The sequence below is a fragment of the Silurus aristotelis genome (assembly GCF_946808225.1).
Source record: "Silurus aristotelis genome assembly, chromosome: 21".
NCBI classification, from domain to species: Eukaryota; Metazoa; Chordata; class Actinopteri; order Siluriformes; family Siluridae; genus Silurus; species Silurus aristotelis.
This window is the reverse complement of record NC_139594.1, coordinates 21,355,118-21,499,296: the sequence shown is the minus strand read 5'-3', so window position 1 is coordinate 21,499,296 and position 144,179 is coordinate 21,355,118. Positions and strand designations below refer to the sequence as shown.

Genomic DNA, 144,179 nt, shown 5'->3' with positions numbered 1-144,179 from the left:
GGAAGTGCGTTGCACAGCTTTGGTCCCTGTATGGCAAATGACCGTTATCATGTCCATGTAGTCGATTATTTTCAGTCTTTTATAGTTGTACCATCATTTTTGACCAGTCCAGTTTCATTTAAATAATCTTTGTATAAATGCTTCTATTGAACCAAAATTCAAATGCAAAGTCTGATTTTTATTAGTTAATTTTCAGTAAATTTTTATTTGATTTATTACTTTTGTCAGTTTGAAATTATTTTAGCCACATTTGTGTGTTTCTCTGTTTTTTAAATGGAAGGGTAAAAACTATTTTGTCTTCATCTGTACATATACATGCACACTGATCAGGGATAACATTGTGACCGTAGAACATTATGAGTGGTGATGTGAATAACACTATCTTTGTATTATTAGGATATTATTAGGATTAGAATATTATTAGGCAGCAAGTAAACATTTTGTACTCAAAGTTGATGTACTAAAATAAAACAAACAAGTGCAAGGTTTTAATTGAGTTTGACTGTTCATACTAGTTTTAAAAAGGATCTTATGATTATGATAATTTACATTATTATTTAATTTTTTTCCAGATGACAATTTGTTTTACATTAGACACAAGGGTTTCAGCAACATTAAAAAATGTCGAGTTGTTTGTAGTGCAGAAGATGCTGACAGGCTGTTTCAGGAGTTCCATAGCAGCAACATAGGTGCACATTTTGGCCAGCTTCAAACTAGAGATGCCATTTCTCAACGGTACTACTGACCTGGCAGGTCAGCGGAGAAATGGGTAGGCTTATGCACTGTATTAACATTTCTCATTGACTTCATAAATGCAATACCTTTTTAATTGTATAATAATAACAAATTCATATAATTAAAATGTCCAGGTATCACAGTGTACAGTGTGCCAGAAAAATAAAAAAGATATAAAGCTGAAGACAGACCTCAAACCTATCAAGGTAACAAGAGCAAATTTATATAATAAATTATATTATAATAATATAATTTTTACACTTTATTTCTCGATAATACATATTTACAAAATATGTTAAATATAATTTTTTTTTATCATTATAAATGCTTTCTATTCATGTCTGTTTTTGCAGGTCAAGACTCCATTTGAACTGGTTGGAACGGATTGGTGGAGAGGCTCAATGGCACTTTATAGAGGTGAAGAATGCATCCATAACAGTTAATAAACATAATTACAGAAGAACTTTTCAATCAATGCATTTTCCTTTTGTTTAAATACAACAAAATAGGTGAACGACACAAAAACTAAATAATTTCCCAGTGAATCGCTGAAGCATGTTCTGTTGACAGAATAGTCCAAATGTGAGCTTTTGGTCTCTAACAGATGTATGTTATTTACGACCGAGAACAGGAGATATAATAATAATGGACTGTCTCAATTCCATAGCCAAACATTGAGATGTAAGCTTAATGGGTTGGGGTTTTGGAGCATGGAAGGTTGGGGATATCAAGCTACATTTTCATCATGCAATTCCATCTGGAATGCGGCTCATTAGTACCGACTTCACCGTGCAACAAGATGATAAGCCAAAGCGTACGGCCAAGCTCTGTACACATTTTTTAGAGAGCAAAAAGTTGGCTGAAATTTTATCTATCAAGACCAGTTACCGCAATTTGTGACAAACAACACTTTGGCAAGTTTTACAGGAGGCATGGCAAACTATTTAAGCAGAGTGTTTGGAGAAATGAACTATTCAGATGCAGAATCCAGGGTTGTGATGTCAAAGAATGTCATTATGCCTGCAGAAACAAAGTCAGTCCTTTCCAGGAAGTCACAGCCAAAACAGAATTTTTATACAGTCTAAATAACAGTTTGTCAACTGTTACCTCATCTGCCACCCTTCTTTTTTTATTATCAATAATAACATGAATTAACCAGATTCAGCATGGGCCAGGACCTGGCACCTGCAGTGGTAGAGTCTAATGCTAGAAATGAATGCTTTACACATTTGCACCCAATCACTTATTATTAATATACCGATTATAATTTATCACTTTCTTTGGTAATGATGATTAATAATTAATTAGCAAAAGGTATCAAAAGTATTAACAGTAACAAAAATAAACAAAATAAATGACAATGTGATATGAAGGCTATAAAAACATTTTATATCTGTAAATTTTTGTTGTTGTTTGGACAAAGTAAATGTTCATAACGTTATATTATCTTGTCTGTTGTATAGAAACAAAAGGAAACATGCACATGTTTGCCAAAAAAGTGTTTCCAAACTTTTGACACATGAATATTTGTTCCTGTCATACTTTTAACACATTTTTTTAGAGCCCTTGCAAAATTGGTTGAGGACAAACCCAATACCTGGGACCAATATTTGGAAGCAGTCATGTTTGGGCTGTGGACAAAGAAACAGCTCACAACCCAGTTCTCTGTATTTTATATTATGTTTGGTAGAGAAGCACGATACCCGTCCGAGGTTCCAGAACATTATGAGGTGAAACAAAAATTTTTTTTTATGCCTACTATTTCTTGTAAATATTTAGGTACACTGACCAGGCATAACAATATGACAATCTGAGCGGTGAAGTGAATAACACTGATTATCTCTTCATCATGGCTAATAGACAGGAGGTTGAACTGGAGGTAGCAAAGTAAAAGATGTTGAGGTTTTCGTTGGAAGTGACGAGGATGGACAGAATTAGAAACACGTTTATTAGAGGGACAGCGCATGCAGGACGTTTGGGAGACAAGGTGAGGGAGGCGAGATTGAGATGGTTTGGACATGTGCAGAGGAGGGACATGGGGTATATCAGTAGGAGAAAATTGAGAATGGAGCCACCAGGAAGGAAGAGGAAGAGGAAGACCAAGGAGGAGGTTTATGGTTGTGGTGAAGGAAGACATGCAGGTAGTTGATTTGAAAGAGACAGATGTAGAGGACAGGGGGGTGTGGAGACAGATGATCCGCTGTGGCGACCCCTAATGGGAGAAGCCAAAAGCAGAAGATCTCTTCATCGTGGCACCTGTTAGTGTGTGGGATATTATTAGGCAGCAAGTGAACATTTTGTCCTCAAAGTTGATGTGTTAGAAGCAGGGAAAATCAGCAAGCGTAAGGATTTGACAACAGCCATAGTGGGGTGTTCTGCAATGGTCAGTATTATCAAAGGTGGTACAAGGAAGGAACAGTGGTGAACCAGCATCTTTGTCATAGGCGGCCAATGCTCGTTGATGCACGTGGGGGAGCGAAGGCTGGCCTGTGTGGTCTGATCCAACAGACGAGCTCATATAGCTCAAACTGCTGAAGAATTTAATGCTGTTATTGCTCGACAGGTCAGAAGTGTTTGGGCAGAAAAAAAGGGACCATCACAATATTCGGCAGTATAATATATTAATCATACAAAATGATGCCTGGTCAGTGTAAATTATTTAAAAAAGAATATAGAATATTGTATGGAATTTAGATAAAATAGTTATCATTATTAACATGTTTCCAAAGGTTTATGGTTCCTTCAATAATGACTGAACAGGAAACAGTTGCAACTGATATTGAACGCCATAGCAAAATGATGGACATTGTTGATATTAATGTTTAAAAAACACACAACAGAAGAAAAAGAAGGCTATCAGATAAAACCCAGCAAAGCCTTCAGGTGGGAGACATGGTGTGGCGACGTAATGTGCGCAGTGAAAAGCGCAAAGGAAAAAGCTCGACCCTGATTATTTTGGCCTATTTATGGTCACCAAAATAGAGGGGAAAAGTGTTGATCTTGTGGATTCAGATGGCCGGTCAACATGCAAGGTCAGCATTAACCATCTCAAACACCATCATGAGGAGACTCCATGGATACCTCACAAGTTGAGGAGGCATCAACAATTTGCCCCCTCTCAGCAATCTAATAAAACCTCATCTCCTCCTCCAGCTGCCGACTCCTCTCCTCCTCCAGCTGCCGACTCCACTGCTCCTGCAACTGCTGACCCCTCTCCTCCTCCAGCTGCTCACTGCTCTCCTCATGCATCTGCTAAAACATATCCTCATGCCGCACAGCAATCATCTTCTGATGTTACCTCTTTTCATGAAAATTGTAAGTATCTTAAAGGTAGGCATGGTTATTTCTCTTGTAAAGCTTTTTTAAGTGTATGTATTAAATTGACTTGTAATTTTAGTTTTTTAGTGTGATCCAACAAAGTACAATATTATTTTGGGAGCTGTCCATGAGCCCGGGCACTGGACATTGGCTGTAAGATCACTGCTCTTTTTTTTTTGCTAACTTTTGTTAAGAATTTTAATATAACCAATAGATGTGAAAGAATATATGAGTAATAAAAATTTCTAAAGGCAATCTTTCCTTCTGAAAGAAGAAGCCTTGTATTGGATCCCCTGGGAAATGATAAAAAAAAACTTCAACAGTGTTTGCAGTCCACAAGGTAACCACTGAATTTACACAGACCAGACTTAACAATGACATTGTAACATTGTCATCAGTGAATGAACTGCATTGAATAGCTCTTCATCATGGCACTTTTTTGTGGGTGGGATATACTTTATTAGGCAGCAATTGGACATTTTGTCTACAAAGATGTTGTGTTAGAAGGGGCAAATTGTGATGGTTAGACAACTGGGCCAGAGCATCTCTGAAACTACAGCTCTTGTGGGGTTTCCTAGTCTGCAGTGGTCAGTATCTATCAAAAGTGGTCCAACGAAGGAACAGTGGTGAACTTGCGTCTCATTGGCTGCTTGATTAAAGACTGGCCCGTGTGGTCCGATCCAACAGACGAGCTACTGTAGCTCAAATTGCTGAAGAAGTTTATGCTGTTTATGGCAGCAAAAGGGGCACCAATATGTGTAAACATGTAATTGGCATATTTTTACTTGTCTTATACCTTTTAGGGCCTTCATCAGAAAACAAGGCTGCCATGTATCCAGGTGGGCATCCAGCACAGATGCACACTGTTGTCAGAAAGATGCCACCTCATGTGGGATATTTGTCCTGAAAGTAAGTTTATGTTTTTGTCATTTCATTTGTAATTTCAGTCATTCTATGTCCACCGTATTATTATTTAAACAATGTTTTGATGTCACACATTCTTTGGTTTCTATTGTATTAACAGTTTGGTGGTCTATATTTTAATTATCTTCTAAACACTGATAAATCAGTTATAAATTTGCCATATTAGTATGCAGAGAAACTACTGTCAGAGGAGCCTCTGACATTTGCTAACAACACTGAAGCAGTAAATCTGTATCGAAGACAGATTGCAATGACCCTGCTAAATGAGACTGGTACTTTTCTTTAATTCTATGGTTTTAACTTATGTAATACATTATTTAAACGATTAACACATGCATGCAATTATTGACAAGTTGTATTGTTTTTAATGGTGACCAGATGACCTAACTGAGCTGTGCCACAACTGTGGGGAGAAGAGCAATGGGCAAAAAAAGACAGTGAGGGAAAAAAAATGAACAACTGCCATCATCTACTTGGGTAAAATGCTGTTAAAATAAGGCAGTTCATGACAGTGTTCTGACCATTTTTAACCCCTTGTACATAGCATCTGTCTTAAAATAGAATATGGTGTATGTGGATCCCAGCTCAGATGATTCAGATATTTACCTTGAAATGTTTCCTTTGTTGTTACAGATTCAGTGTGACGTGTGTGACCGGTGGTTTCATACGCAGTGTGTTCAGGCCCGATCCCATCAAGTCCTACAGCTGTGCGGCGTGCACATTTTAAAATTCTCCTCCCTTCCTTGTTATTATTTGCTATTAAAGTTACCATTGAAACAAATAAGTCGTAAAAATTTGTCATTGTTATGATTATCATTCTTCCCGTGGGCCCACCACCTGCAGGAGGGACCGTAAGGGACCGGTGCTGAGAGGATTGGGCAGCAGTCGAATGCGGGGGCCTTGACAGCCCGATCCCTGGACACGGAGAAGTGTCTGGGGAATCTGCTTAGACTGCTGCCCCCGTGACCCGAATTACGGATAAGCGGGAGAAGATGAATGAATGAATGATTGATTATCATTTTTAGCACAAGAGTATTAAAGTACACAGAGTACACACTATACAAGAGTATTAAATGGGATGTATGTTTTACATTTGTGGTTAAAATTAGTGGTTACATTCATGAGACAATTGAGGACACTTAATCAGATTTAAACAATCATACTGGTGTGTTATACATTATCGAACACAAAACAATATGGTATTATTATGGCTTTGTGGAGAACATTCAAGTCATTGCATGTAAAATAGAGGGAGGTAACGGATTTTGATAACCTGTATTAATGCCTTATCAAATTTGGTGACCCTCACATGTAAGTTTGTTACTGTTGACTTAAGAGCCAAATATTTTTCAGGATATAATACAGAGAGTGTTAGGCATCACCAGAGTAAATATGGAGAACATTCAAGTCATTGCATGTGAGATAGAGGGAGGTAACGGATTTTGATAACCTGTATTAATGCCTTATCAAATTTGGTGACCCTGCTGTAAGTTTGTTACTGTTGACATGAGACACAAATTTTTTTCAGGATATAATTCAAAGAGTGTTAGGCATCACCAGAATGAATATGGACAACATTTGAATTATTGCATGTAGAATAGAGGGAGGTAACGTATTTTGATAACCTGTATTAATGCCTTATCAAATTTGGTTACCCTGCTGTGAGTTTGTTACTGTTCACTTTTCTCGATATAAGAGCGAGAGAGAGGGTTCGGCATCACTAGAATGAATATAGACAAATTTCAGTATTTTATTTAGCACTTTATTATCGAATAACAATTATTCGACAATAATCTAATCATATATATATATATATATATATATATATATATATATATATATATATATATATATATATATATATACATATACACACACACACACACACACACACACACACACAATTAACAGTCTAAAGCATCCACATCTCAATACATTTTATTATTATCTTTAGTTCGTGGCGCATGCAACTGTTTCTTTGCAGCACGACAGCACTGTTCTGCACACGCTTTCAAGACAACATTTAATGGCCAGTAGACACCGATGTTTGCATTTACGCTGTTTGCATAGTGAACTTGTCTAGACGATTTATTTTAAGCTGCATTTTAGCATCAGCGCCCTCTATGGTCACAACATACGATGGTCACAGATTCTGGTGTAACACCGGCACTAAGAGTGCACTGGCTTGTGCAAGCCTAATGGCTGGGTTAAATATCGCCCACTCCTATCCACCCTAATTCCTGAATTAACTGGAACCTGTCTCTTTCATATGCAGGACACTTATAAAGAATGTGTCTCACTGTTTCCAATTCCCAACACTTCTCACATTCACCTGATTCATGCTTTCCTATTCTAAAGAGGCTATGGTTTAATGCAGTATGTCCAATATTAATCCAATCTTTTCCTCACTTCCAACATTCTCCTGTATCTGGAAGAGATGTCTTCCTTTAGTCCCACTATTCCAGATTTCCTGCCATCTTTTACATACTTCAGATGAAATCACTGTCTTGAATTAAGCTCTACTTGAAGCTACCTTAATGTCTATCTGGGAATGATTCAATGCTTTCTTTGCTAGCAGGTCCACCGTTTCATTTCCATCAACACCAACATGAGCAGGTACCCAAAGAAAATTTACCTCTACCCTCAGCTGCCTAGTTCTAAACAGACTCTGAAAGATTTCTAATATTAAGTCTTGCCTTGATTCGGATTTTTCCACTTCTTAAATTAGTGAGGGCTGCCATTGAATCACTACAAATCACTGTTCTTTCTGGTTGGACTTCTTCTATCCATTGTAGGGCTAGTATGATCGCTAAAAGTTCGGAGGCAAAAACTGACACTTGATCTGAAAGTCTTTTTGCAATCTTTGTTTCAAGAGCAGGAAAAAAAAAATACTGCTCCTGCAGTCCTTTCAGATTCTGGATCTTTAGAACCGTCTGTAAATACATGTAGTGCATCGTAATACTCTCATGTAATGTGCTGCCATACTATTAATTCAATTGGCATATTCATCCCCGGATTACTCAATATTTTCTTAACTTGTAAGTCTATCCTTCCTTACTATTCAACCAAAGCTTGTTATTTCCCTGTACTCATATTCCCAACATTCTCTCAAAATCAATGTAACTGGATGATTTTCCAGATGACCCTTTACACCATACCAGTACCTTAGTCTGAGCTAAAGCCTGCACAGTTCTAGGAGCAATTTTCCCATTTCCACTTGTAATGAGGCTATCAGGGACGATCTAAATGCACCGCAGCAAATACGCAACGCCTGATTTTGAATTACCTCAGTCTTTTTAAGTAATGTTTTGCTTGCAGAACCGTATATTAAACATCCATAATCAATGTTTGACCTAATCACAGCACAATACATTCTTTTCAAAGACTGACACGTTGCCCCCCCATTCTACTCCTGACAAGCACCTCAATACATTTATTCCTTTTTTACATTTTTCTATCAGTTTCTGAATATGTGTTCTAAAGTTTATTTCAGAATTCATCCACATTTCCAAAAACCTTACTACCTTTACTTGTAAGGGCAACTTATGCCCTTACATTTCAATATTCAAGCTTGGAGTATCCTTCTTCTTCGAAAAACACACCACAGAAAAATTGAAAGCCCCAATTATTCTCCCAATTCTCCAGCTCGTTTACTGCTTTGTGAATTTTATTTTCTACAGATAGAACATTTCAGGCCCTTTTCCATAGTGCTCCATCGTCAGCATATAATGACCTTCCTATTCCATTATCTACAGTATGATAGAGGTCATCAATCATTAAATTAAAACAATAGGGCTCACACTTCCCTGGGGAGTTCCATTCTCAATTGGAAGGATCTAAGATTAAAATCTAAAGATTTTCAAGCTTTCCAGTTTCATCAGGAGCCCTTCTTTCCACAGCATATCATAGGCTTTTCCTACGTCAAAAAAACACGCAGAGCTAATTCGGCAGCAATTTCAAATTTGTGTCAGTATGCGCACGTGCAGAGCCTAACCTAAATCTTCTTATTTTTCTTTTATGGCGGGTTGCGAACCTACTAGGAGGATGATCTGAGCAGTGTTGGTGACTAGGAGAACCCGAATCCAAAAAGTGTTTTGTTGGTTGGCACTATTGATGTGCAGGTTGTTTTTTATTTTATTTTGTTGCTTTCATTTATTTGATGATTTTTTTTTTTTTAAGAAGCTAATTATTTAAAATTACTGTTTAAAAAGGTTAACATGTAAGGTTTTTTAATAAAAAAAGTAAGTTTGTAGTATTTCAGATTTGATTTCTGTGTATTTTTTTAAACATTATATTGTATTATATTTGATTAGATTTTTGGATATTGTAGGAATTGTTATTAAAAAAATCTAAACCACAAAAACCTAAATTATTAACTTTTTGTTTACTGGGACATGGGCAAACACCACATTTTAATTTATAATAATTTAGGGTGAAAAACAGACATGTTATTATTTGACATTAATAACTTCGCTTTAATCTTCATATGATTCACTCTCTTCAATGATAATAAAAACTCTGACAATGATTACAAGAATAATTCAATTCATTTTTATTTGTATAGCGCTTTTAACAATGAACATTGTCTCAGAGCAGCTTTACACAGATAATGCGGTGATTAAAAATGAAGATGTTCTTTATGAGTAAGTTTGTCCCTGATGAGCAAGCCGGTGGCGACTGTGGCAAGGAAAAACTCCCCGAGACGGCATAAGGAAGAAACCTTGAGAGTAACCAGACTCAAGAGGGAACCCATCCTCATCTGGGTTACACCGAATGTCCATTTGTAGCAGGTATACAATGTTGCGGGGTGCAGTGATGATGATCAGAAGCAAAATGTATTCCTGAGTCAGTGTAGGAGACTGTTGACATCAACTACAGTCCAATCCATCCTCAAAGCTCCCGTTCTTACTTCGGAACCACCCAAGGCGTTGATGACAAACCGTCCCAAGCTGCACAGAGTGGCCTCCAGTCAAAGAGAACACTATCCAGAGGCAGGCCTGGACGAAGTGGGGAGATCCACGGAGGGGAGAGGGGCAGGAACAGTGGTCACTGGAGCCTCAGGAGCATGTTTAACTCGACCGAGAGAGAGAGAGAGAGAGAGAGAGAGAGACAGGAAGAGAAGGATATTGATTATTAAGTGTACCTATTGTTGCATGAGAGTTAAAGTCAGTGTGCAGTTTGGACTCCGGCAAGACTCGCTATGGCAGCATAACTAAAAGGGAGAAACAGAAGGAAACACAGACATGAGGGATCTCTGGGATAAGGGACGACCCACCACACCACCGTCAACAAACCTGAGTGAACGCGTGAATGTGAGGGGACAACAGCGTACAAATATCCCAGTTCACCAAACACTATATCAATGTTCCCTCCAGATCTGAGCCTTTACCTGAGAAAAAATCTACTGATTTAAGGCTTGACTGAATAAATATGTTTTCAACATTCACTTGAACACTGAGACTGTGTCTGAGTCCCGAACACTGGTTGGAAGGTTGTTCCATAACTGCGGGGCTTTATAAGAGAAAGATCTGCCCCCTGCTGTAATCTTCATTATTGGAGGAACCAACAGATAGCCTGCACCTTTTGATCTAAGTAGGCGTGGAGGATCATCCTGGTACAGAAGTTCACTCAGATACGGCGGTGCGAGACCATTAAGTGCTTTATATGTCAGTAGTAGAATTTTATAATCAATGCGAGATTTGATTGGGAGCCAGTGTAGACTGATTAATACAGGGGTGATGTGGTCATATTTCCTAGATCTAGTGAGGACTCTTGCTGCTGCATTCTGAACTAACTGAAGCTTATTTATGCACCTACTCGCACACCCAGACAGTAAAGCGTTACAGTAGTCTAATCTAGAAGTAACAAAAGCATGAACTAGTTTTTCTGCATCCTGTAAAATAATCTGTAAATATTAGATATCATTCTATGTAAAAATACAAATTAGTCTGTGAAAACACAGCTAATTTCTTTCAAAAAACAGAAAATATCAAAATACAATGAGGGAACGTAAAATACAGAAAATATATGTAAAACAACAGGCATTTTGTTGTAAATTGAAAAAAGGTACATTTCTATAAAAAAAGACATTTAATTGTAAAAAAAAACCTTTTTTTTTAACAATGCATTCGCTTCCTCTTTGTTCTAACACCTCGAACAGTTTACTGTGGAATATTTAGCAGTGAGGAAATTTCACGACTGAACTTATTGCACAGGTGGCATCCTGTCACGGTACCACGCTGGAATTTGTTGAAAAAAGCAACCCCTAAACATACATGTAACGGTTTCATTATTCTTTAGATGAATGCCAACGTAAATAAAATAATCTCTCTGTATGATCACAACAAGCACACAAATGGCAACTCAATGTAGACAGTTCCAGTAACTCCTGAGAGGTTTTTTAGGATGGACTCTACTCAAATGAATGTGTAAAGTATTCCATGTCTTAAAGGAACACAGAGAATTTGTGCGAAGGGAAGGGTAGCGTCGCCTGTGACGGTGCTCTAATCTAATATGTTTTAGTAGCTCATATCTACTAGATACGGCTACACTACATGCCTTACACTTCCATGATCCTGAGGAATAATTCTTCCTCCTGGCCCCATACTAAAATCTCGTGCACATTAGTTGTTTTAAAAATCAAATAAAAAGAAACATTTCAATTATAAATGTAAATGTAGTAAATGATGTTATAACCTGTAATGACTGATGCAGATGGACTTCAGACAGGTGCAGGCTGAAGGCACACTTGCAGCTGGACAGTTATTATTAGTAATAATACATTATTATTAGTAGTAATAATACATTATTATTTTTTTTTTCATTGTTACAATTATACAACCAATATAATTTTAATATGGAAGTGGCTGATTAAGCGCAGCCCTACATAAACCCCTCGCCTTCTCTCATTCACCATCAGTTCTACTATTTCACTAAGGAGAACACTATTGACCCAGCGTTCTACGTCCCAGTGGATACTGCCGCGATCTCCATCACTCCAGAGACCGCTCAGGTCTTCCTCAACACACAACTCTTTGCTTTTCATTCAGCTTTTCAGTTTATTTTCCGTTGTATCGCCACTTCAATAAAACCTGCTTTCTTACAAACTCCGGGTTTTACTTCAGTCACTCCGCAACCGTGACAATTTCCCCCCTTCCCTTATTTTTATCATGTAAATCATTATGGCTATCATACTCTGGCTTTACAGCTGGTGAACTTTTAATACTGTGTTATTTCAGAATCGTTCCATTTTCAATACGGTTCTTTCTTTCTTAACAAGCAGACTCATCTGTGCAAAGTCTCTCCCTCTCCTGTTGAGCTGAGTGTGAAAGATTCACTTATACCACACGTGTAGTTTAGACAAGTGACAGTTAATGCTAATCTGACTACTGCCCTGTTATTGGCAAAACAACGAAGAGCTTCATTTAAAACATGTGGAAATTAAAAAGGGTTGGTTAATTAAATGAGTGTATTTGTTTAACGAGTAAACGCATTATGTTACGAAAGTGAACTGCTAATGTCATTACCTACAGTAAAGTCCACCATGCTAATCGTTAACTGTACAGTAATGCGCTAGCTTTCTCCTAACCTGAATGAACATTACATCCCTTCGATTGACGAAAAACCTTACATTCTGTGTATTATCAACAAAAAAGAATAAGACGTTGAGTTAAATGTGATTTAGTTTACATTTTAATTCATTTTAAAAGTGCATAACAAAGGATTTGCTCTTATCTGCTCAAAAGCGTGTGATAAACAGTTGAATTCACGAAGCCAGGCTTTGCTTAAATCTCGTGATATCAGCTGTGATTTTCTCGGAAGCGTGTGAGAGTTTGATTGTGTTGTTATTTTGACACGAGGGGAATCTATTAAAAGCTAAGTAGTTGACCTTATAGAAAATCCTACATAAATTATTCGCGTTCATTTAGTAAACATAAAATGATATTGTACAGAATCTATGTTACATTTAAATTTAACAAGCAGCAGAATAAATGTTTTTTAGTGTACTGTTTCATCAGGCGGGTCAATGCCACTGATTTTTTTTTTTTTAGATCTTTGACGAGGGAGACCATGACTAAATCTTGACCAAAATATTTGAAATCCTGTTCTTTACAAAGAAGAACAAGCTGCATATGATCAGTGTTTGACCTGTTTTGAGACAAAATGTCTGCAAGTGTAAGATACACTGCAAGCATCTTGTGTTTTCTCTTGTCAGTGCCAAGAGGATTTACTACTTTAAATGCATTCTGATATAAAATGAAACCAAGTGATGAGACCTCTGTCTTGAACACAACATTCTCCCTAATATTTGTGCCATCTTGAAGAAAATCCTCAGATAGAACATTACAGTGTACATGCTTGTACTGCTCCCTCACTCACTGACACTGGAAGAGAGATTCTATTGTTTGTCTGGTTGGGACATACTGAGCAAAATACTCTGCCTGCCTCATTTTGTCCCAAGCAAATGGGAACTGGTTCAACATGATTAAAGCCATTTCATCAACACAAAAATGTTTTGTTTTCAAAAATACTTCACAAATGTCTTCCACACATTCCTTCTATGATTGCAAGTGGCATGTGTTTAAAGAGAGGTGCGAGAGGCACCAGCTCATTTTATATCTGTGCTCAGTTGTTGAAATTTTGGGCTTCTTGGAGGACCTTATAGATTGTGGAAGATCCTTTTCTATGAATAAAGTCTATATAGCGGCTGTCGCTGCATGTCATGCCGGGTTTGGTGGCACTCTGGTGGGGTAAGACCCCCTTATCCATAGATTTATGAAGGTTGCTCACCGCTCCTTACCAGTCACCAGAAGTGTAATCCCAGAATGGTACCTCTCCATTGTGCAGGAGGTGCTGGCTCAACGGCCTTTTGAGCCCCTTGGGGATATCTCCCTTAAACTCCCATCCTTAAAGACAGCTCTGCTTCTGGTCTTAGCTTCTGCCAAACGTGTCAGTGATTTGCATGCACTCTCTGTTCATTCCTTATGCACCAAATTCTCGCTCAATGGGGATAAGGTTTTGCTCAGGTCTAACCTGGTCTTTATGCCTAAATGCTTTTCACCCTCCTCCTTTTTCCCCTGCGGAGGACCAGAGGCTAAAGGCTTTATGCCCTGTGGGGGTTACATTGACACGACTAGCCCCTTTAGAAGGAGCGACCAGCTCTTCATTTCTTGGGCCCTCTCGAAAACAGGGAATCCCATCTCTAAGCAACGCCTCTCTCATTGGCTTGTGGAAGCTATCTTCTTGGCATATGAATCTAAGGGAGTGCAGCCTGGTAAAAAAAATAAACATGGCTGGTAAAATATAGTGTTACAAAACAAATGAGACCACACACCAAGAAAACAATTCATTCAATTTAAAATATAAACTCATGAGTCATGTGGCTTTTAACCCATAACTTTTTTGGCTTGCTTGCAGTTGCTGTCAAACTAGATCAAATTCACATCACAGGTCTGGTTCCACACAATGAGTTGAATTATTGGCCATTTGAAGCTCTAATGGAATTTATCAAAGATGGTGCTTCACAAGTCAGCCAGCAATTCCTAAGCAGAAAACTGAAGAGCTTTAAAAATTTTAGTACAGACATGCAAATCCCACACTTTTAATTAAACTTAACAAGAATAGTAATTACATGTAAACTTTATTACGATCATAGTTGTCCTTATGATTTTTACTTTGAGCCACCCAGCGAGGGATTTCCGAAAAAAAAAAAAAAAATTTTTCCTTCATCACCACATCTACACATCACCACCAAATAAACATCAAACTTGGCATCACGAACTCCGGACGTGCTGTGACCTGCGGCTTCGCCATCTGCTTCAGTGTGCCTGCTCCCGCATCAAGCCGGCAGAGATGATGAGCATTGTCCGTTGGGGCTGTTATGTATCTGTGCTGTTGGGTCACACCGTAAAGAACATGTGTGTGGTTTGTGTGTCATGCGGTGTAGATTTTGTTGGGAATACTCAGTTCTAAATTTCGTTTTCTTGCGTTGCAGGCAGCGCAATAAGGGGGGAATACGATAGTGAAAAAGAAAATAAAACGTTGGAATACAATAGTTAATTAAGTAATAAGAGTTGAAGTTGAAGTAATAAAATAAACAGGAATAGAAGTTGCAGTAAAAAGTATAAAGGTGATTGGTTTTGAGGAATAGTGGAATATGGTAAAAAGGGAAAGTAAGAATAAGATTTAAAGAGAAGAAGCCGCAAGATTTGGATGAAAACCAAAGGTGATCTTAGGTGGGAAGAAAAATTCAATTGAAGTTCCCACTTGAACATTAGTTGACAAACTGTGTCTGAAGCAGCCTCTCATTGAATTTCTAAATCTCATAAGATAGCATAAATTTAAAAGGAAGAAAAAATGAAGAGAAAAAAGGAGCGGCAGAAAAGCATGCTATAGGAAGTGTCAATGAGTCAATTTAGTGAATTTGAGATTAAATGTTGTGTGAATTTGCTGTGAGGGGATTATAAGGGGATCGGACTCTCTGTATGTGTGCGTTTCTGTGTGAGAGAGAGGTGGTCCCTGTCGGTGTGTGCGCTCTCTGTGTGTGTGTGTGTGTGTGTGTGTGTGTGTGTGTGTGTGTGTGTGTGCTCAGCTGTGGGCGGAGCCCCTCCTCCCTCTGTGTCCCTGAGCGTGTGTGAATAGCTGCAGTATGAGTTGGTGTGTGTGATAAATAATATATATACAGTGGTACCTCAACATACGAGTTTAATTCGTTCCGTAACCTGGCTCGTATGTCAAATTGCTCGTATTTCAAAGCAAATTTCCCCATTGAAATTAATTGAAATGCCATTAATCCGTTCCAGACCCCAAAATGCCACCTCAGTTCTTTTTGAATAAGAAAATTTATAAATGACAAATATTGTATAAAAACCTAATAAAAGAGAATGTAAAGATATAATAAGTTTTTATTCAGTGTATTTTCCTTGGAGATGAGACGACGTGAGCTAACAAAAACGCCGGTGGAAGGTGTGTGTGTGAGAGAGAGTGTGTGAAGGGGGGGGATGTTAGAGGCGATAAGCGGAGGCGGAGGAAAATCTCGTTTTTTTTACTATCACTCCTGCACACTACGTATACCTAAACTTTAAAATTTTTACTTTTTCTTCTTTGCTTATCTTAATTTTCGTCACAATCTTCCCTTTCTGGCTTCGATTCACCATCTAGCAGCGGTGTCTCGAGCTCGTACCTCAAGTTTTTGCTCGTGTATCAAAAAAAAATCGACAGAGTGACTGCTCATATCTCAAAAAACTAGTATGTTAGGGCACTCGTATGTCGAGGTACCACTGTGTGTGTGTGTGTGTGTGTGTGTGTGTGTGTATATATATATATATATATATACACACACACACACACACACACACACACACACACACACACACAAATATACATGAAAAAGTACATACATAGGTTATGGTCGACAACAGGAGGTAGTTTATTTTAAGTGGTTATAAGGGAAATATTTTGTCTTCTATTAGTATATTTCAGATTGAATCAGACTGAATCTGCTAAAATCTATGAGCTTCCCTCGGGAGGACCTTGTTCTGTTAATAACAAAAGAAAAAGATAAAAAACAATGAGCCTTTTTGGGAAATATTTTAACATGGTCCAATACCTTATGAGCCTCTGTTGAGGACGCATTAACACCGAGTTAACACACCCCAACACCGAGTAAAAAGTATGAATTCCCAAGAAGGACATTTTCGAGTTTGAAGACAAATAGAGAAATTAATGAGGGTGGTTAGTGTGTACATGCATGAGCAACTGTTATAATAAGTGATAAAAGAAGTAGAGGAAAAGTATTATTATATATTGTTTGTGAGTAATAATAATTAATAAAAGATTTAAGGTGATTATTAAAGTAAAATAAATTGAAGTTTATTTAATTATGATGTTATGAGTTCAAGGGAGATAAGCAATCTGTAGAAGATGAAATCTTAGGTGTTGCAATGGACTGACCAGTTGTGGTATTTAACTAGTTAATGAAGTACAATCGTTTGATTTGAACTCGGGTAAGAGTTGTAGATGCAAGTTTTATGGTTTGTTTATGGGTTTTGCTGAAGTCAGTTTCAAGTAATCTTTAATTTTAGTAATTAGTTTCAATTGATGCGTACAAGAATACTGAAAGTTATAATAATGTCCAGTAGATGTGGTACAAAAGAATAATCCTCTAATTAAAGACATTGTAAAGATGATGGAAAAATGGCAAAAGCGTGGGCCTGAGATTGAGCAACCATGGCCCAAAGAGGGGATCCTTAACCCAGATGTAATCAAGACAATGCAAGTGCTTGTGGCAACATATAAGGCTGGACAAAAGAAAGGAAAAGAAGGTAAAAAACGTAATGATAAAAGACAGAGAGAGCTTGGTATTCTCAAGCTGTTTGAAAGTGAGGGACAAAAATGGTCAAAAACTGCTAAAGATAAGAGAAATAAAGGTGTAGAAGCTATAGAAAAAAGTGTGAAAGAGACACACTGCCAAGTTGATGGCAGAGATTAATGGAACTTTCTCTGATACAGACTCAGTGAAGAAACCCCCACCGTATGAGAAGGAGGTGAAGTTTGAGGACGTTTATCCTCAGCTTCCAGTAATTAGTCAGGAAGGTGGTTATTGTATCAGAGATGAGGATGATCGAATAATAGAAACCGGGCGAGCAGATACAACTATATAAATTTATCCAAGCTCCAAAAGTAAGAAGAAAACATCTCGGTTGGAAACTAGTGGTCACCTGAGGGTTAGAAGGATGAAAGTTAGAGACGATAATGATCAGAGTGAAGTTGAGGGAATAGGTGGATATGACCCTGCTGTCAGGTGCATATTGGCCAGAGCAGAAAAACAAGGAGGTAGAACAAGTAGGAAAGAGCATGTAAGGGATGATAGCTCTACAGGAGAAAGGTTCTCGGAAAATAAAGAAGCAATATTTATTGCGCTCTAAAGGGATGGAATGTGAAAGTGTGTCCAATTTGGAGTATAAGCCGTGGCAAAATACAGATATGTCTGACATACTTGAAAAGTTGCCTACTCTTCAGAGTGGAGCATATCCTTGGATCTCAAAGTTGGAAGAGATTATGGTGGGAATACAAATTGCCATGGGAGATATCAAGAGGTTGTTGGCTAGTCTTCTTGGGGTTCCAGGTATGGAAGAAATCCTACAGAGAGCAGGACTTAATCGTTATGTGGGCACTGCTGTTAATGATTCGGAGTTGTTTTCTGCAAACAGAGGTCGTGTGTGGAGAGCATTGAAAGACACATTTCCAACAAATGTACATCCTGATAATATATTTATTGAGCCCTGAGTCAGGAAGAAAATCCAAGGGCCTCTGTGTCAAGAGCTCATCAGGTGTGGAGAAGTATCACAGGAAATGATCCGGATTTGAACCAGATGGAGCAGTCAATTTTGAGAGCTAAAATAGAGAAGGGACTGCCCCCACCTGTGAGGAGTAAAAGAAGATTATGGACCTATGGGTGATCATGGAGAAGTAGATGCCAAACTTGCAAACATCCCGAACCATCTACAGATGTACGAGTGCCAATTGGATCCCACTACATGTGTGGCATTGGACCTCCTGGAGTGTTTAAAGGCTCTGGCATGGAGAATCTGATGCTGGATCTATGATGATCACAAATGTTGAGCTCAGTAGCTTCTACTTTTATACCAAAGACTGTAGAAAGAACATTTACTTATAATCTTATACTCCAGTACTCATGTTAGTTCTCTCTCTCCAGTGTTCTGTATTGTTAAAAGATTAATGATCAAACTCTTGATGTCACCCATATGAGGATGGGTTCCCCTTTTGAGTCTGGTTCCTCTCAAGGTTTCTTCCTCATAACATCTAAGGGAGTTTTTCCTTTCGACTGTCGCCACGGCTTGCTCATCAGGGATAAACGCACACCAGTCACCTTGACTGTTGATTTCTGTAAAGCTGCTTTGGGACAATGTCTGTTGTAAAAAGCGCTATACAAATAAACTTGACTTGACTTGACTTGATCAGAAACAGCAGGATCAGGAAGTCCTTAGAAAGCTTAATCAAATACAGCTGGTGGATAGCAAAAAGCTGTTGAAATAAAACGTATACTGGTTCGGGGATGTTTATGGGAGTATCTGATTGTGACAGCTATTTGATGAAATTGGGCAAACATGATAAGAATTTTAGTAAATTGTATGAAGTGAAGTTTCGTGTGCCACATCAGAAATATAGTAAAACTTTGATGGTAAGGAATCTCCTTGAACTGCCACCTTAACGTGGTGGAGGGGTTTGAGTACCCGAATGACCCTAGGAGCTAAGTTGTCCAGGGCTATAGGCCCCTGGTAGGGTCTCCCAAGGCAAACAGATCCTGGGCGACGGGTCAGACTAAGAGCGGTTCAAAACCCCTTATGAGAGATACTAGATCAAGGACCGTGACGTCGCCCGGTATGGCGCAGCCGGGGCCCCACCCTGGAGCCAGGCCCGGGGTTGGGGCTCGTATGCGAGCGCCTGGTGGCCGGGCCTTCCCCAACAGGGTCCGGCCGGGCTCAGCCCGAAGGAGCGACATGGGGCCGCCTTTCAGTGCGTTTACCACCTGCAGGAGGGACCGTAAGGGGCCGGTGCTAAGAGGATCGGGCAGCAGTCGAAGGCGGCGGCTTCGACAACCCGATCCCTGGACATGGAAGCTAGCTCTAGGGACGTGGAATGTCACCTCGCTGGCGGGGAAGGAGCCTGAGATTGTGCGTGAGGTTGAGAGGTTCCGACTAGAGATCACTAGTCAGGATCACCTCTACGCACAGCCTGGGCTCTGGAACCACACTCCTCGAGAGAGGATGGACTCTTTACAACTCTGGAGCTGCCCATGGTGAAAGGCGTCGGGCTGGTGTGGGTTTGCTTATAGCCCCCCAGCTCAGCCGCCATGTGTTGGAGTTTACCCCGGTGAACGAGAGGGTCGTTTCCCTGCACCTACAGGTCGGGGATAGGTCTCTCACTGTCGTGTGTGCCTACGGGCCAAACGGCAGTATAGAGTACCCGGCCTTCTTGGGGTCTCTGGGAGGGGTGCTGGACAGTGCTCCGACTGGGGACTCCGTCGTTCTACTCGGAGACTTCAATGCACACGTGGGCAGCGACAGTGACACCTGGAGGGGCGTGATTAGGAGGAACGGCCCCCCTGATCGGAACCCGAGCGGTGTTCAGTTATTGGACTTCTGTGCTAGTTACAGTTTGTCCATAACGAACACCATGTTCAAGCATAAGGGTGTCCATCAGTGCACGTGGCACCAGGACACCCTAGGCCGTAGGTCGATGATCGACTTTGTGGTCGTTTCATCTGACCAGCGGCCGTATGTCTTGGACACTCGGGTAAAGAGAGGGGCGGAGCTGTCAACTGATCACCACCTGGTGGTGAGTTGGATCCGATGGCGGGGGAGGAAGCTGGACAGACTCGGCAGACCCAAGCGTTCTGTGAGATCGTTTCTGGGAACGTTTGGCCGAGCCTCCTGTCAGAGAGATCTTCAACTCCCGCCTCCGGCGGAGCTTTGACCAGATCCCGAGGGAGGCCGGAGATATTGAGTCCCAGTGGACCATGTTCTCCACCTCCATTGTCGAAGCGGCCGCTCGGAGCTGTGGCAGTAAGGTCTCCGGTGCCTGTCGAGGCGGCAATCCCCGAACCCGGTGGTGGAAACCGGAAGTAAGGGATGCCGTCAAGCTGAAGAAGGAGTCCTATCGGGCCTGGTTGGCTTGTGGGACTCCTGAGGCAGCTGACGGGTACCGGCAGGCCAAGCGAACTGCAGCCCGGGTGGTTATCGAGGCAAAACTCGGGCCTGGGAGGAGTTCGGTGAGGCCATGGAGAAGGACTATCGGCTGGCCTCGAAGAGATTCTGGCAAACCGTCCGGCGCCTCAGGAGGGGAAAGCAGTGCCCCACCAATGCTGTTTACAGTAGAGGTGGGGAGCTGTTGACCTCAACTGGGGATGTAGTTGGACGGTGGAAGGAATACTTCAAGGATCTTCTCAATCCCGCCGTCACGTCTTCCATTGAGGAAGCAGAGGCTGAGGGCTCAGAGGCGGACTCGTCCATCACCCAAGCTGAAGTCACCGAGGTAAGTAAAGAAACTCCTCGGTGGCAAGGCACCGGGGTGGATGAGATCCGCCCTGAGTACCTCAAGTCTCTGGATGTTGTGGGGCTGTCTTGGCTGACACGCCTCTGCAGCATCGCGTGGCGGTCGGGGACAGTGCCTCTGGAATGGCAGACCGGGGTGGTGGTCCCTCTTTTTAAGAAGGGGGACCGGAGGGTGTGTTCCAACTATAGGGGGATCACACTTCTCAGCCTACCTGGGAAAGTCTATGCCAGGGTACTGGAGAGAAGAATACGGCCGTTAGTAGAACCTCGGATTCAGGAGGAACAATGTGGTTTTCGTCCAGGCCGTGGAACACTGGACCAGCTCTGGACCAGGGTTCATGGGAGTTTGCCCAACCAGTCCACATGTGTTTTGTGGATTTGGAAAAGGCATTCGACTGTGTCCCTCGCGGCGGCCTGTGAAGGGTGCTCTGGGAGTATGGGGTCGGGGGCCCTTTACTAAGGGCTGTCCGGTCCCTGTACGACCGAAGCAGGAGCTTGGTTCGCATTGCCGGCAGTAAGTCAGACTTGTTCCCGGTGCATGTTGGACTCCGGCAGGGCTGCCCTTTGTCACCGGTTCTGTTCATAATTTTTATGGACAGAATTTCTAGGCGCAGCCAGGGGTCGGAGGGTGTCCGGTTTGGTGACGACACGATTTCGTCTTTGCTCGTTGCAGATGATGTTGTCGTGTTGGCTTCATCAGACCAGGACCTTCAGCATGCACTGGGACGGTTTGCAGCCGAGTGTGAAGCGGCTGGGATGAGAATCAGCACCTCCAAATCCGAGGCCATGGTCCTCAGTCGGAAAAGGGTGGCTTGCCCACTTCAGGTTGGTGGGGAGTTCCTGCCGCAAGTGGAGGAGTTTAAGTATCTTGGGGTTTTGTTCACAAGTGAGGGAAGGGTGGAATGGGAGATTGACAGACGGATCGGTGCAGCTTCTGCAGTAATGCGGTCGATGTACCGGTCTGTCGTGGTGAAGAAAGAGCTGAGCCGCAAGGCGAAACTCTCGATTTACCGGTCAATCTACGTTCCTACTCTAACCTATGGTCATGAGCTCTGGGTCATGACCGAAAGGACAAGATCCCGGATACAGGCGGCCGAAATGTGCTTTCTCCGCAGGGTGGCTGGGCGATCTTAGAGACCTTAGAGATAGGGTGAGAAGCTCAGTCACTCGGGAGGAGCTCAGAGTAGATCCGCTGCTCCTCCACATCGAGAGGGGTCAGCTGAGGTGGCTCGGGCATCTGTTCCGGATGCCTCCTGGACGCCTTCCTGGGAAGGTGTTCCGGGCGCGTCCCACTGGGAGGAGACCCCGGGGAAGACCTAGGACACGCTGGAGAGACTATGTCTCCCGGCTGGCCTGGGAACGCCTTGGTGTCCCCCCGGAAGAGCTGGAAGAAGTGTCTAGGGAGAGGGAAGTCTGGGCATCTTTGCTTAGACTGCTGCCCCCGCGACCCGGCATCGGATAAGCGGGAGAAGATGGATGGATGGATGGATGGATGGAATCAAAACTTGCCTGGAAATGTGACAATAGGGAATTTTAAAGAGATTTGGTGGGTTTGCGGTGATAAGGCATATATATATTTTTGCCTCATGAATGGATAGGATGTTACATGGCAAGGTTGAAACTTCCATATGAGGTTATTGCTGTACAGAAGGGAGATGGACTTGATAGAAATCAGTCGAATGTTGTTTCTGCAAATAGGATGAAAAGGGAATTGGCACAGTTCCATAATTTGGAGTCCTATCATTGGAGGATAAGTATAGGAGAGAAGTGGGGTATAGGACTGTTCCCATGGTATGGTGTGACATTTTCAGCAGATCATATTGATAACATCACTTATATGCTGCAGGGTTTCGCCAATGAAACCATAAGAGGATTTGATTTTCTGTCATATACTCAAAAGGAGTCATAGATTGACATTGCTAAAACATGACATGGCTCTAGATTATATATTGACCAAAAAAGGTGGCCTGTGTGTGGCTTTGACAAATTAGGACCGATGGGAGCAGTGTTCCCCTCCTTGAACTGCCACCTTAACGTGGTGGATGGGTTTGAGTACCCGAATGACCCTAGGAGCTATGTTGTCCGGGGCTATATGCCCCTGGTAGGGTCTCCCAAGGCAAACAGGTCCTAGGCGACGGGTCAGACTAAGAACAGTACAAAAAACCCTTATGAGAAAAAATAAAATCAAGGACCATGGGCGCCGCCCAAGTGGCAGCCTGTTGCAGCAGCTCCCGTTAAGTTTGTGCTTTTTTAATTTATTTTATAGTGTTCCGGCACTTTGTGTTTTTTTTCTTTGTGTGTGTACGCATGAAAGTTGCAAACTGCACAATGGACATTAACAAAGTCACAGAGTTTGCTCTACTTTTTCTGGTTCTTTGGACTTTGTTCACAGTCGTGTCTGGAAACTCTGTTCACAGCCACGGTCCTATTGTTTACACCAGGGATTAGCTGTTAGCATTCCGCAACACGCCGATGCTACTAGAAGAAAAAACGGATATTCACCGCGAGCTAAGTAGGAGAAGACGGGGGAACCGTGCTGGAGCTATGTGTCGGAATAAAAGGAGACGTTACAGACCAACTCTCCTGTCCCTCGTCATGGGAAATGTAAGGTCTTTACCCAACAAGATGGACAAGCTAGCGGCTCTTACCCGGCATCAGAGGGAATAACGGGAAAGTAGCATCATGCTGTTCACGGAGTCATGGCTAACCAAGCTAACACCGGATACGACCGTGGCTCTGGATGGATTTGACTTACTGCGCACGGACAGAACGATGGAGAGCGGTAAGAGAAAGGGAGGAGGAGTGGCAGTGTTTGTGAATAATAGATGGTGTAAAACTGGACACATCACTATTAAAGAGCAGATCTGCTGTAAGGACATTGAGCTGTTAGCCGCTAGCATGAGGCCATACTATCTGCCCAGGGAATTCTCGCATGTTATCGCAATAGCTGCGTATATTCCTCCCTCTGTAGACGGTGAATCGGCATGCGATGTCCTGCATTCTGTTGTTAACAGACTGTTAACACAGAGCCCAAATGCCCTTCTCATTATCTCTGGAGATTTTAATCATGCCCCTCCATCCTCCACTCTGCCCACATTCACTCAGTATGTTTCATGCCACACCAGAGACAATAAAACACTGGATTTATTTTATGCAAACACAAAGGAGGCTTATACATCAGCAGCCCTCCCCCCCTTGGGAAGATCGGATCACAACCTGGTTCATCTCCTACCTGTGTACAAACCCATTGTATGCAGGCAACCAGCTACCTCCCGCACAGTGACGACATGGTCTGATGAGACCAGTGAGGCTCTGAAAGACTGTTTTGAAACAACTGTATGGGAGAAATTGTGCAGTCCACATGGGGAGGATATTGACAGTTTAACAGACTGTATTACAGACTACGTTAACTTCTGTGTGGAGAATACTGTAGCCACCAGGACTGTACGGTGTTTTCCCAACAACAAACCGTGGATTAACCCTGATATAAAGACTCTCCTTAAAGAGAAGAAGAGGGTGTTTAAAATCAGGAAACAAAGAAGAGCTGAAAACTGTCCAGAGAGAACTGAGAAAGAAGATCAGGGACGGAAAAGCATGCTACAGGAGGAAGATGGAGGATCAGCTGCAGCAGAACAACGTCAGTGGTGTGTGGAAGGGGCTCAAAACCATCACTGGTCATAAGGAGCCCAGCTCTCAGGCTGTGGGTGACCAGAAGTGGGTGAATGATCTCAATCTATTCTTTAACAGATTTGATCAGCTAACCCCCCCTGCCCCCATCCAAAACCCCCTCTCTGCTTTCACAGCAAGCAGGTCCAGCCCCACCTCTCTCTGCACAGCTATCAGCTCACAGACATAACACACCTAACTCACCCCCCCTGCCGATTCCCTCCAGTCAACTCTCCATCCAATACACACTGCCCCTTACAGAAGCCCAGGTGAGAATGGAGCTCAGAAGGATCAAAGCGAGGAAGGCTGCAAGCCCAGACGGCATCAGCTCCAGGCTACTTAAGACCTGTGCAGACCAGCTGTGCGGCATATTGCTGTACATGTTTGACCTGAGCCTGAAGCTGGGGAAGGTGCCACAGCTATGGACACCATCGTGTGTGGTGCCTGTTCCAGGACGTCGCGGCCAAAAGAATTCGAAAACTATCAACCAGTAGCACTGACCTCGCATCTGATAAACATTGGAGAGGCTGGTGCTCAGTCATCTCCGACCTCTGGTGAGCCCATCAATGGATCCACTTCAGTTTGCCTACCAACCTGGCATTGGAGTGGAAGACGCAATCATCTTCCTCCTAAATAGGGCTATTTCACACCTGGAAAAGGCTGGGAGCACTGGGAGAGTCATGTTTTTTTTAGTTCTTTAGTGCTTTTAACACCATTCAACCTGATCCAGAGGGATAGGATGGTGTACATGGGAGTGGACCATCATCTGTCTGCCTGGATACTGGACTACCTCACAGAACGACCACAGTATGTGAGGACTCGTGACTGTGAGTCTGACATGATTGTCTGCAACACTGGAGCCCTGCAGAGAACGGTTCAAGCCCAGTTTCTCTTCATCTACACTGCAGACTTTATGTTCAGCTCAGCAACCTGTCACCTACAGAAGTTCCCCTTCAGGAACTCGAGCTGCGTCGAAACGCTATGGGAACGCCCCTGCGTGACCGCGCTCTGAACCACTTGTATAATCTGACCAATAGGCGTTTGGTACGTGACGTCATCAGTGGGCGACGTCCCGTAAACAGGAAGCTACAAATGGCTGCGAGATGGACCAGACGCTAGCTTTTTGCTCGTTCAGGTAAGCGCTGTTTCGCTGTGTTTCTGATCGAGTGATGGCTGACAGGCAAAGTTTCCGTAGGTGCGTTCATCCGTGTCCGCGATTCATTACCGGCAAGGATTCGCATGATCGGTGCGTTGTTTGCCTGCCATAATAGCGGCGGGGTTGGAGTCGGATGAGTCCGCTCTCCGAGGAGGGTGAGCTGATGGATGCTAGCGAGCCCGTGGAGTCCTCGCAGCCTGTGCTGTACGAGGAACTCCTCGAGGTCGTGACACGAGCCGTTGCTAAGCTGGATTTAGCTTGGCCGGTGGAGCAGCAGAAACAGCGCGCACCCAGTAAGCTGGATGAGCGCTTTCTGTGTCCTGTGTCGCCGGGGCCTGCCGTTCTTTCCCGATCTGCACGCCGAGGTGTCAAGTTCCTGGGAGACCCCGTACTCAGCGCGTTCTTCGTCTCGCCACTCCTCGCTCTATGCGAATGTGGTTTGGGCTAAGGCGTGCGGCTATGATGCGATGCCGCGTGTTGAGACGCTAGCCAGCTATCTCTCTCCTGGCGTGGCTTCGTCGCTAAAGGCTCCGGTGTTCCCTACTAAGCCGCTATGTGGGGAAGGCTTATGCGGCAGCAGGTCAGGCTGCGGGATGTCTCCACACCATGGGTGTGTTGCAGGCATACCAGGCTGACCTGCTACGTGATTTGGATGAGGGACTTAGCTCTGGGGCCTCTGACATTAAGGAGTTGCGTCGCGCTGCCGACTTAACCCTTCGGGCCACGAAGCACACGGCGCGGGCGGTTGGTCGGTCCATGATGGCCCTGGTGGCCACAGAGAGGCATCTGTGGCTCACCTTGTCCGACCTCCCAGACAACGATTGAGCTGTGCTCTTGAACGCACCGATGGCTCCTCCTGGCCTGTTTGGCGACGCGGTGACGGCGGTCGTGAACAGGTTTCAGGAGTCTAAGAAGCAGTCGGCTGCGTTTCAGCAGTACCTCCCTCGCCGATCGCGTGGGGCTGGTCAGCGGCAGCCCCAGCCCCGTCCCTCCGGGCACCGCGAAGCCCAGAAACAGAGCGTTGCCACCCGGTCTCCGCGGGCAGGGCCTAAGGGTCCGAGGCGTCGCTCTGGGCCCAAGAAGGAGCGGGCTGACCCGAGGGTCACCCTCGCCTCCAGCAAATGGGCTGTGGTGCGGAAATCCTGACGATCTTCAGTCGAAAGGACGGTGCACACCTATCGCTACGGTGCCCGTCCCTCCCCCGTACCACCAGGGGGGCGGGCTGTTGACTCTGCCACAGGATGTGCTTCAGAGCATGGCCTCCCTCCAGCGGGCGTCTCCCTCCACTTCCGCCCAGAGTTTCGGTACGGATGGGGGAGACCCGCCGCCTCTCACGAGGTGTCATCAGCTGCAGGGCTCCGCCCCAGCTGCTCTGAGTGGGTCAGAGGCCAGCCCCGAGGGGCTGGTTCCCCTAAGGAACTTTCTGGCGTCATGGGAGGGGCTGCCAGAAATCTCCCGGTGGATCCTGCGGACCATAGAGGGCGGTTACGCGATCCAGTTCGCGTCCTCTCCTCCCCGTTTCAACGGGATGTGTCCCACCCTGGTGGGACCCGAGCAGGCTATGGTCCTGGAACAGGAAGTGCGCACACTCCTGGGGAAAGGGGCCATCGAGGTGGTTCCCCCCTCGGTTCAAGAGTCAGGCTTCTACAGCCCGTACTTTGTCGTTCCGAAGAAGGATGGCGGGTTGCGTCCCATTCTGGATCTTAGCTCCTTGAACCGCTCTCTCAGGAGGCTCAGGTTCAGGATGCTCACCCTCAAGGGGGTCGTGACTCAGATCAGGTCCGGTGACTGGTTCGTCATGATAGATCTAAAGGACGCGTACTTTTACGTCGCCATCCTTCCTGCGCACAGGAGGTTCCTGAGGTTTGCCTTCGGGGGCGTGGCATACCAATATCGGGTCCTCCCGTTCGGCCTGGCACTCTCGCCCCGCACCTTCACGAAGTGCGTCGATGCAGCACTGGCCCCGTTGCAGCTCCAGGGCATCCGCATTTTGAATTACATTGACGATTGGTTGATCCTGGCTCATTCAGAGCGTCAGGCGATTCGCCATCGAGATGTCGTCCTCGCCCACATGAAGGTGCTCGGGTTTTGGCTGAACGCCGGCAAGAGCGTGTTTTCTCCGGCACAGAGAACCACCTTTTTGGGCGTGGTGTGGGATGCGGCCAGGATGCAGGCACGGTTGTTGCCTGCTCGGGTCGAGGTCATCCTCGCCGTCGCCAGGAGAGTGCGGGAAGGCCAGCCACTCACTGTGAGGCAGTTTCAGAGGCTGCTGGGTCTCATGGCGGCGGCATCCAGCATAGTTCCGCTCGGGCTCCTGCACATGAGGCCCCTCCAGTGGTGGCTCCGGGGCAGGGGGTTCTCCATCAGGGGAGACCCGCATCGTGCTATCAAGGTCTCGCGGCGTGCCCTTCGAGCCTTGGATGTCTGGAAAGACCGTCCTTTCCTGTCCCGTGGCCCGGTGCTGGTGGCTGGGGGCTCCGTGCCGTCGTGCCGCTGACAACGGACGCTTTCCTCACGGGGTGGGGAGTGGCCACTCCGCCCAGGGTCTGTGGAGCGGCCCACGTCTCTCGTGGCACATTAATTGCCTGGAGATGATGGCAGTGTTTTTGGGGTTACAGCACTTCCTCCCGGCCCTGAGAGATCGCCATGTGTTGTTTCGGATGGACAATACTGCGGTGGTCTCTTACATCAACCACCTGGGGGGTCGCCGGTCTCGCCCCTTGTACAAGCTGGCACGAGCGGTCCTCTTATGGTCTCAGGACAGGCTCCTGTCTTTGAGGGCCATTTACATCCCGGGTCGGTTGAATGGCAGAGCAGACGCCCTGTCTTTATTATTACCGACCAGGAGTTTAAAATAATGTGTTTGACAGAAACATGGATTAAACTGAATGAATATTTAGCATTAAATGAAGCGAGTCCTCCTGGGTATAGTTACATACACCAACCCCGTCTAAATGGCAGAGGAGGCGGAGTTGCAGCTATTTATAATAATAATCTAAGCGTCACAAAAAAGACTAAACACAAATGTAAAACATTTGAAGTTCTTTACACCAGCATAAAATATTCAGTGTCTGAAAGCAGGTCCAGTCAGACAATTGCACTAATTATTATTTATAGACCCCCAGGGCCCTACTCTGATTTTCTCATAGAATTTGCAGATTTCATCACAAATTTAGCTACTTCTCTAGACAAAGCATTAATTGTTGGTGATTTTAACATTCATTTTGATAATCAGGAAGACTCCTTAAGAGCAGCTGTTGTCCATTCTAGATTCAGTTGGAATTAATCAGAATGTTATAGGACCCACTCATAGTGGTGGACACACTCTCGATTTGTTGTTAACATTTGGATTAAAAATAAAAAACGTAGTCATAATTCCACAGTCTGAAGCTATTTCAGACCATTATCTCATCTCTTTTAAAATTTGCCTCAGTCATTGCATTACTACTTCACCACGTTATCGTGTTAAGCGTACTTTCACGTCAGCTACAGCAGCGCGTTTTATTAACAATCTTCCAGAAATTACGATGTTAGATAGATCTCCGTCTGACCCTGCAGAGCTCGACTGGGCCACTGAACACCTAGAATCAACATTACGTTATACCCTAGATGTAGCTCCCCTTAAGACCAAAATGATCAGGGAGAAAAAATTAGCACAGTGGTATAATGATCATACACGCACCTTAAAACAGACCACTCGAAAATTAGAACGTAAATGGCGTCAAACAAAATTAACAGTATTTCAAATAGCATGGAAGGAGAGCCTCCTAATTTATAGAAAATCTCTTAGTGCTGCTAGATCAGCATATTTCTCCACCCTCATAGAAAATAACAAGCAGAATCCTAGATTTTTATTCAGCACGGTAGCAAAATTAACAGGGAATAAAAGCACTGCACTCACATGCACACCATAATTAGGTACTAATGATTTCATGAACTTTTTTAATAATAAAATTGAAAACATCAGGCAAAAAATCCAGACGGTTAATATAAATCCAAATTATTTTACAAGTAACCCTGTAGACAGCAGTGTAATTATAACGGACAATCAATTACAAAGTTTTACTCCTATTCACGAGAATGACTTAATTTCATTAATTTCCTCATCAAAATCATCAACCTGCATCTCGATCCCTTGCCTACAAGTTTCTTTAAACAGATCATTCCAGAGATAATTGAACCTGTTTTAAAAATAATAAACTCTTCCATTAGCACCTTGACCCATGTCAGCTGTCAAACTACAGACCAATATCAAATCTCCCCTTCATAGCAAAAATTTTGGAAAAGGTTGTAGCACAGCAGTTATGCTCACACCTACTTATGGATAATATTTTTGAAATGTATCAGTCAGGATTTCGGCCTCATCATAGCACAGAGACGGCGCTAGTTAAGGCGGTAAATGACCTGTTATTGGCCTCTGATCAGGGTTTTGTCTCCTTACTTGTTTTGCTCGACCTTAGTGCAGCTTTTGACACCATTGATCACACTATACTACTTGCTAGACTTGAGAATGTTGTTGGAATAAAGGGAACGGCTCTCTCTTGGCTCAGGTCTTATTTGACTGATCGCTATCAGTTTGTTGATGTTAATGGTGAGTTCTCCACACTCTCTGAGGTAAAGTTTGGTATTCCTCAAGGATCTGTCTTAGGCCCTCTGCTTTTCTCTTTATATATGCTGCCTCTTGGAGAAATTATTCATAAACATGGTATTAGATTCCATTGCTATGCTGATGATACACAGCTGTATATTTCAGCAAAGCCAGATGAGAGAGATCAGCTTAACAATGTTGAAAAATGTGTAAAGGACATTAGACAGTGGATGCTCGATATCTTTCTTCTGCTAAACTCAGATAAGACGGAAGTACTTTTACTAGGACCACATGCAGCTAGAAGCAAACTTTCCGATTACCTAACATCTCTGGATGGTGTTTCTGTTTCAGCGTGTACGGCTGTCAAAGACCTTGGTGTGATTATTGACTCGAGTCTTTCCTTTGAGGCTCACGTGAATAATATTACCAGGATCTCCTTCTTTCACCTTAGAAATATTGCTAAAATTAGAAATATGATGTCGTTACAGGATGCAGAAAAACTAGTTCATGCTTTTGTTACTTCTAGATTAGACTACTGTAACGCTTTACTGTCTGGGTGTGCGAGTAGGTGCATAAATAAGCTTCAGTTAGTTCAGAATGCAGCAGCAAGAGTCCTCACTAGATCTAGGAAATATGACCACATCACCCCTGTATTAATCAGTCTACACTGGCTCCCAATCAAATCTCGCATTGATTATAAAATTCTACTACTGACATATAAAGCACTTAATGGTCTCGCACCACCGTATCTGAGTGAACTTCTGTACCAGTATGATCCTCCACGCCTACTTAGATCAAAAGGTGCAAGGCTATCTGTTGGTTCCTCCAATAATGAAGATTACAGCAGGGGGCAGATCTTTCTCTTATAAAGCCCTGCAGTTATGGAACAGCCTTCCAACCAGTGTTCGGGACTCAGACACAGTCTCCGTGTTCAAGTCGAAGTTGAAAACATATTTATTCAGTCAAGCCTTTAATCAGTAGATTTTTTCTCGGGTAAAGGCTCAGATCTGGAGGGAACATTGATATAGAGTGTTTGGTGAACTGGGATATTTGTACGCTGTCGTCCCCTCACATTCACGTGTTCACTCAGGTTTGTTGATGGTGGTGTGGTGGGCCGTCTCTTATCCCAGAGATCCCTCATGTCTGTGTTGCCTTCTGGTTCTCCCTTTTAGTTATGCTGCCATAGCGAGTCTTGCCGGAGTCCAAACTGCACAGTGACTTTAACTCTCATGCAACAATAGGTACACTTAATAATCCATATCCTTCTCTTCCTGTCACCCTCTTCTCTCTCTCTCTCTCTTTCTCTCTCTCTCTCTCTCTCTCTCTCTCTCTCTCTCGGTCGAGTTAAACATGCTCCTGAGGCTCCAGTGACCACTGTTTCTGCCCCTCTCCCCCCCGTGGATCTTCCCACTTCATCCAGGCCTGCCTGGATTGGACTGTAGTTGATGTCAACAGTCTCCTACACTGACTCAGAAATACACTTCGCTTTTGATCATCATCACTGCACCCCGCAACATTGTATACCCGCCACAAATGGACATTCGGTGTAACCCAGATGAGGATGGGTTCCCTCTTGAGTCTGGTTCCTCTCAAGGTTTCTACCTTATGCCATCTCGGGGAGTTTTTCCTTGCCACAGTCGCCAGTCGCCACCGGCTTGCTCATCAGGGACAAACTTACTCATAAAGAACATATTCATTTTTAATCACCGCATTATCTGTGTGAAGCTGCTTTGAGACAATGTTCATTGTTAAAGGCGCTATACAAATAAAAATGAATTGAATTGAATTGAACACTGGTTCACCCCCGCCCGGAGTTGTGGAGGCTATGGCTGTGGCCCCTGAGGGGGCACAGTTCGTAGTGGCTGGTCTCTCTACCAAGGTAGTTGGCACCCTTCTCTACTCCAGGGCTCGCTCTACGAGGAGGTCTTATGCTGCACGGTGGGGAATGTTCGCGTCATGGTGTGTGCACCGTGGTTTGGACTCTGTTAACTGCCCGGTCGGTTCAGTTCTGCAGTTTTTGCAGGAACAGTTTGCCGCAGGGTTGTCCCTTTTGACCCTCAAGGTTTACGTGTCCGCCATCGCGGCTTATGGCACCCCGCCTGCGGGGCAGTCGCTGGGCAGGCACCCACTGGTGACACGTTTCCTCCACGGCACCCGGAGGCTGAGGCCCGGGACACGACCCAGAGTGCCTGTCTGGGATCTGGCTGTTGTGCTGGCGGCTCTGTCTGAGCCCCCCCTTCGAGCCGTTTGCCGATGTGGCCCTTAGGTTTCTGTCGGTTATGACCACCTTCCTCTTGGCGGTTTCCTCCCTGAAGAGGATCGGGGATCTGCAGGCTCTGTCTGTGGCCCAGTCCTGCCTGGTGTTTGCCCCTGGCATGACCAGAGCGTTTCTCTACCCGAAACCTGGGTACGTGCCTTCGGCTCCCTCACGTCCTGCTGTCTTGCAGGCATTCTGCCCTCCTCCATATGCAGCCCCCGAACAGGAGCGACAGCACCGGCTGTGTCCAGTGCGAGCACTGGACACTTACCTCCGCAGGAGGAGTCCGTGGAGGAGGTCGGAGCAGCTGCCAATAAGCAGACTTTAAGCGGATGGGTTGTGGATGCGATTGTGTCGGCTCACGAGTCCCCTGGCCTCCCCACACCACTCGGGGTTCGAGCTCACTCCACCCGGAGTGTGGCGGCCTCTACGGCCTGGTCCGCTGGAGTCCCACTCCGGGACATCTGTGACGCGGCGGGTTGGTCCACCCCGCTGACCTTCCTCAGGTTCTATGACCTTGACCTCAGAGCTACCCCGGGCTCCTCTGTCCTGCGTGCTGGTGCCGAGGCCCTCACTCTCTAGGCAGGGTCTGGTCAGTGTGGCGTGATTGGACACTCGTTCCCATAGCGTTTCGACGCAGCTCGAGTTCCTGAAGGGGAACGTCTCTAGGTTACGACCGTAATTATAGTTTCCAGAGGGAACGAGACGCTGCGTCTCCGTGCCACACTCCCTGCATCCCTGCGGCGCTTACCTTTTCTCACAGTAGCTAGCGTCTGGTCCATCTCGCAGCCATTTGTAGCTTCCTGTTTACGCGACGTCGCCCGCTGATGACGTCACGTACCAAACGCCTATTGGTCAGATTACACACGTGGTTTAGAGCGTGGTCACGCAGGGGCGTTCCCATAGCGTTTCGACGCAGGGGCGTTCCCATAGCGTTTCGACGCAGCGTCTCGTTCCCTCAGGGAACTATGGTTACGGTCGTAACCTAGAGACGTTCTCTATTGACTCTGCCATCGTCGATCTGATCATGGATGATGATGACAGGGAGTACAGAGGACTTTTTCAGAACTTTGTGGACTGGTGCCAACGGAGCTGCCTCCAGATAAATGCGTGGAAAACCAAAGAATTGGTAGTGGATTTCCATAGGCACAAACACACTTCATCACCAGTAAACATTCAGGGAAAGGACATTGTGAGAGTGGACTCTTACAAATACCTGGGTGTTCACCTAAACAACAAACTGGACTGGACAAACAACACTGAGGCAATTTACAAGAAAGGGCAGAGCCGACTCTTTCTGCTGCGGAGATTAAGGTCTTTTGGAGTGCAAGGAGAGCTACTGAAAACCTTTTTTGACTCTGTGGTGGCTTCAGCTATCTTTTATGAAGTGGTCTGCTGGGGCAGTATCTCTACTGCAGACAGGAAGAGACTGGATAAGCTGATCAGGAAGGCCAGCTCAGTTCTGGGGATTCCCCTGTACACTGTACAGGAGGTGGGAGAAAGGAGGATGGTAGCTCAACTATCACCATTACAGCAGAACGCCTCTCACCCCCTGTATGTAACCGTCACATCGTTGAGCAGCTCCTTCAATGACAGACTGCTACACCCTAAGTGTCTAAAGGAGCGTTACAGAAGGTCTTTTCTCCCTGCTGCTATTAGACTTTACAATCAAAGCTGCTCCCACTAAAACCAGTCACCAAAAAATAGAAAACTGTTATCACATTTTAGCTGTATAATAACATTACCTGTGTGCAATATTACAATGCAACATGTGAAATATTACCTGCAATATGTGCAATAATTACCTGCAATACCACCTGTGCGAAATACTACCTGCAATGCATACTTTTTTTCTTCTCTTATTGTATTTATATATTTATACATTGTACTGTGTATATACTGTATATTATAGTTTGTGTATATTCTTATATATATATATATATATATATATATATATATATATATATATATATATATATTTGCATACATTTTTTATTTCTTTCCTTTGCTGCTGTAACAAAAGAAATTCCCCCACTGTGGGACGAATAAAGGTATATCTTATCTTATGACATCGCCCGGTATGGCGCAGCCGGGGCCCCACCCTGTAGTCAGGCCCGGGGTTGGGGCTCGTATGCGAACGCCTGGTGGCCGGGCCTTCCCCCACGGGGTCCGGCAAGGATCGACAACCCGATCCCAGGACAGGGAAGCTAGCTCTAGGGACGTGGAATGTCACCTCGTTGGCGGGGAAAGAGCCTGAGAATGTGCATGAGGTTGAGAGTTTCCAACGAGAGATAGTCGGGATCACCTCTGCGCACGTCTTGGGCTCTAGAACCACACTCCTCTAGAGAGGATGGACTCTTCACCACTCTGGAGCCCATGGTAAAAGGTGGCGGGCTGGTGTGGGTTTGCTTATAGCCCCCCAGCTCAGCTGCCATGTGTTGGAGTTTCCCCCGGTGAATGAGAGGGTCGTTTCCCTGCGCCTACGGGTCAGGGATAGGTCTCTCACTGTCGTGTGTGCCTATGGGCCAAACGGCAGTGTAGAGTACCCGGCCTTCAGGCTCTGACTGGGGACTCCGCTGTTCTACTGGGAGACTTCAATGCCCACGTGGGCAGCGACAGTGACACCTGGAGGGGCGTGATTGGGAGGAACGGCCCCCTGATCTGAACCCGAGCGGTGTTTAGTTATTGGACTTCTGTGCTAGTTACAGTTTGTGCACATGGCACCAGGACACCCTAGGCCGTAGGTCGATGATCGACTTTGTGGTCGTTTCATCTGACCTGCGGCCGTATGTCTTGGACACTTGGGTAAAGAGAGGGGCGAAGCTGTCAACCGATCACCACCTGGTGGTGAGTTGGATCCGATGGCGGGGAGGAAGCTGGACAGACTTGGCAGACCCAAGCGTACTATGAGGGTCTGCTGGGAACGTTTGGCCGAGTCTCCTGTGAGAGAGATTTTTAACTCCCACCTCCGGCAGAGCTTCGACCGGATCCCGAGGAAGGCTGGAGATATTGAGTCCGAGTGGACCATGTTCTCCACCTCCCTTGTCGAAGCGGCTGCTCGGAGCTGCGGCCGTAAGGTCTCCGGTGCCTGTCGAGGCGGCAATCCCCGAACCCAGTGGTGGACACCGGAAGTAAGGGATGCCGTCAAGCTGAAGAAGGAGTCCTATCGGGCCTGGTTGGCTTGTGGGACTCCTGAGGCAGCTGACGGGTACCGGCAGGCCAAGCAAACTGCAGCCCGGGTGGTTGTGGAGGCAAAAACTCGGGCCTGGGAGGAGTTCGGTGAGGCCATGGAGAAGGACTATCAGCTGGCCTCGAAGAGATTCTGGCAAACCGTCCGGCGCCTCAGGAGAGGGAAGCAATGCCCTACCAATGCTGTTTAAAGTAGAGGTTGGGAGCTGTTGACCTCAACTGGGGATGTCGGACGGTGGAAGGAATACTTAGATGATCTCCTCAATCCCGCCGTCACATCTTCCATTGACGAAGCAGAGGCTGAGGCTTCAGAAGGTGGACTTGTCCATCACCCAAGCTGAAGTCACCGAGGTAGTCAAGAAACTCCTCGGTGGCAAGGCACTGGGGGTGGATGAGATCCGCCCTGAGTACCTCAAGTCTCTGGATGTTGTGGGGCTGTCTTGGCTGACACGACTCTGCAGCATCGCGTGGCGGTCGGGACAGTGCCTCTGGGATGGCAGACCGGGGTGGTGGTCCCTTTTTTAAGAAGGGGGACTGGAGGGTGTGTTCCCACTATAGGGGGATCACACTTCTCAGCCTCCCTGGGAAAGTCTATGCAAGGGTACTGGAGAGGAGAATAAGGCTGATAGTAGAACCTCGGATTCAAAAGCAACAGTGTGGTTTTCGTCCAGGCCGTGGAACACTGGACCAGCTCTATACCCTCTACAGGGTGCTGGAGGGTTCATGGCAGTTTGCCCAACCAGTCTTTAGTCAGAAAAGGGTGGCTTGCCCACTTCAGGTTGGTGGAGAGTTCCTGCCTCAAGTGGAGGAGTTTAAGTATCTTGGGGTTTTGTTCACGAGTGAGGGAAGGATGGAACGGAAGATTGACAGACGGATCGGTGCAGCTTCTGCAGTAATGCGATCGATGTACCGGTCTGTCATGGTGAAGAAAGAGCTGAGCCACAAGGCGAAACTCTCGATTTACCGGTCAATCTACGTTCCGACTCTCACCTATGGTCATGAGCTTTGGGTCATGACCAAAAGGACAAGATCCCGGATACAGGCGGATGAAATGAGCCTTCTCCGCAGGGTGGCTGGGCGATCCCTTAGAGATAGGGTGAGAAGCTCGGTCACTCGAGAGGAGCTCAGAGTAGAGCCGCTGCTCCTCCACATTGAGAGGGGTCAGCTAAGGTGGGAAGGTGCACCTCAGGGAAGGTGTTCCGGGCGCGTCCCACTGGGAGGAGACCCCGGGGAAGACCTAGGACACGCTGGAGAGACTATGTCTCCCGGCTGGCCTGGGAATGCCTCGGTGTCCCCCCGGAACAGTTGGAAGAAGTATCTAGGGGGAGGGATGGCTGGGCATCTCTGCTTAGACTGCTGGCCCCGCGACCCAGCCCCAGATAAGCGGGAGAAGATGGATGGGAGCAGTGTTGGTGCAAATTTTTGTGGCGGTTCTTCTATCATTGTGTGTGATGTTTTGTTTCTGTACGCTGTTGTTGACCTTTGCGAAGGCAATGATATTGCGATGGGTTGGATTTGTGATGCCTGGGGATCAAACTCCGTTGTATGCCACTATTGCATACAACTGATGTAGATGAAGTGGTATTAGAAGGTGAATTGGTGGAGAAATATCCATTTTGATATCCAAATCATATTATACTTTTTCATATATTTTGGATATTGTTTACTTTTTAGTAGTTCCTCCTATATCGTGTTATGATGGAATGTGATTAATATGATAGTGATTAATTTGTTTATTTGTGAAGACGATACTGGTTGTTTTTTTTCTTTTCTTTTCTTTTCTCCTAAGAAGCAATATTGGGGAGTTTGCATACATTCAAACATGGACAATAAGAAAGATTGGAAGGCTCTGAACGAGGATGCTGTGATTCAACACATCAGTGACACCATACTTAGAGTCAATGCTGCTTGCTGTTGCGGATGGATACCTTCTTCACATATATATGTTTTCATTAATGGAGTGTATTTGTTATATTATATTTGGTGACATTAATAGAGAATGTTTGTACACTAGCAGTAATCAAAGTAAGTCGTAATAGTTTTTAATTTTCTTCTGTTGCATGACAAATACACATTTTTATTAAATTAATTGTTTGAGTAATGATGGTTTTTGCTACTGAGTAAATATATTGGGACCTCAGATGTTTTCTTTTTCCTCGATGTTTAGGGACATGGGGAATAGGCAGGGAAAGGTCCATTGGAAGGTCCAATGGGTCGACCAGCCCGAATTTGGACATTGTTTTGATTTTATTTTCTGGGGTTTCATATTGTCAGGGATCCACCTGCCATGCCCCCTTTGGTGGCTCTCTATGCCTCCGCTCTCCCTAGCGCTCCAGGTTTAACCACGCACACCTGGGGCTCATCATCAATCATGCCTCCACTCTCTCTGGAGCTCCAGGCTTAATCTCACTCACCTGGGGCTCATCATCACTCCACCCCACTTCTATATAAGCTCTTCACGCACACTCACTCCCCGTTCGTTATTGTATGTGTTGGGCTTTACATGTTGCATGTTTCCGTGTTTCAGACAGGACTCTATGCGTCCCACCCTTTTGGACTTCACAATCCCGTACCGGCTGTGCGTCTCCTTCCCGTGCATCTTGGATCAGCTACGCTTCTCCTTAAGCGCACCTCGGACTTACTTAACCGAATGACTGCCGTGTGTGTGTGTGTGTGTGTGTGCGCGCGCGCGCGCGCGTGCTTGTGTGTATCTCTCTCCCTCACTCGTGTCAATAAAACTGGAGCGAGCTGTACTCGGACTTCCGCCTCCCGTTTCACTAGCACCCTGACACATGTATTTGCTTAAGTCATAAACACAGTATTAAAGTTTTGATTTGGGCTGGAGTACCACATGTGGCCACCTAGGGCAGAGGGGCTGTGAGAGAAGTTTTCCTGTCTTGATTGTTTAAGGAGAAATAGCTGCCTGACAGTTTTTTCACTCACACTCCATAAAATCATTGTATTGTTAAGGTTATGTGACAGGAGGAATTGTTATTTCTGTAAACAATGATTGAAACCTACATGTTTTTGTTTGTCGAGGATAAAAAAAAACCTCGAAGGGGGGAAATGTGGTATCTGAAGTTCAATTTCATTCCTGTGGAGTTGAACGGTTGGCCAAATGTTTCCATTTAAGGTAATGTAAGAGAAGGCCAAGTGTCTTTATTAGTGTCAAATGTGCAAAGCACATATGGTCAAAAACACTCTGACGTGGTCTATTCTTGTAACAATCAACCAAACTTGTCATCCACAGCTATTCACTTCTTAAAGTTTGCAACTGCAACTTGTTCTGTATAACTTGCAATTGTAAACTCATACAAACTGAATCATCACCCGTGGAAATAAACTGAACATTTCTGGAACACTCCTTTAAATGCATATTTGTCAACCTATACACTGCCTCTTGTGCACTAACTTCACGATTATGCGAGTACACACTGCCTAATTTTTTTAAGCTTGTTTGGCATCGACATTACCCTGAGTTGTAGCTTCCCGTTGAGCATTCCCGTTGACCACACTGCTGAAATTCAACCCTGTAAAAATAATCTACAATTTCTCCTATAGGTTGAACAGGAGACATAAGAACTTCTCTCAAAAAACAATGGCACCTAAAATCAAACATGCGAGTTGCAGTAACAGGATTGCAACACAAAAGCTCAAATTTATCAGCCCATTCCAGTTGTTCTAAAGTTTTATGTCTTCCTTGTTGCTTTAAAATGCTTGACAAAGATGTCCATCTCATGTCAGCAGATGAAAATGAAGAAAACCAAGTAGGAATACAAAACTGTCTCACCATTGCAAACAAATGTTTTTGCATGCCTTGCCAAAAAGATGGAGTGCCACGGATTGGCTTCAAAAACCTATATCCTTCATCATAATTTAGTACTTGTCTTAAAGAGTCTGTGTCTTTAAACATTTCACGTCAATTAGGCTTATTAAGTCCTTTCCCTTTTCTCAATGCTATAGATACAGTAGACTTTACTTGTTCTATTTCTGATAAATACTGGGCATAAAATATATATATTCAACATTCTGGGCAAATCTTCCATCTGCATGCATAATCCTATTATTAAAATATCGTGACAGCGTTAACCTTTGGACACGACTGTTACAATAAGTTGAAGAACCATTGGGAAATAAAACAGGAAAACATTTAGCCTCATTTGTTTCATCTGCGATCATTTTAACTGGATAATTCCCTTCAGATCAGAATATTGGTCCAGAACTTCTTGCCCAATATCAACTGGCTTTTAACATGTGTCCATAAACACAGTGTTGTTGTCTATCATGTAACTCCTCTTCAACATTTTCATTTTCTACTTCACTCTCTGCAATGCTGTCATCATCTACATTGTCTTGCTTACTAAACTCATTTATCCAATCCTGATTAAATTCAATATCAGAATAATACTTGCTATAATAATTACATTGTTTTAAGTAACAATGCTTGTTTAATATTTGTAGTATCAACATATTGATACTTATAATGACCTTTATATGTCAACTTGTGTTTTAATTTCACATACTAATGACCCTTCAACCTTCTGTTCTAGGCAAAACATTTGTTGTGTCCCAGCTAATGTTAAAAACAAGTAATAGGGCCATGAACCCCATTCTGACCGCCTTTTGGTAATGCTAACATTTTCATAAATGGAATATGTAATGAAATCAAATGTTGTTCTAGACTATTGAGACAACGCAATTCTTTGGGTATGGGTTGCAATTCCAAATTGTTTACTTTTATTTCTTATAATGACAAGTAAAACAAATCCATAGCTGTCCTTTACTTAATGTTTTCAATCCACATGGAACAGGACATTCATTACTTATGCAAGAACTGCTCTGTTATACACTTGTATTCATTATAATAACTACATATTTAATATTGTGTGAGGTTTGGGGGAAATCTGACTTTTTATGCCCAAGTTATAACTTTTATTCCCATGGCAAGACATCTTTAATAGACAAATTTGTCACGGCACCATGGACACGCCCTTTAACGAAAACTCTAGATCTTTACAATTCACTATCTTGAAGGCCTTTAGATTGGGCAAAAAAAAAAAAAAAAAAAAGTGATTTCTAGGAATAGTTCATTGCACAGTAAAACTTGACACTTCCTGTTGCCAGCAGGTGGTTCTATGACTATTTGACTATGGAAATGTAGATCTGTTCAGATCTGGAGTCTTATCAATCTTGTAAAGATTTATTTATTTATTTTTTTTTTTAATCACCGCATTATCTGTGTAAAGCTGCTTTGAGACAATGTTCATTGTTAAAAGCGCTATACAAATAAAAATGAATTGAATTGAATAGTATAAAGTTTGAGGCAGATTGGACATTGTATGTCAGTTATAGCAACTTCCTTTTTGATGGCAAAACAGCAAGATTTGTCAGACCACCATGGACACGCCCTTCAATGAAAACTCTAGATCTTGGCAATTTAACATCACAAAGGCTTTTAGATTATGCATACTAAATTTGGTGTCGATCTGAACAAATCTCTAGGAGGAGTTCATTAAAATACAACATGTGCATGTTCTCACAGAACAACCTCCATGATCCTAACCAGTCTGGGTTTAAAGAGGCACATTACACAGAGACGGCCTTTTGGCTGTTTCTGAGAAACTGCACGCTGCTCAGTCAGCCAAGCTGTCATCTGTTCCTATCTTACTGGACCTTTCAGCAGCATTTGACACAGTTAACCACAAGACACTTGTCAACCCTCATGAGCCTCGGTATCTGCGGAACAGCATGGGAATGGTTTGCTTCCTACCTGGAAGGTTGCTCATACTAGGTAACATGGAGGGAATCCACATCTGCCCCATGCAGACTCACCACTGGTGTCCCACAAGGCTGATGACTGATGCTTGCCTACAAGGCCAAAAATGGACCAGCACCATCTTACCTCAGTGACCTCATCACATCTCGCACCACGCTGTCCGAGATCCTCTAGCACTGCTCGACTGGTAGCACCTTCTCTCAGAATGAGAGGTAAGTACACTTCAAGGCTCTTCGCTGTTCTGGCACCGAGGTGGTGGAATGAACTTCCCCTAGATGTCCGTACAGCAGAGTCCCTGACTATCTTCAAGCGACGACTGAAGACCTACCTCTTCCGGAAAACACTTAAATTAGCACTTTCCAAGTTTGTAGAATTCCAGGGTTATATTTATATTAAGTGTGTAATCTTGTGTACCAGTGTAGATTTATTCATTACTAGAGACTCAAAGCACTTTTGTACGTCGGTCTGGATAAGAGCTTCTGCTAAATGCCGCAAATGTAAATGTGAAAATGGCCAAAATGACAATTTGCTCATAAAATTAAAAATACCTGACTTCCTGTTGGGTTTCGGATTTCGTACCAATGGACTTTTTTGTAGGTATTAGTGTGTTACATGTGTGTACCGATTTTCATAAAAACATAGCTCGAGCCACACACCGTTGAATGTGTATAGGTGGCGCTGTTGAGCCATTTTGCCACACCTACTTTAGAAGAACGACAGTTTCGACATTTCCGCTGTGTGTGCAAAGTTTTCAGAGTTTGAGCAATTAAAAAAAAATAATTAATGAAGAAACGACAATTACAATAGGGTCCTACGCACCATCGGTGCTCGGGCCCTAAATATTTCCCGACGTATTTATGCTTTGTGTGTGTGTGTGTGTGTATTCTGATGTATTAATGGTTTTGAGTGTGTGTATGACCCTAACTCCGTAATGATCTCGTGCTGTGTTTCACTCACCGGTTGAACTGCGTCACCTCTTATTGTCACCAAGGCTACATCTCCCTATTAGTTTTACTAGATCTTAGTGCTGCGTTTGACACTTTAGATCATGATCTTCTCCTCGATCGCTTACAGAATTACATCGGTATTTAGGGACAGGCATTAAGCTGGTTTAAATCCTACCTGTCCAATCGTTACCATTTCGTAGATTTAAATGGAGAGCTATCCAGGATAATGCTAGTAAATTATGGCGTGCCACAAGGGTCAGTTCTAGGACCCCTGCTTTTTACAATATACATGCTTCCATTTGGAAATATTATTAGAAGGCATGGAATTAGCTTCCATTGTTATGCTGATGATACCCAGCTATATATTTCATCCAAACCAGGCGATACAGCTCAATTAGCTCGCATAACTGAGTGTGTTGAAGAAAGAAGAGATTGGATGACCCATAACTTTCTGCTATTAAATTCTGATAAAACGGAGATTTTTCTCATCGGCCCAAAAAATAGTACACAGAAGTTCCAGCATCTCAGCCTGCATTTAGACGGTTGTTCTGTAAATACTAGTTCAACGGTAAAAGACCTGGAAGTTATTTTAGACAGCAACTTATCTTTTAAAAATCACATCAATCAAGTTACAAAAACAGCCTTCTTTCACCTTAGAAATATTTCTAAGCTAAGAAATATGTTATCTATATCTGATGCAGAGAAGCTCGTCCATGCGTTTATGACCTCGAGAATAGACTACTGTAATGCATTACTAGGTGGATGTCCTGCATCATTAATAAACAAGCTTCAGTTAGTTCAGAATGCGGCAGCAAGAGTTCTTACTAGGTCAAGAAAATACATTGGCTTCCTGTTAAGTTTCGAATAGACTACAAACTACTGCTACTCACTTATAAAGCACTAAATGGTTTGGCTCCCATGTATCTCTTCAGTCTTCTAACACGCTACAATCCGTCACACTCCTTGAGATCTCAAAACTCTGGGCTTCTAGTAGTTCCTAGAATAGCAAAGTCCACTAAAGGCGGTAGAGCATTTTCACATTTAGCTCCTAAACTCTGGAATAGTCTTCCTGACAGTGTTCGGGGTTCAGACACACTCTCCCAGTTTAAGTGTAGATTAAAAACATCTTTTTAGCAAAGCCTACACATAACACACATCACACACATCACATCACAACCTCCAGAACATCTGATCACATGCACATTATCAACTTGTGCTGTTAATATCATGAACAGCAGCTACGCTAATTCCTCTCCACTGCTTCTCTTTCTCTCCCCATCCCGAGGCATCCTGAGGTTTGGCCAGCTCCAGTCACGTCCCACCTCGTGAAGATTATGGACCTATGGATGATCATGGAGAAGTAGATGCCGAGTGTTTAAAGGCCCTGGCATGGAGAAGCTGATGCTGGATCTATGATGATCACAAATGTTGAGCTTTTTATACGAAAGGCTGTAGAAAGAACATTCACTTATAATCTTATACTCCAGTACTCATGTTAGTTCTCGGTCTCCAGTGTTCTGTATTGTTGAAAGATTTATGATCAAACTCTTGATGTCACCCATATGAGGATGGGTTTACCTTTGAGTCTGGGTTCCTCTCAAGGTTTCTTCCTCATATCATCTGAGGGAGTTTTTCCTTGCCACTGTCGCCACGGCTTGCTCATCAGGGACAAACGCACACCATTCACCTTCACTGTTGTTTTCTGTAAAGCTGCTTTGAGACAATGTCTGTTGTGAAAAGCGCTATACAAATAAACTTGACTTGACTTGATTGTCACGAGCTGCTACTAACACGGAACCTCAAACTCCCGCTGATCGCTCCACCAATCACATATAAGCTTTCCTACTACTTCTTGTGGTGTTTTATGGCGGTTTGGCAGACCAACGAAAAGGTGCATTACCGCTACCTACTGATCTGGAGTGTAGTGCAAACACGCAGAGAGGAAAGAAGGAGGAGGGGGGGGGGGGGGTAAAAAAAACCAAAAAGGAAATTCTATATCGTTCCTGTATTTTTTAGGTATTTAAATAACAATTCTTGAGTTCTCGATTGCCCATACATGCTTCCCAGCAGTACCTTTAGAGACATTGTCCACTCCTTCGTCTTCTTCTTTCGGCTGATCCCATTAGGGGTTGCCACAGCGGATCATCCATCTCCATACCCCACCCGTCCTCACGATCTGCCTCGTTCACACCAACTACCTTCATGTCTTCCCTCACCACATCCATAAACCTCCTCCTTGGCCTTCCTCTTTTCCTCCTTCCTGGTGGCTCCATCCTCAGCATTCTCCTACCAATATAATTCATGTCCCTCCTCTGCACATGTCCAAACCATCTCAATCTCACCTCCCTCACCTTGTCACAAAAACATTTCTAATCTTGTCCATCCTCGTCACTCCCAACAAAAACCTCAACATCTTCAACTCTACTACCTCCAGCTCCACCTTCTGTCTTTTACTCAATGCCACTGTCTCTAATCCATACAACATCGCAGGTCTCTAAACTTTCCCTTTCATTCTTGCAGATACCCCACTATCACAAATCACTCCTGTCACTCTTCTCCACCCACTCCACCCTGCCTGCACTTTTTTCTTCACTTCTCTAACACACTCTCCATTACTTTGCACTGTTGACCCCGGGTACCTGAACTCCTCCACCTTCTCCACCGCCCTCAGGTGAGAAGGAAGTGAAGAAATCTGTTTTGTTAAGCAGTTCTGTAGATGGCAACTTCATTAACTTTGCTTCAACACCCAAATCCATGCTGCGTAATGGTTTCAACCGCAGACGGACATCAATCGCATCACAACGCTCACAGTAGAGTCACTGCTAAAGGACAGAGAAGGAGCCAGAGGAGGAGGGTAGATTTGAAGGGACATTGCAGAGACAAGCATAAGAAGCAGCTGCATGTTTTTGGATGCTTCAGTTCAGGGACGAGGAAGGTATGGGCGATTATGAATTAGTAGTGGATCGTAATGGGTTGAGGTACAGAAAACTGAGACACCGATGTGCGTGCACACACACACACACACACCAACCCAACAGTGCAGACAATGAAGTTGAGTTATTGTTTAATTTCTGTTCTATTTTTTATTCTTTGTAAAAACTAAAATAATCGTAAAAATAAAGTAAACGTTCTGCAGAAACTTCAGCATCTTTGGTAATGTTAAATATTTACCTGTAATTGAGTTTTTTTTTATAATCACTACACCATGTTACCCTGCCAGTCTTCTATCAAAAGTGTAGATATGTTTGACTGTCACCTTGTGATTCAATTCACTTTACCTGAAATATTTCAGGTGTTAATACTCAAGTTAATCATGTTAATAGTGTAACTCAGGATAAGGTAAGTTAAAATAAGTTCCTCTTCAGGAACTCGAGCTGTGTCGAAACACTATGGGAACGCCCCTGCATGAACACGCCCGGCTCTGAACCACGTGTGTAATCTGACCAAAAGGCGTTTGGTACGTGACGTCATCAGCGGGCGACGTTGCGTAAACAGGAAGCTACAAATGGCTGCGAGATGGACAAGACGCTAGCTTCTGCTCGTTCAGGTAAGCGCTTTTTCGCTGTGTTTTTTTGTTCGAGTGATAGCTGGCAGACAGATTCGCGTATAAAGACAGTATGCTCAGCTACAGACAGGCGCTAAAATCTGCTAGAGCTGAACACCTGAGCAAACTCAGAAAAACAACAAAAACAATCCCAGGTTCCTTTTCAGTACAGTCGCTAAATTAACAACAAATCAGGGATCTGAAAAATGTGTTCCATCACAGTTTAGTAGTGAAGACTTTATGAATTTCTTCACTGAAAAAATAGATAACATTAGAAAAACAATTGTGGCAGTTCAACCTCTGACAGCATCTCCCGACACAATCGTACTTACAACCCCACAACTACACTGTTTTACATGTATAGGACAGGAAGAGCTGTATGATGCTATTATGAAAGCTAAATCAACAACATGTCAGTTAGATCCAATTCCCACTAAACTTCTGAAGGAAGTGTTATATACAGCTGGTGAGCCTCTTCTCAATATTATTAACTCCTCACTATCGTTAGGTCATGTCCCTAAATCCCTCAAGTTAGCAGTTATTAAGCCCCTCATTAAAAAACCTAATCTGGATCCAAACACGCTATCGAATTACAGACCAATTTCAAATCTCCCATTTATGTCTAAGATTTTAGAAAAGATTGTCGCTGCCCAGTTATGTAACCACTTGCAGGAGAACAATATCTTTGAAGAATTTCAGTCAGGTTTTAGGCCCCATCATAGCACAGAAACTGCTCTAGTTAAAATCACTAACGACCTGTTTTTAGCTTCAGACCAAGGCTACATCTCCCTATTAGTTTTACTAGATCTTAGTGCTGCGTTCGACACTATAGATCATGATCTTCTCCTCGATCGCTTACAGAATTACATCGGTATTCAGGGACAGGCATTAAGCTGGTTTAAATCCTACCTGTCCAATCGTTACCATTTCGTAGATTTAAATGGAGAGCTATCCAGGATAATGCTAGTAAATTATGGCGTGCCACAAGGGTCAGTTCTAGGACCCCTGCTTTTTACAATATACATGCTTCCATTAGGAAATATTATTAGAAGGCATGGAATTAGCTTCCATTGTTATGCTGATACCCAGCTATATATTTCATCCAAACCAGGCGATACAGCTCAATTAGCTCGCATAACTGAGTGTGTTGAAGAAAGAAGAGATTGGATGACCCATAACTTTCTGCTATTAAATTCTGATAAAACTGAGATTTTGCTCATCGGCCCAAAAAATAGTACACAGAAGCTCCAGCATCTCAGCCTGCATTTAGACGGTTGTTCTGTAACTACTAGTTCAACGGTAAAAGACCTGGGAGTTATTTTAGACAGCAACTTATCTTTTAAAAATCACATCAATCAAGTTACAAAAACAGCCTTCTTTCACCTTAGAAATATTTCTAAGCTAAGAAATATGTTATCTATATCTGATGCAGAGAAGCTCGTCCATGCGTTTATGACCTCTAGAATAGACTACTGCAATGCATTACTAAGTGGATGTCCTGCATCATTAATAAACAAGCTTCAGTTAGTTCAGAATGCCGCAGCAAGAGTTCTTACTAGGTCAAGAAAATACGATCATATAACCCCAATCTTATCGTCCCTACATTGGCTTCCTATTAAGTTTCGAATAGACTACAAACTACTGCTACTCACTTATAAAGCACTAAATGGTTTGGCTCCCATGTATCTATCCAGTCTCTTAACACGCTACAATCCGTCACGCTCCCTGAAATCTCAAAACTCTGGGCTTCTAGTAGTTCCTAGAATAGCAAAGTCCACTAAAGGTGGTAGAGCATTTTCACATTTAAAAACATATCTTAAAAACATATCTTTTTAGCAAAGCCTACACATAACACACATCACACACATCACATCACAACCTTGTGCTCCAGAATATATGATCACATGCACATTATCAACTTGTGCTGTTAATATCATGAACAGCAGCTACGCTAATTCCTCTCCACTGCTTCTCTTTCTCTCCCCATCCCGAGGCATCCTGAGGTTTGGCCAGCTCCAGTCACGTCCCACCTCGTGAAGATTATGGACCTATGGATGATCATTAGGAAGTAGATGCCGAGTGTTTAAAGGCCCTGGCATGGAGAAGCTGATGCTGGATCTATGATGATCACAAATTGTTCTGTATTGTTGAAAGATTTATGACCAAACTCTTGATGTCACCCATATGAGGATGGGTTTCCCTTTGAGTCTGGTTCCTCTCAAGGTTTCTTCCTCATATCATCTAAGGGAGTTTTTCCTTGCCACTGTCGCCACGGCTTGCTCATCAGGGACAAACGCACACCATTCACCTTCACTGTTGTTTTCTGTAAAGCTGCTTTGAGACAATGTCTGTTGTGAAAAGCGCTATACAAATAAACTTGACTTGACTTGACTTGACCGTAAGTGCGCTCATCCGTGTCCGCATTTCATTACCAGTAAGAATCCGCATGATCGGTGTGTTTGCCTGGGAGTGGAGCATGCACAATCGGCTCTCGAGGGAGACGACTGCTCGCATTGCAGCCGCATGGCTATGCGCACGCTTCGCTCCCGGAGAGCGCTCCTCGAAAAAGAGCTCTCTCCCTCGCGGCTCCGGTCCCGCTCTTGCTGAGGCACAGCGGCGCCGGTGCTCGTGGGGTTCGCAGGCCGATATAGCAGCGGGGCTGGAGTCGGATTCGTCCGCTTCAGCTTCGTCTGCTGAATCGAGCTCCTGCTCTCTCGGAAAAGCAGGCCCGATGGCTGACCGAGGCACACCGAGGTGTCCAGATCCTGGGAAACCCTGTACTCAGCGTGTACTTCTCACCACTCCTCGCTCTACACGAACGTGGTTGGGGCTAAGGCGTGCGGCTACGGGGCAATGCCCTGGTTGAGATGCTAGCTAGCTATCTCTCTCCTAGCGTAGCATCGTCACTGAAGGTGGTGGAGCTCATATGGCGGAGGTTCTACAGAGCCCAGGTGGATCTTTTTGCGACCCAGGAGAATTCTCTCTCTCTCTCTCTCTCTCTCTCTCTCTCTCTCTCTTTTCCTCTCTTCTCCCCCCCCCCCCCGTTAGGGCTGGATGCCATGGTACAGTCGTGGCCGAGGCTGCGCCTGTACGCCTTTCCCCCGATCACTTTGCTCCCTGGAGTTCTGGAGAGGGTTCGCCGGGATGGAGTCCGTCTCCTCCTGGTGGCGCCTCGATGGCCGGGCAAGCCCTGGATGCGGCGGAAGAGACAAGCCAAGCCCCGGTCGAGGACGTCTCCCCCGCCACCACCGGCCTTCGAGATCTCGACCGAGAACCGCGTCGCCCCTCGCCGCGAGACGGAACGCGATACTGTGATTCTCAGACATTCCATCGTCCGGCATGTCCGCACTACCGGAGCTAAAAGGTAAGGTGCACACTCACTGTTTTCCTGGTGCTCGTGTTCTCGATGTCGCTGTGCAGGTACCCGCGATCCTGAATGAGAACTTCGTAGCTGTTGTTCTCCCTGCTGGAACAAACGACACCAGGCTGAGGCAAACAGAGATCTTAAAGAGGGATTTCAGGATCCTGGTGGAGATGGTACGCAGCACATCACCCACAACGAGGATCATAGTGTCAGGACCTCTTCCCACTTACCAGCGAGGGGCTGAGAAGTTTAGTAGACTTTTAGCTCTAAATGAATGGTCACAGTCATGGTGTCGAGAGCACAAACTTCTCTTTTTATTAATAACTGGAACTGCTTCTGGGCACGTCCTAGGATCTTCCGCCCTGATGGCCTTCACCCCAGCAGAGTTGGAGCAGCAGTGCTATCAGATAACATCTCTAGGATACTTCACACCATCTGACTGGTAAGACATCAAGAAATCTTTAACTTTGAGAACACGCATACAACAGACCAAATAGTTACAAGTACACACACAGCCCAGTTTATAGAAACCGTTTCTATTCCTCGTGTAGTAAAACCAAGAATTAAATACACAAGATCCAGAAATAATCTTATTACAGTTAAAATTAAAAAATGCCAGATAAACAAAACACAACAAAGTTCTAAAGTTTGGTCTTTTAAACATTAGATCACTTGCACCCAAAGCATTGATTGTAAATGAGATGATCACAGATAATAATCTTGATGTACTCTGTCTCACTGAGACCTGGATTAAACCAGGTGATTATATGGGTCTAAACGAGTCTACACCGTCAGGATATGTTTATAAGCATGAGCCCCGTCAGACTGGTCGTGGGGGAGGTGTAGGAACCATTTATATTGCCTCTCTTAATGTTAGTCAGATATTAGGATTCAGCTTTAAATCATTTGAAGTGCTTGTTCTTAAAGTTGTACTTTTAGACATACATAGAAAACTCGCTCTGGTCACCGTGTACAGACCCCCAGGACCCTACGCTGATTTTCTTCAAGAGTTTGCTTGTTTTCTCTCAGACCTCTTGATCAATTTTGATAAAGTGCTGCTTGTAGGAGATTTTAATATTCATGTAGATAATGTATATGATGCTCTAGGATTATCATTTGTCGACTTATTAAACTCTTTTGGGGTTAAACAAAATGTCACCGGACCAACTCACTGTTTTAACCACACACTAGACTTAATAATATCCCACGGAGCAGACGTCACTGATATAGATATTTTACCTCAGAGTGATGACATCACAGACCATTACCTCATACTGTACACACTACCGGTAGAGCAGATTAGCCGTGTTTCACCACGCTATCGACTTGGTAGGACTATTGTTACAACCACTAAGGACAGATTCGTAAATAACCTGCCTGATTTATCTCAGTTTCACACTAAACCCATAACTGCTAATAATCTTGATGAAATGGCTAACAACATAGACCTTATCCTCACTAGCACATTAGACATTGTTGCCCCCATCCGGTTTAAAAAGGTTAGAGAACAAGCACCTGCACCTTGGTATAATAGTCATACGCATGCCCTAAAGAGAACAACACGTAATCTGGAGAGAAAATGGAGGAAAACTAAATTGGAGGTATTTAGAATTGCGTATAAAGACAGTATGCTTAGCTACAGACAGGCGCTAAAAGCTGCTAGAGCTGAACACCTGAGCAAACTCAGAAAAACAACAAAAACAATCCCAGGTTCCTTTTCAGTACAGTAGCTAAATTAAATACAAATCAGGGATCTGAAAAATGTGTTCCATCACAGTTTAGTTGTGAAGACTTTATAAATTTCTTCACTGAAAAAATAGATAACATTAGAAAAACAATTGTGGCAGTTCAACCTCTGACACCATCTCCTGAGACAGTGTCAGGAAGAGCTGTATAATGTTATTATCAAGGCTAAAATCAACAACATGTCAGTAAGATCCCATTCCTACTAAAATACTGAAGGAAGTGTTATATACAGCTGGTGAGCCTCTTCTCAATATTATTAACTCCTCACTATCTTTAGGTCATGTCCCTAAATCCCTCAAGTTAGCAGTTATTAAGCCCCTCATTAAACACCCTAATCTGGATCCAAACACGTTATTGAATTACAGACCCATTTCAAATCTCCCATTTATGTCTAAGATTTTAGAAAAGATTGTCACTGCCCAGTTATGTTCCCACTTGCAAGAGAACAATATCTTTGAAGAATTTCAGTCAGGTTTTGGGCCCCATCATAACACAGAAACTGCCCTAGTTAAAATCACTAATGACCTGTTTTTAGCTTCAGACCAAGGCCACATCTCCCTATTAGTTTTACTAGATCTTAGTGCTGCGTTCGACACTATAGATGATTATCTCCTCCTCGATCGCCTACAGAAGTACATCGGCATTCAGGGACAGGCATTAAACTGGTTTAAATCCTACCTGTCCGATCGTTACCATTTTGTATATTTAAATGGGAGAGCTATCGAAGGCTAATGCTAGTAAATTATAGCGTACCACAAGGTTCAGTTCTAGGACCCCTGCTTTTCACAATATACATGCTTCTGTTAGGAAATATTATTAGAAGGCATGGAATTAGCTTCCATTGTTATGCTGATGAAACCCAGCTATATATCTCATCTAAACCAGGCGATACAGGTCAATTAGCTTGGATAACTGAGTGTGTTAAGGAAATAAGAGATTGGATGACCCATAACTTTCTGCTATTAAATTCTGATAAGACAGATTTTGCTCATCTGCCCAAAAACTAGTATACAGAAGCTCCTGCATTTAGACGGATGTTCTGTAACTAATAGTTCAACAATAAAAGACCTGGGAGTTATTTTAGACAGCAACTTATCTTTTAAAAATCATATCAACCAAGTTACAAAAACAGCTTCTTTTACCTTAGAAATATGTTGTCTATATCCGATGCAGAGAAGCTCGTCCATGCATTCATGACCTCCAGAATAGACTACTGTAATGCATTACTAGGTGGATGTCCTGCATCATTAATAAACAAGCTTCAGTTAGTTCAGAATGCCGCAGCAAGAGTTCTTACTAGGTCAAGAAAATACGATCACATAACCCCAATCTTATCGTCCCTACATTGGCTTCCTGTTAAGTTTCGAATAGACTTCAAACTACTGCTTCTCACTTATAAAGCACTAAATGGTTTGGCTCCCACGTATCTCTCCAGTCTTCTAACACGCTACAATCCATCATGCTCCCTGAGATCTCAAAACTCTGGACTTCTAGTAGTTCCTAGAAATGGTTCCTAGAAACCCAAATGCACCTTTACACGTAATATGGGCACACAGACCTCATCTTACCTCTCTGCTGCCTTCAACCAAAAGACCCAAACTTATGACGACGACCTGCTTTCCTGCAACAAGGCCACAGTCTTCTCCTTATCCCTCATGCTGGTCTCCCACTAATTATTCTCCTACATTCTCCATTATCTTGCTACTTTACCTTCACCCAACTCTGAGCCAGAATACTTTGTCTTCTGCAGCTGCAGAAGCCCACAAGCTTTTTTATCCCAATAAACATGCTCAGATCTCCTCAATGCTGTCTTTGTTTATTCAACACACTCATAACATCAGTAAGTCTCTATTCTACTCTCACACATAAATGCCTTATTATTAATATTCTACTTATACTTGTGTAAATAGGTTCTATAAATTTGATTAACATAGGCTAAATAGGTTTTAGCAAACTACTTCTATTGTATCTAATAAGTTCTACGCTAATTATTAGGATAATTTTGTTGGATTAATATTAGTTTGATTATAACACACACTAGATAACGTTGATTAAAATATTTTTCACAACAAGGGGTTAGCTTTAGAGGGTTAGGGTTTAGTGGGATAAGTGGCGCAGAGCCGGCCAAGCCCAGTGTCCATGTTGTGCACTGGCCTTCCTCCCAGTCACCAAGCACTCATACCTCGTGTTTTGTCAGTCATGAACATGAGCTCCAAATTACTCTAGACTGTACATTCAAAACCCATGGGTGCATGGAACTCAATTTATTTATCCATGTTCGTTCTGTTCGTTTCCTTATGTTGTCAGACCACCATTTATTATGTTGTAGTCCCATGATCTTCAGGGACCCAACACCATGCTGAATAAAGTGCTGGACAATAAAAGTGTGGGCTTCTTTTTCATGTTTCACATTGACAATTAAGCTGACACAACACTGATAAAGTGTTGCTAGTCTCCCCCACATACTGTTTACTGCACTTTGAGTAGTAGATTAGATAAACACAGTCCTGGGGTTAGCTGGTGTTGGATCTGTGATGATCGTAAATGTTGAGCTATTTCAGGAGTTGCTCAGTAGCTCCTAGTTTTATAACTATAATGACTGTATAAGACTGTAGAAAGAACATTAAACAATACAGAACACTGGAGAGTGAGAACTAACGAGCACTGGAGTGTAAAGATTTATAATCACACTCTTGGTCACCCAAATGAGGATGGGTTCCCCTTTTGAGTCTGGTTCCTCTCAAGGTTTCTTCTTCATAACATCTAAGGGAGTTTTTCCTTGCCACAGTCGCCACGGCTGCTCATCAGGGATAAATGCAAACCGTTCACCTGTTGATTTCTGTAAAGCTGCTTTGAGACAATGTCTGTTGTGAAAAGCGCTATAGAAATAAACTTGACTTGACTCCGTAGCTCACATCTGACATGCTAAATGCACATGACTGTTCATTTATTTGTCAAAGAGAGGGAGGCTGATCTCTGGATATGTAGTTTTGAACGTTTCCTTTTTGCACAGAAAGCATGGTAGCCATATGCAGAGATATAATGCCCTAACAGCACCAAGGAGTAGGGAAACAGAGAAAGGAGGCTCCTTCAACCTCCAGACAGCTTAAGCTGGGAGAAACTAAGATATTAACAAAGTTGATCATGCAGTGTTGAAGTTTGTGACTCAGTCTCCAACCGTTAAGTGTGGTAGAACAGCAATCATTTAAAAATGTTTTTGTATGATGTTCAGCCTAACACCACGCTCATGTCGAGGACCATTTTGTGACATAAGATGGATGAGACAGCACTTAAGATGAAGACTAATATAAAAGAAAAAAAAAAAAAAAAAAGTCAAGGATCAATTTCATAGCAGTGAACAAAAGATTGTTGGAGGTCAAGGAGCAGAGGTTAAATCGGCATCACTGGGCACTGGGTTGATACAGTCTGGAAAGGTTCTCATTACACTAGCATCAAAAGGCTCACACACTTAACATTCTGAATGTCGTATAGAACAATGTTTGAAAGACTCCAGACAACAGGTTAGATTATTTTTTAAAGTCATTTTGTGTATACGGAGAACAAGACGAGAACAAAAACTTTGCTTTAAATGACCCTGAAGATGAGATAAATGGTGAGGACTTTGTAGAGGTCACAGCTGTTGTAGATTAACATGCTGTAAGCAGCAACTTAGCAACAGCCGTTGAAAAATGTTTAAAGGCTGAGAGAATGTGCAGACCAGCTGTCAGATATTCTTACTTAAACAGCTCTCTGAGCAGTGCTGCTGTTCTACTGTGCTTCATGGCCAAAAGTAATGTTTCTTTCCTTAATGAGATACCATGGCGTTCTGCATGTACGGTTGGTCACGGAACTCCTAATATTCATAGGAACCATAGTTTTTTCTCAAATCACACATTATAGCCTTCTGTATATTTATTTATATTCAGATGATAAGTACAATTTAATGCTTAACTTTCATATGCCACAGGGATTAATAACTTTGCCTCACTTTTCCCACACCTTCATTTCACCTCAATGTTCTCTCCCACCATTGGAGAGTGAACATCCTCTATTTTAGTGTTTCCTTTTGTCCTGCTTTCGCCCCTGCATTTCTCATAACTGGTGTCCCTTTTGAATCAATTGGTGCTGCTGTGTACCTTTGGTGCAGTTCTTAAAACTTATGATTAACCTCATATCATATGGCCTGTTTTCTTTAAAGCTGTTTCCATACTTATGCTTTGTCTTATGTGTGCTCTCAGATGACGTTTCATGTGCATAGGCTTTGTGAGTCCTTTTAAATTCTACCACCAAATTGCGTGCAGGTGTAATCAATAAGGAACTGGGTGACTGTAAACATGGAACTGTAGCTGAGGTCTGGGGAATGTAGTCCACGGCAGCCATGTTTGTAGGCAGCAATTACTCCTGGGAATTGCGGTTTGTGGTTTCCTGTGTCATGACATTCTCATTGTAGCTTGTGGGTGGCAATCGTACTTGTAATGGAAAGCAATTCTGGTGCAAATTACAAAAAAAAATTACTGTGTGTGTGAGGGAATTCTGATCATCATCAGAATAATGTTTTGATATTAATCCTCTTTGAAGCACTTCTACTGAACTATTTGATCCCGACCTGTAGGAACCTAACCATGAATCCACAGAATAGACAGAGAATTATAAGATTTAACGTCTCTTTTCAGCCATAAAACCCCCTTCCTAAAGTATAGAGTTCAACAGTAGTTAAAGCTGCACCGTTTACCGCATCAACCCTCATTCTTCTTCCTTTTTCCATCTTTCCTCTTTTTTTCCGTCCTCCCCCCATTCATAATAGCACTTACCACAGGATCCACCCCTAAAGGCACACAGTGTTTATAGCGATATTACAGCAAGCACTTTTCACTAATCAGTTTAATTATAGAAACTATAGGAAGGGATACAAATCATTGATTATCCACACGCTTGCATGGAATAAATTATATAAAAAAATTGGTTAATAAATAAATAAACCCATTCCAATTAGTCATGAGATACAAGAAGAGGACTGGTCGACCCGCAGCTGGCTGCTTCTGGCAAGCCTACAATTTAAACCAAAATTATTAGAAATAATTACAATTTAATCTGTTTAATGTCAAACAAGGCACCTGAAATGAAAAAAAATTAAATCAGCTTCAAAGCAATACTCTAACTCATTCTGCCCCACGGTAGAATCATTAATTATTGTCAAGAGGTGAGGAGAAATATGACCATATGGGTATAAGAATTCAAGCTGCTCTATCTGATTGCTCACTCCCACTTTGCTACTTTTTCCTGTAATCCCATGGATGGAGAAATAATAAAAACCAAAGCGTTATCCATCCACAGCCCAAAGAGAACTGCTGCTGAGACACAGTATCTATCAGAGCTCAAGCAGTCATAAACATGTGCTGTTTATTTCTGTCTGCCTGTGATGGAAGGGGCATTAAAAATGCATAACCCTAACCCTGTAACCCTAATTTATAACCCTACCCCTAACACGGTATCCCTTGTTTATAACCCCAAATCTAACCCTGAAACCCTAATGTATATCCCTAGCCCCCCTGTATCAATGTAGGAGTTAAGACCCTACCCCAACCCCTACCCTTGCAATCCTAATTTATAACCCTGAACCTAACCCTGTAAACCTAATGTATACCCCTACCCCACCTCATCCATATACGGGTTATGACCCTACACCAACCCTAAAGCCAAACCTTGTTACCCTAATTTATAGCATTTACATTTACATTTGCGGCATTTAGCAGACACCATATCCAGAGTGACGTACAAAAGTACTTTTAATCTCTAGCAATAAATAAATCTACACTGGTACGCCAGATTACAAAACTTAATATAAATATAACTCTTTAATTCTACAAAGCAAACATGGAAATGCTAATTTAACCAAACACCTACCCCTGTTACCCTAACTTATAGCCCTTCCCCACCCTATTCATGTAGGTGTTACGACCCAACCCCAACCCCTAAACCTGTAACCCTTATTTATTACCCTGTGCCCTAACCTTGTAACACAAATTTATAGTACTATTTCTAACCATTTAACCCTAATTTATCACACTACCCCCTAACCCTGTAACCGTAACGTTTATGCCTACCCCTAACCCTGTAACCCTAAGTATAAACCTACCGCCTAACCCTGTAACCCTAAATTATAATTCTGCCCCTAGCCCTATAACCCTAACTTAAAACCCTACCCCTATAACCATAATTTATAACCCTACCCCCTAAGTCTGTAACCCTAATTTATAACCCTACCCCAAACCTTGTAATCATAATTTATAACCCTACCCCAAACATTGTAACCCCCATTTATAACCCTACCCCCTAATCATGTAACCCTAACTTATAATCCTACCCCTAACCGTAATTTATAACCTTACCCCTAACCCTCTAACCCTAACTCATAACCCTACCCATAACCCTGTAACCCTAATTTTTTACCCTACCTCTAACCCTGACTTATAACCCTACCCCCTAATCCTGTTATCCTAAATTATAACCTTACCTCTAACCCAGTAACCATAAAATTATAACCCTACCTCAACCCTGTAACTTTAATTTATAACCCTAACCCGCAACCCTATTTTATTACCCAACCCATAACGCAGTAACCCTAAATAATAAGTCAAGTCAAGTTTATTTTTATAGCGCTTTTCACAACAGACATAGTCTCAAAGCAGCTTTACAGAAATCAACAGTCAAGGTGAATGGTGTGTATTTATCCCTGATGAGCAGCCGTGGCGAAAAACTCCCTTAGATGTTATGAGGAAAAAACCTTGAGAGGAACCAGACTCAAAAGAGAAACCCATCCTCATTAGGGTGACATCAAGTGTTCGATCATAAATCTTTCAACAATACAGAACACTGAAGAGTGAGAACTAACATGAGCACTGGAGTGTGTGATTCTAAGTAATGTTCTTTCTACAATCATAAACAGTCGTTATGGTTATAAAACCAGGAACTACTGAGCAAAGCATAAAATAGCTCAACATTTGTGATCATCACAGATCCAACACCAGCTTTTCCATGCCAGAGCCTTTCAACACTCCAGGAGGTCTAATGTCAAAACTCCACACATGTAGTGGGATCCAATTGGCACTGGTACGTCTCTAGATGGTATGGGATGTTGTCTGGCATACCAGTGTAGATTTATTCATTGCTAGAGACTCAAAGCACTTTTGTACGTCGCTCTGGATGAGGGCATCTGTTAAATGCTGCAAATGTAAATGTAAATTTATAACCCTCCCCTTATCCCTGTAACCCTAATTTATAGCCCAACCCCTAACCCTGTTACCCTAGCTTATTGCTCTACCCATAACCCTGTAAACCTAAATAATAACCCTACCCTTAACCATGTTTCCCTAACTTATAATTTACCCCAACATATAACCCTATACCTAACCCTGTTAACCTAAATTATAACCCTACCTCTATCCCTGTTACCCTAATTTATAATTTACCCTTATCCCTAATTTATAAGCCTACCCACTAATCCTAATTTATAACCTTACATCTAACCCTGTAACCCTTAAGTATAACCCTACCCACTAACCCTGCAACTCTAATTTATAACCCAACCCATAACCCGGGTTCCCTAGCTCATAAACCTAACCTTAATCCTGTAACCCTAATTTATAACCCTACCCATAATCTGTAACTCTAATTTATAACCATACTAATGTTAACTTATAACTCTACCCTTAATGCTGAAACCATAACATATAACCCTAGCCCCTAACCCTGTAACCTTAATTTATAATCCTACCACTAAACATGTAACCTTAACTTGTAACCCTACCCCTAACAATGTAAGCCTAATTTATAACCCTACCCCCTAACCCTATATTATAACTCTACCCTAGTAACCCTAATTTATAACCCTAAATTACCCTAAACCTGTAACCCTAATTTATAACCCTACTCCTAAACCTAACTGGCAACCCTATTTTATTACCCAATCCATAACGCAGTAACCCTAAATAATAACCCTAACCCTAAATTTTAACCCTACTTCTAATCCTAACCCTAGAATTCAAGCATTATATTTATATTAAGTTTGTAATCTGGCGTACCAGTGTAGATTTGTTCATTGCTAGAAACTCAAAGCACTTTTGTACATCGCTCTGGATGAGGGCGTCTGCTAAATGCCGAAAATGTAAATGTAAACTTATAACCCTACTGTAACCCTAATTTATAGCCCAACCCCTAACCCTGTTACCCTAAATTATATCCCTAACCCAGTAACACTAAATTATAAACCCTTCCCATAACCCTGTAACCCAATTTTTTCCTCAATCTTTATATTTATAACCGTACACCTATCCCTAACTTATAACCCTACCCCCTAACCATGTTATCCTGAATTATAACCCTACCCCTTACCCAGTAACCCAAATTATAACCCTACCCTCAACCCTGTAACCCTACATTTTAACCCTACCCTAACCCTGTAACCCTAACCCTACCCCAACCCTGTAACCCTAACTCATACCCTAACCCTAACCCTGTTACCCTAACTCATAACCCTACCCTTAACCCTGTTACCCTAACTTAACCCTACTCCTTACCCTGTAACCCTAAATTATAACCCCTTTCCATAACCTCCTAACTGCCCTAGTATATTAACTGACCTAGTCTATTAGCTAAACATTTTCTCCAACCAGTAAGACCAAACTCATGACTTTCACACTGTACACTACACTTCTCTTTTACTCTGCACCTCTCTCCCATATTTTATGTAGAATATTCAAACTAAACTTTTTGACAATGCAAAGTTTTAAAAATTTTACACAGTAATGCAAAAAAAAAACTTTGCAGGAAAACATATCAAGCTATTAATGAGGGCTTCTGTAAATATTTTAATTGGAAATGCTTGTATTTCCACAGGCTACAATGTGAATGTCATGGAACATGAACCAAAAACTGCAATTCCCAGCATACACTGCAGCCTAGAAACATGGCTGCTGTGGACTACACACCCCAGACCTCAGCTACAGTTCTATGTTCACAGTCACCCAGTTCCTGATTGATTACACCTGCAATCAATTCCACACAGACCCATATGGTAGAGTTTTAAAGGACTCACAAAGCCAAGGTAAAAAATTTTTTTTAAAACAAACTCAACTTGGTTATTTTATCAACTTTTTTAATTGTTGAATTGCTATTTGCACAACATCTGGTTCTGCTTCACTAAAAAGAACAGACTTGCCTTCATTTTATTATTAGTTTCTGTTTTCAAGTCAAGTCCTCCTTCGGCCCTCAGAGAATCTTACTCATCATAGGATCATCACCCTATGCACACAGGTTATTGCTCCTTCCATTTCGGCATTCTTACAATGCAGGTTTCTCTCAAAAATCTTTTTGGTATGTAAAATCTTGTCCGTCATTGGGTCATCTCTTTAGTCACACCTGTTATCATGTCATCCAATTGCTATTAAATGTTTGGCTATATGTAAAATTTTAACTGGGTTTGGAAAGGAGGCCTTCAAGAACCATCACAACCAATAGAGACATCCTACATTGAATCATATGCAATCTGACATCATTAACATAGATCTAACACAAGAGAACATAATACACTGTCAAAAAAAATAAAAATGCCATACACAAACAGTAAAGACTTAATAATAAACAAAAAACAATCAAATGATAGCATTGTCCTATAGTGGTCATAGAATTGTCTGAAATATGACACCCTACAGGTAACACATACAATGTCTCTAGGTTATGTATGTAAAACTAGTTCCCTGAGGGAACAAGACACTACGTCGAAACGCTTTGGGAATGCCAATCATCGGCGGGCGACGTTGCATAAACCAGGAAGCTACAAAATGGCTGAGAGATAGTAGCAACATTAGCTTCAGAAAAAAAGAGAAGGTAAGCGTTGCAGGGAGTATGGCCCGAGACGCAGCTTCTCGTTCCCTCAGGGAACTAGGGTTACATACGTAACCTAGAGACGTTCCCTTTCAGGAACTCGAGCTGCGTGAAAACACTTTGGGAATGAGTATTCCATCACACTATACTGACCAGTCCCTGCCTAGTTTGTCTGGGCACCACCAGCATGCAGAACAGAGGAGCTGGGAGTGGCTCTGATGTCGAGGTCGTAAAACCTGGTCCTTTTAAGGGAGGATATCGCCAATAGGAAGGTGATCTTAACCGACAGGTACCCAAGGGCCACCTCGGCCAAAGGCTCGAAGGTAGAGCCACCAACATGATGGCCAAATCCCACGCAGGCACTCTGGATCATATCCCAGGGCCTCAGCCTCCAGGTGCCATGCAGGAAACGTGTCACGAGAGGGTTTCCCTAGTGACAGCCCTGCCGGCGGGGTACAATGAGCTGCGATAGTAGACACGTAAACCTTCAAGGTGGACAGGGCCAACCCTGTGGCAAACTGTTCCTGCAAGACCTTCAGAACCAAGCAGTTGACTGGGTCTAACCGATGGTGCTCACACCATGTGGAGAACAATTGCCATCTAGTGGCATTTTCCTTGTGGAGGGAGCTCTTAAATGGAGAATAGTCTCAACTACCTCAGTAGAGAGACCAGCCACTAGAAACAGCGCCCCCTCCAGGGCCACAGCCATAGCCTTTTTAACTCTGGGCGGGGATAACCCAGGGTTCCCCCAGCCTGCGAGAATGATCTCTCCTAGGAGGAATTTCCAAAGGAGGTCCCTCGAGGAGGGACAGCAGGTCCACAAACCACGGTCTGCCCGGCCAAGGAGGTGCTACCAGGAGGAGACTTCCATCCTGGCGGATTCTATTCAGAACTCCTTGGAGAAGTGCGATGGGAGGGAAGGCATACAGACAAAGCCTCGGCCACGTCTGCGCCATGGCATCATGGATGTAAGAGAGAACCAGAGTGGACAGTGCAAGGTGTCCCAAGTTACAAACATATCTACATGGGCTCTGTAATACCTCTACCATTTCTGCTCCACCACCTTGGAGTGGAGCCTCCATTGTAGGGATATGAACAGCTCTCAGTGAGAGGAGATTCCCTTGAGACCACAGGATCCGGCGCACCAGCCTGTGCAGGGGGTGAGATCAGAAACCCCCCTGACGGTTGATGTAGGAGACCACTGATGTGTTGTCCACAGGAACTAGCACGTGGTCATCTCTCAGGTCTCGGAGGAAGTGTTCAAGTGCCATAAGCACAGCCATCATCGCCAGGCAGTTTATGTTACGATGTAGCTCATCCCACTCATGACCGCTCCCCACCCTGTGAGGGATGTGTCTGTCATTAGCTTTGCATGAGGACAAGGCACTCCCAACCTTAGACTTGCAATCACCCATCACAACAAACTGCTTACAGTCAGAAAGGTAGGACTTAAACCACTCTAATGCAGATTCAGAAACCCCAAAGATAGTCTCTAAGCGGTTGATCAAAATTGCGTGATCTATAGTGTCAAAAGCGGCACTAAGATCAAGAAGAATCAATATAGATAGACGGCCAAAATCAGAAGCCATTAACAAGTCATTAGTGACCTTAACTAACATAGTTTCATTGCTGTGGAGTTTACAGAAACCAGACTGAAGTGGCTCAAAAAGATAATCAGTAGAGAGATGCGAAAGTAGTTGAGCAGTCACTGTTTGTTCTAAAATTTTGGCAAGGAATAGAAGAAAATTTTTTCGGATTATCAAAGTTCATGTTGTTAGTTTTTGGTACTGGGGTGAGCAATACAAAGAAGAGCAGTGTGCAAATGAGCAAAGGTTTGTGTAAACAGTCCGTGCAATAACTAAGTGTGGGGTGAGAAATGATCAGTGTTCCGGTAAGCGCAAGTTTTTGAGTAGACAGTCCATTATAGAAATAATGAAGTGTGAGGAAAATGTGGTAGTGTATCAGTGAGTGGCAACGTTCAGTAAAGAGACAGCTCTAGGGAAAACGCTGTTCTTTAGTCGGCTGGTCCTGGTCCGGAGGCACCTGAAACGCCTGCCGGAGGGCAAAAGAGTAAACAATCTATGGGCCGGATGAGAGGAATCCTTAAGAATGCTGCGAGCTCGACGCAGACAGCATTTCTTTTGAATGTCCTCCATGGCTGGGAGTGAAGTCCCTGTGATGCGCTGGGCAGTTTACCACCCGCTGCAGTGCCTTACGCTCTGCAACAGAGCAGCTCCCATACCAGACTGTGACACAGCTGGTCAGGATGCTTTCTACTGCGCAGCAGGAGAAGTTCACCAGGATATCCGAGGAGAGCTGATTTTTCTTGAGTGTCCTCAGGAAAAAGAGGCGCTGGTGAGCCTTCTTGACTAGGCTGGAGGTGTTGATAGCCCAGGACAGGTCTGCCGAGATGTGGATCCCCAGGAACTTGAAACTGGAGACACTCTCAACAGCCATCCCATTAATGTGGGTGGTGTCATGTGTCCCTCTTGTCTCCTTCCTGAAGTCTACAATAAGCTCCTTTTGTCTTGGAGGTGTTAAGGAGCAGGTTATTGTTACTGCACCATGTGGCTAGGTGCTGCATCTCCTCCCTGTAGGCAGTCTCATCATTGTTGGTGATGAGACCGATCACGGTAGTGTCATCTGCAAACTTGATGATGGAGTTAGATCCATTCACAGGCCTGCAGTCGGAGGTGAAGAGGGAGTAGAGGAAGGGGCTCAGCACACAGCCCTGTGGTACACCAGTGTTGAGTGTGATGGTGTTGGAGCAGATGGAGCCAGATCAAACCTGCTGGGGTCTGTTGGTCAGAAAGTCCATGGCCCAGTTGCAGGTGGAGGTGTTAATGCCGAGATCTACAAGTTTGGCTATTAACTTGGATAGAATGATGGTATTGAATGCTGAGCTGAAGTCAACAAACAGCATACGTGCATAAGTGTTTTTATTGTCCAAGTGTGTGAGCACAGAGTGCAGTGCCATGGAAACTGCATCTTCTGTGCTCCTATTGCTTCGGTAGGCAAACTGGTGAGGGTCTAATATGGATGGCAGAGAGTCCTTCAGGTGAGCCAGGACCAGCCGCTCAAAGCACTTCATGACAATGGGTGACAATGGGGACAAACAGCTGCTTGGGCAAGAGACAGGTTGAAGATGTTGGTAAAGACCCCAGTGAGCTGCACAGCACATGCCCTGAGTACGCGTTCAGGGATGTTGTCTGGTCCAGTGGCTTTGTGTGCGCTGATCCGGCTCAGTGCACTGCAGACATCTGTGGAGGAGAGTGTGAATGGAGAGTGATCACCCGAGTGTTTGAGCTTTGTGGCAGTTTCTTTGTTGTCTCTCTCAAAGCGAGCATAAAAGTCATTAAGCTCATTCAAGAAGAGAACATCAGTGGCAGCAGGGGTGGAATGGGAGGATTTGTAATCACTGATGGCCTGGATGCCTTGCCACATGCGTCGAGGTTTAGAGTTGTGAAAATTTTCCTCTATCTTTTGTTTGTAGCACTGCTTGGCCTCTTTGATGCCCCTCTTCAGGTTAGCTCTGGATGTGCTATAGGCTTGAGCGTCGCCTGACCTGAAGGCAGTAGTGCGTGCCTTCAGCAGGAGGCGCACCTCCTTGTTCATCCATGGCTTCTGATTTGGGTATGTGATGATCTGTTTCTGAGTAGTAACACTGTCAATGGTTGAACTGATGTAATCCAGTACAGAGGAGGTGTAGCAGTTGATGTCTGTGTGAAAGTCACTGGTGGCCTGAGAAGCAAATGTACTCCAGTCTGTGTGTGAAAACCTTTCCTGAAGTGTGAAATCTGCCTCTGCGGGCCACACCTTGATGGTTCTCACTGATGGCTTTACCCGGTTGATGAGGGGTGCATATTTGGGGGTGAGAAACAGAGAAAGGTGATCTGACTGTCCCAGGTGGGGGAGGGGGGTCGCAACATATGCTCCAGCCATGTTTGTGTATACATGGTCTAAAGTTTTGTTCCCTTTGGTGTGACATGAAACATGCTGATGAAATTTTGGAAGCACTGCCTTTAAGTTTAAGTGATTAAAATCTCCCGCAACAATTAACGCAGCTTCCGGGTGAACAGTCTGTTGTTTACTGATTACCGCATAAAGTTCTTTCATAGCGAGCTTAGCATCAGCATCAGGGGGAATGTAAGCAGCTGTGATATTGGTGGAAGTGAACTCCTGCGGTAGATAAAACGGTCTACATTTAACCATGAGAAACTCCAGGTTAGCTGAACAATGACTTTCGACAATAACAGAGTTTGTGCACCAAGCATTGTTAACGTAAATGCACAATCCACCGCCTCTGGTCTTACCGGAGCCATCTAATGTCCTATACGCCCGGAGTGTGTGTCGTCCCGCTAGCTCAATAGCGTTGTCCGGAATGCCGCTGTGTAGCCATGTTTCCGTGAAGATCATGACATTACAGTTCCGAAATTTTCGAAGTCGAATCTCCTCCATTTTGTTCACCAGTGACCGAACATTGGCGAGGAAAATGCTGGGTAAAGAGAGCCGGTGTGGTGTTAGCTTTAGCTTAGCTTTCACTCCACCACGCTTCCCCCGTTACGATGTTTACGATCTCGACGCCGCCTGCGAGCACTTCCGCCCGGCCGAGTAGAGTGAGCTGCCTCAGGTGCTCTGATGATCTCAGGAAGGAGATGAAGGTTGTGGATAAAACTGTCGGGAAGTCATAAACCAATATCCAAAAGCTTACATCGGGTGTACGATGTATATGCACAGCTGTTCTGCACGAACAGACCCGATATGAGCAACAGAAATATCGCAAAATTGCAGATTCTGGAGAGACCCTGAGCCTCGCGATGTGTTTGCTCCGCCATCTTGGGTCGAAGATCTTGGATAAGCTTGGCCATCTTACGCAGAAATCTCGGATAAGCAACAGGTTTAGATGTTGAGCTCGCAAAGCTCCGACTTGACGAGCGATGTATGTAACACTTCGCAATATTCCAACATGACTGCAGAGAGCATGTACATCTTTCGGCAAATCAAAATGTCTGTTCAGGTTCAACTACTGGTATGCAGTGTACCTGAGAGCCATTCGGGGAGGGTCCACACCAACAGTAGCCTCACAGCGGTGTAAGCAGTGAACGTCCTGGACCAGGCAACAAAACAACAGTAAAGTCCAGTAAACAGCACTCAGAGATAAAAGCAGTAATCCAACATGCGAAGCATGAATCCACATTACGAAAAAAGACGCAAATTGTCTTCACTGGCTCATAGCCCAAACAACTACTAAAATAAATATAAACGGGGGAGAGGAGCGGCAGCCAAAATGCGCCAGCGTGCCCTTTGAACCGGAAGTCCAAATGACCGAAGTGGCTTTCAACGGCCTAGTCGCAATACCAGAGCCTTCAGCGACACACCACCTGGGGAGAGATAGCCAGCTAGCATCTCCTTGACCCTGGGCATATCCCTATAGCCACACTCCTTAAACCCAACTATGTTCACGTACAGCAAGAACAGGCCATATATGGGGTCTACCAAGACCTGGACAGCTTGGCCACGGCTCATTTCACTACCTCCAGGAGCTCCTCGAACAGCACAGGCTGTGAGGAGTCCGTGAGCTTGCTAACATCCAAGAGACCTGGAGCTCCGTATTCCCAAGTTGTCCAACTCTAGGATCCTTTTAAACACTTGTTCTTTCTGAAAAACTGGAACAGAAACAGTCAAAAGCAAAGCATGCATTTGTCTCATAAAACACCCAAACCTGTCAAAACTATTCCCGGCAGAGCAAGCCCAGGAAGTGTCCTTAGGTTTATTGATCACAGTCTCATTCCACCACCTTAAGATCTTTATAGGTGGAGCTCTGTTGGTGGATTTTGAAGGTTCGTCCTCCTACTGAGAGAAAGGCAAGTGAATGCCTTCCAGCAAAGGATCATAGTCTAGTCTAGTAAAACCCAGCAGGAAAAGAATGAGAAGAAACCTTTGCTATTTGCACAATGTAGCTGTATGAAATGGGCAATTAGCACTTACCCAATCTATCCATAATGTAGTTTAAATCATCTGATGTAGTATTAAAACAGTCTTTCATTCCAAACCATTTTATAAGGACCTCTTCAGTAAAAAGAGTTGATGGAACCTTTCCAGCTAATACTTCCTCCAGTATGTGGGTGATTTCTTCATGCTTGACAAAGGAAAACTGTGTGCAGTATAATTGTTTTTGCATACTGGTAAAGTTGTTTTTAGTCTGTTGTGTTTTGATAGAGAGAGCAGATGCGATTGTGTGAATATTTTGAATAGTTTAATTTTCTTCACTCAGGCTTTCTTGCAAATATACATCTGTTTGCATAACCTGTTGTCCAACAAGAGTTTTTAGTTTGAGTTCATGCAATCTAAGTTCTTGAGCACGGATCCAATTGGATATGCCTAACCCTGTGCCAGTGGCCCCAATGATGCTATTAATAAATCCCAACAGTTTTCGTACAGACAAGATACCTCTTTTTTGGTCTTGTAGAGATTCATCTGATAGCTGGTCAGTGGGTGAGCTGGTAGCTACCGCTTCATGGTACCTCAAGAATGCTGTTGTCAAGAGATCTTTATACATTTCTGTCACACTCTCTCCACTGCATCGCTCGTCCATGTCTGGAGACCATGCTGTTAGATTGACTAGAACTGGAACATGGATCCACTGGGTGTTGTTGATCAGCACTCTTTGGTATGGCTTTGTCAGCACGCCTGATAAAGGGGCTGGTTGAGGTTCTGGACACTTTTGCGTTGGAAGCATCATTGCTAGAACCCACAGGCACATCATTGGGTTCTTTTTATTAAGGATTCTGAAACAGACACAAACAAGTTTACATATATATATATATATATATATATATATATATATATATATATATATATATATATATATATATATATATATATACACTAGCTGAAAGTACCCGTGCTTCGCTACGGTTTAATATCATTAGGATGAAGGACTACTTAAATTAGTAAAAGTTAAGTTTAACGTTGATAATTACTTAAATAAACCTAAAGAATTCCATTCTTAGAATCATTTCAATAGGTTAATTGGACTATTTTCAAAATATTTTACTTTTTTTTTTTTTTTTTTTTTTTTACTTTTTTTTTTATTATTATTTTTTATTTAATTTTATCAGCTAGTTGTACACCTTCTGCTAACAGCCTTCCAGGTAAGTGCGGACTACCGAAGTTGATGTATATTTTTTCTTAAGTGCTGAGTACCTCTTTGTAAACAACATTTTTAGTCTTTTTTTTTGGCTGAAGGACGACCAGGCTGTCAGATGAGCTTGCTCTGGAACATGCTACGTACAACTGGCCATGGGAGAAACAGTCACTCCTTAGATCTACGCCAGCCATCTTCAAACTCTGCCCTTGTGCTTTGTTGATAGTCATGGCATAGCATAACTTTACAAGGAACTGCAGACTGAGTTTGAATTCAAAATGATAGTTCGACAGAATTAGAGGAATACGGGGAATAATGACAGTTTCTCCTCGACCTACGCCTGTAAATATTGTCGCTTCAATAACATGTTTATGCAGAGTTTTCACCTGCAGCCTGGTACCGTTACAAAGTTTGGGAGGGTTTAAGTTGCGCAGTAGCATTATAGGAGCACCAACTTTGAGAGAAAGAATATGGGGCGGTATTCCAGGGGGGTTCAGAGTGTGAAGAAACTCCACTGGATAGTGAACAGCGTCTTCTGTCTCAACCACTGAGTCCACTGATTCATACCTCACAATAGCAGAAGGTAATTTTTCCAACAACGAAAGGTTTATTATATTTGCAGAGTCGTTAGTTGGGGTAAGAATTGCCCTCTTCTGCAACCATGTTGGACTTTTGTACACATTTGTCATTTAAGTTAGGATATATTTTGTCAAGCAGTGACTTCATATCATTAACAGTATGACAAAGATTTTGAGGCATTGCACATTTACCTTCATTATCTTCTAACAGTTTACCATCACCTACTTGTAAAACTAATGTAGAAAACTCTTCTGCTTTCAAATCGCCTTTCAAGTGAACTCTCATGTTAACTCTCAGGACGGGATTAAAATTTTTGGCCATAAGAAGGATGACTTTAGGCACGCTTTCACCTCATCAGCGCGTGTTTCTCGAAGTATCACGGGTAAGGTTTGCCTGAAGTCTTCAGCCAGCAGAACTGTCACTCCACCCATTAGACGTTTGCAGTTCCTGATATCTTGGAGTGTCCTGTCCAGAGCCTCTATACCTCCTTTGTGGGCCATGGTACACTCATCCCAAACTAATTATACTGTTTCTTTGAGTACCTGGCCCATATTGCTTTGTCTTGATATGTTGAATCTTTTAGATCTTTAGGAACAGACTCAACAGCAGCTTTGAAGTCCTTGATATACTTATGTTTATGAAGAATTTTCTGGAGCTGGCCTACCAATGCTGGCTTGACATTTTGAAAGTAACCACATCGAATGTCTCTTTCATGGTTTTCATTACCAACAAAACATATCTGAAGGAAAGATGGCTGCTGTTGTGTTCCAGGCATCAAACTCCCTATTCTGTGATAGACCTGTCCTTGCACCTTAAATGTTGGCATGAAATGTCCCTCTTTTATCTCTTTTGCTCCAAACGACGTCATTTGGAAACAACCGTTGTATTTTCGAATATTATTTAGAAAATGCTCAGCCTCAGGATGTTCGTGAGTAAGAAGGCTGTGCAAGGGTTCAGGATATTTTCGAAAGGGAGGAAGTTGGACTTACCCGTTACTGCAGCACATGCCAGGGCTCTCGTCCTTCCATTTTACAGCATGACACCAATTGCAAGTTGACCATTGTCCGAAATTGACTGTTTTGTCTTTTGCATATTCATACTTGTAACCTGAATGTTTCTTCACTGTCCATGGCTGTAACCTGTCCCTTAAACGTCTTTCATTGTGTTTTGTTACAGCTATGCGATTAACCTGAGGATTATTTTCTGTGTACTTTTTTGAAGCCTTTCTATGGATTTCAGGATGGGTTTTGTTATACTTCTGTACAGCCCCTCTATGAACATCAGGGTGATTCTTAGTGTATGTGTGAACAGCCTTTCTGTTAACTTCAGGATGGTTTGTCCTGTATTTCTTAACAGCTCTCCTGTTGACCTCTAGATGTGTTTGTCTATATTTTGCAGCCGATTCCCTTAGTTGTTTTTTGCGAACTGAATCTGTGAATCGTTTCCTACATTTTTTACTTTTAGATTGATGAGTTGAATTCAATGTTGATGTAGACTTATCTTAACTGAGAACAAAGGTAGATTCTAGGTTCAAGGGATTAAATTCAGAAAGCCTAGGTTCAACTTGTTCAGATTCGGGAGAAACAACTTGGGATGGGCCTGGTTGAGAAAAGCCGATTTGAGAAGGGTCAGGTTCAGAACAACTATCTTGTGACCGGAAAGCTGAAGGAAGAGAAGTTGGGGACGAAGCTACTGGTGAAGCAAGGTTGGTGGGTTGCTCGTAAGGAATAAGTACATCGAAGTGGCCTTCCATGTCATCACCAGAGAACTTGAGTCTTTTAACCCCCTCAACTTACTCTCCATAGCAGGCTAATAGCTGCCCGTCACGAAACAGCTCAAACTTGTAAGGGAACACCTCTGCAGCCACCATGAGTTTACAGAAAGTACCATAGAAGTGAGGTTTCGAAATGTCAGTAACGTATTTTTGTTTACTGCTATAAGGAACTTGATTTGTGGTCAAAGTGTACGGCTTAAGCCTGCGCCAGTTGTTGGAGACATGGCGCACAATTTCTGTGCGCACTTGAAACCTCAATGAAGCTGTACCGTGGACCAAGTATGATAGAGAGGAGAAAAGGCAAGCACCGTCCCCCGTGATCTTTATGACTCGGTGAGGAACTCCCACTCCATCAATTTCTACAGTTTCTAAAGCCATTACAGCACAAATTGAAATAAACGTGGATGTAACAAAATGGGAAGTCTAAAGATATATATAGATAGAAGGCAGAACGCTAAGCAATATGGCAATAAGCAGTAAGCAGTGAGCCAGACTGGATGATCAGAGATCAGAACGTCTGTCTGCACTGGTCAGGACCATGAACTTAACTGAGCTCCGACTATGTTGTGTCTACCCACTATCCAGACAGTGCGAGGCGGGGTAGGGGAGGTCCGAGTCCTCGACGGGTTCAGATAACGATGGGCTCTCAGGTGATATGGAAATCAATACAGGCCTCAACCTGTAAACCATTGTCTTTACTTACTGTTACTGCACTGACTTTGTATATTAGTCGTACAGAGAGTACATGATGGTTGAACACTCATTTTTATAGTTTGACTGTAACTCAAATAGAAAATGTTCATCCAGTAAACACTTATTCATAAAGACTTATTTCACATCGAGTGAGCTCTAATAAAAAATTATTAGAGCACCTTTAGCTAATTATTAAATGTCCTCCAAAGAAATAACGTCAACAAATAACGTACTACCCCTTTGTAGTACCGATACAGGGCAAACTACTTTGAAAATATTTTTTATCGTGCATCTAACATCTAATAAGATACAATGTACTAAGTTTCATTAGGATCCGTAATGTTATTTCGAAGAATTTACAATGCGTGAGAAATCGCATTTTTCGCGAGTTAGCCGCGATCCAGGCCGAATTTTTCTAAACCCTTTCTTAGTGAGCACCTAAGACCCAAGAGGAAGGTATGTTCCAAATTTCATTGCTATCCGATCAGTGGTTTTTGAGATTTGGTGATGAGTAAATCAGTCAGTCAGTGGTATTTGAACTTTATATACAGTGGGTACGGAAAGTATTCAGACCGCCTTAAATTTTTCACTCTGTTATATTGCAGCCATTTGCTAAAATCATTTAAGTTCATTCTTCTTCCTCATGAATGTACACACAGCTCCCCATATTGACAGAAAAACAAAGAATTGTTGCAGATTTATTAAAAAAGAAAAACTGAAATATCACATGGTCCTAAGTATTCAGACCCTTTGCTGAATATTTTATACACTCATATATTTAACTCAGGTGCTTTCCATTTCTTCTGATCATCCTTGAGATGGTTCTACACCTTCATTTGAGTCCAGCTGTGTTTGATTATACTGATTGGACTTGATTAGGAAAGCCACACACCTGTCTATATAAGACTTTCCAGATCACAATGCATGTCAGAGCAAATGAGAATCATGAGGTCAAAGGAACTGCCTGAAGAGCTCAGAGACAGAATTGTGGCAAGGCACAGATCTAGCCAAGGTTACAAAAAGATTTCTGCTGCACTTAAGATTCCTAAGAGCACAGTGGCCTCCATAATCCTCAAATGGAAGACGTTTGGGACGACCAGAACCCTTCCTAGAGCTGGCCGTCCGGCCAAACTGAGCTATCGGGGGAGAAGAGCCTTGGTGAGAGAGGTAAAGAAGAACCCAAAGATCACTGTGGCTGAGCTCCAGAGATGCAGTCAGGAGATGGGAGAAAGTTGTAGAAAGTCATCCATCACTGCAGCCCTCCACCAGTTGGGGCTTTATGGCAGAGTGGCCCGACGGAAGCCTCTCCTCAATTTAAGACACATGAAAGCCCGCATGGAGTTTGCTAAAAAACACCTGAAGGACTCCAAGATGGTGAGAAATAAGATTCTCTGGTCTGATGAGACCAAAATAGAACTTTTTGGCCTTAATTCTAAGCGGTATGTGTGGAGAAAACCAGGCACTGCTCATCACCTGTCCAATACAGTCCCAACAGTGAAGCATGGTGGTGGCAGCATCATGCTGTGAGGGTGTTTTTCAGCTGCAGGGACAGGACGACTGGTTGCAATTGAGGGAAAGATGAATGCGGCCAAGTACAGGGATATCCTGGACAAAAACCTTCTCCAGAGTGCTCTGGACCTCAGACTGGGCCAAAGGTTTACCTTCCAACAAGACAATGACCCTAAACACACAGCTGAAATAACGAAGGAGTGGCTTCACAACAACTCCGTGACTGTTCTTGAATGGCCCAGCCAGAGCCCTGACTTAAACCCAATTGAGCATCTCTGGAGAGACCTAAAAATGGCTGTCCACCAACGTTTACCATCCAACCTGACAGAACTGGAGAGGACCTGCAAGGAGGAATGGCAGAGGATCCCCAAATCCAGGTGTGAAAGACTTGTTGCATCTTTCCCAAAAAGACTCCTGGCTGTATTAGATCAAAAGGGGGCTTCTCCTGAATACTTAGGACCATGTGATATTTCAGTTTTTCTTTTTTAATTAATCTGCAACAATGTCAACAATTCTGTGTTTTTCTGTCAGTATGGGGTGCTATGTGTACATTCATGAGGAAGAAGAATCAACCTAAATGATTTTAGCAAATGGCTGCAATATAACAAAGAGTGAAAAATGTAAGGGGGTCTGAATACTTACCGTACCCACTGTATATCGCGAGTTAGCCGCGATCCAGGCCGAATATTTCAAAACCCTTTCTTAGTGAGCACCTAAGACCCAAGAGGAAGGTATGTTCCAAATTTCATTGCAATCCGTTCAGTGGTTTTTGAGATTTCGTGATGAGTGAGTCAGGCAGTGGTATTTGAGCTTTATATATATAACATTGTTTATTGGCTCAGTAGAACTGCCTAAGGCACCCAGTAGGCCACACCTACTGGGTGTTTTTAAACTTAAAAGAAAATGTGTATTGACATTCTGGATGTAATGGAATAGACCAAAAACCATTAGACACATAGAGAGCTGAATAATAACTTGCCTCGGATAAAAGGGATGCTAACACATCTGGGGTGGAGGCCAATACAGGTGGGCAAGTTTAAGTGCATTTGTTAAGTTCCCTATAGTCTATGCATATTCTCCAAAAATCATCTGGTCAACAGGACAGATTGGAGGAAGGGCGGATCATGTCCTTGAATCTTCACCTCCATCATGCTGGTATCAACTCCACCACAATCATGTTTTGATCTAGCAAAAACACCTGTTGTGATGTAACAGATCTGATCATTCAGAATCTTCTACTGATAACAATGCATCTAAATCATAGCCATCTGATTTTTTTTTTTATTGCATGTACAGCATGTACATTAGAAATCTCCACCACTTTATCTTTACTCTGAGGGTTACGCCAAATACAATTGTTGCCATAGTCGAGAACATAGCCCAGTGTAGTCATAATATCTGATCCTAAGATACTACGACCTTCACCAGTTTTACTGAGCCAGGCTTTGCTTTTAAATTCATCGTGACTAACTTGAAAAGACATACTTTCAGTGTGTGTTATGCTAGTGAAACTGTTCCGTCAAAACCCTCCAATGTTACTGTATTCTTACAGATGTGTGGGGAGTTGTTCTGAATGAAGAATGGTTAATGAAGCACCAGAATCTACTAACCAATCATTGCATCGGCCACCAATAGCAATATTTATGATTGGTCTACCATGACTATCCTGTGACAAAGGTGCTACATGTGTTAAGGAGGCCTGAGATACCTAAAGACTTGGTGTGAGAGGTCTGTCTCTCTTTCTGGGAACGGAGTCCCTCATCCTTTTTGCTTAGTCTGCTTATTGTGGCCTGTAAGTGATTGAAGTAATTCCCTGAGCCTGTCTTCCTGTCAGACAATTTGCACTCTCTGGAAATATGTCCTGCTTTGCCACATGAATAACAAACGGGGAGATTATCTGGGTTATAAGTAGGTGGTCTCTCCTCTCTATCTCCACTAGCACGACCCTCTCTTTTCGAGGATGCTCTGCAATTGTTGTTTTGATAGTACTTTCTTACACCTATTACTGACACAAGATGGGACCTTTTTAGTTTTAAAATTACTGTTGTAAAACTGTCATTTTGGCAATAAAATCAATTTTAAATTGCGTGGTCAAAGGGTGAGTCAAAACTTAGGGTTGGGGTTAGGTTTAGGGTTAATCCTATAAGTAAATGGATGGGATTTGCATGTCTGTACTAACATTTTTAAAGCGCTTCAATTTTCTGCTTAGGAATTGCTGGCTGACTTGTGAAGCACCATCTTTGTTAAATTCCATTAGAGCTTCAAATGGCCAATAATTCAGCTCATTGTGTGGAACCAGACCTGTAATGTGAATTTCATCTAGTTTGACAGCAACTGTTATCAGTAAACCAGGGTCTAATAATGTCTGGAAGTGTTCTGAATGGGGATTTGCAGCACAAATCTTTATTGGCTCTTCATGCAGTCAAATATAGCAGTTAATAGTCTTTAATGATCCAGCAATAAGAGCTGGATGCCACAAAGTAGAGACAAATCTGTGAAATATTTTCAATGACCAAACACCAGGTTACAAGGCAATACAGGTCACTTCAGACAGGTAATCGGAAGCTTCCTGCAACAACCTGAGCATTCTACAAAGCTGAGCTCTTGCGTAGGACAAACATGACTTCCCTTAAATGCTGTGCATGTAAAAGCAATTCAAACCCTTGTAACATTAATTACACCGCATTTATCTATATCATGTCAGCTAATTCTCAAACGAGCTTAAACACGTTTAAATCACCCGCAATATTGGGGACATCTCCCATTTAAAATTGTCATGTTAGGTGATTCTAAATGCTTTCTCAGCTCCTCTAAATGCTTTCTCAGCTCCTCTAAATGCTTCTCTTCCTTCTCATCCTTACCTTCCACTATGACCATGCCACCACACCCCTACCTGCACACCCAATGTCATGTGACAAGGGGACGACTGGAAAAGGGGCCTGTGTTAGACTCTGAATAGCATTTTTATTTAAATTTTTTTATATACCCTGAAGACATTTGTCTTGTTTAAGATAATGGATGGCATTTTCTATGGCTTTTAGAGGATTGTGTTTGATTCTGTCTACATTTTCATTTACAGTACGTTCAAATTGTTGTGTACATCTACGTGAAAGGAGACTCCAAGAATTAAATTTTTCACATGAAATCAGTCCTGGAGCAAGCCAGAAAAGTAATGGGTTAAAAGCCATATGTCTTATGAGTTTATATTTTAAATTGAATGAATTGTTTTTTGGGGGTTTTTTTTTTAAGTGTGTGGTCTCATTTGTTTTGTAACACTATATTTTACCAGCCATGTTTATTTTTTTTTACCAGGCTGCACTCCCTTAGATTTAAATGCCAAGGAGATAGCTTCCACAAGCCAATAAGAGAGGCGTTGCTTAGAGATGGGATTCCCCGTGTTCGAGAGGGCCCAAGAAACGAAGAGCTGGTCGCTCCTTCTAAAGGGGTAGTTGTGTCAATGTAACCCCACAGGCCATAAAGCCTTTAGCCTCTGGTCCTCCGCAGAGGAAAAAGGAGGAGGGTGAAAAGCATTTAGGCATAAAGACCAGGTTAGGCCTGAGCAAAACCTTATCCCCATTGAGCGAGAATTTGGTGCATGAGGAATGTACCGAGAGTGAATGCAAATCACTGACACGTATGGAAGAAGCCAAGACCAGAAGCAGAACTGTCTTTAAGGACGGGAGTTTAAGGGAGATATCCCCAAGGGGCTCAAAAGGCTGTTGAGCCAGCACCTCCTGCACCATGGAGAGGTAGCAATCTGGGATTACACTTCTGGTGACTGGTAAGGAGCGGCGAGCACCCTTCATAAATCTACGGATAAGGGGGTCTTACCCCACCGTAGTGCCGCCAAACCCGGCATGACCTGCAGGGACAGCCGCTATATAGACTTTAATCATAGAAAAGAATCTTCCACGATCGATAAGGTCCTGCATGAAGCCCAAAATATCAGAGACTGAGCACAGATATAAAATGAGCTGGTGCCTCTCGCACCCCTCTTTAAACACACACCACTTGCAATCATAGAGGGAACGTGTGGAAGAGGCCCTGGCATTTTTAATAATGGCAATAACATGAGGGGGAAGCCCCAAAGTGTTTAAAGAGGTGGCTCTCGCAGGCCAGGCCAGGCCAGGCCACCTATTCTGGGTGAGGATGGTAGATCTCCCTTGGGCCAGGAGGTCTGTGCAAAGGAGGGGTAATGGCTCTGCATACAGAAGAGGGAATATCTCTGCTAGCCATGGTGCTATGAGGATCAGAGACAAGAAATGGCTTTATAACCTTTTCCAGACTGATAGATCTCAATTACTTTCGTTCTCATTTGTTTCTGAATTTCTTTGGATGTTTAGCTATTGAAGATCTTTTGGCCTACAGGTCTGGCAGTAATCAGGCCTTGGTGTGGCTAGAGAAATTTAACTCAGGTGTGATAATCAGTTTTTAAAACATTTTTCACACAGGACCATGTAGATTTTGTTTCCCCTCAATAATAAAAACCTTCATTTAAAAAGTGCATGTGTTCACTTGTTATCTTTTACTAATATTTAAATAGGTTTGATGATCTGAAACATTAAAGTGTGACAGACATGCACACTACTGTATGGCTAGAAAACAGAAACAGTTCTGAGGATTTGTGGCAGCTTCATTTGTAAAACACTACTTCCCATGAGAGAAATGAAAGGGACCAACAGTTTGATATGGACATTAATGCGCCCAATGATGTAAGTGGTGAGCAATCAGATGTCTGCCCAGAAAATGCTGATGCAGCACAGTTTCTAAGAAATGTGGCCCTGTTTTATCTTAAACTGCAAGCTAAGTTGTGGCTCCCATCATCTGTTATTCTGGCTGATATCATGTATTTCTTGAAAATCCTCAATAATTGCCTGTCACTACTGACACTTACTTTTCACATTAAAAGAAAACTTGGTTGCACTCAGGGTGCCAACGGCTGACATAAGCACAGTAATTAATGTGCTGAAAACTGAAGATCTCTTGAGAGATTGCCACACCAAGACACGAAAACTGTTTTCAAAAATAGCTTTAATTATGTTGAACCAGTTCCCATTTGCTTGGGACAAAATGAGGCAGGCAGAGTATTTTGCTCAGTATGTCCCCACCTTCCAGTGTCGGTCAGTGAGGGAGCAGTACAAGCAAGTAATGTTCTATCTGAGGATGTTCTTCAAGATGTTTAGGATGGCACTAATATTAGGGAGAATGTCTTTGGAGAATGGCTGGTGGAGAATGGCTGGTGGATCCCATTTCAAACCGGAGTTTGAAATGACAAAGGTTCGGTGTAAATGACTGGGGTTTATATATGGTGGTGACTGATGTGGACCAGGTGATGATTAGTAATCAGTTGAGCTGCTAGGGTGGATATGAGGGTTAGGAGAAGGCGTGGCTGGTGGATCCCTGACAGTACCCCCTGCAGGCCGTTCCTCAGGGCCGTAGCCCTCCCAGTCCACGAGATACTCCAGGCCGCCGCCCCGACGTCGTGAGTCCAGTATCTCTCTCACTGAGTAGACAGATCCCGGGTGGACATTCCTGTGGCACATAGGTTCGGTTCCTGGGGAAAACAGGGGGCGCGGGTTCCCTCCGTGTGGCTGTGCGGACGTCCATGTCCCACACAATCAGACTCAGAATGAGCGTGGGAGGCAAGATCGGCCCTAGCTTGACAGGTTCTTTAGGCCCATAGACCCTGGAGAGCGAATCGGCCTTGCCGTTCTTCGACCCTGGCCGATATGTGATGTTAAAGTTGAACCGGTGAAGAAGAGTGCCCAACGCGCCTGACGGGGGTTTAGACGCTTGGCCCCACGGAGGTACTGGAGGTTCTTGTGGTCGGTGATGACCATGAAAGGATGAGCGGCTCCCTCCAGCCAGTGTCTCCACTCCTCCAGGGCCAGCTTGATGGCCAGGAGTTTCCGGTTACCTATGTCATAGTTTTGTTCAGCGGAGGATAGCTTTTTCGAGTAGTAAGCGCAGGAATGGAACCGCGGGGGGTTCCCTGAATGCTGGGAGAGGGCGGCCCCTACACCCGTGGAGGATGCATCCACCTCGACAACGAACGGGAGCTGAGGGTCAGGGTGATGAAGAACCGGGGCGGCACAGAACCTCTTGCGTAGCTCCCCGAAAGCCCTCTGTGCCTCCGGGGTCCAGGAAAGGGCCTTGGCTGCATCGATGACGTAACCCAGGAACTGCGTCTCCGAGCGGTGGAACTCACACTTGGAAAGGTTGAGGTACAGCCGGTGTTCTCTCAGCCGTTCTAGGACTTGGGTGACGTGTTGATGGTGTTCCTGCAGCGTACGTGAGTAGACCAGGATGTTGTTGATGTAAACGGTCACAAACCGATGGAGAAAAGGACGGAAAACCTCGTTCATGAAAGTCTGAAAGACTGCTGGAGCAATGGAGAGACGGTACGGCATAACCCTGTACTCGTAATGGCCTGAAGGAGTGATGAAGGCCGTCTTCCATTCGTCCCCCTTTCGGATGCGCACCAGGTTGTAGGCACTTTGGAGGTCTAGTTTGGTAAAAACGCGAGCCTCACGTAGTTCCTCCAAGGCTGCAGGGACCAGGGAGAGCGGATACGGAAGCGGGGAGATCTGTGCGTTCAAACCCCTGTAGTCGATGCACGGCTGCAAACCCCCATCCTTCTTTGCGACAAAAAAGAAACTGAAAGCCGCTGGAGAGGTTGACTGTGTGATGAAACCCTGTCAGAGGGCCTGTTGGATGTAACCCTCCATCGCTTGGTGTTCCGGGGCTGACAAGGGGTATATCCGCCCCTTCGGCAGCTTAGCTTCGGGCTTCAGGTCGATGGCACAGTCCCATGGCCGGTGTGGGGGTAACCTGGTGGCAGCCTCCTCGCTGAAGATGTCCGAGAAAGCATGGTAGACATGGGGGACTTCCACCTGAGAGGGTTGGGGTGCTCCTTCTACCCGAGTGGCTGCCAAGGTCAAGGTGGTCCGGAGCGGAGTTGGGAGTGGACGTAAGCATGTCTGCCGGCAGGCGGGGCTCCACTCCAAGATGTCACACGGGTCCCAGGAACAAGTAGGGGAGTGCTTGGCCAACCAGGGACGACCTAGGATCACGTCCACTGTCAAGTCCTCCAGTACGAGAAGCTGTATTTCCTTGTGATGTAACACCCCGACCTGGACGGTGATAGGGGGCGTGCAGTGCTAAAGACTTCGGCGAAATGCCCGGTGAAAGCGGCAAATGACGTCAGCGCTCTTCCGGAGAGAAGCGATATCAAAAATGTGACCTTAGCTCGTTCGCTGGGAAAGTTCTGGGGTTGCATCTCGATATACAGGGACACCTGGAGCAGGAAGCCCTGGCACTCAGCCGTGTTTCCTCCATACCGAGGTAAAGCGTTTTACTTCCTTTTCTTCAGTTCCCTGTTTGCCCTTCGGTTTGTTATGGGTCCGTTCTTCTGTCAGGCACAAGAACTCACCGGAAACAGGAGGTTGAAATGACAAAGGTTCGGTGTTTACTTAACTCACAAAATAGATAAAGAGCAAAGCAGAAAACGGGCAGGCATGAAAGAAAACACAAAAGAAACACAGAATGCAAATGAAACGTCCAAACAATGAAGCTTGAGAGTCCACAATGTTCATAGGCCTAAAGCTGTAGAACAGACGGTGAGACTTGTAAATGACTGGGGTTTATATATGGTGGTGACTGATGTGGACCAGGTGATGATGATTAGTAATCAAGTGAGCTGCTAGGGTGGATATGAGGGTTAGGAGAAGGCATGGCTGGTGGATCCCTGACAGTCTTGTTCAAGACAGAGGTCTTATCAATTGGTTTCATTTTATATCAGGATGCATTTAAAGTAGTAAATCCACTTTGCTCTGACAAGAGAAAACACAAGACTGCTTGCAGTGTATCTTACTCTTGCAGACATTTTGCCTTAAAACAGGTCAAGCACTGATCATATGAAGCTTGTTCTTCTTTGTAAAGAACAGGATTTCAAATATTTTGGTCAAGATTTAGTCATGGTCTCCCTTGTCAAAGATCTAAAAAAAAATCAGTGGCATTGACCCGCCTAATGCAACAGTACACTAAAAAAAATTAATTCTGCTGCTTGTTAAATTTGAATGTAACAGATTCCGTACAATATCATTTTATGTTTACTAAATGAACGTAAATAAATCATGTAGGATGTCAAAATAACATAACACAATTAAACTCTCACTCGCTTCCAGGAAAATCACAGCCAATATCGCAAGATTTTAAGCAAAGCCTGGCTCCGTGAATTCAACTGTTTTTCGCACGCTTTTGAGCAGATATGAGCAAATCCTTTGTTATACACTTAAAATGAATTCAAATGTAAACTAAATCACTTTTAACTCAACGTCTTATTATTTTTTGTTGATAGTACACCGAATGTAACTTTTTCTTTGTCAATCGACGAAATGTAATGTTTATTCAGGTTAGGAGAAAGCTAGTGAATTACTGTACAGTTCACGATTAGCATGGTGGACTTTACTGTAGGTAATGACGTTAGCAGTTCAATTTCGTAACAATGCGTTTACTCGTTAAACAAATACAATTTGTTTCCACATGTTTTAAATGAAGCTCTTCGTTGTTTTGCCGATAACAGGGCAGTAGTCAGATTAGCATTAACTGTCACTTGTCTAAACTACACGTGTGGTATAAGTGAATCTTTCACATTCAGCTCAACAGAAGAGGGAGAGACTTTGCACAGGTGAGTCTGCTTGTTAAAAAAGAAAGAACCGTAATGAAAACGGAACGATTTTGAAATAACACAGTATTAAAAGTTAACCAGCTGTAAAGCCAGAGTATGATAGCCATAATGATTTACATGATAAAAATAAGGGAAGGGGAAAAAATAAAGTTTTACAGGAATTTATATAAGTAAACATACAGAAAGATTAGAATCAACACACAGAGGCTGAACTATATACAAAAATATAATAAATAAATCAGAACTACAATAGCTATAATTAGAATAGTCAAATACCTTGTCAATTTGTTAGTACATACTAGTTATGTGGTTATGTTACAGTGTAGTACTGGGCTGTGCATTAGTGCAGTTAAGTTGGTACATTGTGAATAAACACCAGATGAGCTCACGTTCAGTACCATCAGAGGACATGTCTGCTGGTAGCAGTGTGTACACTTCCTTATTAAAATTATATCGGTTGTATAAATGTAACAATGAAAGAAAAATAATATGTATTATTACTAATAATAAATGTCTGCTGCAATAACTGCCTTCACCCTGCACCTGTTTGAAGTCTATCTGCATCAGTCATTACAGGTTATAGGCAACTAATGTCTGTCTAAAAGATTTTAGTATGGGGCCAGGAGGAAGAATTATTTCTCAGGATCAGGATGTGGAAGTGTAAGGCATGTATGTCAGGCGGACGAACGCACCGGAAACCGGAGTGCACCAAAACGAAGGTTTTAATGAAATGCAAAAGCAAAGGGAGGAAACGGTAAACCAAACGGAACATCCAGGTTCAGCTAATCCTGGTAAATACTATGAGCAGTGAGTTCGTAGAACTTGAAAAGTCCGGCAAATTAAGGTGTAATCCAACTCGAGGCAGGATATCTGTGGCTTGGTTAGTCCGACTACCTGTAAAATGGACGGTGTGCTAGTTTGGAGAATGGAGGTTATATAGGGTGGTGGCTAATGAGTGCCAGGTGCAGGTGGTTAGTAGGATGAGAGCTACTTGGAGTGATAGGTGGGTTTGGGGAAGGTGTGGCTGGTGAATTCGATACCGCGGGGGGAGTTCCACCCGATAAGCCGCCGTTTATTTGCCACTCGACCCTGAAGGGCCCAATGTATCAGGGGCTCAGATTCCTGCAAGGGAGCCGCAGCCGGAGATCTCTGGTGGACAACCAGACCAAGTCCAAGACCAAGGCCTGTAAGATGGGGCCTCCAACCTCCGTGTGGCCGCATGCCGCTGGGTCTCCCTCAAGGGAAGGTTAATCGGACCAAGGAAACAGTGGGGGTTGGAAACCCTAGCACGCATTCCAAAGGCGTGAGTGAAGTGGTGTCCTGGCACAATGAGCTCTGTGCATACTCCGCCCAGGGCAGAAACCGGCTCCATTCTATCTGGTCCTGGTGGCAATAAGTCCTCAAGTACCTCACCAGTTTATGTATCTTCCGCTCGGTTTGTCCGTTAGATTGTCAAGTCAAGTTTATTTCTATTGCACTTTTCACAACAGACATTGTCTCAAAGCAGCTTTACAGAAATCAACAGTCAAGGTGAATGGTGTGTATTTATCCCTGATGACTGTGGAAAGGAAAATCTCCCTTAGATGTAATGAGGAAGAAACCTTGAGAGGAACCAGACTCATTAGGGTGACATCAAGAGTTTGATCATAAATCTTTCAACAATACAGAACACTGGAAAGAGAGAGAGAACTAACATGAGTACTGGAGTATAAGATTATAAGTAAATGTTCTTTCTACAGTCTTTGGTATAAAAGTAGGAGCTACTGAGCTCAACATTTGTGATCATCACAGATCCAGCAATAGCTTCTCCATGCCAGAACCTTTAAACACTCCAGGAGGTCCAATGCCACACATGTAGTGGGATCCAATTGGCACTCGTACATCTGTAGATGGTTCGGGATGTTTGCGAGTTCGGCATCTACTTCTCCATGATCACCCATAGGTCCATAATCTTCACGAGGTGGGACGTGACTGGAGCTGGCCAAACCTCAGAAAGCCTCGGGATGGGGAGAGAAAGAGGAGCAGTGGAGAGGAATTAGCGTAGCTGCTGTTCCTGATATTAACAGCACAAGTTGATAATGTGCATGTGATCAGATGTTCTGGAGCACAAGGTTATGATGTGATGTGTGTTATGTGTAGGCTTTGCTAAGAAGATGCGTCTTTAATCTACACTTAAACTGGGAGAGTGTGTCTGAACACCGAACACTGTCAGGAAGACTATTCCAGAGTTTAGAAGCTATATGTAAAAAATGATCTACCGCCTTTAGTGGACTTTGCTCTTCTAGGAACTACTAGAAGTCCAGAGTTTTGAGATCTCAAAAAGCATGATGGATTGTTGCGTGTTAGAAAACTGAAAAGATATATATATATATATATATATATAGTATTGATGTGCAGCAGCACATTTTATTTAACTAAAATAAATGATATATTTATGAACAAAAAAATATATTTTTTCATTAATTTAATTATATATATATGTTTTTTGGGTTTTTTCGTGTTTTTTTTTATTGGACGAGTTCTGAGTGAATTATAAATAATTAAGCAAATAAAATATTAATTAAATATCTTTAATATATTCTTTTATATATTCTATTATATATTTTTAAATTTTATAATAGCTATCGTATTTTTATATATGTAGAATATTATTAGATACCGGATACATTGCTAGATTTATTATCATCATTATTATTAGAAAGATAATTATATTGATAATAACAAACTCTTGTACAGTTTAAGTGTAATTTTAATTAAATTTAATGTAAAAAAAAAAACAAAAAAAAAAACCAGAACATCGGTGATATTTGTAGTAGTAAAATGCTACCGTCTAGTGGTCATATGAGACATTGCAACTTGTATCATGCGGTAATTTTGGAATTTTTGCTTTGTTTCCACACGGACCGTTTTTACTTGTCTGACCTGCACTTCAGTGCAGATTTTATCAGTAAAATCATTAATTTTTTTAATATCCGACTAAAAAAAGGACGTCGTGAATAATTTTGTGTTGTGTTTAAAGTTTTAATTTCGCCCTTTTAATATTTGTTTAATAAAAATGGACGAGTTCTGAGTAAATAATTAAGCAAATAATAAAATGAATGAAATAGTTGATTCTTTTATATATTTTATTCTATTTATATTATATTCTATCTATTTTTAAGTTTTATTATAGCTATCCTATTTTATGTATCTAGAATATTGTGTACTAGACAAATGATTTTGTTCTGTGTTAAATATTTGTATAAGTGTGTTTGGATTCTATAAAACATGTTAAAAAATTAAGAAATTGAAAATATTTATTTTTATATACATATTGTCAAACGAGCAAATAAATATTAAGTTAAATTAAACAATGCAATTATATATTAGAAATTATATATATATATTTGAAGTTATAAAATGTTTTGTTTGAAAAATTATGTAAATAAACAAACTAACAGTAACAGGTAATTTAATAAATATTTTCCTTTGTCTTTGTTTTATATATTTTTTTAAGTGGAAGTAAGTAAAAGCGTGTGATTCTTTGGTTTATCTTGGTGTGTGTGTGTGTGTGTGTGTGTGTGTGTGTGTGTGTGTGTGTGTGTGTGTGTGTGTGTGTGTGTGTGTATACACACACTCACGTTCACGTGCTACCATAGTCCAATTTTGCACGTTGTGAATAAATGTTACATTTAAGGTTTAAATTTAGGATTATTTATATATATTTATTTATATACTTAATAAAAATTGATGACCTTTCATTAAATCATAAAAAATTAATCAAATATCATAAATAAAAATAGGATAGATATTACAAAATAGTTAATAAACTATTTAACTTATTATATGCTTAATTATTCATGATTCACTGAGAACTCGAACATTTTTACTAACTATAAATATAAAAAAGGCAAAATAAAAACTTTAATTGCAACACAAATTTATTCACGAAGTCCTTTCTTTAGTTGGATGTTTAAAAAATAAATCCACAGAAAAATAAACACTAAATATTTGTTGCCACTTCTCAAATCAGCACTAAAATTTGCATTGAAGCGCAGGTCCGACAAGTAAAAACCGTTCGTGTGGAAACAGAGCAGAAATACCAAAAGTACTGCCCGACGACCAGTTGATTTATATAGATTTAAACACCACAGTAACTTTAAAACATTAAGTGTATTTTAAAATGTTTCAAAAAATTATTAATAAAAGAATATATTTATTTTTGTTCATAAATATATACATTATTTTAATCAAATAAAATTTCCTCCTGCACATCAATGCTACTGCAATGTCTCATATCACCACTAGATGGTAGAATTTTTATTATAACAAAAATCACCGATGTTCAGGTTTTTTTATTTTAAATGTCATTAAAATTACACTTAAACTTTACAAAAGTTAGTTATAATTACCTACCTACCTACCGTCCGTAGATCTGGCAGTGAGTGAGGGGGAATCGGGCCCTTATTAAGGGGAAAAGTAAATGAGTGTAGGTGATTAGAGCAGGGAGAGGCTGAGTGAGAGAGGCATTGGAGGGGGGCCTGGCTGGTGGTTCCCTGACATTGGGGAACTCTGAACAAATACATCTGATTTTTTCATGTTGCAGCATCTTTAAGAAAAAACTATGATAACAGAACAAGAGGACAACATGGAATTGACAAATGAATCCTTGTTTGCAACAATGTGTTATTTTTCCTTATACTGAATTGTTCAAAAGACAATGGATATGACTGGAAATTGATTTCTGTACATAATGTAAATAAAATTACCTTGCTGCAATCCTTTTACAGAAATAAACTTTGTGGTAAAACTACTGTTTCACTACAAACTATATGAAAAAAATTACTGGTACAACAAATGGTATTATACTGCTTTTGGAAGCATGGGCAGTTCTGACTTATTTCAAACTAGTGAGCCCTTGCTAACTCATTTGTAAATTCTAACACAGAATGCTTTTTAAATCCACTTCTCTCTAATGTTTCAAATATTAAATTAAATGTTATTCAAAATGTTACAGCTACATGGACCTCCTGCTGTGTACTGTAAGTGCATTGTCTTAGTACATAATATCTGTTAGATTTTTATCGTGCCCAAACGAAACTTAATTCTTGGAGAGGTTTTCCATATGACCTGCGATGCCCGTAGTGCCTTTCTCAATTCAGGGAAAAATCACACTGCACACAGCAAATGTTCTTCTTCAGTTTATTGCAGGCAGCAGACACATGTATATATACACACAGAGGAGAGAAAGCTGACCAAATGTTGTTTCCTGTTTAGACAAGAGGATATACTAGCCGGAGATGTGTGAGCCCAGATAAAGACTCCCTGTGTACCTTACATACTAACATCGTAAATATCCTATACACACTGAACAGACAAAGGAATGTGTGTGAAACAGTGTGAAAACCATCTTAACACTAACAATATCCATAGTGTAGTAGTTGCTGGTCAGTACATTCTCCATTTCTACACGTAGCTCTGGGTAGGAGTTGTGTGTACAAGGTAACTCCAAAACAGATCCACAGGTGTGTGCAACTGTTCGACGTCAAGTCAAGTCAAGAGGCTTTTATTGTCATTTCTACTATACACAGTTGTACACGGTACACAGTAAAAACGAGACAGTGTTCCTCCGGAACCCTGGTGCTACAGTAAAAACATAGAGCTACAACACAACACAAAGCTACATAAAGTGCATCGAGTGCAACCTAGTGCAAACAGTGCAGACAAAAAAACAGTACAGACAGACAGTGCAGACAGACAACACAAGACAACACAAAAAACCCAATATAGCGCCGACCAGTAAACCTAAAAACTATACCCGGGAGTGAATATAACAATGTAGGGCAAAAAACAGCAGCAGTCAAGAGGTGCAAAAGACATCATGTAAACAGTAAAGTATGATACAGTCAAAGGTGCAAAAGCAGCATGTAAACAGTGTAATAAAGTGAAAGATGCAAAAAACAGCAGTAAGAGAGTGGAACGGTCAAGTATAAATAAGGATAAATAAATAAATGGTGGTGGAATGGTTTGAGATGAGTAATGAGCGTGTGTTAAGTGTTAAGTCCAGGTTGTACAGTTTGGTAACACACATTTGTGTGTGTGTGTGTGTGTGTGTGTGTGTGTGTGTGATTTCAGTTCTGTGTGTTGAGAAGCCTGATGGCTTGAGGAAAGAAACTGTTGCACAGTCTTGATGTGGCGGCCCGAATGCTTCGGAACCGTTTTCCTGATGGCAGGAGAGTAAAAAGTGTGTCTGGTGTGTGTGTGTGTGTGTGTGTGTGACGGGTGTGTGTGGTCATCCACAATGCTGTTTGCTTTGTGGATGCAGCGTGTGGTGTAAATGTCCATAATAGAGAGGAGAGAGACTCCGATGAGCTTCTCAGCTGTCCTCACTATCCTCTGTATGGTCTTGCGATCCGAGACGGTGCAGTTCCCAAACCAGGCAGTGATGCAGCTGCTCAAGATGCTCTCAATGGTCCCCCAGTAGAACATGGTCAGGATGGGGGGAGGGAGATGGGCTTTCCTCAGCCTTCTCAGGAAGTAGAGATGCTGCTGGGCTTTCTTCGTGATTGAGCTGGTGTTGAGTGACCAGGTGAGGTTGTCTGCCAGATGAACACCAAGGAATTTGGTGCTCTTGACGATCTCCACTGAGAATCCATCAATAATCAGTGGAGATTGCTCGCTCTGTGCTCTCCTGAAGTCCACAACCATCTCTTTGGTTTTGTCAACGTTCAGAGACAGGTTGTTGGCTCCACACCAGGCTGTTAACCGTTGCACCTCCTCTCTGTATGCTGACTCGTCGTTCTTGCTGATGAGACCCACCACGGTCGTGTCATCAGCAAACTTGATGTGGTTGGAGCTGTGCATTGCTACACACTCGTGAGTCAACAGAGTGAACAGCAGTGGGCTAAGCACACAGCCCTGGCTCCAGTGCTCAGTGTGGTGGTGCTTGAGATGCTGTTCCTGATCCGGACTGACTGAGGTCTTCCAGTCAGGAAGTCTAGGATCCAGTTACAAAGGGAGGTGTTTAGGCCCAGTAGGCTCAACTTCTCGATCAGTTGCTGAGGAATGATTGTGTTGAATGCTGAACTGAAGTCAATAAACAGCATTCATACATATGAGTCCTTGTTGTCCAGGTGGGTGAGGGCCAGATGGAGGGTTGTGGAGATGGCATCGTCCGTGGAACGGTTCGAACGATACGCAAACTGCATGGGGTCCAGGGAGGGTAAAAGCTGGGTCTTAATGTGCCTTATGACGAGCCTCTCGATGCACTTCACCATGATGGGTGTGAGTGCGACGGGACGATAGTCATTGAGGCAGGATATGGTAGATGGAACAATGGTCGTTGTCTTGAGGCACGTGGGAACAACGTTGCTGCTCAGGGAGATGTTGAAGATGTCAGTGAAGACATCTTCTAGCTGTTCTGCACATTCCCTGAGCACTCTGCCAGGAATGTTGTCAGGACCAGCAGACTTCCGTGGGTTAACTCTGCATAGAGCTTTCCTCACTTCAGCTGTGGTTAGACAAAGCACCTGGTCAGTGGGAGGAGGGGTGGTCTTCCTCGCCTTCACGTTGTTCTGTACCTCAAACCGGGCATAGAAGTCGTTCAGTGCATCTGGGAGGGAGGCATCATGGTCACAAGCAGGTGATGTTGTCTTGTAGTTAGTGATCGCCTGGATGCCCTGCTACATGCGCCGAGTGTCTCGGCTGTCCTGGAAGTGGTCGTGGATTTTCTTCACGTGTGCACGCTTCGCCTCTCTGATGGCATGGAACAGTTTGGCCCTTGCTGTTCTTAAGGCCACCTTGTCCCCTGTTCTGAAGGCAGAGTCTCTTTGTTTCAGCAGCACACGCACATTTGCAGTCATCCATAGCTTCTGGTTGGAGCGTGTAGTGATGGTCTTGAAGATTGTCACATCATCAATGCACTTGCTGATGTAGCTGGTCACTGATGATGTGTACTCCTTCAAGTTGATGGAATCGCCGTTGGTTGCAGCCTCTCTAAACATGTCCCAGTCAGTGCACTCAAAACAGTCCTGAAGAGCAGAAGTAGCTCCTTCTGGCCAGGTTTTCACCTGTTTCAGAACCGTTTTAGAGCGTCTGATGAGCGGTCTGTATGCTGGAATTAGCATAACAGAGCAGTGGTCTGAGTATCCGAGATGGAGGCGTGGCTCCGCACGATACGTGCCGGGGATGTTTGTGTAAACAAGATCCAGCTTGTTCGCTCCTCTCGTTGCAAAGTCCACATGCTGATTGAGTTTAGGAAGCACAGTCATGAGATTCACATGGTTAAAATCTCCGGCGATAATAAACAATCCGTCGGGGTGAGCATTCTGCAGGTCGCTAATAGAGTTCGTAGAGTTCACTCAGTGCCTCCTTAGCATTAGCGCTGGGAGGAATGTACACTCCAACAATGTAAACAGTGGTGAATTCCCGTGGTTAATAAAATGGTCTACATCTAACAGTCACAAACTCCACTAGCGATGAGCAGTAGCATGAAACAAGCACAGAGTTCTTACACCATTCCGTGTTGATATAAACACACACGCCACCACCGCGAGTCACCGCACAGAGCGGCATTTCTGTCGGCTCGAAACACGGTTAGCCCGTCTAGCTGGATGGTGGCTTCCGGAACTCTGTCGCTGAGGCATGTCTCCGTGAAAACAAAGACGCAACAGTCTCTAAACTCCCTAAACCCGCCCGCTTGCCGTGCTTCCGCTTCCTCGAACAGCGCCTCCGACGTCCCCTCTTCCGGCCACCGGCATCAGGTGACACCAAGGGCTGGGGGCCTGGTCTTTGTGGCGGAGGTCGCAGCAAGCCGAGGTTGCGAAGGTTGTTGATAGCATAATCATTGTTGTATATTTCGTCGTCTTGATGAGGTGTAGTTGTCGGCTGGAAAGACTCTCTGTAGACACCGTATTTCGTGTAAATAATGATTTTTATTCAGCACAGAAATATAGCATCTTTACAGGCCTTCGGGTCAAGCCTGGAGTCAGCACGCTCTGATTCAAAGTCTGACTCCAGATCCATGCTTACACGTTTCCTGGGTCCACCTCTTAATGTAAATGAGATGCATATGAGCTTACTATGCGATAATGTTGAACGTAAAGAGAAACCTGTCTTTGTCCAGACTGATGTGTTCCAGATGTACCAGGGCTTACATTCCCAGATCATAAAACATAAAGCGCATCCCTTTTTCCTGTACCTTGAAGTATATGGTGAACGGGGAGGTCGCCTCCCAAGAAGATATACATCCTGGACCACATTCCATATTTGTTTTAAGAACATTATCTCAACACTGGCGAGAGCGCGTATCTCTCACCAGTCTTAAGACAACATTAAGTCTACCCCCTACACTTCTGTTTGCAGAGAACCATCTGTCCAGGCGGTTCAGTAATTAACTTTGGCCTCTCCAGGAATGTCACCATTGCAGAATAATATAAGTTTAGGCCTTTTGATATTACACATTTAAGATACTATACATTTAAGACACTACATATTCCCCCCGGCAGACGTACCGGATCCACATACTTTATTAGCTCAAAATCAATAATCCCACGATAAACGAAAGAATATAACATACATGTTCATCATTGGTTACAGAAATAGTAATAGTACATTCTGTCACAGAACCTTAACAATATAATGAATTTATGGAGTGTGAGAGAGAAAAAACCTGTCAGGCAGCCGTTTCTCCTTGAATATCCTTCAAACAATCAAGACAGAAAAACCGCTCTCACGGCCCCTCTGCCCCAGGTGGCCACAAACTGTACTCCAGCCCATCCATCCATCCATCCATCTTCTCCCGCTTATCCGATGCCGGGTCGCGGGGGCAGCAGTCTAAGCAAAGATGCCCAGACTTCCCTCTCCCTAGACACTTCTTCCAGCTCTTCCGGGGGGACACCAAGGCGTTCCCAGGCCAGCCGGGAGACATAGTCTCTCCAGCGTGTCCTAGGTCTTCCCCGGGGTCTCCTCCCAGTGGGACGCGCCCGGAACACCTTCCCAGGAAGGCGTCCAGGAGGCATCCGGAACAGATGCCCGAGCCACCTCAGCTGACCCCTCTCGATGTGGAGGAGCAGCGGATCTACTCCGAGCTCCTCCCGAGTGACTAAGCTTCTCACCCTATCTCTAAGGGATCGCCCAGCCACCCTGCGGAGGAAGCACATTTCGGCCGCCTGTATCCGGGATCTTGTCCTTTCGGTCATGACCCAGAGCTCATGACCATAGGTGAGAGTAGGAACGTAGATTGACCGGTAAATCGAAAGTTTCGCCTTGCGGCTCAGCTCCTTCTTCACCACGACAGACCGGTACATCGACCGCATTACTGCAGAAGCTGCACCGATCCGTCTGTCAATCTCCCGTTCCACCCTTCCCTCACTCGTGAACAAAACCCCAAGATACTTAAACTCCTCCACTTGCGGCAGGAACTCCCCACCAACCTGAAGTGGGCAAGCCACCCTTTTCCGACTGAGGACCATGGCCTCGGATTTGGAGGTGCTGATTCTCATCCCAGCCGCTTCACACTCGGCTGCAAACCGTCCCAGTGCATGCTGAAGGTCCTGGTCTGATGAAGCCCACACGACAACATCATCTGCAAAGAGCAAAGACGAAATCGTGTCGTCACCAAACCGGACACCCTCCGACCCCTGGCTGCGCCTAGAAATTCTGTCCATAAAAATTATGAACAGAACCGGTGACAAAGGGCAGCCCTGCCGGAGTCCAACATGCACCGGGAACAAGTCTGACTTACTGCCGGCAATGCGAACCAAGCTCCTGCTTCGGTCATACAGGGACCGGACAGCCCTTAGTAAAGGGCCCCCGACCCCATACTCCCGGAGCACCCTCCACAGGCCGCCGCGAGGGACACAGTCGAATGCCTTTTCCAAATCCACAAAGCACATGTGGACTGGTTGGGCAAACTCCCATGAACCCTCCAGCACCCTGTAGAGGGTATAGAGCTGGTCCAGTGTTCCACGGCCTGGACGAAAACCACATTGTTCCTCCTGAATCCGAGGTTCTACTATCGGCCGTATTCTCCTCTCCAGTACCCTGGCATAGACTTTCCCAGGTAGGCTGAGAAGTGTGATCCCCCTATAGTTGGAACACACCCTCCGGTCCCCCTTCTTAAAAAGAGGGACCACCACCCCGGTCTGCCATTCCAGAGGCACTGTCCCCGACCGCCACGCGATGCTGCAGAGGCGTGTCAGCCAAGACAGCCCCACAACATCCAGAGACTTGAGGTACTCAGGGCGGATCTCATCCACCCCCGGTGCCCTGCCACCGAGGAGTTTCTTTACTACCTCGGTGACTTCAGCTTGGGTGATGGACGAGTCCGCCTCTGAGCCCTCAGCCTCTGCTTCCTCAATGGAAGACGTGACGGCGGGATTGAGGAGATCCTCGAAGTATTCCTTCCACCGTCCAACGACATCCCCAGTTGAAGTCAACAGCTCCCCACCTCTACTGTAAACAGCATTGGTGGGGCACTGCTTTCCCCTCCTGAGGCGCCGGACGGTTTGCCAGAATCTCTTCGAGGCCAGCCGATAGTCCTTCTCCATGGCCTCACCGAGCTCCTCCCAGGCCCGAGTTTTTGCCTCGATAACCACCCGGGCTGCAGTTCGCTTGGCCTGCCGGTACCCGTCAGCTGCCTCAGGAGTCCCACAAGCCAACCAGGCCAGGTAGGACTCCTTCTTCAGCTTGACGGCATCCCTTACTTCCGGTTTCCACCACCGGGTTCGGGGATTGCCGCCTCGACAGGCACCGGAGACCTTACTGCCACAGCTCCGAGCGGCCGCTTCGACAATGGAGGTGGAGAACATGGTCCACTCGGACTCAATATCTCCGGCCTCCCTCGGGATCTGGTCAAAGCTCTGCCGGAGGTGGGAGTTGAAGATCTCTCTGACAGGAGGCTCGGCCAAACGTTCCCAGCAGACCCTCACAGTACGCTTGGGTCTGCCGAGTCTGTCCAGCTTCCTCCCCCGCCATCGGATCCAACTCACCACCAGGTGGTGATCAGTTGACAGCTCCGCCCCTCTCTTTACCCGAGTGTCCAAGACATACGGCCGCAGGTCAGATGAAACGACCACAAAGTCGATCATCGACCTGCGGCCTAGGGTGTCCTGGTGCCACGTGTACTGATGGACACCCTTATGCTTGAACATGGTGTTCGTTATGGACAAACTGTAACTAGCACAGAAGTCCAATAACTGAACACCGCTCGGGTTCAGATCAGGGGGGCCGTTCCTCCCAATCACGCCCCTCCAGGTGTCACTGTCGCTGCCCACGTGTGCATTGAAGTCTCCTAGTAGAACGACGGAGTCCCCAGTCGGAGCACTGTCCAGCACCCCTCCCAGAGACCCCAAGAAGGCCGGGTACTCTATACTGCCGTTTGGCCCGTAGGCACACACGACAGTGAGAGACCTATCCCCGACCCGTAGGCGCAGGGAAACGACCCTCTCGTTCACCGGGGTAAACTCCAACACATGGCGGCTGAGCTGGGGGGCTATAAGCAAACCCACACCAGCCCGACGCCTTTCACCATGGGCAGCTCCAGAGTTGTAAAGAGTCCATCCTCTCTCGAGGAGTGTGGTTCCAGAGCCCAGGCCGTGCGTAGAGGTGATCCCGACTATCTCTAGTCGGAACCTCTCAACCTCACGCACAATCTCAGGCTCCTTCCCCGCCAGCGAGGTGACATTCCACGTCCCTAGAGCTAGCTTCCGTGTCCAGGGATCGGGTTGTCGAGGCCTCCACCTTCGACTGCTCCAGCCCAATCAAGATTTTAACAAGAAGTAATACATCTGCATTGGTTATGCATCAGAAGAAACTTAAAAACTATCATGACTTTACTATGATTACTACTAGTATATAAACATTTTCTATCAATGTTACTGGATATACTGTAACACATAAAATCCTATAATAAACATATATATATGTGTATGGGGAAAATGTCCATCCGCGGCTGCGTTGATTCTCAGTATGGGGTCGCCGATGTGTAGAATCACAGCATTCCTCGTTCCAAGCCTTCAAATTTCCCCAATATTGTTTCCTTGGAGAGAAGAAAAGAAAGAAAAAAAAACCAACCAGTATCGTCTTCTCAAGCAACAAATTAATCATATCACATTCCATTCCCCCCTTTCACCCGAACACAGTATAGGGGGAAACTATTAAAAGGTAAGCCTATAGTCAAATAACATGAAGAATCACAATAAGAACTAATATCAAAACGGATACTTCTCCATCAGTTCACCGTCTAATTCTATTCCATCTACATCTGCTGTTCGCAGCAGCGGCATCTGAGTACCGTCCCCAGGCATCACAACTCCAACCCATCGCAATATCATTGCTTTCGCAAAGGTCAGCAACAGCGTGCAAAAGCAAAACATCACACACAACGATAAGATAACTGCCATACAAATCTGTACCAGGACTGCACCTACTGGACCTAATTTGTCTTGCAGCCAAGAATTAGCAGACCATCCGGCTCCTTCTGCTGGACCGAAGGCATCTCGTATGTTTCGCAATGCCTCTATAACACTAGTCATATTATCAGAGAAATCGGGGATCAAGGTGTAACATGCATCACCAGTTAAGTTCAAAGCCACACATAGGCCACCTTGCTTAGCCAATATATAATCTAACGCCATGTCATGCTTTAGCAGGGTCAATCTGTGACTTCTTTGAGTATTAGACAGAAAATCAAATCCCCTTATTGTCTCATTGACGAAGCCCTGTAATGTATAAGTGATATTATCAATATGATCAGCTAAAAATGTCACACCATACCATGGGAACAGTCCTATACCCCACTTTTCTCCTAGACTAATTCTCCAATGGTATGACTCCAAATTATGGAACTGTCCCAATGCTCTTTTCCTCCTATTAGCAGAAACAACATTTGACTGATTTGTATCAGGACCGTCTTCCTTCTGTACTGTAAAAACCTCATATGGGACCTTCAGTTTTGCCATGTAACAGCATCCTATCCATCCATAAGGCAGAAATATATATGCCTTATCACCACAAACCCACCAAATGTCTTCAAAATTTCCTATTGTCACATTTCCAGGCAAATCTTGATTTTTCACCATCAAAGTTTTACTATATTTCTGATGTGGCGCATGAAACTCCACTTCATATATTTTACTAATATTTCTATTACGGTGTTGGCCCAGATTCATCAAATAACTGTCACAATCAGATATTCCCATAAACATCCCCGAACTAGTATACGTACCATTTGAACAGAAACATACATCAACTTTCACAGATGTCACTTCCATCGACTCAGGGACTGCTGTTAATATATTCTCATGTTGACCTAGTAAATTTATGTAAGGTAATCCTCCCAGCCATGCACACTCGAATTTAGGCTTAAACAGAACGCAGTGACCAAGTCATTACATGCTGCTGAAACAATAGCCATGATAATGCATAATACTGACACTTAGGAGTTAGTGGTTCTGGCACCGTTTCTAAGATCGAAGGCCATGTGCCTGGTGATGAAACTTTCACCACACATGGACAATTCAAATTTCTAACTGATCTAACAGAATGAGTTATTTGCTGAAACCATAAGTTCCTACCTGCCCAGGGGTCAGCAATCTGTAACACCGATGAATCGAAACCATATGCTTTCCAGTCACTGTCTCTCTTTTGCAAAGTACGAATTTGAGTAGAATTAAAATAGTCACTCATTGTATCTGATATATTTTCCTGAGTTATCTCAGCCGAGGCTACAACATGCTCATCCCACATCTGTTGCCCGGCTTCAAAGGTTTCTTCACTACCATTTACTGTAGGCTTTGTTTTTAACATAGGTTCCTGAGTCATATTTAACACTTCTGTCGACGCTAAGGTCACTATGTCCGGTGCCTGCGTTATGTTTACAAACTTCACAGGCATCAAAGGTATTGGCACTATTGTATCATTATACTCTCTTACAATCGTGGTAGATAAAGTAGGAGTAGTCTGGGTTGATGTATTAACAATCGTAGTTGTATCCAGAGCTGTAGTGACAAGCTTTATCTGTGACAAAGTAGTAGTCTGGGTTGATGTATCACCATTCTTAGTTGTACCCAGCACTACAGTAACGAGCTCCATTTGAGAATTATTCATTCTCGGAGTAGTTATTGCATTAGATTGATCTTGAACCTTTGTAATATCTGCGACATTCCCACTAGGTTCCAAACCTTTTATCACTAGTATTATTTTATGTGTTACATAATCATCCTCCCAATAATTAAGAATTGGCACAAATTTAAATGCTGGTTCTAAATAAGTGCACACATATTCACCTGCATCTTCCCATGTAGCATTACGCAAGACTAGTGAACAATCCGTCTGCATCTTCACCAACTTCATGTCATTGTACAAAAAATACTTTCTTTGATCGCGAGGCACACTTTCAAATTCGGATCCTGTCAACAACACATCTTCACCACGATTATTCCTCCACTTAGGAGGATTAGTACTACCAACATTCTATCTTCCACATTGACAAGGAAGAACAACCGCTTTCCCTAACTTAGCTCTGGTGACAACCTTCGGAAGAGAGGGTGTTGTAGCGATCTGCTGAGGAACTATAGCCACATGGGCTCTAGTTCTTGTACCGTTTTGGTCTAACCCTTCTCCGAGCCGGTCTCGGACTCCTTCTGTCAGCTGTCTCTCTTGATTCTCCTGCAGTTGAGTTACAGTCCTTCTTAACCTGTGACGCATTTCTCTCCACCGCCAGAGGCTCTGCTGATTCGGGAACCTGCTGGAAATCAATGTCCCCAAATGTTCTTTCCTGTCCGTTAACTGTACTGTCATTTCTGGCATCATCAAAAGCGTACACAGCATCATCAACATTGCCCATATCACGGACAACCTCCCCTTCTGGGATTTGACTCTGGTTATTGTCATGCATCTCTTCTCCTGCTGCATGCTCACCCATACCTTCTTCCAATTCTCTTGAACCTTCAACATCTTGACTCCGGGAACACGTTATCTCCTCTTTTGGTGCTTTAACACAATGTGATAAATGATACCACGTTGGAGACGCTTTGACCTGGACTGCTGTTCCAGTACTGCGGACCACTTCAAATGGTCCTTTCCGACGTTCGTTATACCACTTTCTTCTAAACACTTTCACAAACACCTTGTCTCCGGGTTGCACTGTGGTGCTCTTTTGCTCATCAAGTTTCTGCTGCGCCTCGTCTTTCCTCTGCCTGTCAAAAACATATGTGGATATCTTTTTATGTAAGCTGACCATATATGTTACATAAGTTCGCATTTCGTCTTCCAAAAGTGCTAGACTTGGACCTTTCCCACTGGTACGCAAAGTCGGCATCCGTCTTCCCGTTAGCAACTCATAAGGGTGTCGTATGCAAATCACGCAGCTCAGTTGATCGACACGCCATCAGTGCCAACGGAAGCACTGCTACCCAGTTTAAACCCGTATGCTGACAGATCTTAACAATGCGATTCTTTAAAACACCATTCATTCTTTCACACATTCCTTGACTTTGTGGGTCAGCTTCCTGCATTAAAATCACATCTCTAATGGTAATTTTATCTTCCAAATCCACTCCATGAGTAACCAGAAACACTTTTCCCAATTTGTCCGCTCCTGTGACAGCCTTAGCAGCTTCATCAGCCGCCTTATTCCCTTGAGTGACCCTTGACATATCCATCCTATGTGCTGCACACTTAGCTATTGCTATTTCTTTAGGTCTCATCATAGCATGTAACAGCTTCATTATTTGAGCATGATGTTGTATTGGAGAACCATCTGTCTTCTTAAACCCTCGGTTTTTTCATACAGCTCCAAACAAGTGGCACACATTATGCGCATAAGCGGAATCGGTATATATTGTCACTCGCTTGCCTTCAGCTAGCAGACATGCTTCAGTTAGCCCCACAAGTTCAGCAAGCTGAGCAGATTCAGACTGTGGTATAACTTCAGCCTTTTCTACTACAAATCCTGCTCCTTGTGCTCTTACCACTGCGTAGCCAGCACTCAATTTATCTCCCACCCGATAGCAGGACCCATCAGTCCAGTACTCCAAATCTGACTCACGCAGCGGGAGGGCTTGCAGATCTGATCTAAGCCTTGAATATTTTTCTGCTTCTTGTACACAGTCATGAGGTTCGCCATCTTCTAGAGTTGGCAAAGTTTCAGCTGGGTTCACTGTAGCACATCTCACAAGAGTAACATCTTCCTGCTCTAGAAGTCTATAGTAATCTCTGAGTCTAGGCATAGTTAATGTGTATTTACCATAGTTTAAGAGATTTCTAAGGCTATGATGGGTAAGGATTGTTACTGGGTAACCGATAGTGACAGATGAAGCTTTATCGTACATCAAATAGACCCCTACCATTGTACGATAACACCATGGTAGCCCTAGCTCTACTTCTGAATATGCGGTGGAATAATAAGAAATGGGTTGGGGGCTTGTCCCAATACCTGTTGGCTGACAAAGAACTGCACATGCATATTTACCTCCGGTTGAAGTAGATACATACAACAAAAAATTATTTGTGTAGTCAGGAAGTGCTAATGCTGGAGCCTCCTGCAGTCTCTGTTTAATTGTTTCAAATGACAAAAGGCCATCCTGCTTCCAGGTAAGATTACAATGAAGCTGAGCATTGCCAGTGTCTTTAATCATAGCTCTCAAAGGCCCTGTTAAACTAGCATAATCCTCCACCCATGCTGAGGAATAACCAGCAATACCAAGAAATGTCATCAACTCTCTGACAGTCCTAGGCTTTGGGGCCTTCCGGATAGCTTCTACCTGGTTGCCGGAGATGCTTCTGTGTCCCTGCATTATTGTCTGACCCAAATAAACTACCTTCTCTTGACGATACTGTAACTTTTTCTGAGAGGCCTTATGTCCCTTCTCAGCCAGTATCTGTAGCAGTTTAATTGAGTCCTTGTGACACGTTTCCTTATCTGGTGAACAGATAATAATATCATCCACGTATTGAACAACAGTACTTTTCAATACCTGTTCTATCCCTGCCAAATCATCCTTCAATACTTTGTTAAAAATATGAGGACTATGCTTAAACCCTTGTGGCAATCTTCTGTATTCATAACTCTGTCCATTGTACGTAAACCCAAACAATCCCTGACTTTCAGCACTGAGTGGGACACTGAAAAATGCACCACACAAATCCAAAACTGTAAAATGTGTTGCATCAGGCGGAATTTGAGCTAATAAAGTATGTGGATCCGGTACGTCTGCCGGAAAATCCGCTGCTATGTCATTTACTGCTCTTAAATCATGTACCAGATGATAAGAATTATCAGGTTTCCGCAAAGGCAACAACGGTGTATTACTCTGTGGATTTTGAGTTATTTTCAAAACATCAGCTTTTAAAAGTCCCTCAATTTGTGATCCAATCCCTCTTATTGCCTCTTCTTTCAGTGGATATTGATTTCTCCATGGAGGTTTAACTCCTGGTCTAAGTTCCACTTTCACTGGTTGTGCTGACTTCACAAGTCCTATATCCGTGCTATGTTGAGACCACAGACTTTCTGGGACTTGCTTCAACATCTCCTCTCTCATGGGGTCTGAGTCTATTTTGACATTACAAATTGACTCATGTGTCAGCCGCACGGTTTGTGGCTGTCCCAAACCTTGAGCAGAGATCATGATCTTAATAAATCGTTGATCTTCACTCTTCCATATAGTAAAATTTTCTGTTAACGGCACAAAAACGGCTTTCCCTGCTTCTGCCATCATCTCTCCTACATGTTTCTGATCATACTCCTCAGCTACCAACAAAGTCACATGTGGAACACTGTTCTTAATATCAAATTCCTTTTCCAAATAATCATCCACGTGCACCTTCATAGCTGCTCCTTGTGGTCCTAAAATGATACAGCTTGAACTGAGTTGAACTTGGTATGGCTGACTCCTCAACCACTCATCTGGACTTGTTTGAGCAGCATTCTTAAAATACTTAAGCGTGCAATGTAGTGGATACTCGGGAATTTGCACATTGGGCATATTTGCCATAATACATTTTTCCCACAACTTAGCAGGCTCCAAAAATTCAGCACTAAGACTTCCAACCCAGAATACAGAGGAAGCTTCAGTTTCCTTAGTCATCAACAATTCGCAAGCAGTGTCATTTGGCACTTCCACCCGACAGCCGTCAGGTGTGCATTTTATAGTACAATTCAATCTACACAAAGCATCTCTTCCCAAAAGTGCAATAGGTGTATGTTCTGACACTAATATAGGTATTGTAGTTTTCAGATTTTTGTAGCAGAGCTTGATTGGTTCCGTAAGAGGAATCAGCTGTTTTATTCCCTCAAACCCGATCGTCCGAATCAATTGACCAGACATGGGGAGATGTATAGCATCTTCAGGCCGAATACAGGTGAAAGCAGCTCCGCTATCTGCCATTACTTCTAATGGTTTATTGTTTACTTTCACCACTATTGTTGGATCTATCTCCGGCCCTGATACTACCAGCTGACATCCCCCGCTCGGATCCTCTGGGCACCCCTAAAAACCTGGTTCTGGGCCCCTAAACGGGTTCACCAGTCGTCCAGATGGCCTAAACTGGCCCCTGAAATTTCCTCTAAAATTTCCTCTGGAATTTTCTCCTTGTCTATTGCACTCACGGGCGAAATGACCAATCTGTCCACAATTGTTACATGCTTCCTGTGACTGTTGGAAGTTTGAATTAAATCTTCCTCCTCTACCTCTCCCAAAAGTTCCATGACCTCGACCTCTCCAGGTCTGAAATTGACCTGGAGCTGGCTGTGGATTAGAAATCGCTGGACCTGCTGATGGTGGCTGCGGTAATTGATACTGAAGCTGATATGGCTGAGATTGTGCCTGATCCACCGGGGGCGGAGCCTGCACAATCACAGCCTGCTTTTTCTCTTTCTTTTTACTCTCCACCAGCTGTATCTGATTAAGCTTCCTAAATGTCTCTAGATCCTGCTGTTTCTGATCAAATTATTTTTTACGATATAATTCCACCTGATGAGCTCTTTTATCTATATATGTCCCCTTTACAACATTCCTAAGACCGACCACTTCGGCTAACTTACTCCTTACTGGTTGGGGCAGTCCCTTCTCTATTTTAGCTCTTAAAATAGACTGCTCCATCTGGTTCAAATCTGGATCATTTCCTGTGATGCTTCTCCACACCTGATTAACTCTTGACACATAGGCCCTCGGATTCTCTTCCTGACCTAGCGGCTCAATAAAAATGTTATCGGGATGTACATTCGTTGGAAATTATATCTTTCAAAGCTCTCCACACTCGACCTCTATTTTCAGAAAACAATTCTGAATAATTAACAGCGTTTCCCACATAACGATTAAGTCCTGCCCTCTGTAGGACTTCCTCTATGCTTCGAACCCCAAGAAGACTGGCTAATAATCTCTTAATGTCTCCTATAGCCATTTGTGTTCCCACCATAATCTATTTCAGCTTTGAAATCCAAGGGTATGCTCCACTCTGTAGAGTAGGCAACTTTTCAAGTATGTCAGACATATCTGTATTCTGCCAAGGCTTATACTCTAGATTTTGTCCTCTTATTAATACTGGACACAATGCATCACAATCCTTTCGTTTAGAGCATAAAGAGTAATGCTTCTCTGTTTTCCGAGACTCTCTCTCCTGTGACTCTTTCTGCTTTGAATATGACCTCTCCAACTCCCTAGGGGTAAACAGATGCGAAAGCCGTCGGACTCATGCTTCCTTCAATCTCTGTTGAGGCACTATCTCGGCGCTCCTCTATTACCGGGCTAAATTTCTTCGAATAAAATTCTCTCAAACCACTCTTATTCTCCAGATCCTCATCACTATCTCCTTCCTCACTATCTGTAGAGCTATCGTTCCTTACCAACTCTCTATCCCTCATTCTATCTCCTTGTTTTTCTGCCTTGGATAATATACGCCTGACAGCAGGATGATATCCACCTAATGCTCCGCCTTCACTCTGATCACCATCATCAATAACCTTTATCCTTCTAACCCTCAGATTCCCCTTGTTTCCCAAACGTGTTGTTTTTCCCTTACTTTTGGTACTTGGATACATTTCTATAGTCATATCTGCCTGCCCTGTTTCTATTATCCGATCATTATCGTCTCTGTTACTGTAACCACCTTCCTGGTTAATTACTGGGAGCTGAGGATAAATGTCCTCAAACTTTATCTGTTTCTCATATGGTGGGGGATCCTTTACTAAATCCACATGAGAGAAAGGTGTGTTAATCTCTGCCATCAACTTTTCTGTCTCTTTCACACTTTTTGCTATGGTCTCCACACCCTTATTTTTCTCATCATTTACAGCCTTTGACCGCTTCTGTCCCTCATTTTCAAATAACTTGAGAATACCCAGCTCTATCTGTCTTTTATCATTACGCTTTTTCCCTCTCTTACCGGTTTTCTGCTCCGCTTTATACGTTGATATAAGCACATGCATTGTCTGGATTACTTCGGGGTTAAAGGTCCCCTCTTTGGGCCATGGTCGTTCAATATCAGGCCATCGCTTATGCCATTTCTCCATCATCTTTACGATGCCCTTAATTAAAGGATTATGCTTCTGTACCACATCTACAGGAGTAATTATTTTCGACATTATTACAGCTTTCTGTATTTTTGTACGCATAAATTGATACCAACTACCAAATTAAAGATTACTTAAATTTAACTTCAACAAAAAACCCACAGATAAATTGTAAAACTTACGACAACAACCCTTGACCGAGTACAAATCAAATAATTAACTAGTTAAATACCACGACTGGTCAGTCCGTTGCCAAGTCTCCTTTTAAACTGCATTCTTTCTCAAGTAGAGAGATCAAACGGCACAGTAAAAATTTATATTTTCGAATACGCACACATATGTTCACATACACATCCAAATACTTAAAATTTTTGTGGATAAAACAGCACTAGCCTCAATCAAACAGGAGCCATGCGTTGATCATGTTGCTCCGGTCGTGGGCCTCTATTCATGTGTCGTTCTGGACAGCAGTTCCACGTACCACAAATCACACAGAGAAAACAGACAGGGCCTTAGTACCACATGCTCCACACACACACACACACACACACAACATCCATTAACAGCCAGGATTTTATACTCTACAGATTGCTTATCTCCTTCTAACCTCTAAACATCATTATTGCTTAAACTTTAATTTATTTTACTTTAATAATCACCCCAACTTTTCATCAATCAGTATTACTCACAAACAATACATATACATATACAATAATCACTTTATAGTTGCTCATACACACACACACTCACCACCCTCATTAATTTCTCTACTTGAAAATGTCCTTTTTGGGAATTATATTATTCATTCAGGGCAGGGGAGTGTTTTGTCTCACTGTAGGGATATCTTTATTCATTCAGTATTAAGGGGCTTTAACTTCGTATTTAGGTCCTCTTTAGAGGCTCATAAAGTTATTTAGCCATAAAATATTTTTCCAAAAAGGCTCATTGTTTTTATCTTTTCTTTTGTTATTTAACAGAAAAAGGTCTTCCGAAGGAAGCTCATAAGTTTTAACAGATTCAGTCCTCTCATGTAATGAGGCTCATTGTTTTATTCTTAATAGAAGACAAATATTATTCTTATAGTTACTAGAAACTAACCCTTGTTTTCCACCTTAACTCTCCTATGTATTTATTCATATATATATATAAATATATTTATATCACACATCTCAGCACATACTGCAATCAGTCACGCACACACACATTTTCCAGAGAGAGAGAGAGAGAGAGAGAGAGAGGAGGGGATCCCGCCCGCCCGCAGCGGAGCGCAGACCCTCACACGCAGAGAGACAAAAAAGCAGAGGGAGGGGGGGGGGGGGTTTCGCCCACAGCGGAGAAAGAGTTTCTTCACTCGCAGCTGAGTGCACAAGCACACGCACACGCACAAGCACACGCACACGCGCAAGCACACGCACACGCGCAAGCACAAACACACACTTAGTTCCCCTTTATTTATTTATTTATTTTTTTTCAAAGCGCACACACGTTTTCCTCAACACACACACACAAATTCCACATACACTATAGTCGACTCAGTCATACAAACTTATAGCATGCTATTTTGCCGCACCTTTATTCTATTTTCTCTTTATTTTCCTTCCTTTATAAAATTTTTGCTACCTTATTGATATGCAGAAATTCAAATGACAGTTGCATCATCACCTAGCTCGTCAGCTAATTAGTCAGAGTGGGAACTTCAATTGAATTTTAATTCTGCATCATCCAGTTCCCAGAACTGACCTGAAATCCACCTAGTGAATGTCCAGGTTTTGTGGCCTGACTTAAATGTCACCTCCCTGAGGGTTTTTGTCCAAATCTTGCGGCTTCTTCTTTAAACCTTATTCTTACTTTTCCCTTTTTATTTCAACCTTTATATTCCTGTTTTCCTTTATTTCCTTAACTTTTTTAACCATATTTTACTCTCTCAGAGTCATTCACCTTTTACTTTTTACTTTAGCTCATTCCCTTCAGCTTTTACTCTTGTTATTAAAATTTTTTTTTTTTTAACTCTCATTAATGTAACTTCTCTTTACTTCAACTTTACTCTTATATTTAAACGTTTTGCTTTCTTTAAATCTTCCCGTAATCCCCCCTTTGCGTTGCCAGCAACGCAATAAACAATTTAGAACGGAGAGCCACCCAAACCGACAATCACAACACAACACAAAACCCAATAACCCACACACAGGCCTTTAACGGTGCGACCCAACAGCAGATAAACGGAACCCCAAACGCTCACCGTTTCAGCCGGCCGGACAGATCAGGGAGCAGTCGTCGGAGCAGACCCGCGAAGCTGAGAAGGCCGCAACACGCCCAGGATTCGTGACACCAGGAACTGTTGTATATTTCGTTGTCTTGATGCGGTGTAGTTGTCGGTTGGAAGGAATCTCCGTAGACACCGTATTTCGTGTAAATAATGATTTTTATTCAGCACAGAAATATAGCATCTTTACAGGCCTTCCGGTCAAGCCTGGAGTCAGCACGCTCTGATTCAAAGTCTGACTCCAGATCCATGCTTACACGTTTCCTGGGTCCACCTCTTAATGTAAATGAGATGCATATGAGCTTACTATGCGATAATGTTGAACGTAAAGAGAAACCTGTCTTTGTCCAGACTGATGTGTTCCAGATGTACCAGGGCTTACATTCCCAGATCATAAAACATAAAGCGCATCCCTTTTTCCTGTACCTTGAAGTATATGGTGAACGGGGAGGTCGCCTCCCAAGAAGATATACATCCTGGACCACATTCCATATTTGTTTTAAGAACATTATCTCAACACTGGCGAGAGCGCGTATCTCTCACCAGTCTTAAGACAACATTAAGTCTATCCCCTACACTTCTGTTTGCAGAGAACCATCTGTCCAGGCGGTTCAGTAATTAACTTTGGCCTCTCCAGGACTGTCACCATTGCAGAATAATATGAGTTTAGGCCTTTTGATATTACACATTTAAGATACTATACATTTAAGACACTACATCATACAGATTGATGATTGCATGATGCCTGTACCGTAGCAGTGTCTGGTGGTCGTACACATGAACACAGCTGACTCTGGTGTCCATGTATTGTGCAAGGTCTAGCTAAATATGGTGAAAGCACCATTTTTGGATCCGGAGAGGCCGCTGCGAGCTACTGCCGTGCCGCCATCTTGGATCGAATATCGTGCAAGTCCATCCAAAGTTGTAAACACAACTCGAATTTCTGTAACACAGATGACATCTGACCCTGTCACAAATCTCAGCATTCTTCTAAGACCCACCTGATTCAATCCATGTATGTACTGTTGTAGAAATGTGAAGGCTTTTTTCTCAGCTGGTGTTGTTGGACTTGCTTCAATAAGCTTTAAGACTTTTCTGGAAGTTGATTTCTTGTCATCATACATGTTCCATAACTTCGCTGGTGTGGTTTATGTGGTCATCAGGGGTTGGGCTGCAACTTCTGACACGTTATCGAGAGAATTATTTGTTTGTGTGCTACTTGAATAAGGACTGCATTAAGGTTATCTTGTGATGGGACTGTTTTTACTCCCAATCGATCCAGCAGATCTAATAACTCATCCTGACCATCACTGTCAAGATCCTGCTGTAAAGCAGTAGTTATGAGGTCTCTCTCACACTGACTCAGATACAACAGCAATGACTGATACAGTAAATCAGTAGATACAGCATGTTCTCCAAATATCAGTGCAGTGGTAAATGCTAGGGCAATGCGCAATGGAAAGTATCCTTGGTCTAGAAAACCCTTGGCCAATATTCTTCCCACAGCTTTCTTGCTATTTTGGTGACAGAGATGGCACTCTCATTTCTGCCCCCTTAGCTGCACAATTTAGAAGTTCTGTCAAATGCAACATAGACATCCCTTGACACACTATCTGCATCATGTCCTTTTTTATTAATAAAGCTGTACTTCAAGGGGTAGTTAAGAATCAACTCATCTTTGAATTGACAAATCATTTCCTCATTGATCATTGATTTACTCTGTGAAGTTTGATACCCACTGTAAGTAGCTCATAGTTTGTACCAAAGTTTGAACGAGCAATGTCATCCTCTACGAAAAGAGTGAATGTGGATGGGACAACACTGATGACGTCCTCTGTGGGAGAGAAATGTTGAAAAGGCTCAATCAGATGGGTTTCAGAAAGCAACTCATAGTCTGCATTGCCACTTGAACTGACAGTATGTTTACCAGGAGTGGATGTAGAAAGGCCAACGTTAATGACTTCCTCTGTGGATGCAACAACTGGAACAGTGTCATCAAGCTGGCTTGCAGATTGTACATCTTCTATGCCACCTACAATCACCTGTGAGTCATAAGCCCGAGAAGTAAGATCAATGACAACAGCTAAATAAGCACTGAAGGTTGCATGATTACGCTCTATAACTATACAAGATGGATTGATTTGTGGTTTATGTACACTAAGTGGCTTTTCCAGGTGTTGATCAGAATTAATGTGCTGTACTCTCTTCTGCTGGTCTCCTAGAGGGCCACTATGTCTGTCCTTCTCATTGTCCACTTCTGTGCCAGATTTGTCTTTGTGCCACATCGTATGTAAATAAAAGCGTAAAATACCAAATTTTGAGAGTGTGTACAGCTTACCAAGCGTAATGCTGTCTTCAAGTTCTGATTCCTTAAAGTCATAAATACTATGAGTGAATTCTTCCCATTTTCCTTTTTTTGACTCACCATGTGGAAAAATTTGTTCCTTGGCATGAGACATAAGGTCATTCTTGGCTGCATCCTTGGATATATCAAGAATTCTGGTTACTCTGCAACAGCGTTTTCTGACTTGCTTTCCCTTATGGATCCACCCCAACTTGATTTTTCTTAAAGACTTTGGAGCGTTTCTTTTATAGCTTGCTTTTTTTGTAGGCCTTCTTTCTTCTGTAGTTTCCTCTTCATGGCTTTTTGTTGCTGTCCTAATTTTTTTTCGCAGTTTTTCAAGAAGGGACATCTTTGAGCAGTTATCGTCTCTTTGTTTTTGTTTGTCGGGACAGTACTGCCTTGTAGCAATCCTGTCTCCATACCGTGGTATGTAGTGTGCAAGGCAGGTGCCATCTAGTTCTCTAACATCTGATTTATCAATCTGTAAATTGCAAAGTTAGCTTTAAAGGAATGTCAGTTTGTTTTTAAGTACACGTTGCAATGTTTATAACAATGGCTTTTGCAAAAGTATTTTTTTCTACAGTTACCAAAAAAGTAAGCCTGTTCATAAGACAGATCTGCAGTGTGGAGAGGAGCTTTTGTGCCCACATCAGCCGCTATAGGCCTGGCACATGCCTACCCCTGGCGGGTCTTGTGTGCCTGTCTGTGATCAAGTTCAAACTTTAAGAGGCAAACATACAGAGTTTGGAGGAGCTGGTGAGCCCATAGCGCCTGATAGAGGACAGACACATGCCTAATCCTGGCGGGTCACATTTACTAGGTTCACCTTCTACAAGTGGAGAATCTGTAACCTAATGGTGGATTAATGTCAGCATTTATAGGCTCAGCACAACCTTGGTGCTTCTTTCTGTAGCGAATATACACCTGTACAAGGGGCAGATTTGCCGTGTGTGTAACATAGTCAGCTCGGGAAAGTACGAATCATGTATGACCTAGATACTAACATGACTAAGCAGAACAATACAGTCAAACATATATACGAATAAACAATCAAAGTAAAAAGAATATAGCTTGATTCAATGACAGTAGAATAAAAAGCAGCCTTATAAAAGAAAACAAAAGCAGAAAAACGTACGCATTGCAGATGCAGGAAGACAAAATAGGCTGTAAAATAGTTGTTCACGTACAAAGGTTGAGAACAGAATAAAGCTGTACCCGAGGGAGGAAGGGAAGGATTTATACAAATACTTTTTCATTATAACAGAGAAAGGCCGAAAATAAGGGTAACTGAGGAGAACAGGAAACCCAAATATGGGATCAAAGGAAGGGGTGAAGAACCGAGGGTCAGAGATAAGGGGAACTGGACACAACAAGAAAAAGAAGGTGATAATGAGAAAATAAGGGGAATTTGCTGAGGTGAAGAAATGAGAAAAAATAAAGGTGTCATGTGACACCAGGGTATAAATATGAGTGTCTACAAAGTGTGTGTGCTTCATCATTTTGATGTGATTGGGTGACCACCTTGAATGAGCTCATTGGAACGTGACAGCAATAAAGAAGTTTTGCTTTTACTCATCCAAGACTAAGGATCTGTTGTTGGCTTTTGAGGCCTGTTTCATTTTATTTTATTATTATTGAGTGTTACATTGGAAATGAACTGCAACAAAGAATCCACCTGTGATGTCTGCTCAGAGATGGGTTCTGAGTTCCGATATCTGCCCCTTGACTACAAATCCCAAGAAGACTACTTGTTCCACATCCTGACTGTCAGATGTTTCATGTATAATATTATCGGTTCTGTAGCACGTCCGAGCAGCGACGCCGCCCCTCCCCCACCGCCCACACAGCTGTTACAGGTGAAGTTATGAGAGGAGAACATGGGATGGGAATGGGTTCTGCTTACAATGAGAACATACACTATTTAGATGAGTAATAATAATAATAATAATAATAATCATTATTTTATTTTATCATTATTTTTCCCTCTCCTTGAACTGCCACCTTAACGTGGTGGAGGGGTTTGAGTACTCGAATGACCCAAGGAGCTATGTTGTCTGGGGCTATATGCCCCTGGTAGGGTCTCCCAAGGCAAACAGGTCCTGGGCGACGGGTCAGACTAAGAGCGGTTCAAAACCCCTTATGAGAGATACTACATCAGGGACCGTGACGTCGCCCGGTATGGCGCAGCCGGGGCCCCACCCTGGAGCCAGGCCCGGGGTTGGGGCTCGTATGCGAGCGCCTGGTGGCCGGGCCTTCCCCCACAGGGTCCGGCCGGGCTCAGCCCGAAGGAGCGACGTGGGGCCGCCTTCCAGTGGGCTCACCACCTGCAGGAGGGACCGTAAGGGGCCGGTGCTAAGAGGATCGGGCAGCAGTCGAAGGTGGAGGCCTCGACAACCCGATCCCTGGACACGGAAGCTAGCTCTAGGGACGTGGAATGTCACCTCGCTGGCGGGGAAGGAGCCTGAGATTGTGCGTGAGGTTGAGAGGTTCCGACTAGAGATAGTCGGGATCACCTCTACGCATGGCCTGGGCTCTGGAACCACACTCCTCGAGAGAGGATGGACTCTTTACAACTCTGGAGCTGCCCATGGTGAAAGGCGTCGGGCTGGTGTGGGTTTGCTTATAGCCCCCCAGCTCAGCCGCCATGTGTTGGAGTTTACCCCGGTGAACGAGAGGGTCGTTTCCCTGCGCCTACGGGTCGGGGATAGGTCTCTCACTGTCGTGTGTGCCTACGGGCCAAACGGCAGTATAGAGTACCCGGCCTTCTTGGGGTCTCTGGGAGGGGTGCTGGACAGTGCTCCGACTGGGGACTCCGTCGTTCTACTAGGAGACTTCAATGCACACGTGGGCAGCGACAGTGACACCTGGAGGGGCGTGATTGGGAGGAACGGCCCCCCTGATCTGAACCCGAGCGGTGTTCAGTTATTGGACTTCTGTGCTAGTTACAGTTTGTCCATAACGAACACCATGTTCAAGCATAAGGGTGTCCATCAGTACACGTGGCACCAGGACACCCTAGGCCGTAGGTCGATGATCGACTTTGTGGTCGTTTCATCTGACCTGCGGCCGTATGTCTTGGACACTCGGGTAAAGAGAGGGGCGGAGCTGTCAACTGATCACCACCTGGTGGTGAGTTGGATCTGATGGCGGGGGAGGAAGCTGGACAGACTCGGCAGACCCAAGCGTACTGTGAGGGTCTGCTGGGAACGTTTGGCCGAGCCTCCTGTCAGAGAGATCTTCAACTCCCACCTCCGGTGGAGCTTTGACCAGATCCCGAGGGAGGCCGGAGATATTGAGTCCGAGTGGACCATGTTCTCCACCTCCATTGTCGAAGCGGCCGCTCGGAGCTGTGGCAGTAAGGTCTCCGGTGCCTGTCGAGGCGGCAATCCCCGAACCCGGTGGTGGAAACCGGAAGTAAGGGATGCCGTCAAGCTGAAGAAGGAGTCCTACCTGGCCTGGTTGGCTTGTGGGACTCCTGAGGCAGCTGACGGGTACCGGCAGGCCAAGCGAACTGCAGCCCGGGTGGTTATCGAGGCAAAAACTCGGGCCTGGGAGGAGTTCGGTGAGGCCATGGAGAAGGACTATCGGCTGGCCTCGAAAAGATTCTGGCAAACCGTCCGGCGCCTCAGGAGGGGAAAGCAGTGCCCCACCAATGCTGTTTACAGTAGAGGTGGGGAGCTGTTGACCTCAACTGGGGATGTCGTTGGACGGTGGAAGGAATACTTCGAGGATCTCCTCAATCCTGCCGTCACGTCTTCCATTGAGGAAGCAGAGGCTGAGGGCTCAGAGGCGGACTCGTCCATCACCCAAGCTGAAGTCACCGAGGTAGTAAAGAAACTCCTCGGTGGCAGGGCACCGGGGGTGGATGAGATCCGCCCTGAGTACCTCAAGTCTCTGGATGTTGTGGGGCTGTCTTGGCTGACACACCTCTGCAGCATCGCGTGGCGGTCGGGGACAGTGCCTCTGGAATGGCAGACCGGGGTGGTGGTCCCTCTTTTTAAGAAGGGGGACCGGAGGGTGTGTTCCAACTATAGGGGGATCACACTTCTCAGCCTACCTGGGAAAGTCTATGCCAGGGTACTGGAGAGGAGAATACGGCCGATAGTAGAACCTCGGATTCAGGAGGAACAATGTGGTTTTCGTCCAGGCCGTGGAACACTGGACCAGCTCTATACCCTCTACAGGGTGCTGGAGGGTTCATGGGAGTTTGCCCAACCAGTCCACATGTGCTTTGTGGATTTGGAAAAGGCATTCGACTGTGTCCCTCGCGGCGGCCTGTGGAGGGTGCTCCGGGAGTATGGGGTCGGGGGCCCTTTACTAAGGGCTGTCCGGTCCCTGTATGACCGAAGCAGGAGCTTGGTTCGCATTGCCGGCAGTAAGTCAGACTTGTTCCCGGTGCATGTTGGACTCCGGCAGGGCTGCCCTTTGTCACCGGTTCTGTTCATAATTTTTATGGACAGAATTTCTAGGCGCAGCCAGGGGTCGGAGGGTGTCCGGTTTGGTGACGACACGATTTCATCTTTGCTCTTTGCAGATGATGTTGTCGTGTTGGCTTCATCAGACCAGGACCTTCAGCATGCACTGGGACGGTTTGCAGCCGAGTGTGAAGCGGCTGGGATGAGAATCAGCACCTCCAAATCCGAGGCCATGGTCCTCAGTCGGAAAAGGGTGGCTTGCCCACTTCAGGTTGGTGGGGAGTTATTGCCACAATTGGAGGAGTTTAAGTATCTTGGGGTTTTGTTCACGAGTGAGGGAAGGGTGGAACGGGAGATTGACAGACGGATCGATGCAGCTTCTGCAGTAATGCGGTCGATGTACCGGTCTGTCGTGGTGAAGAAGGAGCTGAGCCGCAAGGCGAAACTTTCGATTTACCGGTCAATCTACGTTCCTACTCTCACCTATGGTCATGAGCTCTGGGTCATGACCGAAAGGACAAGATCCCGGATACAGGCGGCCGAAATGTGCTTCCTCCGCAGGGTGGCTGGGCGATCCCTTAGAGATAGGGTGAGAAGCTTAGTCACTCGGGAGGAGCTCAGAGTAGATCCACTGCTCCTCCACATCGAGAGGGGTCAGCTGAGGTGGCTCGGGCATCTGTTCCGGATGCCTCCTGGACGCCTTCCTGGGAAGGTGTTCCGGGCGCGTCCCACTGGGAGGAGACCCCGGGGAAGACCTAGGACACGCTGGAGAGACTATGTCTCCCGGCTGGCCTGGGAACGCCTTGGTGTCCCCCCGGAAGAGCTGGAAGAAGTGTCTAGGGAGAGGGAAGTCTGGGCATCTTTGCTTAGACTGCTGCCCCCGCGACCCGGCATTGGATAAGCGGGAGAAGATGGATGGATCATTATTTTAATATTACTACTACTATTATTATATTTATTTTATTTAGTTAATTCTCAATAAAATATGTTTCAAAGTATCAGAAGTCCAGCTGAATAAAATAAAATGAAAATAGAATAAAATAAAAACATCGTTCAGAATCAGATAATAAATAAAACGTAATTAATGTATTAATGTATTCTTTCTGTGCGGCCCCGGTACCGATTGGCCCACGGACCGGTGCCAGTCTGCAGCCAGGGGGTTGTGGACCACTGATCTAGACTGTAAGAAAAGAGTATAAAAAGGCTGTGACTTTGGACACTTCCATGAAACAGTCAGACTTTGTTTCTGAGGGAATAAATCCTGATTCTTTGACATCACAACCCTGAATTCTGCACTTATTCTCTGCTATTTGACTGAAGTCTTTGTTTTGATATTGAATTAGTTTGTTTTTGAGCCACCACACTGTGATTTGCTGCCCCTCCCCCTCTCCCCCCTCCCCCTCCCCCACCTGTGAGCGCAGTCTATGTTACTGCAACAGTCCCTGGATTGAGAGAGGGCTGTGTTCTATTCAGAGCTAGTGATCACCAGTGCACCCTACCTTAGTAAGGCTGTATTCTCCATAACAGCAGCCTTGGAAAGTGTATGGATTAATAGTGAAAGTGATCAGGAACACACTTTTAAATACATAAATATCGGTTTGGAACACAAATATCGCTTTTTCTCTCCTATTGAAGTGCCCTTCGTAGGCATCACCGTGCGGTTTGGAACACAGTGCAGGTGTCAGTGCGGCAGTTCTTTTCCATTCAATAAGCAGAAAAATCCAGTTCGCTTAAAAATGAACATTAAATGATTGCACTCGCCAGTTAACAGAGGAAACTGGACCCAATGTGCTTCAGTCAACTTTAGTGGGGTAAGGATTGTTTTCATTCTTTCTCAGTTTCTCACTTTCAAATCTATGTTATTTTGGCATTGTGAAAATACTACAGTATTTATAGTAAAGATCTGAAAGTAAAGTTATGAAACTTTTAAAAGTAAAGTTATGAAAGATCACTGATCCACCTAGTGGACATGCATGCTTATTACATCAGCTATTCTGATAAGAGCATTCAACATTTTATTCCCTCAATATTGTTTCTACATAACCCACTCTTTGTGACTTATAAAACTTGACAGGGTTACAGTTGTTATTATTATTATTGCAGCCAGTTCCAGTTATCAGGCTCCACTTACCTGTAGTGGAGGTAGAGGAGCGCCCCATTACAGCATCACTAGAGAGCAACTTTCTTTTCAAGTCAAGTCAAGAGTCAAGAAGCTTTTATTGTCATTTCAACCATATATAGCTGATGCAGTACACAGTGAAATGAAACAACGTTCCTCCTGAACCCAGGTGCTACATAGAACAACATAAAACAAACAGTACAGAACAGAAGAAAACAGGGCCGAGAACTAAGATCCTCGCCACATAAAGTGCATGTGTGCAGCTGGTGCAAACAGTGCAAAAGACAACACAAGACAGTGCAAGACAACACAGGACAGTGCAGGACAATACACAATACACAAAATATAAAATTAAAAATAGAAATAGCTCCGCCAGTAAAACCTGTCGTAACAGAATAAGGTGCAGTGTAAACGGAAAAATGTAAACAGAATTTGTGCAATTCAGCAGTAGCAGCAATCAAAAATAGATTTAACAGTAACCAAAGGATTTGGACAGAATATTGTGCAAAATAACAAGTCCCGGAATCAGCAGCGATCGTGAAAAATGTGATTGGTATTGAAAACCTGGGTGAACAAAGTGTATGATGGGTGTTGAGTCCGGTTTGTGCGGATCAGTCACACAGTTGTGTGCAAGTGTGTGTGTGAGAGAGAGTTCAGTTCAGTTCTTTGTTGAGGAGCCTGATGGCTTGCGGGAAAAAACTGTTGCACAGTCTGGATGTGGCGGCCCGAATGCTTCGGAACCGTTTCCCTGATGGTAGAAGTGTGAAAAGTGTGTGTGACGGGTGTGTGTGATCGTCCACAATGCTGTGTGCTTTGCGGATGCAGCGTGTAGTGTAGATGTCCATGATAGAGGGGAGAGAGATTCCGATAATCTTCTCAGCTGTCCTCACTATCCTCTGTAGGGTCTTGCGGTCCGAGACGGTGCAGTTCCCAAACCAGGCAGTGATGCAGCTGCTCAGGATGCTCTCAATGGTCCCTCTGTAGAACATGGACAGGATGGGGGGAGGGAGATGAGCTTTCCTCAGCCTTCTCAGGAAGTAGAGACGCTGCTGGGCTTTCTTGGTGATGGAGCTGGTGTTAAGTGACCAGGTGAGCTTGTCCGCCAGATGAACACCAAGGAATTTGGTGCTCTTGACGATCTCCACTGAGGATCCAGCGATGATCAGTGGAGAATGGTCACTCTGTGTTCTCCTGAAGTCAACAACCATCTCTTTAGTTTTGTCAACGTTTAGAGACAGGTTGTTTGCTCCACACCAGGCTGTTAACCGTTGCACCTCCTCTCTGTATGCTGACTCGTCGTTCTTGCTGATTAGACCCACCACGGTCGTGTCATCGGCAAACGTGATGATGTGATTCGAGCTGTGCATTGGTGCACAGTCGTGAGTCAGCAGAGTGAACAGCAGTGGACTGAGCACACAGCCCTGGGGGGCCCCAGTGCTCAGTGTGGTGGTGCTGGAGATGCTGTTTCCGATCCGGACTGACTGAGGTCTTCCAGTCAGGAAGTCCAGGATCCAGTTGCAGAGGGAGGTGTTCAGGCCCAGTAGGCTCAGCTTCTCAATCAGGTGCTGAGGAATGATTGTGTTGAATGCTCAACTGAAGTCTATGAACAGCATCCTTACATAAGAGTCCTTGTTATCCAGATGGGTGAGGGCCAGATGGAGGGTTGTGGAAATAGCATCGTCCGTGGAGTGGTTTGGACGATATGCGAACTGCATGGGGTCCTGTGCGGGTGGAAGCTGGGTCTTTATGTGCCTCATGACAAGCCTCTCGAAGCACTTCATCATGATGGGTGTGAGTGCAACGGGACGATAGTCATTGAGGCAGGAGACAGAAGACTTTTTCAACACAGGAATGATGGTCATCGTCTTGAGGCACATAGGAACAGTGGCACTGCTCAGGGAGATGTTGAAGATGTCAGTGAGGACATCTGCTAGCTGTTGTGCACATTCCCTGAGCACTCTGCCAGGAATGTTGTCTGGTCCAGCAGACTTCCGTGGGTTAACTCTGCATAGAGTTTTCCTCACTTCAGCTGTGGTTAGACAGAGCACCTGGTCACTGGGAGGAGGGATGGTCTTCCTCGCCACCATGTTGTTCTGCACCTCGAACCGGGCGTAGAAGTCGTTCAGCGCATCTGGGAGGGAGGCGTCACGGTCACAAGCAGGTATTGTGGTCTTGTAATTCGTGATTGCCTGGATGCCCTGCCACATGCGCCGGGTGTCTCCACTGTCCTGGAAGTGGCCGTGGATTCTCTTGGCGTGTGCGCGCTTCGCCTCTCTGATGGCACGGGACAGTTTGGCCCTTGCTGTTTTCAAGGCCGCCCTGTCCCCTGCTCTGAAGGCAGAGTCTCTTGTTTTTAGCAGCGCACGCACCTTGGCGGTCATCCACGGCTTCTGGTTGGAGCGTGTAGTGACTGTCTTGGAGATAGTCACGTCATCAATGCACTTGCCGATGTAGCTGGTCACTGTTGACGCGTATTCCTCCAAGTTGATGAAATCGCCGTTGGTTGCAGCTTCCCTGAACATGTCCCAGTCAGTGCATTCAAAACAGTCCTGGAGGGCAGACATGGATCCTGCTGGCCAGGTTCTCTTTCTGAAGTCTTGTGGTTTTTTACTTCCTTTGATAGATAGCAGAGAAACGACGCATGAAGTAAGTAAAATTTAATTTTAAAATACTTAATGTGCATGAAATAAACATTGTATTTACTTTTATACAGTAGATTTCAATGAATGCATTCCCTGGGTATCAAGCCCATGACCTTTACATTGCTATAGTGCCATGCTCTAGTATTTGAGCTACGAGAGCAATGATCAGCATTATCCTGATGATAAACAATAGTTATGTTTGTATTTTTATTTGCTTCAGGATGTTCAATTTGAATCGCTCTGTGACATATTCTGATGTAACTGATGATGTCCTTGATGACATGATCAAAGATATTGTGGCTAGGAATGATCAGCTTGGACCTGAGGCTGTCAGGGCACGAGTAGTGGAGTTATGGGTACAGAGAGACAGAGTGAGAGAGAGTTTAATTCGAACCCACCCCGGGGCAGCTGCACTAAGGGTTTCATTATCTCATTATCAAAATCTATGAAGAATCTATGAGGTATTGTCAAGAGGTGGATAAGAGACACCAGACCCAACAATCCAGACCCAAACTATCAAAGCAACCTGGGCTTCCATACCACCTGAGCAGTGCCACAAACTGATCACATCCATTCCACGCTGCAATTAAGGCATTAATTGAAGCAAAAGGAGCCTCTACCAAGTATTGAGTGCATATACAGTAAATGAACATACTTTACAGAAGGGCAACAAGTCACTAAAAATAGTATTAGTAGAAGTAGAAGTATTATAATTGAATGTGATTGGTGGGTTTTTGTTAAATGTGAGCCTAAATCATCACAATTAAAAGAACCAATGACATAAACTACTTCAGTCTGTGTGCATTGAATTTATTTAATACACGTGTTTCACAATTTAAATGTAATTACTGAAATAAATAAATGAACTTTTCCATGACATTCTAATTGATTGAGATGCACCTGTACACATTACGTGAGTATGCTTTTTGTTTTATAAAAGTAACATTTAATAAAGTATATATTAAAAAAAAGTATTCATGACCTTCCTCCTATTAAAATATTCGTTATAGGAAGATGAACTGTAATGTATTTTCTTTTTGCTCTTAATTCCTTATATTATAACAGCGTTTCTCTGTTGTGTTTTAGGTGGAGAATTGTCATTCATGGTGGTATAGATGGCTACAGTCGGCTCATAGTCTTTCTCCATGCTTCAAACAACAACCGCATCACCACTGTAATGAATTGCTTTTTGAATGCTGTGGCCAGGTATGGAGTGCCTTCTAGGGTCAGAACAGATCATGGAGGAGAAAACAATGATGTCTGTATGATGATGAACATTTTCAGGGGCTCAGAGAGAGGCAGGAGCACTCATAACCAGCGTATTGAGAGGCTCTGGGGATGAACTAATGTTTATTATAATCTCTTCCACTTCCTGGAGAGTGAAGGTATAGTGGACATAGACAATGAAATGCATCTCTGGGCTCTTCATTATGTTTACTTGCCAAGGATCAACAGGGACTTGACTGCCCTCATCTGACAATGGAACAACCATGGGCTGAGAACTGAAAGTTCTGATGCAGATTTTTGTCCGAGGCTGCCTGGAACAACAAGGACAAAGATCCACAGCAATGCAAGAAATCTTTAGCAGAGGAGCTGGGCCAGCAGCTGAAACTGTTGTTCAAGGACCATCTGAACAAGGAGAAACAACAACAAGAATGCAGGGGGCAGCAATGGTTGACTGGCCAGACAGAGTACCAGTACCACAGAATCACTACACTTTGGACAATGCAACCTTGGAGCAACTTGTTGCACAATTTAATCCACTTGGTGGTGCACAAGCAGAACTTGGATTAGACATCCTTTGCAATGTTTTGTCTTTTTTGACATTTCTAAATGAAATCATAGGAAAGGACGAGTTCATCCCAAAATAGAATTTATGGCTGCATGTTATGGTTGACTTTCATTAAATTTTCATTAAATCCGAGAGAGCATTTTATGGGAAGGAACATTAATTCCCTAAATTCCTCTTCTTCTGACCCACCTCTTGGAAGATAGAGAGTCAGGGCACAGGTAGAAGCATACAGAATTCTTTGGGTTGGCTCCTTTTGGTCATAAAATTCCACCTGGCACTTTTGCTGAAAGCCCAGTGGAGAGATAGTATCTGCTGCTGTCACAAAAACTAGGACATCTTCAAAGGATATGCCAACTTCTTCCTTTGTTTGTGTGTAAAACAAAATGTAAAAGGCAAGAAGCTAAATATAATTACATTACAAAACAGTGTGCATTTGAAGAAACACTTGCCTTGAATTAACATAAGCAAGCACTCCCACTGGAAGACTGTGTCCTCCTCAAAGTCTCGCCTGTTGCTCCCTGGTGAACTCCAGACAATGTTGAAGAGGTCTCTGACTTCATGTCTTGTCAGTCTACCACTTGTGTTGGTAAACATTGGGAGAAAGGCTGAAATAATAAGGACCACCTCCCACAACTGGCCACAGGAGTTCAGCCCAGTGGTAAACTGGTGAATCATACTTGCCACTCTAAACCGAAAAAAAAAAAAAAAAAAGTAATAATTAAGGCCAGTTCACACCAAGGACAATAACTATAAAGCTAACGATAAAGATCTTCTTCTTCTTTCAGCTGCTCCCATTAGGGGTCGCCACAGCGGATCATCCGTCTCCATACCACCTTTGTTTGCCGCGAGTTCCGTGTTTGTATTTCTCTCGGCGTTTTCAAACAAACTTTGCTATTTACCTATCCGTTTTTTTTTATTGTTTTTGTCTTCCTGACTTGTGCCTGTAGTTTATTAACTCTACTATCACTAGTGCTGTCTATATTCATTGCCTCTCACTCATATCTCTGTATACTAACTCTGTTCGTGATTATAAGCACTATGCCGGTTGTTTGTCTGCATTCGAGCACAGGTGAGAACTCGTTCGAGTTGCAAACGGTGGCGTTGGAGATGGAGGCCTTGGAGAAACAAATTCGCGAGCTGCATGCCCGGCTGCGAGAGCGGAAAGTGGCGCTGGAAACATCCCGGGTGGACACGCACTCGTCCCAGGTAAACTCCTGGGTTGAACCTAACACTCCCAGCACATCAACTCCACATGCTTCTCTGCCCAGGCCCAGCGCACCTACAACTCCGGCACCAGTGCAACACGGACCCTGGATGCGGCCGCGGCGGAAGAGACAAGCCATGCCCCGATCGAGGACGTCTTCCCCGCCACCACCGGCCTTCGAGAGCTCGACCGAGAACCGCTTCGTTACCCTCCGTGAGACGGAACGCGACACTTTGATTCTCGGAGATTCTATCGTCCGGCATGTCCGCGCTACCCGAGCTAAAGGCACACTCGCTGTTTTCCTGGTGCTCGTGTTCTCGACGTTGCTGCGCAGGTACCCGCGATCCTGAACGAGAACTTCGGAGCGGTTGTTCTCCATGCTGGAGCGAACGACACCAGGCTGAGGCAAACGGAGATCTTAAAGAGGGACTTCAGGATCCTGGTGGAGACGGTACGCAGCACATCACCCACAACGAGGATCATAGTGTCAGGACCTCTTCCCACTTACCAGCGAGGGGCTGAGAAGTTTAGTAGACTTTTAGCACTAAATGAATGGGTACAGTCATGGTGTCGAGAACATAAACTTCTCTTTGTTAATAACTGGAACTGTTTCTGGGAGCATCCTAGGTTCTTCCGCCCTGATGGCCTGCACCCCAACAGAGTTGGAGCAGCAGTGCTATCAGATAACATCTCTAGGATACTTCACACCATCTGACTCGTAAGACATCAGGAAATCTTTAACTATGAGAACACGCATACAACAGACCAAATAGTTACAAGTTCACACACAGCCCAGTTTATAGAAACCGTATCTATTCCTCGTGTAGTAAAACCAAGAATTAAATACACAAGATCCAGAAATAATCTTATTGCGGTTAAAACTAAAAAATGCCAGATAAACAAACACAACAAAGTTCTAAAGTTTGGTCTTTTAAACATTAGATCACTTGCACCCAAAGCACTGATTGTAAATGAGATGATCACAGATAATAATCTCTCAGCACTCTGTCTCACTGAGACCTGGATTAAACCAGGTGATTATATGGGTCTAAACGAGTCGACACCGCCAGGATATGATTATAAGCATGAGCCCCGTCAGACTGGTCGTGGGGGGGGGGTGTAGGAACCATTTATAGTGCCTCTCTTAATGTTAGTCAGAGATTAGGATTCAGCTTTAAATCATTTGAAGTACTTGTTCTTAAAATTGTACTTTCAGACATGCATAGAAAACTCGCTCTGGTCACCGTGTACAGACCCCCAGGGCCCTACACTGATTTTCTTCAAGAGTTTGCTTGTTTTCTCTCAGACCTCTTGATCAATTTTGATAAAGTGCTGCTTGTAGGAGATTTTAATATTCATGTAGATGATGTAAACGATGCTCTAGGATTATCATTTGTCGACTTATTAAACTCTTTTGGGGTTAAACAAAACGTCACTGGACCAACTCATCGTTTTTACCACACACTAGACTTCAAAATATCCCACGGAGCAGACGTCACTGATATAGATACTTTACCTCAGAGTGATGACATCACAGACCATTACCTTATACTGTACACACTACCGGTAGAGCAGATTAGCCGTGTTTTACCATGTTATCGACTTGGTAGGACTATTGTTCAGACCACTAAGGACACATTCATAAATAACCTGCCCGATTTATCTCAGTTTCACACTAAACCCATAACTGCTGATAATCTTGATGAAATGGTTAACAACATAAACCTTATTCTCACTAGCACATTAGACACTGTTGCCCCCAACCGGTTAAAAAAGGTTAGAGAACAAGCACCTTCACCTTGGTATAATAGTCATACGCATGCCCTAAAGAGAACAACACATAATCTGGAGAGAAAATGGAGGAAAACTAAATTGGAGGTATTTAGAATTGCGTATAAAGATAGTATGCTCAGCTACAGACAGGCGCTAAAAGCTGCTAGAGCTGAACATCTGAGCGAACTCATAGTTTAGTAGTGAGGGCTTTATAAATTTCTTCACTGAAAAAATAGATAACATTTAGAAAAACAATTGTGGCAGTTCAACCTCTGACACATCTCCCAACACAATCTTACCTACAACCCCACAACTACACTGTTTTACATGTATAGGACAGGAAGAGCTGTATGATGTTATTATCAAAGCTAAATCAACAACATGTTAGTTAGATCCAATTCCTACTAAATTACTGAAGGAAGTGTTATATACAGCTGGTGAGCCTCTTCTGAATATTATTAACTCCTTACTATCTTTAGGTCACGTCTCTAAATCCCTCAAGCTAGCAGTTATTAAGCCCCTCATTAAAAAACCTAATCTGGATCCAACAGGCTATTGAATTACAGACCCATTTCAAATCTCCCATTTATGTCTAAGATTTTACAAAAGATTGTCGCTGCCCAGTTATGTAACCACTTGCAAGAGAACAATATCTTTGAAGAGTTTCAGTCAGGTTTTAGGCCCCAACATAGCACAGAAACTGCCCTAGTTAAAATCACTAATGACCTGTTTTTAGCTTCAGACCAAGGCTACATCTCTCTATTAGTTTTACTAGATCTTAGTGCTGCGTTCGACACTATAGATCATGATCTTCTCCTCGATTGCTTACAGAACTACATCGGCATTCAGGGACAGGCATTAAGCTGGTTTAAATCCTACCTGTCCAATCGTTACCATTTCGTAGATTTAAATGGAGAGCTATCCAGGCTAATGCTAGTGAATTATGGCGTGCCACAAGGGTCAGTTCTAGGACCCCTGCTTTTCACAATATACATGCTTCCGTTAGGAAATATTATCAGAAGGCATGGAATTAGCTTCCATTGTTATGCTAATGATACCCAGCTATATATCTCATCTAAACCAGGCGATACACTCAATTAACTCGGATAACTGAGTGTGTTAAAGAAAGAAGAGATTAACTTTCTGCTATTAAATTCTGATAAGATGGAGATTTTGCTCATCGGCCCAAAAACTAGTACACAGAAGCTCCAGCATCTCAGCCTGCATTTAGACGGATGTTCTGTAACCACTAGTTCAACAGTAAAAGACCTGGGAGTTATTTTAGACAGCAACTTGTCTTTTAAAAATCACATCAACCAAGTTGCAAAAACAGCCTTTTTTCACCTTAGAAATATTTCTAAGCTAAGAAACATGTTATCTATATCTGATGCAGAGAAGCTCATCCAGGCGTTCATGAGCTCTAGAATAGACTACTGTAATGCATTACTAGGTGGATGTCCTGCATCATTAATAAACAAGCTTCAGTTAGTCCAGAATGCAGCAGCCAGAGTTCTTACAAGGTCAAGAAAATACGATCATATAACCCCAATCTTATCGTCCCTACACTGGCTTCCTGTTAAGTTTCGAATTGACTACAAACTACTAATTCTTACTTATAAAGCACTAAATGGTTTATCTCCATGTATCTCTCCAGTCTTCTAACACGCTACAATCCGTCACACTCCTTGAGATCTTGAAACTCTGGCTTCTAGTAGTTCCTAGAATAGCAAAGTCCACAAAAGGCGGTAGATCATTCTCACATTTAGCTCCTAAACTCTGGAATAGTGTTCCTGACAGTGTTCGGGGCTCAGACACGCTCTCCCAGTTTAAGTCAAGTCAAGTCAAGTCAAGTTTATTTGTATAGCGCTTTTCACAACAGACATTGTCTCAAAGCAGCTTTACAGAAAACAACAGTGAAGGTGAATGGTGTGCATTTGTCCCTGATGAGCAAGCCATGGCGACAGTGGCAAGGAAAAACTCCCTTAGATGATATGAGGAAGAAACCTTGAGAGGAACCAGACTCAAAGGGGAACCCATCCTCATATGGGTGACATCAAAAGTTTGGTCATAAATCTTTTAACAATACAGAACAATTTGTGATCATCATAGATCCAGCATCAGCTTCTCCATGCCAGGGCCTTTAAACACTCGGCATCTACTTCTCCATGATCATCCATAGGTCCATAATCTTCACGAGGTGGGACGTGACTGGAGCTGGCCAAACCTCAGGATGCCTCGGGATGGGGAGAGAAAGAGAAGCAGTGGAGAGGAATTAGCGTAGCTGCTGTTCATGATATTAACAGCACAAGTTGATAATGTGCATGTGATCAGATGTTCTGGAGCACAAGGTTATGATGTGATGTGTGTGATGTGTGTTATGTGTAGGCTTTGCTAAAAAGATATGTTTTTAATCTGCACTTAAACTGGGACAGTGTATCTGAACCCCGAACACTGTCAGGAAGACTATTCCAGAGTTTAGGAGCTAAATGTGAAAATGCTCTACCGCCTTTAGTGGACTTTGCTATTCTAGGAACTACTAGAAGCCCAGAGTTTTGAGATCTCAGGGAGCGTGGCGGATTGTAGCGTGTTAAAAGACTGGATAGATACATGGGAGCCAAACCATTTAGTGCTTTATAAGTGAGTAGCAGTAGTTTGTAGTCTATTCGAAACTTAATAGGAAGCCAATGTAGGGACGATAAGATTGGGGTTATATGATCGTATTTTCTTGACCTAGTAAGAACTCTTGCTGCGGCATTCTGAACTAACTGAAGCTTGTTTATTAATGATGCAGGACATCCACCTAGTAATGCATTACAGTAGTCTATTCTAGAGGTCATAAACGCATGGACGAGCTTCTCTGCATCAGATATAGATAACATATTTCTTAGCTTAGAAATATTTCTAAGGTGAAAGAAGGCTGTTTTTGTAACTTGATTGATGTGATTTTTGAAAGATAAGTTGCTGTCTAAAATAACTCCCAGGTCTTTTACTGTTGAACTAGTAGTTACAGAACAACCGTCTAAATGCAGGCTGAGATGCCGGAGCTTCTGTGTACTATTTTTTGGGCCGATGAGCAAAATCTCCGTTTTATCAGGATTTAATAGCAGAAAGTTATGGGTCATCCAATCTCTTATTTCTTCAACACACTCAGTTATGCGAGCTAATTGAGCTGTATCGCCTGGTTTGGATGAAATATATAGCTGGGTATCATCAGCATAACAATGGAAGCTAATTCAATTCAATTCAATTCAATTCATTTTTATTTGTATAGCGCTTTTAACAATGAACATTGTCTCAAAGCAGCTTTACACAGATAATGCGGTGATTAAAAATGAATATGTTCTTTATGAGTAAGTTTGTCCCTGATGAGCAAGCCGGTGGCGACTGGCGACTGTGGCAAGGAAAAACTCCCCGAGATGGCATAAGGAAGAAACCTTGAGAGGAACCAGACTCAAGAGGGAACCCATCCTCATCTGGGTTACACCGAATGTCCATTTGTGGCGGGTATACAATGTTGCGGGGTGCAGTGATGATGATCAAAAGCGAAGTGTATTTCTGAGTCAGTGTAGGAGACTGTTGACATCAGTGTAGGAGACTGTTGACATCCAATCCAGGCAGGCCTGGATGAAGTGGGAAGATCCACGGGGGGGAGAGGGGCAGGAACAGTGGTCACTGGAGCCTCAGGAGCATGTTTAACTCGACCGAGAGAGAGAGAGAGAGAGAGAGAGAGAGAGAGAGAGAGAAGAGGGTGACAGGAAGAGAAGGATATGGATTATTAAGTGTACCTATTGTTGCATGAGAGTTAAAGTCACTGTGCAGTTTGGACTCCGGCAAGACTCGCTATAGCAGCATAACTAAAAGGGAGAACCAGAAGGCAACACAGACATGAGGGATCTCTGGGATAAGAGACGGCCCACCACACCACCATCAACAAACCTGAGTGAACACGTGAATGTGAGGGGACGACAGCGTACAAATATCCCAGTTCACCAAACACTCTATATCAATGTTCCCTCCAGATCTGAGCCTTTACCTGAGAAAAAATCTACTGATTAAAGGCTTGACTGAATAAATATGTTTTCAACCTCGACTTGAACACTGAGACTGTGTCTGAGTCCCGAACACTGATAGGAAGGCTGTTCCATAACTGCGGGGCTTTATAAGAGAAAGATCTGCCCCCTGCTGTAATCTTCATTATTGGAGGAACCAACAGATAGCCTGCACCTTTTGATCTAAGTAGGCGTGGAGGATCATACTGGTACAGAAGTTCACTCAGATACGGTGGTGCGAGACCATTAAGTGCTTTATATGTCAGTAGTAAAATTTTATAATCAATGCGAGATTTGATTGGGAGCCAGTGTAGACTGATTAATACAGGGGTGATGTGGTCATATTTCCTAGATCTAGTGAGGACTCTTGCTGCTGCATTCTGAACTAACTGAAGCTTATTTATGCACCTACTCGCACACCCAGACAGTAAAGCGTTACAGTAGTCTAATCTAGAAGTAACAAAAGCATGAACTAGTTTTTCTGCATCCTGTAACGACATCATATTTCTAATTTTAGCAATATTTCTAAGGTGAAAGAAGGCGATCCTGGTAATATTATTCACGTGAGCCTCAAAGGAAAGACTCGAGTCAATAATCACACCAACGTCTTTGACAGCCGTACATGCTGAAACAGAAACACCATCCAGAGATGTTAGGTAATCGGAAAGTTTGCTTCTAGCTGCATGTGGTATCTGCATTGATATTGGTCTGTAGTTGGACAGCTGACATGGGTCAAGGTCAGGTTTCTTAATTAGGGGGTGGATAACTGCCAGTTTGAAGGATTTTGGTACAAAACCAGTGCTAATGGAAGAGTTTATTATTTTTAAAACAGGTTCAATTCCCTCTGGAATGATCTGTTTAAAGAAACTTGTAGGCAAGGGATCGAGAATGCAGGTTGATGATTTTGATGAGGAAATTAATGAAATTAAGTCATTCTCGTGAATAGGAGTAAAACTTTGTAATTGATTGTCTGTTATAATTACACTGCTGTCTACAGGGTTACTTGTAAAATAATTTGGCTTTATATTAACCGTCTGGATTTTTTGCCTGATGTTTTCAATTTTATTATTAAAAAAGTTCATGAAATCATTAGTACCTAATGATGGTGTGCATGTGAGTGCAGTGCTTTTATTCCCTGTTAATTTTGCTACCGTGCTGAATAAAAATCTAGGATTATGCTTGTTATTTTCTATGAGGGTGGAGAAATATGCTGATCTAGCAGCACTAAGAGATTTTCTATAAATTAGGAGGCTCCCCTTCCATGCTATTTGAAATACTGTTAATTTTGTTTGACGCCATTTACGTTCTAATTTTCGAGTGGTCTGTTTTAAGGTGCGTGTATGATCATTATACCACTGTGCTAATTTTTTCTCCCTGATCATTTTGGTCTTAAGGGGAGCTACATCATCTAGGGTATAACGTAATGTTGATTCTAGGTGTTTAGTGGCCCAGTCGAGCTCTGCAGGGTCAGACGGAGATCTATCTAATATCGTAATTTCTGGAAGATTGTTAATAAAACGCGCTGCTGTAGCTGACGTGAAAGTACGCTTAACACGATAACGTGGTGAAGTAGTAATGCAATGACTGAGGCAAATTTTAAAAGAGATGAGATAATGGTCTGAAATAGCTTCAGACTGTGGAATTATGACTACGTTTTTTATTTTTAATCCAAATGTTAACAACAAATCGAGAGTGTGTCCACCACTATGAGTGGGTCCTATAACATTCTGATTAATTCCAACTGAATCTAGAATGGACACAACTGCTGCTCTTAAGGAGTCTTCCTGATGATCAAAATGAATGTTAAAATCACCAACAATTAATGCTTTGTCTAGAGAAGTAACTAAATTTGTGATGAAATCTGCAAATTCTATGAGAAAATCAGAGTAGGGTTAGGGCTCCAGTACTCATGTTAGTTCTCACTCTCCAGTGTTCTGTATTGTTGAAAGATTTATGATCAAACTCCTGATGTCACCCATATGAGGATGGGTTCCCCTTTTTGAGTCTGGTTCCTCTCAAGGTTTCTTCCTCATAACATCTAAAGGAGTTTTTCCTTGCCACTGTCGTGGCTGCTCATCAGGGACAAATTCACACCATTCACCTTAACTGTTGATTTCTGTAAAGCTGCTTTGAGACAATGTCTGTTGTGAAAAGCGCTATACAAATAAACTTGACTTGACTTGACCACCCTGTCCTCTACATCTTCCTCTTTCACACCAACTACCTGCATGTCTTCCCTCACCACATCCATGAACTTCCTCCTTGGCCTTCCTCTTTTCCTCCTTCCTGGTGGCTCCATCCTCAGCATTCTCCTACCAATATAATTCATGTCCCTCCTCTGCACATGTCCAAACCATCTCAATCTCTCCTCCCTCACCTTGTCACTAAAACATCCTACATGTGCTGTCCCTCTAATAAACTCATTTCTAATCTTGTTCATCCTCGTCACTCCCAACGAAAACCTTAACATCTTCAGCTCTGCTACCTCCAGCTCCACCTCCTGTCTTTTACTCAATGCCACTGTCTCTAATCCATACATCTCAGGTCTCACCACAGTCCTATAAACTTTCCCTTTCATTCTTGCAGATACTCTTCTATCACAAATAACTCCTGTCACTCTTCTCCACCCACTCCACCCTGCCTGCACTCTTTTCTTTACTTCTCTAACACACTCTCCATTACTTTGCACTGTTGACCCCAGGTACCTGAACTCCTCCACCTCTTCTCCCTGCAACCGCACCCCTCCACTGCCCTCCCTTTAATTCATACACATGTACTCTGTCTTACTCCTACTGACTTTCATTACCCTTCTCTCCAGCATGTACCTCCACCTCTCCAGGCTCTTCTCAACCTGCTCACTACTCTCACCACAAATCACAATATCATCCGCAAACATTATAGTCCAGGGAGACTCCTGTCTGACCTCGTCCGTCAACCTGTCCATCACCACTGCAAACAGGAAAGGGCTCAGGGCTGATCCTTGATATAGTCCAACCCTCACCCTGAACCAGTCTGTCGTTCCTACTGCACACTTCCCTGCTGTCACACTGTCCTCATACATGTCCTGCACCACCCTCACATACTTCTCTGACACACCTGACTTCCTAATACAATACCACAGCTCCTCTCTCGGCACTCTGTCATACGCTTTCTCTAAATCCACAAATACACAATGCAGCTCCTTCTGTCCTTCTCTATACTTCTCCATCAACATCCTCAAATCAAATAAGGTGTCTGTGGTGCTCTTCCTCTGCATGAAACCATACTGTTGCTCACAGATGGTCACCACTTCTCTCAGCCTGGCTTCCACTACTCTTTCCCATAACTTCATGGTGTGACTGATCAACTTAATTCCCCTGTAGTTACTGCAGGTCTGCACATCTCCCTTATGCTTAAAGATCGGTACCAGCACACTCCTTCTCCATTCCTCAGGCATCCTCCCACCTTCCAGAATCTTGTTAAATATTCATTTTCTCCCGCTTATCCGTAATTCGGGTCGCGGGGGCAGCAGTCTAAGCAGGCCCCCACCTTCGACTGCTGCCCAATCCTCACAGCACCGTCCCTTACGGTCCCTCCTGCAGGTGGTGAGCCCACGGGAAGGCGGCCCCACGTCACTCCGATGTCACGGACCTTGATATTGCCCTCGTAAGGGACCCCCGGAGCATAGAGGGTTAAGGGTCTTGCTCTCCTAATCATCTCCATGTTTCTACAGGTATGTCATCTGGTCCAACCGACTTTTCACTCTTCATCCTCTTAATCGCTGCTCTCACTTCTTCCTTACTAATCCTATCTACATCCTGCTTCACCAACTCCACATCCTCCAACCTTCTCTCTCTCTGATTTTCCTCATTCATTAGCTGCTCAAAATACTCCCTCCATCTTCTCAACACACTCTCCTCACTAGTCAACACATTTCCAGTCTCCATTCACCTTCAGGTTCCATCTCCTGCATAGAACATGTGTGCACCTTCCTCCACTCTTATACGTCACCCTATGATCCTCCTTCTTCTTAAAATACGTGTTCACTACTGCCATTTCCATCCTTTTAGCAAAATCTACCACCATCTGCCCTTTCACATTTCTCTCCTTTAGGCCATACCCACCCATAACCTCCTCATCACCTCTGTTCCCTTCACCTACATGTCCAATAAAGTCTGCCCCAATCACCAATTGTTCTTTCCTTGGTACACCATCTACCACTTCATCTAACTCACTCCAGAATCTTTCCTTCTCCTCCATCTCACAGCCAACTTGTGGAGCATAAACACTGATGAAATTTATCATCATCCCTTCAACTTCCACCTTCACGATCATCACCCTATCAGAAACTCTCTTCACCTCCACTACACTCTTACTGTACTCTTTCTTCAGAATCACCCCTACACCATTTCTCTTTCCATCCACACCATGATAGAACAGTTTGAACCCACCTCCAATGTTTCTGCTCTTACTCCCTTTCCACTTGGTCTCCTGAACACACAACATATCTACCTTTCTCCTCTCCATCATATCAGCTACCTCTCTCCCTTTACCCGTCATAGTACCAACATTTAAAGTACCAACCCAAACCTCCACTCTCCTACACTTCTCCTTTCCCTGCCGTCTCTGTAGACGCCTTCCTCCTCTCCTTCTCCTCCTTCAGCCAACAGTAGCCCAATTTCCACCGGTACCCTGTCGGCTAACGATACCTGTGTTCGTTGTTAACCCGGGCCTCGACTGATCCGGTATGAATTTCTCATTTGTGATCCACATATTTGATTTGGCACATGTTTTACGCTGGATGCCCTTCCTAACGCAACCCTCCCTATTTACTTGGGACCGGCACCAAGAGTGACCTGACTTGTGCATCCATAATGTCTGGGTTGTAAGATCAGGACTATTGCTGTGAAAAATCTGCTGTTATGTGGAACACTGATGGAAACACTCTGTTTTGATGATCACTACCATGTATTTACAGTCAGACTGCATCCAGACCTGGTTTTAAAGATTAACGAGCTGTTATTTAAAACAATTTGATGTATAAATGAAATATGGTACAACAGATTCTGTACTGCATATAGTGCCCTATTGCCATTTTATGCTGATGTGATTTTTTTTGTGCATTTTTTTAAGCCTGACATTGTTTTAATAAATGTTTTAAATTGTATATTGATGAATTTGTTTTCTGTTCTGTTCTATTCCATGTTTTCAATGTAAAAAATAAAAAAAAACTCAGTTATTTGATCACCAAATGGGTTTTAAATTTGTACTCACTGAGTGGGATTTCTTCACTAATAAAAATGTAAATAAACTCTACAAAAGTGAAATATTAACACTAATTGGTGTTAATTTGAACAAATCAGAATGAATGTCCCTCAGTGTTAAATTGTGGAGACGCTATTAAGAGTTAATTTTCTTTAGTGTTAAATGGTAGTAACTCTATTCAGTGTTGAGCAGTGTTACATTTTTTACTCCATACAGAGTTCATTTTACTCTGAAAATTCAACACTATGTCAAGAGTCATTTTATCACCAATTCTGAGTAAATACACTCGGGTCCAGTGTTACAATAACATTTACATTTACAGCATGTAGCAGACGCCCTTATCCAGAGCAACGTACAAAAGTGCTTTGAGTCTCTAGTAATGAATAAATCTACACTGGTACGCAAGATTACAAACTTAATATAAATATAACCCTTGAATTCTACAAACTTGGAAAGTGCTAATTTAAGTATTTCAGGAAGAGGTAGGTCTTCAATCGTCGCTTGAAGACACTCATTTACAGGGCCGCTGGAAGTAATTTTGAACAGGGGGGTGATGTGAATTTTTTTTTATTTTTTTTCTTTGGACAAAAAACCTATGAGCCTATTTAGTATACATTTTAAAAATAAATACATAGGGCTGTGACGATGGCAGTTTTTTTACCACCGCGGTGGTAATGGACCAAATACCGGCGCTGTTGCGGTGGTTGGGGGGTTGTTTTAAAATAAATAAAAAACAAAACAAAGAAACAACACACTAAAGCCTGTAAAGCATTGAAATAAATATCAGTAAAGAATACGAAAATAATCGACCTAAAAGCGAACAAAGGAAGAAAAATGCACACTTAATACGGAATACATAATAAGCATATGCTAGTCGGTTTATTTTCGTTTTGAATTGTTTTGTTTAAAAGTAGACAATTCAAGCTTTCTATATAGAAAAACTAATGGAATATTTTTATAATTTCCTAAAATATTCATAAGGAATTTATAAATTGTGCAAAATATTTTTAATAGGCCTACATTTAAAAAAAATGCAGCAGCACCCCCACTTCCTGCGGCCATGGTCAGGGACTCCGCTGTACGAATATCTAGGGGAAGTTAATTCCATCACCTCGGTGCCAGAACAGAGAAGAGCCTTGAAGTGTACTTACCTCTCATTCTGAGAGAAGGTGGTACCAGTGGAGCAGTGCTGGAGGATCTCAGACAGCATGGTGCAGTGTGAGATGTGATGAGGTCACTGAGGTAAGATGGTGCTGGTCCATTTTTGGTCTTGTTGGCAAGCATCAGTGTTATGAATCTGATACATGCAGCTACTGGAAGCCAGTGAAGGGAGCAGCAGTGGGGTGGTGTGGGAGAACTTGGGCTGATTGAACACAAGCCGTGCAGCTACAGTGCCTTGCAAAAGTATTTGGCCCCCTTGAACTTTGCGACCTTTTGCCACATTTCAGGCTTCAAACATAAAGATATAAAACTGTAATTTTTTGTGAAGAATTAACAACAAGTGGGACACAATCATGAAGTGGAACGAAATTTATTGGATATTTCAAACTTTTTTAACAAATAAAAAACTGAAAAATTGGGCGTGCAAAATTATTCAGCCCCCTTAAGTTAATACTTTGTAGCGCCACCTTTTGCTGCGATTACAGCTGTAAGTCTCTTGGGGTATGTCTCTATCAGTTTTGCACATCGAGAGACTGAAATCTTTGCCCATTCCTCCTTGCAAAACAGCTCGAGCTCAGTGAGGTTGGATGGAGAGCATTTGTGAGCAGCATTTCCAGTTCTTTCCACAGATTCTCCATATTTGTAATAATTTTATAATAGCTCTCCTATTTTTATATATATTAAATATTATTATATACTAGATACATTGCAATATTCATTTTTGTATTATTATTATTATTATTATTAAAAAGCTGATTATATTAATAATAAGAAAACTCTTGTACAGTTAAAGTGTAATTTCAATTAAATTTGAGGTAAAATAAAAAAAACTAAACATCGGCGATTTTGTAGTGGTAACATGCTACCCTCTAGTGGTGATATGAGACATTGCCACTTGTCGTCGAGCGGTACTTTTGGTATTTTTGCTCTGTTTCCACACGACCGGTATTTTCTTGTCGGACCTGTGCTTCATTGTAGATTTTAGTGCTGATTTAAGACTTGGCAACAAATATATTTAGTTTATTTTTCTGTGGATTTATTTTTTAAATATCAGACTAAAGAAAGAACGTCATGAATACATTTGTGTTGCGATAAAAGTTTTAATTTCCCCCTTTTTATATTTTTGTTTAATAAAAATTGGCGAGTTTTCAGTGAATAAATAATTAAGCTAATAATAAAATAAAAATTAATTAAATTGTTGTTTCTATTCTGTATTCTATAAACTATTTTATAAAAGCTATTCTATTTTAATGTATGTAGAATAATCTAGATAAATTACTAGATAAATTATTTAAGTTTTTTATATTTATATAAGCATGGTTAAATTCTATAAAACGTATTAAAGAAATGATATTTCATTAATTATTTATGATTTAGTGAAAAGTCAAATTTTTATTAAGAATTAATAATGTATGTAGTATCTAATATTATTCTACATATATAAAAATAGGTTAGCTATTATAAAATTATAAAATATATAATAGAATATATAAAAGAAACAACTATTTTATTCATTTTTTTTTTGCTCAATTATTCATTCACTGAGAACTTGCCCATTTTTATTAAACAAATATAAAAAGGGCGAAATTAAAACTTTTATCGCAACACAAACTTATTCATGACGTCCTGTATTTAGTCTGATATTTAAAAAATAAATCCGCAGAAAAATAAACACAATATTTGTTGCCAAGTTTTAAATCAGCACTAAAATCTACAATGAAGCGCAGGTCCGACAAGTAAATACCGTTCGTGTGGAAACAAGTTGCAACGTCTCATATCACCACTAGAGGGAAGAATTTTACTACTACAAAAATCGCTAATGTTTAGTTTTTTTTTTATTTTATTTTACTTTAAATTTAATTAAAATTACACCTAAACTGTACAAGAGTTTGTTATTATCAATATAATCATCTTTATAATAATAATAATAATAATAATAATAATAATAATAATAATAATAATAATTCTAGCAATGTATCTTGTATTTAATAATATTCTACATATATAAAAATAGGATAGCTATTATAAAATTATAAAATATAGTATAGAATATATAAAAGAAACGATTAAATTCCTTTTATTATTTGCTTAATTATTCATGATTCACTCAGAACTCGTCCATTTTTTAAAAATATAAATATAAAAAGGGCGAAATTTAAACTTTATTAAAAAACTTATTCACGACGTGAGTTCTTTAGTCGGATATTAAAAAAATAAATCCAATAAAAATAAACATTAAACATTTGGTTTCACTGATAAAATCTGCAATGAAGCGCAGGTCCGACAAGTAAAAACCGTTCGTGTGGAAACGCAAAAATAAGCAAAGTTCCACCCTGCGACAAATTGATTTATATAGATTCAAACACCACAGTTACTATAAATATGAGTGTATTTTAAAAGGTTTAATCATTAAATTAATTAAATAAAATATTTGTTTTTGTTCATAAACATATAATTTATTTCAATTAAATAAAATGTGCTTCTGCACATCAGTGCTACTGCAATGTCTTATTGAACCACTAGATGGCAGCATTTTATTATTACAAAAATCAGATGTTCAGTTTATTATATTTCAAATTTTATTAGAATTACACTTAAACTGTTATAATAAGTATTATCTATCTATCTATCTATCTATCTATCTATCTATCTATCTATCTATCTATCTATCTATCTATCTATCCTTCCATCAAATATATATCTTTTTTCTATCCATTGATTTATCCATCTAATATATTTATATATCCATGCATCCATTCATCTATCAAATATATTTAGCTATTTTTTATCCATCCATCCATCCATCCATCCATCCATCTATATATATTTATTTTCCATCCACCCTGAACAGATCAGCAGTAGCGCTGCGGAGCGTCTGTGTCTCTCACTGACGTTGTGACGGTCTGTTGGGAATTTCTTTTCCACTGCTGCCATCTGAGCCTAAACTGTGAGAGAGAGACAGAACCAGCGATAGATCAGGGACCCAGAGGTTCTTCCCTTCACTGACTTACCACCGTCCATGTATAGGCACCGCCCGGCCTAAAAAAAACAGTGAAACGCTGCCGCTCTAAACGAGCTCCAGTTGGCCTTGAAAGCTCGAAACATGTAATGCACCCGGTCCGCCATCTTGCCCCGACTCCCCATCTCATTGGTGATATCATTTCTTTTTTTCTGACAGGTTGGTGTGATATCGGGACAGTTTGGCCCTTGCTGTCCTACATGTACAGATCCTTTAATCTATGCCGCCCTTAGTCACAATCCAAAGGCCGAGTTTCTTTTACTGATGTTTATTACACGTAATGGACGTCAACACCAATCAACAGCGACGCCAACATCTACACTGACATCTACACCGACATCAACACAGTAGAACTAAATAAAAGGATAAATATACACAAATATGTTCAGTTACAAAGAAAAACACGACATTACATTTATACATAAAACAGAAAATATACCTACATACCACTGTGCCTGCTTGTGGACTAAGAGTGGGAACTTAGGGGTTTTCTTGCACAAACTTATTTTACAATGATCATTGCAGCTTTCAATAATCATCGTGACTGATCTTTCATGCGGTGAACCAGGAAGTGACCTGTAACACCAAGTATGTACGTAATAATATACGTAACCAAGGATACGTAATAATATAACTTGTAAAATTCCCTAAATCTTGCAAAATTAAAAACTTATTTAGTGTACCAGTCAAATATACACATTATAAAATTGTTTTAATATAAAAATAAACAAGTTAAACTAACAAAAAAATAACCAAAATAAATACATATTTAAGTGTGAAGGCGCCACCTTGTGGACATGACATCGCATAAACAGAATTCTTAATGACTGCAGATACATAATCATTTACCAACATGAGTCTCAGACACATGTGATGAACTTAGATTTACAGATGAGACACGTGTGGACGATAAAGGCTGCACAGGAGAGGATGAGGATGATGAGGGTGGTGCAGGAGAGGATAAGGATGATGAGTGTGGTGCAGGAGAGGATGTGGATGATGAGTGTGGTGCAGGAGAGGATGTGGATGATGAGGGTGGTGTAGGAGAGGATAAGGAAGATGAGGGTGGTGTAGGAGAGGATGTGGATGTTGAGTGTGGTGCAGGAGAGGATGAGGATGATGAGGGTGGTGCAGGAGAGGATAAGGATGATGAGGGTGGTGTAGGAGAGGATGTGGATGATGAGGGTGGTGTAGGAGAGGATGATGAGGGTGGTGTAGGAGAGGATGATAAGGGTGGTGTAGTACAGGATGATGAGGGTGGTGTAGGAGAGGATGATGAGGTGGTGTAGGAGAGGATGAGGATGATGAGTGTGGTGTAGGAGAGGATGATGAGTGTGGTGTAGGAGAGGATGAGGATGATAAGGGTGGTGTAGGATAGGATGATGAGGGTGGTGTAGGAGAGGATGAGGATGATGAGGGTGGTGTAGGAGAGAATGAGGATGATGAGGGTGGTGTAGGAGAGGATAAGGATGATGAGGGTGGTGTAGGAGAGGATGAGGATGATGAGAGTGGTGTAGGAGAGGATGTGGATGATGAGGGTGGTGTAGGAGAGGATGATGAGGGTGGTGCAGGAGATGATGTGGATGATGAGGGTTGTGTAGTAGAGGATGATGAGGGTGGTGCAGGAGAGGATGTGGATGATGAGGGTAGTGTAGGAGAGGATGATAAGGGTGGTGTAGGAGAGGATAATGAGGGAGAGGAGGCTGATAAGGGTGGTGTAGGAGAGGATAATGAGGGTGGTGTAGGTGAGGATGAGGATGATGAGGGTGGTGTTGAAGAGGATGTGGATGATGAGGGTGGAGTAGAAGAGGATGTGGATGATGAGGGTGGTGTAGGAGAGGATGTGGATGATAAGGGTGGTGTAGGATAGGATGATGAGGGTGGTGTAGGAGAGGATGAGGATGATGAGGGTGGTGTAGGAGAGAATGAGGATGATGAGGGTGGTGTAGGAGAGGATGAGGATGATGAGGGTGGTGTAGGAGAGGATGAGGATGATGAGGGTGGTGTAGGAGAGGATGATGAGGGTGGTGCAGGAGATGATGTGGATGATGAGGGTTGTGTAGTAGAGGATGATGAGGGTGGTGCAGGAGAGGATGTGGATGATGAGGGTAGTGTAGGAGAGGATGATAAGGGTGGTGTAGGAGAGGATAATTAGGGAGAGGAGGCTGATGAGGGTGGTGTAGGAGAGGATAATGAGGGTGGTGTAGGTGAGGATGAGGATGATGAGGGTGGTGTTGAAGAGGATGTGGATGATGAGGGTGGAGTAGAAGAGGATGTGGATGATGAGGGTGGTGTAGGAGAGGATGTGGATGATGAGGGTGGTGTAGAAGAGGATGTGGATGATGAGGGTGGTGCATGAGAGGATGAGGATGATGAGTGTGGTGCAGGAGAGAATGTGGATGATGAGGGTGGTGTAGGAGAGGATGTGGATGATGAGTGTGGTGTAGGAGAGGATGTGGATGATGAGGGTGGTGTAGGAGAGGATGTGGATGATGAGGGTGGTGTAGGAGAGGATAAGGATGATGAGGGTGGTGTAGTAGAGGATAAGGATGATGAGGGTGGTGTAGGAGAGGATGATGGGGTGGTGTAGGAGAGGATGATGAGGGTGGTGTAGGAGAGGATGATGAGTGTGGTGTAGGAGAGGATGATGAGTGTGGTGTGGGAGAGGATGAGGATGATGAGGGTGGTGTAGGATAGGATGATGAGGGTGGTGTAGGATAGGATGAGGATGATGAGTGTGGTGTAGGAGAGGATGAGTATGATGAGTGTGGTGTAGGAGAGGATGAGGATGATGAGTGTGGTGTAGGAGAGGATGAGGATGATAAGGGTGGTGTAGGAGAGGATGATGAGAGTGGTGTAGGAGAGGATAAGGATGATGAGGGTGGTGCAGGAGATGATGTGGATGATGAGGGTTGTGTAGTAGAGGATGATGAGGGTGGTGCAGGAGAGGATGTGGATGATGAGGGTGGTGTAGGAGAGGATGATGAGGGTGGTGTAGGAGAGGATGATGAGAGTGGTGTAGGAGAGGATAAGGATGATGAGGGTGGCTTAGGAGAGAATGATGAGGGAGAGGAGGATGATAAGGGTGGTGTAGGAGAGGATAATGAGGATGGTGTAGGAGAAGATGAGGATGATGAGGGTGGTGTAGGAGTGGATGTGGATGATGAGGGTGGTGTAGGAGAGGATGAGGATGACGGGGTGGTGTAGGAGAGGATGATGAGGGTGGTGTAGGAGAGGATGTGTATGATGAGGGTGGTGTAGGAGAGGATGAGGATGATGAGGGTGGTGTAGGAGAGGATGATGGGGGTGGTGTAGGAGAGGATAAGGATGATGAGTGTGGTGTAGGAGAGGATAATAAATGTGGTGTAGGAGAGGATGAGGATGATGAGGGTGGTATAGTAGAGGATGATGGGGGTGGTATAGAAGAAGATGAGGATGATGAGTGTGGTGTAGGAGAGGATGATGAGTGTGGTGTAGGAGAGGATGAGGATGATGAGGGTGGTGTAGGAGAGGATGAGGGTGGTGTAGGAGAGGATGAGGATGATGAGGGTGGTGTAGGAGAGGATAATAAATGTGGTGTAGGAGAGGATGAGGATGATGAGGGTGGTGTAGTAGAGGATTATGGGGTGGTATAGAAGAGGATGAGGATGATGAGTGTGGTGTAGGAGAGGATGATGAGTGTGGTGTGGGAGAGGATGAGGATGATGAGGGTGGTGTAGGAGAGGATGAGGGTGGTGTAGGAGAGGATAAGGATGATGAGAGTGGTGTAGGAGAGGATGAGTATAATGAGGGTGGTGTAGGAGAGAATGATGAGAGTGGTGTAGGAGAGGATAAGGATGATGAGGGTGGTGCAGGAGATGATGTGGATGATGAGGGTTGTGTAGTAGAGGATGATGAGGGTGGTGCAGGAGAGGATGTGGATGATGAGGGTGGTGTAGGAGAGGATGATGAGGGTGGTGTAGGAGAGGATGATGGGGGAGAGGAGGATAATGAGGGTGGTGTAGGAGAGGAAAATGAGGGTGGTGTAGGTGAGGATGAGGATGATGAGGGTGGCTTAGGAGAGAATGATGAGGGAGAGGAGGATGATGAGGGTGGTGTAGGAGAGGATAATGAGGATGGTGTAGGAGAAGATGAGGATGATGAGGGTGGTGTAGGAGTGGATGTGGATGATGAGGGTGGTGTAGGAGAGGATGAGGATGATGGGGTGGTGTAGGAGAGGATGATGAGGGTGGTGTAGGAGAGGATGATGAGGGTGGTGTAGAAGAGGATGTGTATGATGAGGGTGGTGTAGGAGAGGATGATGGGGGTAGTGTAGGAGAGGATAAGGATGATGAGTGTGGTGTAGGAGAGGATAATAAATGTGGTGTAGGAGAGGATGAGGATGATGAGGGTGGTATAGTAGAGGATGATGGGGGTGGTATAGAAGAGGATGAGGATGATGAGTGTGGTGTAGGAGAGGATGATGAGTGTGGTGTAGGAGGGGATGAGAATGATGAGGGTGGTGTAGGAGAGGATGAGGGTGGTGTAGGAGAGGATAAGGATGATGAGGGTGGTGTAGTAGAGGATAATAAATGTGGTGTAGGAGAGGATGAGGATGATGAGGGTGGTGTAGTAGAGGATGATGGGGTGGTATAGAAGAGGATGAGGATGATGAGTGTGGTGTAGAAGAGGATGATGGGGGAGAGGAGGATGATGAGGGTGGTGTAGGAGAGGATAATGAGGGTGGTGTAGGTGAGGATTAGGATGATGAGGGTGACTTAGGAGAGAATGATGAGTGTAGTGTAGGAGAGGATGAGGATGATGAGGGTGGTGTAGGAGAGGATGATGATGATGGGGGTGGTGTAGGAGATGATGAGGGTGGTGTAGGAGAGGATGATGAGGGTGGTGTAGAAGAGGATGATGAGTGTGGTGTAGGAGAGGATGATGAGTGTGGTGTGGGAGAGGATGAGGATGATGAGGGTGGTGTAGGATAGGATGAGGATGATGAGGGTGGTGTAGGATAGGATGATGAGGGTGGTGTAGGATAGGATGAGGATGATGAGTGTGGTATAGGAGAGGATGAGGATGATGAGTGTGGTGTAGAAGAGGATGAGGATGATAAGGGTGGTGTAGGAGAGGATGATGAGAGTGGTGTAGGAGAGGATAAGGATGATGAGGGTGGTGCAGGAGATGATGTGGATGATGAGGGTTGTGTAGTAGAGGATGATGAGGGTGGTGCAGGAGAGGATGTGGATGATGAGGGTGGTGTAGGAGAGAATGATGAGGGTGGTGTAGGAGAGGATGATGAGAGTGGTGTAGGAGAGGATAAGGATGATGAGGGTGGCTTAGGAGAGAATGATGAGGGAGAGGAGGATGATGAGGGTGGTGTAGGAGAGGATATTGAGGATGGTGTAGTAGAAGATGAGGATGATGAGGGTGGTGTCGGAGTGGATGTGGATGATGAGGGTGGTGTAGGAGAGGATGAGGATGATGGGGTGGTGTAGGAGAGGATGATGAGGGTGGTGTAGGAGAGGATGATGAGGGTGGTGTAGAAGAGGATGTGTATGATGAGGGTGGTGTAGGAGAGGATGATGGGGGTGGTGTAGGAGAGGATAAGGATGATGAGTGTGGTGTAGGAGAGGATAATAAATGTGGTGTAGGAGAGGATGAGGATGATGAGGGTGGTATAGTAGAGGATGATGGGGGTGGTATAGAAGAGGATGAGGATAATGAGTGTGGTGTAGGAGAGGATGATGAGTGTGGTGTAGGAGAGGATGAGGATGATGAGGGTGGTGTAGGAGAGGATGAGGGTGGTGTAGGAGAGGATGAGGATGATGAGGGTGGTGTAGGAGAGGATAATAAATGTGGTGTAGGAGAGGATGAGGATGATGAGGGTGGTGTAGTAGAGGATGATGGGGTGGTATAGAAGAGGATGAGGATGATGAGTGTGGTGTAGGAGAGGATGATGAGTGTGGTGTAGGAGAGGATGAGGATGATGAGGGTGGTGTAGGAGAGGATGAGGGTGGTGTAGAAGAGGATGAGGATGATGAGAGTGGTGTAGGAGAGGATGAGTATAATGAGGGTGGTGTAGGAGAGAATGATGAGAGTGGTGTAGGAGAGGATAAGGATGATGAGGGTGGTGCAGGAGTTGATGTGGATGATGAGGGTTGTGTAGTAGAGGATGATGAGGGTGGTGCAGGAGATGATGTGGATGATGAGGGTGGTGTAGGAGAGGATGATGAGGGTGGTGTAGGAGAGGATGATGGGGGAGAGGAGGATGATGAGGGTGGTGTAGGAGAGGAAAATGAGGGTGGTGTAGGTGAGGATGAGGATGATGAGGGTGGCTTAGGAGAGAATGATGAGGGAGAGGAGGATGATGAGGGTGGTGAAGGAGAGGATAATGAGGATGGTGTAGGAGAAGATGAGGATGATGAGGGTGGTGTAGGAGTGGATGTGGATGATGAGGGTGGTGTAGGAGAGGATGAGGATGATGGGGTGGTGTAGGAGAGGATGATGAGGGTGGTGTAGGAGAGGATGATGAGGGTGGTGTAGAAGAGGATGTGTATGATGAGGGTGGTGTAGGAGAGGATGATGGGGGTGGTGTAGGAGAGGATAAGGATGATGAGTGTGGTGTAGGAGAGGATAATAAATGTGGTGTAGGAGAGGATGAGGATGATGAGGGTGGTATAGTAGAGGATGATGGGGGTGGTATAAAAGAGGATGAGGATGATGAGTGTGGTGTAGGAGAAGATGATGAGTGTGGTGTAGGAGAGGATGAGGATGATGAGGGTGGTGTAGGAGAGGATGAGGGTGGTGTAGGAGAGGATGAGGATGATGAGGGTGGTGTAGGAGAGGATAATAAATGTGGTGTAGGAGAGGATGAGGATGATGAGGGTGGTGTAGTAGAGGATGATGGGGTGGTATAGAAGAGGATGAGGATGATGAGTGTGGTGTAGGAGAGGATGATGAGTGTGGTGTAGGAGAGGATGAGGATGATGAGGGTGGTGTAGGAGAGGATGAGGGTGGTGTAGGAGAGGATGAGGATGATGAGGGTGGTGTAGGAGAGGATAATAAATGTGGTGTAGGAGAGGATGAGGATGATGAGGGTGGTGTAGTAGAGGATGATGGGGTGGTATAGAAGAGGATGAGGATGATGAGTGTGGTGTAGGAGAGGATGATGAATGTGGTGTAGGAGAGGATGAGGATGATGAGGGTGGTGTAGGAGAGGATGAGGGTGGTGTAGAAGAGGATGAGGATGATGAGAGTGGTGTAGGAGAGGATGAGTATAATGAGGGTGGTGTTGGAGAGAATGATGAGAGTGGTGTAGGAGAGGATAAGGATGATGAGGGTGGTGCAGGAGTTGATGTGGATGATGAGGGTTGTGTAGTAGAGGATGATGAGGGTGGTGCAGGAGATGATGTGGATGATGAGGGTGGTGTAGGAGAGGATGATGAGGGTGGTGTAGGAGAGGATGATGGGGGAGAGGAGGATGATGAGGGTGGTGTAGGAGAGGAAAATGAGGGTGGTGTAGGTGAGGATGAGGATGATGAGGGTGGCTTAGGAGAGAATGATGAGGGAGAGGAGGATGATGAGGGTGGTGTAGGAGAGGATAATGAGGATGGTGTAGGAGAAGATGAGGATGATGAGGGTGGTGTAGGAGTGGATGTGGATGATGAGGGTGGTGTAGGAGAGGATGAGGATGATGGGGTGGTGTAGGAGAGGATGATGAGGGTGGTGTAGGAGAGGATGATGAGGGTGGTGTAGAAGAGGATGTGTATGATGAGGGTGGTGTAGGAGAGGATGATGGGGGTGGTGTAGGAGAGGATAAGGATGATGAGTGTGGTGTAGGAGAGGATAATAAATGTGGTGTAGGAGAGGATGAGGATGATGAGGGTGGTATAGTAGAGGATGATGGGGGTGGTATAAAAGAGGATGAGGATGATGAGTGTGGTGTAGGAGAAGATGATGAGTGTGGTGTAGGAGAGGATGAGGATGATGAGGGTGGTGTAGGAGAGGATGAGGGTGGTGTAGGAGAGGATGAGGATGATGAGGGTGGTGTAGGAGAGGATAATAAATGTGGTGTAGGAGAGGATGAGGATGATGAGGGTGGTGTAGTAGAGGATGATGGGGTGGTATAGAAGAGGATGAGGATGATGAGTGTGGTGTAGGAGAGGATGATGAGTGTGGTGTAGGAGAGGATGAGGATGATGAGGGTGGTGTAGGAGAGGATGAGGGTGGTGTAGGAGAGGATGAGGATGATGAGAGTGGTGTAGGAGAGGATGAGTATAATGAGGGTGGTGTAGGAGAGAATGATGAGGGTGGTGTAGGAGAGGATTAGGATGATGTGGGTGGTGCAGGAGAGGATGATGAGGGTGGTGTAGAAGAGGATGATGGGGGAGAGGAGGATGATGAGGTTGGTGTAGAAGAGGATAATGAGGGTGGTGTAGGTGAGGATGAGGATGATAAGGGTGACTTAGGAGAGAATGAGGATTATGAGGGTGGTGCGGAAGAGGATGATGAGGGTGGTGTAGGAGAGGATGATGAGGGTGGTGTAGAAGAGGATGTGTATGATAAGGAAGGTGTAGGAGAGGATGATGGGGGTGGTGTAGGAGAGGATGAGGATGATAAGTGTGGTGTAGGAGAGGATAATGAGTGTGGTGTAGAAGAGGATGAGGATAATGAGGGTGGTGTAGTAGAGGATGAGGATGATGAGGGTGGTGTAGAAGAGGATGAGGATGATAAGTGTGGTGTAGGAGAGGATGATGAGCGTGGTGTAGGAGAGGATGAGGGTGGTGTAGGAGAGGATGATGATGATGGGGGTGGTGTAGAAGATGATGAGGGTGGTGTAGGAGAGGATGAGTATAATGAGGGTGGTGTAGGAGAGAATGATGAGGGTGGTGTAGGAGAGGATAAGGGTGGTGTAGGAGAGGATGAGGGTGGTGTAGGAGAGGATAAGGATGATGGGGGTGGTGTAGGAGATGATGAGGGTGGTGTAGGAGAGGATGAGTATAATGAGGGTGGTGTAGGAGAGGATGAGTGTGGTGTAGGAGAGGATGATGTGTGTGGTGTAGGAGAGGATGAGGGTGGTGTAGGAGAGGATGAGGATGATGGGGGTGGTGTAGGAGA

General features: G+C 43.6%; 1 protein-coding gene and 1 long non-coding RNA gene across 2 annotated transcripts; both read left to right on the top strand.

Annotated features, from left to right (window-relative positions):
* The first annotated feature begins 4,138 nt into the window (after positions 1-4,138).
* On the top strand, positions 4,139-5,711 carry LOC310716765. The gene is made up of 6 exons (XR_014530666.1): positions 4,139-4,206; positions 4,305-4,393; positions 4,857-4,962; positions 5,144-5,249; positions 5,356-5,454; positions 5,611-5,711. It is a non-coding gene; the product is annotated as an uncharacterized lncRNA (long non-coding RNA).
* A 29,426-nt stretch (positions 5,712-35,137) lies between these two features.
* LOC310716518 (craniofacial development protein 2-like) lies at positions 35,138-110,869 on the top strand. The gene is made up of 2 exons (XM_083523854.1): positions 35,138-35,206; positions 110,365-110,869. Exons 1-2 carry the CDS (start codon positions 35,178-35,180, stop codon positions 110,798-110,800), a joined length of 465 nt encoding a protein of 154 aa, XP_083379980.1. The 5' UTR covers positions 35,138-35,177; the 3' UTR covers positions 110,801-110,869.
* Positions 110,870-144,179: the final 33,310 nt, after the last annotated feature.

Coding starts and splice junctions, on each gene's coding strand:
- LOC310716518 (XM_083523854.1), top strand. CDS start 35,178: ATGAGAGGGTCGTTTCCCTGCGCCTACGG. Junction 35,207..110,364: donor TCGTTTCCCTGCGCCTACGG/GTCAGGGATAGG, acceptor GGTCGGGGATAG/GTCTCTCACTGTCGTGTGTG.